Here is a 119,306-nt window from a genome sequence, read left to right on the forward strand (position 1 = left end):
AATGCCAAATGTGCTTCAGTAGGAGATCCTCTGTGGACCGGACAACGTGTGTGTGTGAGCTCTGGAGATGGACAGAGATAAGTCAAAAACTGAATTTTTTGAGAAAGTCACCTCCAGGCTGAACTTTTCGTGGTTCAGTGAGAGTTCCGCAATCTTATAAATATCATCTCCTTTCCGGTGCTCACCAAAAGTTTATACAGACAAAAGCTGTCGTGTCTCCACATAATTTAATGAGAGCTAAGCGTTTCCGTGTAGGTGATAAAAGATAAATGTTGAAGGGCTTTGGTTTGGACTGGAAGCCTACAAAATTGATCTTAATTAAAAATAACAATTATAAACGGCCCAGAAATTGCCACAATGTGAATTCTGTGAAATATATTTTTGATAAATGCGGTTTTAAAGAAACAAAAGTGAAAAGACACTATCGTCTTCGAAAATATCTCATTGAAAATCCCTAGGGGTGAGGTTGCTGTTAAAGTACACTTCATGCCAACTAGTAAAGCAAGTTTCTCCTAAATGGCTGTGACACAAGATGTACCGCGGTAGGCCCTGTTATCTACCCCGCTGGTGAGTTCCACTGCAGGGAAGGTAACAGCAAGCGGAGAAACGCGTCGCGGCTTGTGGCCTCCACAGCCACAGGCAGAACCACGGAACTTCTTGAGAAGCACCAGTGGCATCATCATGGAAACGCAAGGAGTTCTAGGCAATTCTGGTGGACAAGGGCCAGGCAGACTGTTTACTCACTACATAGCTGTATCCTGCCAAACCACTGGTTTCATCAGACTTCCTCCCTTAAATGATTTCTTAACCAGCTCCATTGTGACATTTTAATTTACCTTGCATTTCAGGATTGCCGCTATTTCACCATACGGGAAATAGGGCAGTTCTGCATTTGGAGCGACACACTGCAACAAACTCTGCACTGGCTTCCTATAGCTGCCCGAGTCAAATTCAAAACCCTGGTTACTGTGTACAAATGCATCAATAGAACTGCTCCCAGCTATTTACAAGACTTAATGAACCGCTACACCCCAGCCAGGCCCCTTCGCTCGTCTACTTCTGCTCCCTTGGTGGTCCCGCGCACGAAAGGTAAACCTCGGAGGTTCTCCGTTCTGGCTCCATTGTGGTGGAATGACCTTGCCCTGTCACTCAGAACTGCGGAAACTGTCTATATTCAAGAAGGGTCTGAAACCTCACCTTTTCCAGATCCACTTTGCCCAAGATCTCTCCAGCTCATTTACGGTGTAACTGTTCACGCATCGTAACTCCATAAGCATCCCCAAATACAACTTTTATTCAGCCACTACTCTGGCATTGTACTTGCTTATTTGTGTACCTTATTTTTTTTTAAAAAAATTGGCAGGAGGGTATCGGGATTTGTCTATCCTGTGTTTTATGCACCTACTTGAACATTGAACCTCGGTGCAGCAAGTGGTAGGTAACAAACTAGGTTTGCTTGAGACTTTCATGTCTGCAGCTATGTCTCCTTCTCTCAACATAATGCATAAATTGTACTTTTGCTGAGATGTACGTCACTTTGGACAAAAGCGTCTGCTAAATGAATAAATGTAAACAGAATGTACAAGGCTCGAATCGTACCTTCTCAGATTGTACTTTAGAACAAATATTTGTCTTACCGCTGAGCACTTTGTGTTTACACTTTTTGCCAGTAATTTCCTGTATTAAAACGATGCTGCCTAAAAATACCATTTTACTTGTAATTCCATTTTATGTTGTTGCATAAATCATTGAATGAAACATGTACACTTATTTCCATTTAAAAATAATTTCCTCGGCAAATGAGCCATTCCTAGGCAATGCCCGAAACTGAAGTCATAAGTAGTCACTGTGTAGGTCCACTGAACGACAAGAGGTTTTTTTTGGCACTTCTACCCACAAAGCCTTTACTCAACATATCAGCGTTTGCTTCATACCAATAACAATCTGGTCCTTGTTGCTTACATTTCCTGCAAATTGTTTAATTCAAATACATGCACATTTCACCACTGATCTGAGCAATTCTGAGCCCACTCTTATGAGAAATTCTCATTTTCACACCCCTTACTGACATCAGAGACCTGTCTACATGTCCAATGTTGACGCAATATCTATTCATAACAAACTACTATATTTGCTCACTTATACATCTGTATATGTGTGTGTGCGCGCACGCATGTGAGGGAGGGGTACGCCACCTAGAAGCAGCTCACTGGTGAGATCAGCTACTCAACAGCAACCCTAATTTTCAAATTCTGTGCGTCTTACCATTCCTGAAATACATATTACTTCCAATTCACGTAAATAGCACCCTGGTCATATTTTTGGGTTACAAGTACAGTACAGATGGAAGGTGTCTCAGCACTGATTTTGCTTTAATTAAAAATGTCCTGTAAGATTAACCAATATCTTTTGTGATGTAACAAAAAGACACTTCAGCCAAACCCCCATTGCTGGCTCTGATCCAGTCACACAGCCACACACAGATCTGCACTGGTTCCCCTAGGTTTATTTCCTTTGTTACAAAAAAATCAAACAAAAAAATGCATTTGCTTCTATTTTTTTAAAAAGACGAACGATAGGAGAACAAATATGCGAACATGACAGCAACAAAATGAAGTCGAGAAGTAACCTCATAGGCAAATCCTTTAAGTAAGCAGTGCCCTCCATGGCCTAGACAATGCCTTGTGGTCCCTAAGAGGTGGACAGGGTCTTTTACAAAGTATTGGCTGATTTCACCTTCACAGCACAAGCAATTCAGGCCTGAACATTATCCCCGTTTATGTCCAATGTTCAACACACCATGTGAAATCAGCCACACTCCCAAAAATACTGGCAGTGAAATTTGTAAGGAGTCCTTAAAGTATATCCTGTGATACCAAATCAGCTTGCACATTGAGGGCACTTTCTACAGCCCATTTAAGGGTATGTCCCTGAAAAACTAAACCCCATTTAAAAAAAAAAAAAAAAAAAAATAAATAAAAAAAGACACTTTCATTTGTTTTAATTTTTCTTTCAGTAAACATGTTCATGCAGATATAGGATACTCCCCACGCAGGTCAACAAAGTCAAGGACACAGTCCAAGTACCCAGTCCGGGTAGAAGAAATTTTCTTCCATTGAATTAGAGTCGCAACATGTGAGTAAAACTCTTTACATGTTTACCACTACCACAGTACGTTGGGCCCATTGTGAATAACCACATGTCCAACGATAGACTGTTCGGTTACCCTGAAAATGTTCAATACTGTGGCTTTTCCAAGGTCCGGGGTGCAGTGTGTGAGAAATGGGGTCTGAGTCCAGGACTTAAGCCCACTCTAACCCTCAGACTGTGCTGGGGAGCGGGCATTCTCCTCTTCATCTGGAGGGCAATCCACAAAGTCAGCCAACATGGAAGCCATGGCTTCCTCATCGAGCTGCGGACAGATCAGGGCAACACGTTCAAAAACATCACAAGGAAAGTTACAGGCTAACAGCCCAACAATGCTACGCGATACTCACCTTCTTCTTCTCTACGCTCGGCCGCACTTCTCCCTCTCCTTCCCCTTCTTCATTTATTTCTCGTTTTCTCTTCATGCTTCTCAGATCGTCCACATTCTCTTCAGCTGCATCGTCCTCTCGCTCTTCGCCGAGACCCACTGTGCCACCCTGACCAGCCAACATCTGCTGACCTTGTTTCAGCTGCTCCTTTGACTCCTCTCTCAGCTCAACTGGTGGCTGGTCTACACTTGGTCTTTCTCCAGCCTTCTCGTCCACCTTCCCCACGTCCTCTGGGGACTCTGTCATTGGCTCCTGAAGGGAGGCAGCGGTCTCATCAACAGTGGGTGCATCTTCTTCCTGTGCTGCTTCTTGCTCCTTTGAGGTCACTTCAGGTCCATCTACCACAGTTCCTTCCCCCTGAGTGATATCAGCTTCCTGTGAAGAATCTCCAGCTGCTCCGTGGGGCTGTGAATCTGTCTTCCCATCTTGTAGTGCTTCACTCTCCCTTTCTACATCCACAAGTTTGTCTCCCTGCTCCTCTAGAACCCCAGCTGCCCTCTCATCTGCCTGCTTGACATCCTCTTGGACACTGTCCTGTCCATATGACCTAGGTTGCTCTTCCGTCTCCCTGCCTGTCCCCTGTGATTCCCCTCCTTCCTCCCCACAGAATATCTCCATTGTTCCCTCACCTCCAGACCCTACTGCTTCTTCCTCCACACTGAGGAGAAGTCTTCTCCCCTCACCCGTCTCCAGTGCAGGCAGCTCTTCAGCCTCCTCCTCCTCCTCCTCTCCTTCAATCATTCCCTCTTCATCTTCTCCCTCAATCATCTCTTCCTCCTCCTCCTCCTCCTCATAGTCACCAAACTCCTCCCCATCATAATACTCTTCTGCAAATTCACTCCCTTCTTCCTCTTCCTCTTCATCATCCAAAGGTTCATCCTCCTCTTCCTCCTCCTCCTCCCCAATTTCATCGTCATCCATCTCTTCCTCCTCATCTTCCTCTTCGTCAGAGCTGTTGATGTTGATCACTGTTAGGTCTTCTTCATTTGTCATCTGCTGTGGCTGCGGCTGTCTGCTAGGTTGTGCCAGCTGTGTCTGAAGCTGTATCTGCACTGGCAGTCCCAGCTGCGATGCTTGTCCAGCTGGGGATGACTGCAGAAGCATCTGCTGCAGCTGTGTACCTGGCAGCGAGTCTCCCAGGCTTACAGAGGGCGCTGCCAGCTGAGTGGCACCAGAACTGAGTGGAGGGACTAAAGACACAAGTTGAGTTTGGCTCTGGGCAGGGAAAGTGGTAACAGCATTGGAATTGGAGGGAAGGGCCATAGTGGTAGGGAGCTCATTGGGAATTGGGCTATTTACAGCACCAGTTTCACTTGCTGCACTCACAGTAAGGCCTGGAACAGCTCCCCCTGGTGGTGGGTGGATGGGCTGCGTACCGGCGGGCTCCTGTGTCTCCTGCATCAGCATGTCAGGAGGCACGATGACCACACTGTCGTCCGAGTCACTCTCCAGGGAGATCTCCACGTCTTCAGCCTCCTCCTTCTCGTAGCGCACAAACAATGGGCGCCGGCCCTCGTTCGGCCCCAAAGCTGCCAACTCGCCAGGCTGTGGCGGTGAAAGGAGTTCACCTGGTGCAGGGGTTGAGCCAGCCTGTGGAGGCAGCACAGGTGTGGGCAGGGGGAGGTGGTTCTCCATGGGAGCCAGGAGGCTAGGAGGCCCCAGGCCAAGCGGGTGTCGTGCCGGGAAGGGAGATGCCTGTGTGGGACCCCCGAGGAGAGTGGGCAGGGAGAGAGAGGGGTTCTGAGAGGGGGTGAGGTTGGGGGCAGCAGGTGTGTGTTTGAGTGCCAGAGGGGGAAGAGGGAGAGCAATGGAAGGAACACGGGGGTGGAGCAGCGAGTTGCAGATGGCGAGGGCTTCGGTGCAGAACGAGGCGACCTGAGGGATACAGATGCGCAGCAACACAAGTGAAGCTGTGTTAATCAAAGGTCACTCTAAACACAGATAAACACTTGCCTAAATTTGGACTGTTACAACTGCCCCTCAGCTGTAGGAGCGCTGTGTTTACACACACTGACGTTTGCACAGAGAAACAGACCAAAACACTCTTACTGGTAAAGGAGTGGGTATTAAAACACACACTTCCCCTGTTAGGTAAGTGGAGTCAAGATGACGAAACAGAGAACAGTGTCAGACGGCACGTTCCAGCAGAGTTCCGGCATGGAAGGGACCAGTTGTCAGTGGCAATGGTGACTGGCAATTTACATTTATTTTAGCAGACGCTTTTCTCCAAGACGACTTCCAATGAACTCTATGTAGTGTTATCAGTCCACACACCTTATTCATAAGGTGACATGTTTGCTATGCTCTAATGTGTCCCTTACAGTGAGGCTGTGGTCCCGTCGCCCGTGGCTGAAGATAGACACGGCACAGGGCAGAGGTGGGGGCCAGCGAGGAGGCGGGGTCAGCACGAGGGCCAGGAGTAGGCGGTAAAGCTCTCGGCGAGGGGGTGCACTGCCGTACTGACTGCTCCCTGTTCCCACATCGCTCCCACATGGCTGCTGCTGGAGCCGCACGCACAGCGGCAGGACCAGGTCCTGGAGCCTCTGTAACAGAAAGAGGGTGAGGACTTAAGAGACGGACAAGGCGCGCGCACGCGCACACACACAGTGACTCCACAACTAACCTTGTGAATGTCTTCCTTCAGCAGAGTGCCGCAGCTCAGGATGATCTGCCTGAGAGCTGCAACAGCACAACCTTGGTCATCCTTGTTGTCATTATCACTTCAAATGTCCCACCAAGCAGTTTCATCAACCCCAATTATTGTCAAATGATTTTTCAATGGATTAAAAAAAATATGTTTTGCAGGGTAACGCATTTAGCTGATTTGCACTCGGTTGGTGCCTTGTGCCCTCACCTCTCAGAGCCGAAACACAGGTGTCCTGATTGGCCAGCGCATCCCCCTTTCTCTGAATTGAGACCCCAGTAACATCGCCCATCCCTTTGGCACGGCGTGCCGCCGCCGCCGCCGCCTTCCCACCATGCCCCACAAGCTCTGAGACAGCAGGCTGTCCGGCACGCAACTGGAGCAAAGAGAAGATTAGAAAGGTCATGTTTAAACGTGTCAGAAAACAAACATGCGTGAAGAGCAAAATTACACACATCGTCCGAAACCGCTTGTCCCATACGGGGTTGCAGGGAGCCGGAGCCTAACCCGACAACACAGGGCATAAGGCCGGAGGGGGACACACCCAGGACAGGATGCCAGTCCGTTGCAAGGCACCCCAAGCGGGACTCGAACCCCAGACCCACCGGAGAGCAGGACCTGGTCCAACCCACTGCGCCACCATGCCCCCAAATTAAAATTAACCAACTGGTATTTTGACCAATTCAATCAAAGGAAGCAATAAAAACATAGGCAGAAAGACTTTCAGTGTTGCACAAAAGGGAGGACAATCCTGTTTACCCAGTAATATAAACTTCCAGGTCACCTCAATTAAATTAATAGCTAGAACTCTGAATAAAAGGTTGAAGGAAAGAGACATGCGAAGTGTAGCCTCCTCCACTATTATGTAGAGCAGTGAGTTTGAGTGGCACACACATTCTCTTGTGTTATTCAGGAGAGTCATGCAAGATGTGTAGGGGAGTCACTGAGTTCACGTGTGGAGTGCAGCCACCCATGCTGAGTTAGAAACTGTGCTAAGTGTGGGGTGTAGCTGTTGGCCAGAAGACCTGAATGGGAGACTTGCTGCTTTCCATGGAGGGTAACTAATTGTGCATAATGTTGAAGATTACACTGATGCAGTGTCATTCCTCCACCCTCTATTTGAAGTTATGCAAACCAATAGCAGATACTTATTTACATTTGCAGATATTATAATATGCTTTCAAAATACTGAAAAACAACTAGATACAGATGAGTGGTCTCCCAGAAGTGACATTTTAGGTGCTACTTCATGCTGGCAGACTAATTATGTCTATAGAAAGTACCTGAAGACCGCTGTATCCCCTGGCAGCCTCAAACTTTTCATTGTTTATAAGGTTTCATGGTGTGTGTGTGTGTGTGTGTGTGTGTGTGTGTGTGTGTGTGTGTGTGTGTATGTGCTGCTCCGCCAGCAAGGCCACAGGGCCAAAGGTACCATAGTAAGTCAACAGGCACGATTCACTCATTCCTTTCCTGCATTTTATTTAACCTTCTGTAACTGGCATATTATTCGTGTTCAGTTTGTGTGCTTTAGATAGATGCACTTCATACTACAGGTTAGCCTCTTATTGCAAACTGTTGCAGAGGGGCTCCTGTGGGATGGAATAATTACATGTGTGACCCCAAAAGTAACTACAGTAATTGAGAGAGCAAAGTGAAGGTGATGTACAGTTACTGCTCCAATCAAGTGGTGTCACTGTTGTGCCTGTTAATGAAGTACATTAAGCTTAAGCTACTGCTATCTCTCTCGCTCCCTCACACACACACACACACACACACAAGCCCCTTGTCGAATAACCCCAGACATGCCAGAGAGCAGGACCCGGCCAAACCCGCCGCTCCACCGCGCCCCCTGGCTGCTGCTGCATCTTACTGGCAAAATAAATACATCAAGCTAAAGGTCTGTTATGAGTAAAACTATTCTCATATTTCATCGTGCTGCATTAATGTTATATTAATGAATCCTTTCTATTGGGGTAAAATGCCCATTTCATCTGAGCAAGGTCATTTCATATGCGCAAGACCACTTCCGAGGTCAACTGTGCAACTTGACACAAAATGTTAAAGGGGGGTACCTGAGAAATAACTACAAGCTTCTCACCTTGACAGAGTCTGGCCCTGGTGTGATGTCACCCAGCAAGTGTGTAAGTAGAAGTTCGTTGTGGGTGGGGCTTCCATGAAGTATACCAGCAGAAGCCCCAGCCACCCGTACCCAAAGCTCCAGGGTACGATACAGACACACCTTTACTGCACTGTGGAAAGAAAATACACAGAAATGTGAACACCCTTCATTAAGAGATACCATTCCCACACAGGAACATTTGTCTACCGTAAAACTGTATACAAGGAAAGTATGTGTGTAGGTGTTAGAGAGATAGAGAGAGAGAGAGGACAGTGTTCACACAGGTCAGTTGACAAGCAAGCACCTGTGTGTATATTTTATGCATGACAAAGTACGAGTCTATTCGTAAACACAAGCGCACGCAAGTCAATGAGTTCTGAGCACCAACCTGAAAGCCCTCTGCTGTCCAGGACTGCCCTCTGGCGGGGGGCTCCATGCCGACAGCGTCTGGGAGAAGAGGCGTGACAGCACGTTGCTGTACTGCAGCAGTCTGCTTCCCGCTCTGCAAACACCGAGGGGACACGTTCTGTCAATGTGCCGGTCTGTCATTACTTTCGACAGTCTGTTCTTCAGTCCCGATTTATCTTTCTCTTCCCTCATGAGTCCATCTTTGGTACTTCTTTAAAACACAACCCCATTCTCGACTGTTTAGTATCAACAGATCCCGGAACAACTCTTCACCCTTCTTCTGTTTATCATTCCTCACATAGCAGTCCTAATTTCTTCAATAAAATAAGCATAATGTGAGGGGTCAAATTATCACCACACCTGATGGAAAAAAATGGTTTCCTAGACAACAAAAGTCACTTAAAATTCATTCAAATAAAGGTATTTTTTATACAGGTCACAGTATTTTATAATATTTTTAGTCCATTTTTATTCATTCAACAACTGCTTTTCTAGTCCAGGGACATAGAGGTCCTGAGTCTATCTAGGAAGCCTTAGATGGGAAGCAGGGTACTCCTAGACATTTTGATAAATTTTCTTATGTATTTAAGAGTTAAACATTTGCAGTTAATTTCCACAAGTGCTCAAATGACCCAAACCCTGCATTACACTTAATCAAGGTACTTACACTGTGGACACAGAAATTGTGATAATTTGGTTCATGGATATTTATGATGCAGAATTCACAACATCACTGCCTATGTCTTTCACTCTCCAAAGCATGCTGATACTATGCTGTCAGAGGTGCCACACAGTATTATTAACAAAGGTTTTACACTAGATGATCATCTGAGGCTTTAAAGTAACAATTGTTTGAGGGATAACAGAGGTTCACACACTAATTGTAACCAGAAAATAGCCAGACTGACACCTGTCAAAAGCCTTTTGAGATTCCAAAACTGTACTGAAATATCTTATTCAAATGACAATGCTGTTGTACAGAATAAAATGTTAAATGTGTAATATGTCTCAGTAATCCACATAATGCTGTTATACAGAATAAAAAACTTGCTGTATGAAAAGTAGCATATATTTTTATAAGCTGTTGTAGTGGTTCTTTTGTGTCATGGGAACCCGCTATATAAGGACAATGTATTTCGATAAAGTGTTCATTAAGGTGAGAACCTACTCAACACCCAGGGGTGGAAGAGTTTCGTGTGGTTAGAGGCCTGCTGACACTTACACTGTGATGAGAGTGGACAGGACCTCCAGGGTATCACTGTGCACAGAAGGCAGGAAGAGTAACTTGAAGCAGCCGTCGCCAGATGTATTCTGTAAGAGACACGCAAAGACGAATACAGATGCACGTAGTCGTCTATAAGGACTACACAGCAAGCACTGCTCCATTCTGCAAGGAACAGACAAATATGACGAGGGACACATCAGGGTCCTTCTGGTGTGTGCGCATGTGCGCGTAAGCAGGACTCACAATGTTCTTGCAGCTGACAGCAAGAGCTCGACACACCAGGTTGAGCACGCTCTGTACAGGTAGGCTGACCGGAGAGTTGGGGTCCATGCTGCGGGCATAGAACCAGCATCCCATTACCAGGACTGCTATAATTACTGCCATTTCACCTACTTCCTCCTCCAGTAAGAACATTTAGAACATCTTAACTGAGCCTTTATGTGTTTATATTTAAATACCTTAGAGTTTGGGTGAGGGCCAGACACACAGCCCTGTAGCGCTGTGGAAGCTGGAGCATCAGTAAGGGGTCTGCCTCCTCCAGAGGGGGTAAGGGCAGCTCCATGCCAGGTCCCTCATACTGGACTGCCCCCTCTGCCAGAGGAAAGTAAACACACATTCGTTATACTCAGGACACCTCTAGTACCTGTCCCGCCTCTCACACATCTCCCCTGACTGCAGCTGTTCATATTAAACAATAAGTCACTAAAATAAGCCTCATGGCACTTGTACACAGAGAATGAGAAGAGGGAATCAACAACTCCTCCAGGAGTGAATAAAGACCCACCTGATTCCGCTCCTTGGTACATCTGTCCCAGCAGGCTGTGTGCTGTAGCCAGCAAACAGTGAACCTGACTGGCCCAGCCCTCTGCTCTGCGACTGCCTCCCCCTCTCTCCAGAACGCCACCCAAGCAAGGCAGCCGCCCAAAGCACTCACAGGCCACCTGGAGACCAAGGGGGTTGGGGGAGAAGTCATTTATGAGAGAGACAAAGAGTGGAAGTTAATATCTAGTAAATGCAACTTAAAAAAGGCAGACAAGGTAAATGTGAATTTGGTCACTCAGGGCAGGCTCACCTCCTGCACTCTAGGGTTGTCAGAGTCCATCTTGGACAAGAAATAGGCACCAAGTTTGTCCTGGTGTGACAGAAGACATGGGCATTACACACAGCGATTGTCACATCCTGCAGATACTAGAGGTTGAACATTACAAGCTGTGCTCATGTAAAAATTTAGCTGCCATTACTTACCTTCAAGGACCCACAGGCTCGTGGATAGAAAGTCATGCAGGCCTTCATGCCCTCCATCGCCACCAGGTGGCACTGTAACAGACAGCAACAGAGACCCTTCACTGACAGGGAGCTTAAGTTCCTGTCCTTCCAACCATGCTGGACCAGATCACAGCCCTTAACCTTATTCTGTCCCTTTAACTGCTTTGGTTACTAATGTCTCCAAGCCCTGTGATCTCTCTGTGTTGGCATTCTGCAGCTGCCCAACACCCAACTGCTCCCCAACACCTACAGGACCTGATCACTTGCTACATCCCGGCCAGACTGCTACTCTCCTCCATCTGCAGCATCACAAACAAGAAGACCAGAAGTCAAAAGCCCAAAGTTTCTCAGGTCTGGAACCAATGTGGTGGAATGAGCTGCCTCTCTCAAAAGCGGAGAGTTCTCAACGCTAAAACAATGGGTGGCACGATGGCACAGAAAATAATGCTGCTGTCTCACAGCGTTTAGGTGGTGCGAGAGGACGCGAGATCGATCAGCGCTCAGTCTGTGTGGAGTTTGCGTGTTCTGCGTGGGTTTCCTACAGGTGCTCCGGTTTCCTCCCACTGTCCAAAGATATGCTGTTCAGGTGGATTGGTGACTAAGTCACCCACAGTGTGTTTCACTGATGTACAGATGAATGATCCAGTGTAAGTAGTGTATCTAGCAGCGTAAGTCACCTTGGTGAATAAGGTGTGTAGGCTGATAAGATTACATGGTGTTCATTGGAAGTCACTTTGGAGAAAAGCAGCTGCTAAATGAAGTAGACAAGAGAAATCGCTCAGGCCTAGGGACATAGCCAGTGGCTTTTTCCATTTGGTTTACCTCTAACTTGAGGCCTAGAAGGGAGGTCAGGATCCCCAGAATGGAGTTAAGGCCGACCTCCCTTGCGAGCTCCGGCAGCTGGGAGGAATACTGCAGCAGGTCTTGGAGAACGACGATGGCCAGCTGAATAGAAGGCAACGGCGCTTGGGACTGTGGGAAAGAACCAGAGCGTGAAGCACTCAAATACAGGAACAGTCACCTGAAGACACAGCTCCACATATCCCCGACTGGATCGTAAAGCAGCTGAAAATTTAGGTGCGCCTGAAATGTGTTTGTTTCTTTAACACAGCAACTTTCTAGCAATTGGCTCAGGCAGTCAAACAAAAAGGCCATAGTGATACATCCACAGTGATGATCCTCCACATTTTACCACTTAATATAAAGAGTAAGCTGGATTAGACAGGTGTGTGTCAGAGCAATAAAGTCACAGACAGCCATACACACCTCTCAGATGGAAGTATTTATTTTTTACAATTTAGGTGTTTTTTTTTTTTTTTTTAGGAGGCTTGTGTTTTTATTTCTAATTTTTATACTTATTCTGAAGGAAATAAGCACTGCACTTACTTGGTTACTTAATCATACATCGTTTACTTACTCAGTATTATGTTATTGCTTATGAATTTCTACACACGATGAATAATACCTGTACATTCTAAATTCCTGTAAAAAGTGTGCTTCTTCACCAGAGACCAGGAAGGCAAACACCTCCTCAACCCAGCCCATGTTTGCATTGAGGGCAAAAGGCTAGTAAACCCTCTGAACACTTGTGGTGGTAAACAGGACATTTGAGCATAATATGCTTTGGAAAATTTAGTGATTTGCCCCATTCTGACATTATTTACATATCAAATGCCAGTTTGAGTCGGGGGAACAGATTGCGGATTGACTTCAGCAGATAACATTTCAAAATTGAATGAATTATTAAAAAAATGGTAAGCCTACAAAATCACTTCAGGTACATATGTGGTGGGCATACAGTGATGTTAGCTTTATTTAAAGGTCCAATAAACAGGTAGAGGGGGGCGTGGTGGCGCAGTGGGTTGGACCACAGTCCTGCTCTCTGGTGGGTCTAGGGTTCGAGTCCCGCTTGGGGTGCCTTGCGACGGACTGGCGTCCCGTCCTGGGTGTGTTCCCTCCCCCTCCGGCCTTACGCCCTGTGTTGCCGGGTAGGCTCCGGTTCCCCGTGACCCCGTATGGGACAAGCGGTTCTGAAAATGTGTGTGTGTGTGTGTAAACAGGTAGAAATTACGTTCATGACACATTCACATTATTCATTTAGCTGACGCTTTTCTTCAAACTGACTTACAATGTTAATCTACCGACAATTATTTACCCATTTATACAACTAAGTAATTTTTACTGCAGCACTTTAAGCAGGGTAAATACCTTGCTCAAGGGTACTACAGCCAGGGGCTGGAACTGAACCCGCGACAGCTGTGTCCAAAGGCTACGGCTCTAACCACTACACTACCAGCTGTCTCCACATGAACGCAAGCGAGACCTTCAGATGACTGTATCAGGCCTGGCTGTGGAGCAGCTGCACTTCACAGCAGTACAAGCGTTACAGCTGTATTTTTTGGTGTCACAGAAACCCACTTGCCTCACACAAAAAAGATTAAACTAGTTTTGCCTTCTTCCCTGGTTTGATAGGAGTTTTTAAATTAAGGGAGATCTCAGGGTTTCCAGCAGGCTGGTGTATACACAGGGTTATCTCCAAACAGATGTCCTTTTTTAAATATTAATCGGCTAATTTCACGACAAAAAAAAGCTAAAAGAATATTTCTGTAAAGACAAAACACATTGCAGGAAACCTTTCAAGGTTGTTGGCATATAGTTTTTGACATCTAAAGTAGAAAAAAATCATATCCTTTACACACCATTAAGGAGTCCATGAAGAGGGCTGGAACAAAAACCTGCACACATTTTTTCCCCCCTGCAGTAATGGCCAACTACCCTAGTCTACATGATGGCTTTATTGACACATACAGAGCACGTATAAGTTAAGACTTTCAAAAGGTTCATAAAAGCATAATGTTACCTTATCGTTTTTTTCCTTCACATTTGCGCCACTAAAGAGAATATGCATTGCCTTAATTATCATTACTTGATTTTTTCAGTTGTCTGGGCTATGAGGGAATCCAACTAAATGATTAAGCTTATATTTGGAATTTTATATAGAATGCAGGAGTACCCCAGAACCACTTAGATTACAGGTGTACTTGTAAAACGTTGTATAGGGCGATAAGGGCATGAGATGTGACTCACCTGTATGACCTGCTGCAACAAGCGCAACCAGGTGAGACAGTGCTGCTGAAACACCTCGCTGGAGCTGTCTCTGACGAGCACAGCGAGCAAACACAGGCCTTCGAACCTACAGCATGGAAGGCAATAAAGTTTCTTAAATAGAATGCAGAAGCTCTGGAAACAATAGAGCATTTAAAATTACTTCAGCACGTACACACACCTACTTATTAGTATAAGATGAATTTACAGATGCAGACACTGAAGCACACACATTATATAATGCATATACACCCATTCCTCTTTCATTCCATGAAATCACAACTTTAGGCAAATTCCTGAGGTGAGAGGATCAAACTATTGTTTATGGAAAAAAAATTCTTCCTTGAAAAATGTTGCCTAAAATTAATTAAAATACCACAATATACTAATATTTTATGAATGACAATCATAAAATCAATGTTTTATAACATTTGTTAAAAAATCCAGCTTGTTTAATATAATTTTTGTTTGTTCATTATCAATAATCACTTGTCAATCACAGCGGTTCACTGTCTTTACAGGAACAAGAATGTACATGGCAGGGTACACACAGAAGGGAGTCATTTTTATAATCTGGCACACAGATGTTAATGATATTAAGAAATAGTAAAATCACTGTTTTTCATTCTACAAAGCACATTTAATCTTTGTTTGACCATTAGAAGAAGCCTTTATATATACTAGTCTAACTATTTGTTAAAAACACTGTTTATATCATTTAAATAATTGAAGGGCTAAAAAGACCAAAATCCTGCTCCTACTGTAGTACACATCATCCAAGCACTTACTCCTAATTGAGATAGTAAAACTTACCCAGCTGTATAATCGGCTATAACTGTGAATTGCTACACATTTTCCATTGCTCTGGAGAAAAGTGTTAGTAAAAAGAATTAATAGTTGTAATGAATTTGCCAATTCAATTCTGATATTAGATTTACTTTTACCGATGGGTGTGTCTGATTGAAATTGTCAAAGTGACAAAAATTAGGACATAGAAAGCATAAAGCTGGTTTAAAACCTTATGGGTGTTACAAACTGCATTTCTATCTCTGTCCCAAAACATCTGAAAAGTGCACAATTCAAAATACATGTTCCAGAAGTACAATGACCATGTAACTGGTAAATGTATGAAAAAGGAATATATTTTCATTAGCTGTTGTAGCAGTATTTTATTGTATGGAACTCTGTTATATGAGTCCTGAGTGTACTTAAAATAAAATAAAATTAACAAAATTATAGACATCTTTAAAAACACTACACTTAGAAAACCACTGATGGGCCAAATGACATGAACCAGTATTTTACAAAAAAAAAAAAAAAAAAAAAAAAAAAAAAAGGAGGAAAAAAAGAACGAGATCCTCAATACTAGATTTACTATCTGCGTGGACCAATAATTTCTTCATCTGCTGTTTGTAATTTACTACATGGGACATAAGGTACAAGACAGCAACATACTCTGACTTATAAACACTTACAATTATTCATTTAACAGACGCTTTTGTCCAAAGCAACACACAACTCGGGGTGAACGAAAGCACATTTGAAAACAAACTAAGCTTTAAAGAGACGTGTGACAATCAAAGGTGGTCTGTCTGATAGCACTGTCACAGCCGACACGTTAGATGAGCACCTGTCAACAACACCTGGTCTGATAGAAAACACGAAGATGCTCTTGACAGATGGCGATGTAAATTTATATCGCTATAAGGAGAGAGGTGAGTCCAAATGAAATGCCGAGGCTGAAAGGGATTCAGCAGTTCTGAGGGAGAGAGGAAGACCTATGACAAAGGAGGACATACAATGAATGTGGTTCAGACACTACATGCTGACCTGGTTTTGCTTGAGGACAGCTGACCATTGCTGAGTCCAATAAGTCCACTGACTGCTGCTGAGCTCTGAGGACAGACATTTAACACATTTTCAACACGTGGTATGAAGACACATGTAGAGACTAAATTGTATCCAGTTGCATCTCATCCCTCCTGCAACGTTCACTGAAATGATAAGACTAATACAATATAAGAGACTAGGAATTCAGCCCCCAAACTGCTTAGTTAGAAACAGAAGACAGAGCAATGTCTAAATACAAGACTCCTGCTCTGGAGGTTATTAGTTCCAGTCCCACTTCTGCAATAGTATACAATACAGGACTAATGCAAAGGTACTTACCCTCAGCTCCGGTAAAAACACCCTGCCTGCTATATGTATAGGTAAAACATTGCAAATGTCTTCAAATTAACGAGGAAATTACTTCTTTAAACTTCTCTGGGTAGCGGCCAGGTTAAGAGAAGGCAAGTATGTACGAGTCGTTCGCTACGCCGAGAGACAGAGCAACCACCAAGCAAGATGATCATTAAAGCACAAAACGGCACAAGTGGCGTAGACACACAACAGTGCTTGTGTGTTCGCGTTGATAAGTTACTATAAAAGCCCTCGCAGACATCAAGAGAAACAGCAGAAACATGAAAGAACACAAAGAAAGAAGACGACACCCAGACTGACTGAGACACTCAGTCAGCACTCAATCAGGGCTGCACCTGGCCGGCGCAGTCACCGAGGGCCTCTACTAGTACCTGCGCGGACACGCCGCCGTGTTCCCTGTAGTTCGCCAGGAGCGATGGCAGGTACTCTGGTCGCTCGAGCTTTAGAGCGGACACTAAGCCTTCAGTCAACCGCATATTAGTGGAACCATGCAGCAAAGCCGCAGTGGCCATCTTCGCTCCTCGCTTCACCGTGACGTAGGTATTCCGCGCCCCGTTGTGACGTCACAACCAGCGACCGACTCAATGTTACGAGAATGTAATCCAACTTACTCCGGCAGTGTTCACACACTGTAAGACTTTACCGTAAAGTTCGACATTTAATCAATATAAATATTTACTGTCACAAACCATTGGCACTGCTGTGGGAAATTGTGCTGTTTGGCTTCGGTTCGCTGCGGCCTCGCCAAAGGTTTCAGAGACTCAGAGACAGAGTGTGTGTTTTGGTTTGATGCCTGAGCTGAGGACAACTGAACAAAGTTTTATTTAATCAGTCTAATTTTATTGTTAACCAGATTTCATCTCCTTAAATAAAAATTCTCTGAATGACAAATCTGACTTCAGTTCATACTAGTGCTCTCAAATTAAATGAAAATAGTACATACTTTCTATCCAAGAGACTCCAATAATAAAAAAAGCAATTAAAAGTCTTACACTCTGTACTCGTATTCCCTGCACTCATTTGTATTTTTTATAGTATTACAGTATTACAGTAGCATACTATACTGTTAGTACTGTTCTCCCCGTTGCTGTATTATTGTTAATTTTAAAAACGGCAACGTAAGACCGCGCTTCTTTGTGACGATGTCATTTAGCGACGTTCCTTGACGTCACTAATATGCGACCCCCCCTTCCCGTATAGAACATGTAAGGGATTACATATGGTCTTCGGTGTTATCGTCCTTCAGCCGTGCCATTTATTGTAATATGTTACTATTTAAGTATTATACCACTGTTTTTATTTGTGCCAATTATTTAACGTGGCAGGTAGTTAAACTAAAAGTGTATTTGGGAACGGGGCTCTCGTCTCGATTCTCGACATTCCTGCTTGTTAACATGATGATTCACATATTTTACATTTATTCATTTAGCAGACGCTTTTGTTCAAAATGACGTACATCTCAGCAAAAGTACAATCTATGCATTATATTAAGAGAAGGAGACATAGCTGCAGACACGAAAGTCTCAAGCAAACCTTATAACACAGGTCTGTAGTTTTTTTAGGAATCAGGTGTGATCTAAATGGTTACATTCACCTTTTATGTATGCCGTTTAGTTTTGACTTGTCATTATTCCTTGACTATGTAAAAAGATTTCCTTTAAAATCCATGTTCAGTTTTTAGTATAATTTATTATAGCACATTGGTGACTTGGATGTCTATTGTAGCAGATGTAGTATAATACTGTTCTGTGTGGAACAATACCAGTTCATTTTTGGGAAGCTGGATCTTGTTTCCACTGCATCAGACATAAGCAACAAGGTCCATTTACACCTTTTTTCATATTGTGATCAACTTGAAATAATATTTACTTCAGAGATAAAATAGGTGAACTGTTCAAGACTGTCACAAAGTCACTTTCATTTATTTAAAAACCATTTACTTTATTTTACAGAAATACCATTAAGCATGTCTTCTTGCAACCACGCAAGTACAAGTCTGGCATCATGAAGTCCTTTCCGAGTTCTGAGTTAAGCTGTACTTGTGTCATAGTGGCTGTACCACTCAGCTGTAGGAGGGATAAGTTACCCCAAGGGACATGTCTGTCCAGCAGTCAGCATCCTCTGGAATTCAACTGGACAAAGACTACATCAGCAGCCACCACTGTCCACTTTTGTTTCCAGGATTAAAAACACAGATGTGGTTTTCAAATAGACAGCAGGATTTTGAACAATAAGCAAAAACAGGGATAGGGGATTGCTTATAGCAGTCTGAATTATATGTGGATGATGTTTCATGTCTGTGGATCCAACAGAACTTCGCAGGTTCGGCCCAACTCTCCAAGCTTCACGCGAGCGTACTCTGCACGGTTCAACGCCATCTGGCAGTCCTTGCGAGCAGAGTACGTAGAGCCCTCATGTGGCTGGCCAGTGGCCACCTGTGGGGGGAATTGGAAGTAGGGGTAGGGATAAACACTGGCTACACATTTATCTCATAGTGAAACAAGATGCAAATCCATCTGCAGTTCCCCACCTATGTGCATTTGCCTCTCAAATCTATGACTTTTACTTAGTGTACGCATGTCTGTATCTGGATGCAAACCACTCCTTGTGCATGCCACCCTGTCATTTACTGTACTGTGTGTAGATAGGCTCACAGAGAAAAACCAAAAGTCACAGGTGACAAAAAAGTGTTGACACATACAGTACTGTGCAAAAGTATCAGGCACTTAGATGTTTCACGAAAATATTTGTTTTAGATGGTTATTTAATGTCTTCTGCATTAGTGTCAATGGGAAAGAGCATGTTTTAGATTTCCAAGCATTCCTTTTGCAAAAAGATAACAGTAAGCATTTTGTATGTTGTTAAAGAAAAAGTACACACACATGCGCACACACACTGGCTGAAACTGCTTATCCTTAGCGGGGTCACGGCAAACCGGAGACTAACCCGTCAGCACAGGGCGCAAAGCCGGAGGGGGAGGAGATGCACCCAGGACAGGACGCCAGCCCATCGCAAGGCACCCCAAGCAGGACTCGACTTGCCAGACACGAGACAACCCCACTCGGGACAAGCAGTGGTTGATAATATAATGTTACTAGGCTTTGTAGGAATTTTATTAATTAAGAGCATTATTTTTGGAAGCATTCTCACTTTACAGTTTCTTCTCTCCAACCAAGTGCCTAAAACAGTACTGTATACCCTTGAAGGGGGTGCAGTGGGTTGGACCGGGTCCTGCTTTCCGGTGGGTCTGGGGTTCGAGTCCTGCTTGGAGTGCCTTGCGACAGGCTGGTGTCCTGTCCTGGGTGTGTCCCCTCCCCCTCCAGCCTTACGTCCTGTGTTGCCGGGCTAGGCTCGAGCTCCCCGCAACCCCGAATAGGAGAAGCGGTTCAGAAAGTGTGTGTGTATATATATACACCTTTGAGGTACAAGAGCTGTGAACTTGCCGCATGTTTCTCTGACCAGCCTGAACGCCAACCTATAAGCTATCTTCCAGTCTCTCGCTCTGCCTAGGTCCTTACACATCGCTATGGAGTGTCCAGATCTGGCAGCCAAGGACTGCATGTCTACACTGACCTGCGTGAGGTAGCGGATCTGGGAGCTCAGCTCACTTTCCACCCTGTTCACAGCACTGGTGAACTGGCTGAGCTGGCGATCCAGGAGGCTGCCGTTGGGCTTCTCTTTCGAGAGCTCCAGCACCACGTTCCCTGAGGGGGGGAAGGGGAATGCGAGAGCAGGACTTATTACAAGTCACTTGTCAAGTGTGTTTTTTGCAGAATATGTGGAACAGCACACTCCTGAGCCACACACGGGCCATGGGGAACCTGCTACTGACCGGCACACTGCAGGATCACCGCGATCTCCTTCTCCACGTCCTCCAGCGCTCGCAGCCGGTCGTTGGCCATGAATTCCACCGAGATCACACTGCTCAGGTCAGGATTCAGTCTGCGGACACAACACATACGAGCAAAAGCCTAACACAACCGGCGTCAACCAGACTGCTGTTTTTTTTTAAAGAGAGAATTGACATGTGGGCATTTGCATTTTAGATGGACAAACATTTTAATACACATTGTCACACTAAACACTTACATATAATCTGGTAGAGTTATCACTTGTTATGCTATGCTAAGCATGAAGCTAAGTGAAACTGAGTCGCTCAGCAGCTAACTGACTTACGAGTCTCAGCTATAACAATAACAAGTCAAAGTAAAACGTTTGTTTGTTTGTTTGTTTGTGTTCAAAAAATACTGGGTACTATGGGACTAAAAAAAAAAAAAACTTACGTGCTCGTGAAAAGCTACGATTTTACTACTATTCTCAAAGCGGAAGCTGTGCAGAATCGGTACGGTGGCCGTACAGGCACAAACCATCCGAGAATTTTGGTGAAAATCCGAGCTTCACCATTTGGAAGCATTTTTATTGCGTTTCTTTGATGCGCGTTTATCTTCCTGACCAATTTACACAACCTGTACACGATGCACGCTTTAGTCAGACATATGAAGGGCTCAGCATAGCGCCATCGCCTCTTACAACACAAAAGTTCATTTTTGTTACCGCTCACAGCATGATCCGGCAGTTCTTTTATTAACCACTAACGTTTATAAAGGCCTATGCAGTTTAGTTTGTTACATAAAAATTACACTTTTTACTCTATGCATTTTCCCAAGAGTACATACAATTTTTAATTCAACTCTCAGTGTATTCTTTATTTGATCATTCAGGGTAAGTGCTTTGATCAGCAACACTGCAGCAGGAGTGGGTTGAAGAGGGTACCTTCAGGTCACAAGGTGACATCCGAAGCAGGACACTACCTGCTGGCCCAGCTTCTTCATATTTTTTGTGCTGTATGTACACTTTACAGTATATACACTTTACACGTGTTGCCCTGTTGCAGGAGATTTACACATCAAAACACTCGGCCGCAACACCTGAGACTTTCCAAACGTAAGGCCATGAATAGGAGGGTGGAAGGAGGAGGAAGGGATAAAAGCTGTAGAAATAGATAGTGGAGGAGGGAACAAACATATATTCAAACTATTCCATGGTACTTAGTCATTTATCATCCTCCAAGTCACATGCCTCATAGTGGAGGTCATAAGTTACATTTCACTTGCTGTTCCCCCCCCTTCCGCTGTTGAAGCAGCCTGAGGGATACATTCTCAGTTGACAGGGGAACCTTGTAGGAAAGGAAGGGGCCTCAGAGATGGGTTCTGACTTGTGTCACGTCTCCGCTGGTGTCCGTTCGCGGCAGCTGCTTCCCAGCGCTCCCTTCTGTCACCCCCGCATCATTTTTCCACAACGCTGCAGAAAAGGCGGCCAGGGGTGTGTTACGAGCCCCAGATCAAAAAATTTCCATTACATCAGGAATGAAGGTGTCAAAACCCAGCATACTATTTTGTGATGTTTAACATCTAACACAATCATCCACTTTCACAGTTCTGGTGATAAAGTACAAGTTGTCTGCAAATGGAAACACTCAAAGCAACTGCACGCACAGCCGCATTCACAAACGGACACTGAAATGAACAGACAGACAATTTTTTGTAAGTTCAGGTTTTTTTTTTTTTTTTTTTCCTCTTTAGACATTTTCTAAAATGCAGTACAAAATAAAGAAGCAACATAAAACTTCCAATGTTTTTAAAAAACTACTTTTCATTGATATTGTTCCATTTTGAGTAAAATAACATATTGCTTTTACAATATCTTGTTTTTCTTAGTATCAATATAGTTTCGTAATCATACTTTGTCATGGGTTAAATTACCAGGTAGTAGTTAAGCCCCCCCTCGATACAGTTTTAGTAGTAACTTAATTCCCCTGAATAAAATAATTGATACAAGTAAGTTTAAAAGTTGACACTGCAGTTTCCTCACTGTTCAGCCTGACTGATATAAAGATTAAAGGAAAACAAGTTGGACTGGTTTACAGACATACAGTCAAAACTGCATCCTGGTCATAACAAGGAATCCTCTACTGTATGGTTAGATAAACAAGCATCCCGTGAAAAATTAGACCCTGTTAAGGGGCTGGGCGACAGTGTAGCATTCTGTCCAACACAGGAACAGTATGGCAGGATCATGCAGCAGGGGCTGTGGCTTGTTTTGGGAGCGTAGATGGACATGTGTAATGCACACCGTGTGCAGAAAACATGAACAGAAGACATCGATGCAACTGATAATGGAAAGTTTGTGAATTTTACAGCAGGGTATGTGGCATGCATTGTACATCAGCTGTCAAAGCACTGCTTGTTCATGAAACATCAACACCATCCCAAGTTTAAGACAACCCAGCCTTTGAACAATGTTTCAGTGCACTCTGAGAATGCCAGTGTATAAAGGTTTTTAGTTAAGGCTCTGATATAGTTCACCACCTGTTTCAAAGAACCTAAGAATATTATTAATGATTTATAAAAGGACTTATACAGCAAGAATTTGACAGGAAGCCAATTTAAAACACATTTTTACTCTGTCCTGTACCAGAATGCTCTATAACAAGGTCAATGGGACTCCAAGTATGTTGGTTTGAGCTCTTAAGTTTATTGAACTCTGTTGAGTGAATTCAGTGTACTTTAGTAAACCTATACAAGCCCATACAGCTGAAATGTTTCATCTGAGGCACTTTTTTGTGTTTATTAAAAAGAGGGGGGGGAGAAAAAAAAAAAAAAAAAAAAAAAAAAAATTCCATGAGTTGTTCATACATGACATTTGAAATATAAATTGAACCATTCACTGAATTCCAAATGGGTGCTTTGTGAATTATTGGCCTTCATAATTTATTATAACTTTGATACAAATGAGTATTCAACCTATTTGTCTCATGTGAGACAAATCAGGCAAACCAAGTTTTAGTAAATTTTACAATGTTATTAGCAAGCAGAAAATATTTTCAGGGAGCTGTCATTTGTAGCTTTTAGCAGATGTGACTGTCAGGATTTCATAACAGCTCAGTCAAGCCAAATATAATTAAGACAACTGGAACAGCATACATGAACACCCAGAAGACAGGGCAGAAACTCTGCTCTGCACCAAGTATTAAACCTACTGCAACCAAAATTCTTCTTTGACAAATTTCATCTCTTCCACAAATTGTTCAGGTGGAAAAAGAATGAGTTACCTTACATTAAGGCAGGATGACCAAATCTGTATTAAAGATGTTGGTTGTAGCAAGTATAAGTGAATTACAAAACCTTCTCCCCTTCCACACAGTTTATAGCTCCCACACCCAACGCAATGCATCATCATCTCGAAGGAGCCAAAGTGGCCTATGCACTGGACGAGTCTCAGCAGGATGGGTGGAGATGCAAACTTTAAGGGGGGAAATGGGAACAAGAAGCAACACAACTGGCTGCACTGCTAGACTAGAGCACAGCAGTGTGAGGCCTGGACTGAGCTTCAAGTCACTCTGTACCACTTGTGGTACCGGCTTAGACCACAGTGCTCTCCACATAGCACGGAGCTACTCAAGACAGACGGGATTCATATTTAGAACTACAATAAAATACACTGCCTGTAAAAATAAAAATAAAGGGACATTCACATTAGTTCATTTTCATCTTTAATAAAAAATAAAATATTCTAAAAATCAAAAAATAAAATGGCAACTTTTATACATCTCTGGTGATTATAGCAATAATGGTAGTAAAAAATAAGTTTCTTTTTTTTGTCCCTTCTCACCTAACCCTATCCTCCTGCTCCAAAGATGCAGCAGAATGGTTGCCATATGAAACCAGGGAGTAGAGTCCAATCTCAGCTGCACACTAACTCCTAAAATAAACAGCAAACACTACTGCTTCTATCGATGAGGGTAGCACCTCAGAGCCTGAGACCCAAAAGCATGTGTACATGCCACACACACCCACCCATCCACCAGTCCATCATATACAGACTCATTATACAGCAGGAACTGGTCCAGACTAGAGCACGCACACAAAAAAAAAAATAAATAAAATAAAAAAAAAGTGACTAGCTGTCATGAGCAGTACGATGATACACTAAAATTTCATAAAACCAGTAAAGGTTCGGTGCAAAATTCAAACATTGATTTAACAAATTAGGTAAAGGCTTTTGGCAAATTCAATGAGCTGTTATCTCCAGGCTTTGTTTTACTGCTTCTTCACCATGTGTATAAACATGTGCCAGTAACTGGATATGGCCGTGTGCATCTGCATGTGCCTGTACTGCGAAGTGACCATGTATGTACACGTGCATAAGTATGCTCGGCAGTGTCTGGACGTGATTTAGCACAAGTGGTTGTGTATCTGTGATCTACTTATGTGATTTAAGTAAATCATTGTCTATTATAGCATCTAATTCCTGAAGTCACAATTGGCAGAAAATTATTATTTTTGGCAGGAGGGGGGAAAAAACCCTGACATTCATTGCACCACTCTGTGAAAAAGCAATGAAACCAAGTTTGACTGACTGTGCATGTGTGACCATATGTCTGTGGGTGTGTGTACAAACAGTATGCACACCATTTGCCTCTTGCCTTTTTGCTTCAAAATGTCATGGGAGCATTTGCGAGAATGCAGATGTTCTAGAGCAACACTCCACAAATGCTTGGTATAAAAAGACAATGAAAATATTTGAGGTCTCTATGCACTTCGCTTGCTTTGTTTTGAATAAAAATGGCAACACCTTACACTGAGGGAGCAGAAAGTACACCAAGTACACAATAATACGTACAGTCCATACTTATCTGCAAAACAAAGTACTGTATATGCAAGAAAGTGATTACATAAAAATGTGGCCTTGGGGTTAAGTTTCGGTTAGGGTTAATGAGATAACGTGCAATTACGTAAGCCGTAAACTTGTGTTCCACATAAGTGACTGCATTTAATTAAAAAAGGTACTTACATTGGATTTACATCGTGCTTATCATGTAATTACATAAGTATAATTTGCCCACTTAATATGAAATGGGACCTAAAATTAAAAAGTATGATTCCATCTGAACCAGTTCTAAAATAGTTTCCAATAATGATAAATGTCACATCCCCCCCCCCCCCAACTCCACCCTCTCCATGTTTTTCTGGCACGTTCTTCGGTACAACCAATCAGCAATGCCATTACAGTTACAAGAACAGGTAGCGAGAGAGGAGAGGGTTTAAACAAACTCCCATTGGCATTACCCATGTCCATACACCCATGTCCCCATTGGCCCATTGCCCTTGAAAGGGAGGCCTTCAGCAGAAGTGGTCATCTTCATCTTTGTCGTCCTTCATTCCCTTCAGCCGCAGGCGAGCAAAGTCCTCAAACACAAAGTCATCGTCCTGAGAGAAGTTACTGCAAGGGGCAGAAGTTAGTTCGTTATCAGAACACCACTCGTCTGTAAACACGCTTTAGCATCGGCAGGGAGGAAGTGGCGAGCCTGATGGCTACTAAGTATCCTAATGAGAACACCACATAGACACACAATTCACTTAACCTGCAGGAAGACACTATGCAGTAAATCAGGGAGGCCAACTTAGCAGTCAGGGTTCCTGCTACAGTAAGTCCCAAACCAGAACACAGGATGCAGCTGCTTCTGAGTAACAATCTAAACACAATGCATGGCTGTATTTTAATCATTTCCAGCTATGTGTCAAATTCCACTGTATTCAACACCACCTTCTTTGGAGCACAGGGCAGGTGATGCGCGCTCCTCTGTGGTGGCTTACATGGTGCGGTACAAGAGCAGTTTCACATCAGCTGCAGCAGGAGCACAACTCCCCCCCCACTGCTGGAAACAGACTCACAGGCATCTGACACACCAATGATCGATCTAAATTTGCATCTATTCATTTAGCTGAGGGTTTTCTCCAAATTGACTTACAATGTAAAGCTACTTCCAATTATCAACCCTTTTGTACAGCTGGGTAATTTTACTGGAACAATTTAGGGTAAGTATATTGCTCAAGAGTACTACAGCTGGAGGCAGGATTCAAACCTGCAACATAAGGACCCAAAGGCAACACTATGCTACCAGCTAGCCCCTGCAACTGATTGTTGTGCAGTGTTCTGCTGAGGTAGCCTGATCAATCCAAACACCTATCCTGTCAATTTATCCCACAGATCTGAGGATAATCTTGAGTTGAGATGCAGCAACCAGCCTGCAGCACTCCAAAAGATCAACTGAAGACAGCATAAAATCAGTCATTTACTGTGAAACTTTCTACAGTTCAATGGTGTTTGGGTAAACAGATGCTCTGAAAGTATAAATTAGTGCTGTGTATTAACCTGGAAATCCTGGGCATGACAAACAATTTACAGAAAGCCGAAACACAGAAGCATAAAAAAAAAAAAAAAGACACTCACTTGGTTTCAAACTCTATGAGATTGGTGTCCACAGGGGCATCCTGCTCGGGTACAGCTGTGGGACAGAAACAATGATCTCGCTTCATGTCAGCCACTTGAGAGCGACGAGGTCAATCATACTTACAGCACGTAAACATCATTGAGCAATGCTATCTACAGAGCCTCCAACATACTGGTTAACACTTTAGTCCCTGTGGAGGTTCAACATATCAGTGTCATGACCCTACCTGACTGGGGCCTGGAGCTGGACTGATCTGTGGGTTTGGGGTGCATAAGGACGAAGGGCAGCTCCACAGACACATCGCTTAAAGACAAATCAACAGTGCTTTATTGACAAATGTGGAACCTTTACAATTTGTATTTTTCCATAGCCTGAAGACCATAGTCAATCATTATTCTGGTGGGTTTCTGCTTAACCTCCCTAAAATCCCTTGTTAAATAAAAGATTTCAAAAACATTTAGGCAATGACAACTTGAGAAAAACATTCTAGAATTCAGAATCGACACAAAATCAGGAACCCTCTGATACAGAATGGCTATTGGTGTTCTTGAAGGAGAAGCTCTGCTGACCAAGAAAAAGCCTAAAACCATCCATATGCAACATTAGATTTTTAAAACACTATCAAACAGTCGTCAAACCCAGATCTAACAGTGTTCACAAGGAACTTCAGTTCTATTAGCGGAGCCAGGGGTTACTGATAAGAGTATAAAGGTCATACTCAGAATGAGTTCCTCACTGGAGCCTCCTAGCATTGACTGATAAGACTTACAGGAAATGACTGCAAGACAGTTCACAAACACTTATAGACTCTCCTTCAAGAGCATTCTGAATTAATTTTAAGCTCTAATTAGATGAAAGATAATGTGATAGCAAGGATAAATAGCATTGACTGTCCTTCCCTGAAAGGAAACCATAAGTCAGCCTTGAATGCAGCAGCCTTGCCCAATCAATTTCCTCAGTTCTGAGGGGTATGTTCCAGTGAAGGCCATGCAAGTAGGTAGTAAAATACACATAACTGCATATAGCTGTATAAATTTACACACAGCAAATACTTTGTGTGTGGAGAGAGGAAGAAAAAAAGTTAACACAATAGAAACTCACCCTCCACGTGATACAACCAATTTGACCTTGACCCGGTAAGACACCAAAATCCCCAGGACCTCTTTGTTAGACGCATCTTTCACACTGCAGACAGTGGGGGGGGGGGGGGGGGGGGGGGGGGAAGAGAGAGAGAGAGAGGTTGCTGTATTGAGCTTACAGCCACACAAGCATGGGTCAGAAACACAAATAGAGCACTAAGTATTTCTTCAAGGCTTATGACAGGTAAATAAGGTATCTGGTAAAGAGGGTATATGGAAGAGAGGGCACACAAAGGTTATGCCCAGGAGAGCGCTGTCATGCAGCAGGGTGAGGTGACTTTAGTAGTCAAATTACCATGTCGCTACAGTAATAAAACAATTAACACTGAAATTAAAACCCAGCATACACCAGAGTGCTCATATCTATGGTGTCTACAAGGTAAACAGCATCTGCAGAACACAAGCAAAGCTGTGTGTGAGTAAAGAAGCTTCTGGAACATATAGGGACATAAGGATCTCACATGGTGCTGGAAGCCAGGTTTGTGTCCTCGTGCTTGAGCTTGCCATCCAGCGCGAGACCTCTCTTCTCCCGGTTGTTGCTCAGCGTGGGGGTGAGAGTGTACACCTTGCAGAAGGTGGAGCTGGGAGACACCTGGTCACTAGAATTTGGATAGCAAAAAGCACATATATATATATACACACACATAAAACATCTTATATACACACATATGCATTTCACATGTTTGGTGCCAGGATTTGTGTGAGATTTGTACAGTTAATACTGCAAAAATAAAACAGATGTAGACAGATAGTACAGGTATAGAATAATAGAGGCAGACAGACCAGAGACAAAGGTTGCAAGATAGTTTACGTAAATGCAAATTGGAAAAATAAAAATCATCCCTGCCCCCATTACCCCACATGTGTGGGAGTAGGGTTTGAAGCCAGGAAATCAGAAAGGAGGCCTTGGGAGAGGAAGGTCCTTTGAGGGCAGAGGTATTGTGGGCATCCCCTACAAGGGAGGACGGTATTAATGACAGCAAGACAACATAGAAAGCCAGAGGCCTGAAGCTTGATTTGAATGTTCAGAGTGACTGTCACATACTGAACAGGAACATGACTTCCATTTGGGAGAGGGGGATTTGGGGTCAGTTCAGAGTACATCAGGCTCATTCATTAACTATTTTTTGATGGGGAAATTTCAAACGCGTAGGGTTCAGCACTGGGAGGCCGTAGCGACTCACCGTCTGGCTATGCGGCCGACAGCTTTGCTGTAGCTGTCACAGGAGTGCAGCATCACATTTGTAACCTGCAGCACTGAGAGAGAACATCCGCTGTGACAACTGCAGGGGGGCAGGGCCACGTAGGGCCATTGACGAGTGAAGGCACAGAACAAAAGGGAGGAGCCTGATTGGCAGCTCTGAACTGGCTTAAACCAGGAAGAGGGGAGGGACAAGGCTGGTAACACCTACCGATTGGGCTAACTGGAGCACAGTATGTAAGGAATGTTAAGTGTACAGGTTAACACACCCATAAAATCGCAAGGCGCAGAAAGTGTTTCAGTGTGTGACTAGCTATTGGTAAAACTTGGTATCACATAGTCACACTCACAGTGGGGTAGTCTGCTTAATGGTACTCAGTTTTTCCATATACAACAGTTTTTTGAACAGGACAGCAAAACAAGAGGACCTGAAAAGGAGGGCAGAGAGCAGGAAGAAGGTAGAACACAAAAAAAAGGAAGAAAGCCAAAAAGCCATGAAGCAGACAGGAGCAGTAGAGCCTGGAGAAAGATGGAGGGCGGGGAGAAAGTACTCACTCTGCCTCAACCTGTGCCACGGGACACTTGTACTGCGCAGTGCTAAATAGGCAAATGTCAGCGTACTGCCGCACTGGGGACAGAGAGGGGCAGGAGGGCAGGGACACATCAGTGAGGCTAAAGAAGCTACACAATGTATGGCCTTTACTACAGTCCATCACAGTTGATAAGCTACATGGTAGAGGCTCTTAGACCAAATTCACAGACACAAATAGAGCAGTAACTGTCTTCTGGGACCATCAAGGCCTCCAGAAAAAGCTTGAAAACTTAAATATTAATGAAGTGCAATGTGTGAGATGCCACAATTCCTTAATACTCAAAACCTACTTTAAATTTTGCATTATGTCAATGTTAACTTCTTAAGCTGTTTTCCCCCCCCCCCCCCCTTTCTTTCAGTTGTAACTGGGGCTAGAGTGAACTGTGGTAAACTAAGCAGCATTTTCTGAAAACCTGAAGTTTTTATATAACTGTCATTCATAATTTCTCACCATTATGAAAACAAGAAATATGTTCTCTCAGGAAACTCTTACACATCTTCATTAGTCAGAATGAGTGCTAAGACTTTTCTGGATTGCATTTCTGTCTAACCTTTGAATTTATTTCAGAATTTCTTGGAAAAATTTGCAGTAGGGTGAGAACAAGATGTTACTCAAGGCAGAGGTTCAGAGAGCAGCATGTGCATCCAACATGTGTGTGCAGACAGAGAAAAACAACCCCTCAGCATATTGAATCTTTCAAGTGATTGTGAACAGGGACCATCCTCTGTGCCTTACCAGAAATTTTGACCCGCTTGACTGTTTTGGTGGAGTTGTTGGTAACATGGACATTCACACTGATGGGCTCCCCATGGTAGTAGAGCTGGGAGACAAAGAGTGCACGTAAGCAGCAGTCCATGCACAGTATCTGCGCACATGTATGTCCTTCACATGTACCTGAGCACACTATCAAATATGAACAAAGTAAAATGCATGCATCTCTGGAGTGTATGTCACCTCTTTATCTAGGGAGGCCTCCAAGTGTAGAGAGCGGTCAGACATGAGGAAGCTACGGGTAGTTTCTGCTGTGGGTTGGGGGCCCGGAGTTTCTGGAGCGTATTGCACCTTTCTGATAACCAGTCGGACAGAGTTCCTGTGACAGAATATATACACACAGCGACTATATAATACATATTATACATTTACTCACATGTACAGTACAAATGTACTCGCATGACTATTATACATATAGTAATTAAGACACATACTCCTGTCCGTACCTCAGACTATATTCTTATGAAAAAACCAAACCAGAGGACAGTCTTACCTTTTATGTATCTTTTCCTCCACAGACTTGGCGCAGAATGCTCTGATCTCAAAGTCCACCCCACAGGCCTGAGGCATGGCATGGGGAACAGCAGATGTGAATTAAGTGGAGAGACAGGGCAGGGATGAGGAAGAAAACGTGAAAGCAGCTAGCACATGTGAAGGACTCCTTTCATGATCTCTTTTGCTTGGTATATGGCTGCAGGTCATGTGCATTTGTATGCCTTCTAGAATCTACATATGAGTGTTGTATGTACAACTGTGAATATACACTGTATATCAGGATGCACAGTTTATAGCACCGAGAGCATATATAGCACATACAAGGGCATACTTTGTGGTATACAGCTTGTAATGATAAAAAGGTGAATTTTAAGGCACAGAGCATGCGTGAGGCTATGCCATCAAGGTGAATCACAGAAAAAGAATGTGTACAGAATGTACATGAGGGTAGAAGGTGTGTATCAGGGTATACAGATGTCAGGTCATGTGATGTGCAGTGTCATATTACCTTCCCAGTGTCCTCTGGTCCAGGCTGTAAAGTGACTGAGCAGGGTAGGTTCTGAGGAATCTAACACAGACACAAGTGGGGTGAATCCAACAACCAAACGTACCTCAAAATAAAGTTCAGCAGAACATTTTTCATACACAGCCATAAGACAATGTATTTATAAGAGCAAAACTTGGCATTCACAAGTGAAGCTGAACCTGGTACTGTGTGCAGGTTCAAAGCATTCTCTCCTACATGAGCATAAGTAACTAGTGTTGAAGTAGTGAGTGAGAAGTAACTTACAGTAAAGTAGAAGGGGTATGCATGTTGGCCCAGCTTCTTTAGGAGTCTCTCCTGCAGACGGCTGTAGGGCTTACGCTCCTCAGGCAGAGGTGGGTATGCCTGGAAGGTGGATATGTAGAGGTCCTTCCTGAAGGACAGGCCCAGCACATCCAGGTCCTCGCGCCCATACCGAAAGGCGCACGTCAGTGTCACGAACACTGGGGAGCCACAAATTGCAGCAATATCAAAAAAGGGGGGGTGCAAACACAAGGGGAAGGGAGTAACAGGAATAAAAAGTATGTAGCACAGAAAGGGAGTGTTGCAGAGGGTTTGCAGAGAGGATGTGCAGATGAGAAATAAGGTAAAGTAGGGAAGGGGGGGGGGGGGAAGATGGAGGAACAGGAACAATGCCAGTGAATAGCCATGACCTGTCACTACCTTTTCTGTCTTTCAGGTATTCAGGGTCAATCAGGAGAACACCATCTACAGAAGTGAGAAAGAAGAAATGTGTCCTTCTGTCCAAACAGAACAAACTCTGCTCGACACAGAGGAAGACAGTTGTGACTTCACTTGATTTGGTTAAGTGAGACTGAATGTTTCATCATACCATGCAGTTTTAAACAAATGAAAAAGGTGCTTCCTTCTTCCCAATATGTGCAGTACCCCATTTTGTTTATCAGATTTCAACTATTTCTTCCGCTAATTTGCAGTGCATTTGTAACACCAAACCTCAGGTTTTCCCTTGCTTTGGCCTTGCTGTCCTCATTAGTGACACTCAATTTAACCACTCAACCACACTTAAGTCTACTGGGACACATCACTATGACAATTTAAAAGCAAAATCCCAAGGCCAGGTTAAGAGTTACACAACAATATGGCATCAATGGCAACAGCTTCATTACAGAATGCATCACACACATTAAAGGAACATGGAGCTAGCCTGTGCTATGTAAATGTGCTCACTAGCTTAGCACTGCTTACCAACCTCTCACCAAGCCCAAGTCAACAACTCACCCACTGGATCCACATGGTCTAGGTGATCCACAAAATCTCTCTTCCCCAAGTAGACAGTCAGCTGTATTAAAAGAAAGAAACACTGAAACACAAACACATGCCCTGCTGAATACCCAGCGATGACTAACTTGACTGAGCAGCTCACTGTGGAAAAACAAACATGCTCATAAACCAACTGCACCACAGTAAAACAAACAAGAAACCAGGGTCAAGGTGACCCAATGTGACACTACAAAATGAACCCAAACTGACCCCTAGATATTCAACTCCCTTCTTGAAGACAACTGTCCCAGGTTGTACAGTACAGAGCACATCATCCATACACACCACGTCTTCCATGACACACACGCATCCAAGCAATTAAGGGAAGAAAGAGCAGTTACAGAGTACAGGTAAGAGCTAAAACAGGAGACAATTAAACTAGATAGTTCCTACAGGTTAAATAAATTTTTAGGAAGGAGGGGGATGAGAGAGATGAAGGTGAGGGGGGGGGAAGGAAATAGTATAAGAACTAGTAAAAATTAGAGAGAGATACAAAAAGGAATGTGCTACTTTAACTAGGTGGAAAGAGGAAGTGTCAGATGGAAAAACAGCTAGGGAGAGAGAGACCTATACAGATGAATCAGTCCACTGGGACAGAACAAGGATACCGCCTCATTTTCTGCAGGCACACCCTACACACAGAGTATAAATAAGTCAAAAACCCATACATGCATAAAAACAGGGATTTTTACCTTACAGTTGGGGCTAGACTTCTTGAAGACTCTGGAGGGGGGGAAAAAGAAAATCTATGTAAATGCAAAGCTTTCAAGCCTTATCCACTGTAATTGTTTGGGTATTACTACAATAATATAAAGTATATACAAAGCCAGCTCCAAGGCTTGTAGATCAGCACAGGTGTGCCCTTTCCTCAGGTACAAACTCTATTATGATCCCAAGTGTCTGACGATAGGACACCAAGGGTGAAGTAACAATCAACTGCACACAGGAAGCGTACAAAGCAAAAACAGAAACAACTGCAAACTAGACTACCTTTAATGTCTCAGACACTCCTCGCAAATGCCCCATCCCTCCCGCCCCAAGCTCGGTCCGAGTGAAGGGGAGAGAAGCAAGTGGCATAAAAGGAAGCTGAAAGGAAGTCTGACAATGAGGGTGTCAAAACACTCAGGAACACAGCCTGATACAAGAGGAAAAGAGCATAGCAACTGAAATAAAAACACTGAGGGTTTACAAAATACCAATAACATTCTCATCCGGACCCTTCACTGAATAATTCTTAGAATTTTTCCTTTACTAGAAGGAGAGCAAGGTAAGGACAGAAGAGAAAGAGGGAGTAGGGGGGAAGGGAGACAGGAAAAAGAGGAAGAGAGGGCGAGAGGAAGAATGCAAGAAGGAGGAAGGGGCACTTAGTCTTTTCAGTTCATTAGAAAAGTCAGCAACAGCAGCTGATTGCAGGAAGGCAAAGTTTGAGAACAAGATGGTGTGCGACAAGGCCTCCACTTCCTGTCCTTCACTTAACCACAGGGACTCTCCCACAGATGGCAAAAGACCTCCATCACTAAGCGGAGGACAAAAACAAATCCTTAACATGCATTTCTTTAACTCAAAGTATCTGTTCCAAAATCTCTTAAGATGATTATCAAGCCCATGCAAATTCTACCTTATTACACTACTTGGCATAAACTGTCTATGGTACTTATGCAAGTGAAAGCATTGATTGCCTCCCGTGCACCGACACCCCTCCACACTGATAGCGCAAAGCGCACAATTAAAGATGAAAAAAAACTAAACATAAGAGGCACATCACCCTGGCGCTCTCTGGTAAAGTCGTCATATTAATACAGCGGCCCCAGGGTACCACCCACACCTCTCATACGCAAAGAGAGACATGCAGAAGGATAGATGTACAGAAAACAAGCACAGAAGCACTCATTGAAATAAAGAAAAACATAGAGCTAGCAAACACACACAGGACAGCTCTTTAAAGCTCCAGGGATTGATTATTGTAGTGAAAGCACACAGTTCATGAGACAGAGGTACATGTCAATCAATACTCAGTGCGGGCTGAACACTGATTTAGCTTTAAGGTCATTTAGCAGAGGTACAACACGCACAAATCGCACACAACAAAATAGGTTTCATTCAGTTGCTATGGCAACCAGATGGGGCATTGTCATGTTACTATGACAACAGGATAAAGCCAAGTCAAAATAAGTATTGGTCAAACTATGCTGGGAAGTCAACCAAAAAGACCTCAGTCACAGTGAGATACCACCATATTGATATCTGCCACAGAGACCCCCCCAATTATGTCAAAACTACAAAATGGACATGCAACTGAGAAAATGTAGAGAAGTGACGATGGTTGCCAAGTCATCCGTACACCAGAGGTGTTAACATATCTAACCGCTGAGCTGGCTGTATTCAGCCAGTACAACAGGTGCTTAATGTATGTATACAAGCACAGGAACCTCTTACAAGAATGTAAAAGCTCTTTTGAGCATGGCAAAGGTTAAACATTCGAAATTCAGCTACATATCACTATTTCTGATCACTGCTGCACACTGAGTGCTAATGAAAGATGTTGCAGCAAACTAAATTCAAATACTGAATACGGGCATGTTAATTTGATTCTGTGCAATTGTTTCAAATCAATTTGTTTAATGGGTGTATGAATAACTATTACATGTGGACAAAGATATGAGGTGTGTGAGAAAGTAAGACTGTCATACACCAAAAAGTCCTGGATCACAGTTAATTGATCTGTTCATTTATGTTTACCACTTAGCTAGGTTGAGCTGCACTGATGCAGATGTAGTCCCGATGAGAGCAGGGTTTCAGGTACTTTACGTCCTAGACAAAACATCAGCTCAGCACAGGGCACATGAATACTCACTCTAATGGACAGACACACAATAAGGAAAGGGAGAGTCACCACAAAATTTGAACAGCACCTTTTTCGGACTGTGGGAGGAAACCAGGGTACCCAGAGGAAACCCACAATGCAAACCCCACAGTGCAAAGCTGGGGTCATATTGAAACCTGCTGTTCTCCAACCCAATGGCAACCACACAATCCCCTGAGCTGGAGTGGGATCTCAGGCACTTCTAGGACTTTCAAAATTCTGCCTACTAACTATCCATGGAACAAGACCTTTCACAGAGCAGGCTTTAATTGTGTCAGTAGTGCATCCCGAGATAAGTATACTTAAAGTGAATAAAATGCCTGGTGTGTGAGAATGGCGTGCATGTCGTAAGAGAATTTTTTTTCTGTAAATTCTATTTTGAACACATAAAACTTAAAAACCCACAGGAAAAATTACAGAACCCCATATAAGCATATTAACCAAAAAAGGAGGGACTAGTCCCTTACTCTACTAAATGCTAATGTATCGTGTTTTACAAGCTACAGAAAACCAAGTACCTTTTCCCAAAAATGTGACGCTGTTATGGAATAGAAACAATAATCAAGTGTGAAAACACTGGTTTCAAACACACACGTAGTGATAAATCAGTCCATGCATACTGAAAAATCTGTTTTAGCAATCCAATAGGCATTTTGAGCTGCTGAGATGCAGTGCCACACTCAGATTATTCAATGTCATACAAAGACCATAAGAACACTGAACTCTGAATTTAGGACTAATTCAACTCTGAAACCCTGGGATGTGGATACAGCAATAGTTTTCCTACAGCATGTTGCTTCCAGCACATGAGACTTCCATGCACCTAAGAAATAAATGCAAAACTCAAATACTCAAGACAATCAGATTCCGTGTTACTGTGCATGCATGCACAAAGATTTCTCACTGACATTTTAAGTTCAACACCTAAACCAAAGCTCTGGTCATGTGACCATGTGACTTCCTGCCACCCTGCTATCCACACACACTTCCTCTGATGTCAGCTGACTCTGCATATGCTAAGATCAAGGAAGGACAGAGACAAAGGGTCAACCACCAAGTAGCGCAAACACTGACAACAGTCCATTACTAACATAAGTCATAACAATGATCACCGGGTGGGTGGCAGGTCAGGTGATGAGATGATAAATGGTACTTTTAATAGACTTGGCTAATGTTTTAAAGTGGGTTCAGAGGATGTCTTGTAACAATCTGACTTCCTTTCCACAAACCAAGGGGTTCAATGATACACACACACACACACACACACACACACACACACACACACACACACACACACACACACACGATCTTTGTAGGCCTGGAGCAGGGCACACTGGGGGGTATGCTGGTAATCCGGTTCTGAAATAATCTGCTTCCCTTTGCCCTCTCACTTGTTTTTCTTTCTTCAGCCAGGAAATTAAAAACGATGCTGGAATCTGCAGAGTTTTAGATGAGGGATGGGGGGTAGGAACTGCAGGACAGACACTGCTACAGCAGCAAAGTAGCCAAAATCTGATTAGCATCTGAAGCTAGCAAGATGCTACACAAGAGAGCTGACAAGCAGAGAAAGGGATACATGTGTTTAAAATGGAAATGGTCACAGAGTCCAAGCTTTTCTACAATTTTCATTCTGAATCAAAAGTAGATGCAATGACATGTCTACAGAACCAAGGGAAGAGTTGCATATGGGAGTGTGGGAAAGTGAGCACTGTTGTCTGCCCTTCCAGGTGCAAAAGGAAGTAAACCTTGCCAAGCAACAGCTGTAACTGGGAGAAGGCAGCCAGAAAGCAAATTAGCTGGTTTGTACACTTGTGATCATGATGATATAGCACAAGCAACAACATGTACAATGATAACACATGGGGGGGGGGGGGGGGGGAGGGGTCCTCCACAGCTGCAGAACAATCACAAATAGACCCACCTCTTGCTTCTTTCAGCAACCAAAAGGAAGCCCTGCCTTCCCACCCACCTGAGTTGGTACAAGTGTCTTACCCTTTGCCCAGATTAAAAATATTTGGTCTTTTACTGGCACATTACACTCAGGACTAAGCTCTGAAACACATTTCAGCTCCACTTGACATGTTATTCTCAGCAAGCTTTCTTAAAGTTAGGGAGCATTAACACCCACTCCAGCAACGACAAGTTAGCATTAGCATCCGTGTCCATTTTAAGACGGTTTAAAGTTCGCTTCTACCTGAGCAAGATTAAAAGTATATTTAAAGTTTCCATATCTCTGTATTAGTATTGACTGCTACCTGTTTTCAGTGGCAGCGGATATTAGTATTTGTTTCCTTCATACAACTTGGTGTTTGTTACCAACTTTGCAGAAGTCCCTTTCAAGCACTAAGAATCCCCAAAAACATCCATTTTTAACCTCAACGGGATACAATAAGAACGTGTTTGATGGTACTACCACACAACAAAGTAAGCATGTTGACAGCAACAGTCCACAGCTCCTGTCATCTTTACACCACTCAACTCTTAGATCCCTTCAAACTAATGTGGAGAGAGCATAATGAACACAGTGAAACAGAAGAAAACATATCTCTGCTCACCAATTATAGACAACTAAAGAAGTTGTGCAGCAAACCACCTTCCTACAAAGAGGTGTAACAACAGCCAATGGTGTCAGTGACTATGAACTTCTTCAGCTCTTAATTAAAATTATTCAGATTTGCAAACACTTTGGGATTTGGCAAGTTGCAATCCGTACTAAATGCTCAGGTCAGAAAAGGAATCCTAAGAAACTGGCAAGTAAGTTCAAATAGTTTCAAAAGGATTTTTCTGAAGGGAAGTGCAAGAGATGGGGAGTGTGTGCGACCCCCTGAGAAAAAGAAGGCAGCAACAGACGCTTGCCCAATCACGCTGTAGTCACACTTCCTCTATTCGGTTCACTCGCTTCCTATCCTGGTTGCGAAGGCCTCTGTGAGAGGAACCTGCTCTGCATGCATAAAATGCATGTGCACAAACAGATATGCACCACCGAAAAGCACAAACATATGCGCTGACCAACACATACAAACGGATAAATGCATACTAACAAAAACACATGCACTGGCAAGTAAACAAAAACACTGAGGTTTTGGGCATTTCTTTCTGGATTGCACAACTCTAAAAAGAGCTCTTTGCTTAAAATACACTCTTCCTTTTTTGCCTGCATGCATGCAGTCCAAGAAATTAGAGCAGTGAACTGCAGGTGGAAGAAACATCTAAAACCAGAAAGGGCAAGAGAAAGCTTAGGAAAACTGGTGCACATACCCAGAGAATGGCAGTCAGGACTGTATAGATAAAAGGGCAAGGAGACTACTGGAGTAGCTGCTGGAATCATGCAGCCAATGAAGATGCCATCTGAACCCCACCACACCGCATCTAGGCAACATTTCCCTGTATTCCATCAGCACAACAGAGAAGAAACAAATCAAATGCTTTGTGAAGCAACAGGCCATACCCATACCAACAGTGGCATATAAGGGAGGAGACACTATTTCTGACATTATCTAAGGGAGTAAATATTGTGGCTGGAGATTGAAAAGAAATGTGCATAACTCCAAACTCACCTGGGACGGACTAGCCTCTGGCAAACATACAGAGAGTCACACAACAGAACGTACCTATATACTTAGGCAAATCAACAATTTGACACGAGGCATGCAGAAAAGTTTGATTTGAAAAATCCACTAGAATGTGAAGGAGGAAAGAGGGACACAACAGACCATGTAGTGCATGGCTTGGTATTATAGACCATATTCAGTTATACAGCTTGACCTTTCATTGAAGCAATCTGACCACTTAGCTCCCATGCCAACCGTAAGACCAGTCCCGGTGCCAACAGCTCCAATTAGGTGACTAGCAATCTCAAATGAGAACACTAACTGAACTTGAGGCTCCTGAAAGCAGAACACCATTCTCACAACCCAAGATTGTTCTTTTATTATCCAAGAAGCAGGAGCAAAGCCAAAATGCTAGCCCTGTGGGATCCTGTAATGTTCAAGGCTATGTGAGAGGGTCCAGCTACAACACATGCAAACCCATAACTGAAGATTGGCAGCTCCTTCAGAAACAAAAAGGGATCCACTCTGGGTAAGGACTGGGTTTAGGCTCCAGTAAGAGACAAGAAACCACCAATCTTGCTGGAACTAGTCAACATGAGGTCACAGGGGTTATAAAGGCACACCACTTAGAAACACTGAGGGCCACTGCAGGGAGCCCATTCTACAGGTGAACTAATGTGCATTTATCAGATGGGGGGGCCACAGATCCTCCTCATAAGCATAGCAACACTATTTAGTAGGAAGGCCTATATCAGTCCTCCTCCTCCTCACCAACCCAAAGGAACAAGAGGAGGAGAAGACTTAAAACTCAAGAACCTGCAAGAGCACGCATGTTTAATCAGGTGCTCAATAAATCCCTCCGACCATTTCTTACCCAGCGCTACATTTCACACACTGCTGCAAGACCCGCTGCTACTGTGTCATTCAACCAGCAGACAGTTGTCAGGGTTAACCAGCCTTGAGCCCTATGGCAATGGCCTGCACACAGTGAACAGGCTCTGCTTCCTCCTGGGACAATGATCCACTCTTTACAGACAAGCAAGAAGAGGACAGCCCCTGTAGGGCAAAACACCACAAGGCTGATATGAAAACCCAGGACAGCAGTATACTGATGCTGGGAGCGGATGTGCCTAGCAGGAATTTAACAATTTCCAGGAAACCCCCCTCCCAGGTAGAAGTTATATCAGGACAGAAAAACAGACACACTCCAGTTCTGGGGGGGAGGGATTTGTAAAAGTGTATAGGCCAATAACTCAATGATTAACTCCGAGCTATTTGATTTTCTATCCTTCCTAAAGGGAATTAGCAAAACAGGAATAAGAAGAGAAAGAATAGGCTGAAACCATCACAACCACACAGTAATTCTGTTTGTTGGTTGATATTTTGTCATGCCAATTCTTTGACACTTGTAAATGCTCAAACTGTCTGCTGCATTTCTGAAGTTAACATGGGACAGGCTCAAACTCATTCAAATTTTGCCTTTCAGTCTGGGAGAAGCTGCACCTCCTGCCCTCTTCCTCCTTTACAGGAAAAACTTGGACATCAGCCCCAACCCCTACAAGAATGATGAGATGCATGGAGTAACTGCATGAGAAACAGGCACAAAAAAAGTACAGAGGCATGAATACATCAATTGATTTTGAAATACTCTTGCCAACAAAGTGCTCTCAGGGTGTTTGACAATACACTGATTGCACAATGTAGCAAAATACACGTAACAAGAAACTGGAATTAGTGGCATACAACAGATGGGTTCATAGTTTACATTTTTTCATTTAGCTGACACTTTTCACTAAAGATACTTATAGTGTTGAGGTCACAATTAATTTACCCATTTGTACTGCTGGGTAATTTTACTGGAACAATTTAGGGTAAGTACCTTGCTCAAGGGCACTACAGCTGGAGGTGAGGCTTGAACTTACAACCTTTGGGTCCAAAGTCAGTAGCTCCAACCACTATGCTACTAATATATAACTAAAAACCAGCGAGAGCAAAAAAAGGCAAAAGAGGCAGGGGGGGGGAACCCTACAAGTCAACTGGCAACCCAGCCCACCTGAGCATACTAACTTTATACTTGTAGAGATGTAGAGAGTATTCGTGAAGGAAGTACTCAAAAACTTACAAAAAATGTGATATGGTACGGACTTTGGGTAACATACCAAAGTCTACCATCAGCTCATACACCAATACTGAATTGCACTATTTTTGTCCATGGAGACATTAGCAAATGGACCAAAACCCTAACCCAATGGCCAAAACACCACAAATAATACTTCAACATTATCCAACAAGTCTGCCAACTGGTTTTAAAAAAAGGCACACATAGAATGTCTTAATTTAGTTTAAAAAAGCTCTGAAGAAACACAAATATTTGTACCTATGATAAAAAAAAAAAACAGGGTAGGGATAGGTTGTACCTCCTGTTATTGCCCTTGCCTAAAGCCTCTCATAGGAAGTGTGTATCAGCAGATACAGCTTGTAGTGCAGTGGCTACAGCTGCTGTCTGGATCCAAAAGGGCACAGGTTCAAATCTCATCTCCTGCTGTAGTGCCTTTGAGCAAGGAACTCACCCTAAAATTGCTCCAGTAAAAAAGTTAGTTTACCCATTTACACAGCTGGGTAAATAACATTAAGTCACTCTGGAGAAAGACATCAGTTCATCAAGGAGAGCATTTGAAATATTTTCACCTCCCCCTGCCAATTGGAAGCCATAAATAGACACATACTAAAACTATGAAACATGGCAGATGACCTGAAAACAGTGCTATGCAAATACAGAGGCACTCCCGCAGCATGTGTCCCTTCACACAGATTTCCATTTTCTGGTTAACAAATTAACATCCACTTCCATGACGGTGCATAAACTCCAACCTAAATGATTAGCAAATGGACAGCGAGGTGACACAGCGAGCAGTGCTGCAGTCTCACAGTGCCTGGTGCGAGAGGTCGTGCGTTCGATCCCCGCTCGGTCTGTGTGGAGTTTGCATGTTCTCCCCGTGTCTGTGTGGGTTTCCTCCGGGTGCTCTGGTTTCCTCCCACAGTCCAAAGACATGCTGTTCAGGTTCCCCCATAGTGTGAGTGACAGAGAGAGTGTGTGTGTTCCACTGATGTATGGATGAGTGACCCAGTGTAAGTAGTGTATCTAGCAGTGTAAGTCACCGTGGTGAATAAGGTGTGTGGGCTGGTAATACTACAGAGTTCACTGGAAGTTGCTTTGGAGAAAAGCATCTGGTAAATACATGTAATGTAAATCCCAATATTATTGCAATTAAAAAAAAATTCCTGAAGCACTCAGGCTTGCAGATCTAAACGATTTACCAAAATATGAAGAAGGTCTTCTGTGTTGATCATTTCTCTGTAGCCGGCAAACAATAAGTGCATGAGGGGGCGGCAGCAGCAGCAGGTGCCTCGCGGTTAAGGAACTAACTCGGCAGTCTTGCTATTTTACACGTTGAACTTGAGCAAAACCTTCTTATCCAGAATTGCTCAAGCACACAAGATATAGACAGCTCTTCCCACTGAGTGGCTCAGACTATAGATAAATACAGGAAACCTCATCCTGGCGTGAGTACTACGACGTCCCTTTACTAGATGATCTCAGTGGAGATGTGTGTCAGTCAGAGGTGCCAGCGTGTTCGTCACCGAGGTGAGACCGGCGCCGATCACCTCACCTGCTGCAGCCCCGTTACTGTAGTGTAAGCTCCCGCAAAGGTCATCGTGATAATCATCATCATCATTTGGCCTGGTGGCCGTGCCGAGGCTACATCACCCACACACACAGCCAGCGTCAGCGCACGAAGACAACCGAGGCCGGTTACTATAACGAGCCGAGCGAAGGACTCAAGGAGCGCCGAGTCCCGCCGGCACCCCGCTGCACTGACTGACTGAGCCACAGCCTCAGTCGGATACCCCACCCTTCGGGGGAACCAGCTCGCTGTGTGTTAGCGTAACAACAGAAATGCGAAGAGCGCAATCCCGAACAGGACCGGTCAGCGCCGCGGGTTTTTAACGACTTTTCTGTCACGCTTCGCTTTTCAACGGCAGACGGTGCGTGCACTCGAGGCTCGCGCTTTACAGCTCCACCCTTCCAGCAAAATCACACCGACGGGTCTCTTCAGCGGCGCTTCGCGCTAATTAAAAACCAAAGAGGGATTTCTCGTCCCCCCCGCTGCGCTGGCTGGGACGCCTACCTGGTCCCCGCCTTATCGCCCATCTCCTCTGAGCGCTGCTGGGTGTGAGGATACCGCTGGTATGGTAGTATGTGTTTCAATGTCGCTACACCTCCTCCCTTTCGCACGGTCGCCCGTCGGGTTGCTTCGGCCTCCGCGCTCCTCCTCGCTCTCCTTTCGCGAGCTAGTTTCCGCAGTCGAGGGACGGAAGCCGCTCGCTTGTCAGCCCCCGGCGCACAGGGTGGAGAGATGGGGGAGGCGGGACTTAACCACCCATCACCTAGATTGGCATCACTGCCGAACAATCGCTGCGTACGTACTACGTGCGTCATCGAGACTCTCCGAACACCCCCTCCCACCGTGCCCTTGGGAAAACCAATTAAAACCGCGTTTTAGGAAAACAATGAGACTGGAGCTAATTGATAAGCGAAGCACCAAATCACAGCCTCAAATTGGTTTTACGCACATGGAACAGCCAATCACAAAGCGAGAATACAGGCTCGCTTGTAGTTTGCTTTAATGTTTGCGATGGCCTGAAGGGGGTCCTGTATGTCCGGACAGCGAACCGCAGTGGAGGGCGTGCAGAGCTCGTGTTGTAAAATGAGCAGTTGCACAGTAACAATCCGTAATAGCTCCCTGTAAATGTTAGATGAAAGATTAATGTTGCCTGTTAGTCAAAAGGTAGCGACGCTGAAACTACATTTGTAAATTATTAGCTTACTTTCTCCTTAACTGAAGTGCTAAAAACATTCTTACACCATCTCTCTGTTACACGCGCTTCGGTGAATCCAATCAATGTTAACCGTGGAACAAGCAAACACTTAACACGTTAGTTTCACATCGAACAGCATTCAAAAGACAGAATATCAGTTACGATGGATGTCAAGTACGTCTGATCAGCGAAGCAACTGAATTGATTTCCAGTGTCAGGATTTAACACCGCAGAAAAAACTCATCTGTAAATTAATCATGAATTCGTGGCTGCGATGACAGTGAGGTGAAAGATACTTTGTGTTTGTCTGATGCATTTGTAACGTTAAAGTGGTTTACTTGACCAACTAAGTTGAACTGTCATATTATATTCCTAATAGTGGAGGAGCTCAGCTCATAGAAATACATGCAGGTTGAATGAATGGCATATGAACTGTTTCTGTTCTCATAAAAATGGCAAAAGAGGATATTTTATACTATATGAAGCATACATATATAATAAATAATGTGTGATCTAAGGTGTTATTTCAACTGGTTTCACTGCAAAAAAAATAAAGAAAAAAAACGGACACTCCAAAAAGTTGTAATTTGTTGTAATTTTTCTTGAAGTCTGTACGACTAATATTTCATATTTTTTGTATAAATGTGGGTGCACGTGAGGACTGCACGAGTTCTGATCACAAAAACAGTCCCTTGGCTGCAGTGATAAGATCTTACATGGGTTGTATGATGATTACATGGGCGAATTTGGACGGGAGATGAGCAAACCGCGGGTCAGTGCACTGAGTTGAAGTCCAGCTTCCGGTCACAAGGCCCTATTGACCGCGAAACCAATTACATTTCGGTCAAGAAAGAGCAAAAGGTCCAAGGTGGTATCACCGGGCCTTGAAAAATCTGGTACTGCATTAACTGACACCGCTGCAGTTTACAGTTACATCATGGCCTGAGAATGTTCAAACAGTTGTACAGGTATTCACAAACTCTGACTGTCAGGCCACGTTAAAGAACACGTACCACTTGAATGACATCCTAACCGAAGCTCCAAAATCACAGGCAGATTTGGCTCATATGAATGCAGGGTTAGAAGACAGTAACAGGTCTCGTACTAACTTGCAGAAAGGATGCTGTCATCTATTATACCTGAACATGTCTCAGGCTTGCAAATAATGTTTGCCAGCCTGTGGGAAATTTGGGGAAAAATGCAAATAATTTTTTTTTCTTTGGGATGAGGTGAGAATTCTCTGCCTCTCCTTGCTTATAGTGACACCTACAGTCAGCTAGTCTTCTACAGAACTACAATTAGAAGAGGGTAAAATAGCCTTCTCCTAACTCTAACCAATAACAGTTATCACATATAATGAAGCTGCACCTGCTTTTTAAAAAAAAAAAAAAAAAAAAGGCACATAATGTATATATGTCACTTCCAGGTTTATGTAGGTGTTGTGCTTCAAGGGACAGAAATAAGAACTGGGTAACTAACCAGAATTAAACTTCGATAAATGGAGGGATACATGGATTTCAAACACACTGGTTCTGTACTAACAGGAAACAGATGTGTGATAGTGTTGCAGAGAAATACACACACACACACACACACACATCATCTGAAACCACCTGTCCCATACGGGATCGCGGGGAGCCAGAGCCTAACCCGGCAACACAGGGCAAAAGGCTGGAGGGGGAGGGGACACACCCAGGGTGGGACGCCAGTCTGTCGCAAGGCACCCCAAGTGAGACTCAAACCCCAGACCCACTGGAGAGCAGGACCCGGTCCAACCCACTGCACCCCCGTGTTGCATGGAAATATACGATATTAAAACATCCTCAATGGTAGAAATCTCATCAGGAGAAACTTGGGCGTTTCATACAACACAGGAATGTTCATGCTATCCTGAAGAAAAATGACCAAAGTGGCTTAAAGAGAGCAGAAAGCAAAATGCAAAAATAACAAAGGAAGTCTACATATCTGATGGATCGCTCCGATATCAGGCTGGCACACGCTGTCATCATACATACAAAGGGCTACTGCATGCTGACTGAACCCTGTGCACCTCAATTTTCTGCCTGAATGCCAGTCTCGTCTCAATGCAAATGCAGACACTCCCCTATTTGAGTATGTTAGAACTGGATGGCATAATCAGCCTCCCACCGATTATATAAACAAATATCGCACAAAATATGAAGAATTGTTTGCATCTCTTGAAGGCTTCTGCTGTAAGAGGTTACTACGCATGGTTTCAGTAGCATGTGCCGAAGCTTTGCGCTTTATGAAGCAACTGTGTGATGTGTCGGTGTCTCCCTATCAGATTCATATCCAGAATCAGTCCTTTTGCACCGTGTGTCGCTGACGGCTGACCAGGCAGGACCTACGGAGGCAGCGAACGGGTTGATCTCCATCACCTTTGTGACGATGACTCGGTAACCCCTGTCGAGGAGATGGCAGAACTGGGCGTTACAGCGGTCACAAAGCAGTGGTCCTCAACTTTGAGTAGTCCAAACTGAAAAAAGCACTGCAGGGTTAAAACTAAAGCACCATCTATTCAAATAGCAGATGGCGGAATTCAAAGGCAGATGGATACAAAAATTCAATCCATTCATTTTTCCTTGCACAAATTAACAATATATGAAGCTAAGACAATGAAATTGTCCAGAGATGGAGGTGAGAGGGAAAGGACAAAGAGGAGGAGTTGGGAGATGACACATGAGGACCGCATGAGAATTAGACAAGGACCCAGTTCTTTTGCATTCTGCATGCCGGTGACATGGACAGAAATACAGTCACACACACGCACACACTCACAGAATTATACAGGGGTGAATATACAGTGATTTATGGTTTTGTCAAAAGTCTAATTTATATTAGCTTCTTTCTCTGTTTATTAGGAAAGCCAGTATAATTTTGTTTCCAAAAATACAAAAGGCAAACTGTAGCCATTTCAGCACAAAACAGGTTAAATTACTACATAAACGAATTTAAATTACAAGAAAACATTAAGGCATTAGGTGGATTTTATATCCAATATAAGCTAAACATGCCTACTTATATGGGGTGTAGTTGTCTGTAAGGAACTATTTTAATAGCCTTGAGAGACATTTACATTTCTGTAAGTGGGCTAAAACTGCAGTTTTAAGAGATTTCCTTTTATTCCAGCTCGCTACGTACAAACACACATACTGTATGTTCTCCTCATGTGGAACAACTGAATCATTTTATTAGGGACACCGAAACCTAGGTACGTTTGGTATGATTGATTGCATTTCCCCAGATGTTTCAGCATTAGCTGTGATTCGTTACTCGATTAACTGATTTGCATTGTGGTCCGTCTCTGTGAGGCTGTCTCAGAGCACTGCTCGTTTATTATTTGGACTTAATTAGTTCTGCTTCAGGGCCATACAATATTCATGTGTCCTCTATCTAGAATTTGAATATGCTTTGAGCAATATGCATTTTCGGCACCTGGTAGAGCTAGCGAAGTCAAAAAAAAAAAAAAAAAAAAAAAAAAACCAAAATGCCTTATTTGTGTTGGAATTTAATTCCTTGAAAAGCAATATGAACATTACTATTAAAGTACATCATTAGGTCTATTACAACAAATCCCAAAATGTAATCCAAAATACTATTAATATCTTGTAATACATTAACATTTAATTATTTAAGGTCCTGTATACATTTAAGGCAGAGATGACTGTGTGGGTAGTGGGTGAAAATTCATGAACTGACAATATTGCTTCATACACATCAGGCAAATACAAAGCATGTGGTGGCAGAATTGACAAGAGATCTGGCCACACATTAAACATAACAGCGGAATGCAACGAGGCCCCACATACTCAATATCTACTCTACAAGCCGTTATTACACATCAGGGATGCTTACAAGCTTCTATTACTAGCCGGCCTATAAATGAAGCCTTTGCCCAGCTGATACCCATTTCACACCAGTGTACTTACTACTGGCCATGTAACCATCCATGTCAACACCACATTAATTCAAAGCACTGTTTAGACATTTACATAACAGAATGTATTGCAGCATTTTACCTCCAGAGTTTCTATGAACAGCTAGTGGCAGCACCACAATACAACTTGCAAGATTATTTCCTTTATACAAACAGACCTGCAACACGGAATGGGGGTGAACTTTGCTACCGATTATCCTCATATACGGGCAAATTGAGAACGACAACATCAGACAACCAAAGCAAGGGCGTCCAATTATAAAAATTAGATGCTGGGAGGGAGGCGGCGGTGGGGGATTTTAAACAGAATTACACAAGGTAAAAAATTTAATATTTTAATTGCAACACCATTCTAAACATACAAAAAAATCCTTAGGTGCAAAGATAAGTACAGATTTATCGTCACCAGTTGCACTCTCGCCATTTGGCATTAAGCATGAGGATTTTACAACAGCTAGAATTTAAAATGCACTTTGTCAAAATAAATAACAATCATAATAAAAATCTCACTTACACACATTCACTCACACACACACACACACACACACACACACACACAAAACCTCTTTTCATACCACTGGAATCTTCCCTCTGCCCATAATCCAGACCATAAGGAGCCGAGCACTACGTGCAGAGAGATGACTGCAGCTGCGGGACCCACAAAAGTATTAGTGACACTGATCAACCAATGCTGTGCCATTCCTGCTGACATTGACATGGCAGGCTCTGCCCCTAGAGTGGGGTCGTGACCCAAGCAAAATAAGACTGAAACAATACAGCTGCACTACTGCGCACACATGCCTACCATCTACACATGTGCAATTTTACACTTGTCGGAATAGAAAATGATAAAATAAATCTACGTCAATCATATACAATTACACACCACTTTACACTTTCTTAAAAAAAATTATATATATTTATACTGCAATGCTACCACTTGTTTAAATGCTTCCTGTTGTACAGTCGCAGAGTTCAGGAAGACATCGGACAGTGACGGGGAAATGGACAAAGGCATTCGCATCTCTGCACGCATGCACACGCGCACACACAGATACACACGTGGACACAGTAGGTGTGTTGCCAGGTGATGAGGCTTGTTCCAGGTCACAGTGATGCTGTGTTTTGTCCTCCAACAGGCCACAGCACACATTGGACCGTGGAGTTGAAGGGAACAGGGAGAATTTTGCACTGCCAGTGTTTTCCTCACCCTACTGTGAACGTACTGAACAGAAATGGGGGGGGGGGGGGGATAACTTATTCGTCATCTTCATCCTCATCTTCCTCCTCGTCGTCTTCCTCTTCTTCGTCTTCCTCCCCATCCTCGTCTTCGTCCTCCATTGATTTCTTCACTGTTGGTTTGGGAAGCCCGCCCATATTGCCAACTTTACCCTTGGACTTATAATCAGCCACATCCTGCCAGGGAAGAGAGCAGAGTCAAGGAGCAGCACTGCACCCAAACCATAACTGCAAACCTAGACCTATAATCATGGGTCAGCAAAGATCGAGGTGTCCCATGGGGGAAAACCATGCATACAGTGGACGTAGGCACTGTAGTGGCTTGAGCAAGGTACTTGCCCTAAATTTCTCCACTAAAAATGGACTCAGCTAAATTAATGGGTAAATAACTGAGCAACTTAATGCTGTAAATTGCTTAGAAGAAAAGTGTCGGCTAAATAAATAAATATAATGTAAAGTTTCCCAATTTTTCCATTGCATAGATAATCAAGCAAACTGAAAGTGGCCAGATGCTGATGAACACTGAATATGCTTGTGTGATGAATCAGCTAGCAATGGACAGGAGAGGCTGCAGAAATTACATTTTCATTAAACCACATTTAATTTTAATGTTTTTTTTTTTCCTTTCCTAGTAAAGAAAGGATGAAAGTCCTCCAACAGACTGTAGTGCCATCTAAGGTTTATCTTGCTTTGCGCACTATGTTTGGAACAGAGTGACCCTGCACAGGACAAGCAGTCCATAAAAACTGAACGAATAAATAAAGCTATGATGAATTATAAATTTGCCGTTAGACCTTTATCTTGAGGCTTTTTACAAAACCCGTGAATAAATAGAGGAAAATCTGTATTATTAAGCTTTTAATGGCTGCAACACAACGGTTGGAAACTGAGTTAACAAATTCTGGGTCCCAGTTGCGTTTGTAAATCGGGAACCCAGTGTACCGATGGAACTGAAGACTAGGCCACTGAGTATCTGATGAATTAAAATCTAACTTCGTACGTCTCCGTATTATCTACACACCATTCCTGAATTAGCAGAAGTTTCTAGTGTCGTATATTGAGATTTCAAAAAAAAGTTTAAGTTTTAAACACATTAAGTCAATTTATAGATGATAATTAATATTTTTACCAAAGGCCTCTGTTAGGAAGCAGCTAAGGCCTAAGTTTTCATGTGTTATTTTTCTCCACGTATTTCGAAGTAATGAAGTGGTTAAACCAGTGAAAGTGCATATCTAGTGGGAAATTGTTGATTAATAGCACCACGATAGACATAAAAAGCAGATGAAGCAAATTCAGGGCAGAAATCATCCTAGTGGTGTTGGGGGGTTGAAACTCACTTCCTGCATATTTCTATCACTTCAAGGGCCCATCGTCTCTTTGAAACGTTGTGCTCATTTCTCAAACCACTTAATGCACAATTAAGAGGCCAGCAGCTGTGTAGATGGATGCAATGCCACAGTCAGCAAGAGAAGATGGCGATCCTGTAGTTTATAGGATATCATAAAAGCTATCCTTAATCTGGCCAGCAGGCAGCATAGTTGTTAAAGCCACCGCCTTGTAATCAAATCAGAGTTCCCAAATTCAAATCCGTGCTCCTGATACAGGACCGTCGAGAAAGGCACTTACTCTGAAATTTTCCAGTTAGAGTGATAACCAACATTGCCTAAACGGAAGAATAATTGTAAGAAGCAGGATATACAACCTAACATTGTGACTGGTTTTGGAGAAAATCAACTCTATAACAAAAACAAAAAGTAATCAGCTAGATGAATAAATAACAACATCATGCCTGCAAAGATGGCATATGTTGCTCGGGTTAGCTCATCCAGCTCAAAAAATGACGTGTGCATGTAAAATGAAAGTCATCTGCCTCGAAACGTGTTAAAATTTCATGAACAAAGGTGGAACGTGCCTGTTTGTACTTGTCTTTGAGCTTGTTGGCTTTCATAAGATACGGCTGCTTGTTGGCATCTGTCAGGTTATTCCACATCTCCCCCAGCCGCTTGGCAACATCCCCGATGCCGAGGTTCGGGTTCTGGGCCTTAATCTTGGGCCGGTGCTCAGAACAGAACAAGAAGAAGCCAGACCTGCGCAAGACAAGGATGAAAAGAGTGAAATTAACATTTTCTCATATCCTTTTTCCATGTGCAATACTGTTAGACAGAACCATTGTGGTTTCGGGGGTCATTTTTCAAACCCACCCAGTTCAACTGGACTTAACAGAAGCAAGCTCTGGATGACTTACGGTGGTCTCTTTGGGGCATTGGGGTCCTTCTTCTTGCCCTTCTTGCCAGGCATGTAGCTCATCATCTCCTGATCATAGCGTATTTTGTCCTGCTTGGCCATCTCCTCGAATTTGGCCTTCTCCTTTGGAGACATGGTCTGCAACATAGTTAATGAAGGGGCCATGTTTGTGGGTTGAAGGTCACTGTGCCTTCCTGTTTCTCACATATTGCAAATGCATGAATTTCAAAGTGGATACATCTGAGAAAAACGGAATTCAAAAGGACTAAAAGAGGACGGACAAACTGTTCGACGGAGGGAATGCTGACAGGGTCACTAGGAACTAGACATACTGTGGGACAACAAACACTCAAAAGGCTTCCGGGTCCAAAATTGCTACCTTCCACCTTCCGGAGCACTTTTTTGAGAATTCGGCAAAGTTGACAGGGATCTCAGGGCTCTTCTTCTTGTGCTCTTCACGGCAAGTCTGCACAAAGTAGGCGTAGGCAGACATCTTGCCTTTCGGCTTCTTGGGGTCACCTTTGGCCATTCCGAAGAGCTTTTCTTCTGCAACTCTGCGTTTCCTGCACCTAATACTCTTTGCTCTTGCAAATAAAAAAAATATATACACATTTAATCATATTTAAAATGGCAGTCATTAATCAGCAGACTATTTCCTAAAATTAACAGAGTCTGCTGCCATCCGTTGGTGAGTATAAAATAAAAACTTAACTTTGGAAGAAACAAATTTAAAAATCCACCTGGGCAGGAATTGTGCATTATAATTTATTGCTGTTGGTTTTTTATTTAAACAATAAAAATATTAAAACACCTCCTTCTGCTAGTACAAATATTGTTATTAGTATTATTATTACATAATAATAATAATAATAATAATAATAATAATATCATTAAAAAAGGAGACGTCATAGCTGAAAAGTGCTCAGTCTGAGGGAGTTATGGGACATTTAAAAACTAATATTGTTTGACTGAATTGTTTGTGTGTTATGCAAATCACATGAAACTGCAATAAAATACTTTAAAGGTGCCTTAGGGTGACTGGAAGGCATCGAACACTACAACAATGTGGACTTGAATGATGTTTGTACTCAGGGCTAGTTTCTTATTTTTGACAAAACGCATTATTATCTCTATGTAAACACTTTTAACGAGGCTAAATCTGCTCCCCGCCATATTCCGCCCCCGCCCAGGAACCAATACATGTTATTATTTTTATTATTATTTTGATTAGTGCTGGATTAGAGAGCGCATCCCCCCCCCCCCTCCCGCCCCATCCGAAGAAAACCCGAAAGGTCATCAACGCGAATTATTCATCTTCCATTTTGTGAAATGTCTTCCCATGAAAGAAACCGACCTTCAATTTTCTCTTTCTGCCCGTCCTTCTGAAGCCCGGGGGGCGAAAAGGTGTTTTGTAGTAAACTTGCGGCAACGGGCTGTGTGTGCGCGCAGCGCGGCCCCACTGCGAGCGCGTGGAACGGAGCGGAGCGGAGCGGATCGGAGCCGAAGCGGCTCGGCGCGCGGAGGCAGGACAGCCGCGCGAGCGACCCCCATTCATTAAAATGGCTTCTGTCAGAGGGGAGGGTGTGTGCGCGCGGAGGGACGGGGTGGGGGGGGGTTTGCTCAGCCTGGCTCAGTAACAAAGCCACGCACACCCCCCTCCCGCTACAAAGCCTGTTTAACAGCACATTTCCAAACGCCGCCATTAAAAATGCAAATATTAATTTAAAACAGACATCGATCTTTGAAACTGGCGTTTCTGGCGAGGTGTCAAAGCGCCGCTCCGTTGATTTAAATGCTTTTCAAAGTTGTGCGCGGCTCGGACCGGCGCGGCGGATGCTGCATTGGCGTCTGTAACAAAGGCAACGCGCCAGCCATTGCTAACGCCACACAACGGGCAAGTTGGGACAAATAGTGGGAAAAAATATGCGTATGAAGCCGACAGCTGAACATGCTCGAAATTCGGGAAAATTAAGCATGTCTCCCCCCTCCCCACGGGTTGAACTTGTGCTGTGTAGCAAAAATACCAAGATCTGACTCGCGCGACAGAAGAGCTCGCCGTCAGCGCTTTAAATAGCCAGCCATTTTAATAAAGTGAGAGCGCAACCATTTCACCGCACTGGTGAAGCGTTTTTTATTACAATCGCACGCCGAGCCAGCGCGGCATTTTTGCACCTAAATTTAGAGTGGGAAATTTTCGACGGGAAGAGACAGTTTTTCTCACCGCAAACGATGGGAGCAGGGAGGATGTCGCCGATAACGGTGAGTAGTAAATGACTGAGGCTCGGACCGTGACCACGGCCAGCCATGTTCCCGTTACACACAGCAGCGATGCGTGTGAGGAATACAGCCCCGGATTTACACTCCCATAACTTTTCTCTCCTTTTACACCCCAAATACAAAAATAAACGCACAAAATAAAAATCGTACGTTTAGTTTTAAAATGCTATACATTCCCGTTTTTTAAACAAAAAAATGCATTTAAAATGCATTCAAAAATATAAGTGGGCCACCGGCGGTATTTTTTTTTTTTTTTTATTAATAGGCGCATTTCAACAATGATACTAACCCCGTATCGTATGTAAAATAAATTAGATCCGTTAGGAGATAATTATTAAATAAAACCTAGGAATTAAATACATCTAAATAAATTGTTATTATCGCAATTGCATGCACAAAATTACCACAACATGGTAATATTTCTTAATCTAATGACATTTACTGAAACGCGATGGCCCGCGTGGCGATGCCTACCTGTATTGATGCCAGTGCGCGCTCCCTCGGTCCGCCTTCCTCCTCTTTAAAAGCTGTCTACTCAGCCTCGCGCTAGCTCAACACGAGACCGGTCTGATTGGCTAGCGGCCTTCCCTGTTTGAAACAACCTCCATAACTGCTGATTGGGCAGAAGTGCGCACATATTAATAAGATCTCTGATGCGATTGGTCAAGGTCGAAGGCCGTGTCTCCCCTCCCCTTTCAAAAGAAGAAGCGCCTACGAAGTTCTTTCAGAAACGTAAACAAAAGTTTAAAGGTCCGCCAGAGCGCGCGCGCGCGTTGGCGCCGCGTGAGCCGCGAAGGGCGCGGGGCCGCGCTCGTAAGAGAAGCGTCTTTTTTTTTTAATCACATCAACAACTGAGAGAAGGTCGCGTACACGATTAAAGAACTTCATTTTGTTTTTCTTAAAAGACAAGTCCTTCATGTCCGCAGCATGGAGTGGAGACCTACGGAATATATAGTTTCGGTCAGTCGTTTTATGAAAAAATATCTGTATATGAGAGAAAAGTCTGTTAACGATGATGAAATTAAAAATAGATATACGCTTTGCACAAGTACTGCGTTATTTTCAAATATTTTTAAATAAAACTTCAGTCTTCATATACATGATGAATCAGTATGCTAGTTTACTGCGTATAAGCATGTATAATGTAAGGCATGTCGATTTTCAACATAACATGCCACTGTTCCCTCACTTGCTAGCTGTCCCTGAATTCTTTCCTCACTTTCCATACATACATTACCATACTTCATGCTTCTGTCTAACACTGAAATGTATACATTTTAAATAAAACACAAACTTTTCAATTTTCACACTAATTAAAGTGCATCTGCACATGCCTGCAAGTCTCTGTTTACTTGTCTTTCCCCTGTTCCCATCCCCGAACTGCCTCTCAATCCTGACTGCCTCTGTTTTAAACCATCTTTCTTCAGAGACAGTTTTCCATTATATTTCAAAGCTCACATAACACAACTGTTTTTAAACCTTTCCTTTACCCTCCCGAAACAGCAAGATGCTGCTCTGTCTCCTTAATACCATTTTGATCCAAAACCACTTCCCTGTCAGCTGTCCAAGTTCCTACCAGATCACAGCTTCCTGGACCCTTGACAGTTTGGCTTCCATCCCAGCGCCTCCAATGAAACTGCCCTCTTTTTTGTTGCACCTTCATGGAATGCTGTGTGTGTCACTTCTGTAGTCATCCTCTTAAATGTCTCTGCTGCATCTGACACACAATGCCACATTGAACTAGTCATTCATTCAGTTGACAATACTAATTGTCATTACTAAGCCGTTAACAATGATTCTCCCGCATATCTGGCTAGGTAATTTTTACAGGAGCAATCCAGGGCAAGTACCTCAATCAAGGGCACTGCAGGAGGAAGTTGGATTTGAACCTGGGTCCTTCAAATAAAAGGCATCGGCTGTAACCACTACACTACCTGTTACGCGGTCATTCTTTATCATTTGACGAACACTTACTTGGTTTGCGTCATATCTCCCCGATTCATTTCTCTCAAGTTTCTTGCTGTAATGACCAGTTCTCTCTCCAGCTCCTTTTCACAGGCGTCTCTCAAACATCTGTTTGTGGACCTTTCCACTTCTTACTGAACTGAGCAGTGAAATTCTGGGCCATTAAATAGCACTATAATCCACCTCGGCTTCACAGTCTATCTGAAAAATTGCAGTAATGCAAATCCCTCCTTTTTTGTACTGTTTTTCCATCATAGCACTGATATAATCAGGCATTACTGTCCACCAAGTCCATGGAGCTTCTAATCTACTGCCAGTTCTGACCAGGCTGGACTACTGCAACTTCCTCAAGCCCCTGTCTGTCACTCTAGCCACATATCTGCTGCATCTCATTGAGACTGTTGCTCATCTTCTATTTAAGAAACCCTGCTATATAAACACCACTTTGGTACACTATCACAGGCCAAATTCTGTTCAATACCATTTGTTTATTTCATGTATTTATTTAGCACATGCTTTTCTCCAAAGTGACATCCAAGGATGAATGTGTAGTATTTGGCTGACACCTTCATCCAAGGTGACTTGCACTGCACTAAACTCCTTACAATCATTAACAGAGCTATATATCAGAGAAATGCAACACACATACACACAGTCTGAAACTGCTTGTCCCAAGGAGCCAGAGCCTAACCTGGCAACACAGGGCACAAGGCCGGAGGGGAAGGGGACACACCCAGGATGGGACACCAGTCCATCACAAGGCACCCCAAGCAAGACTTGAACCCCAGACCCACCAGAGAGCAGGCCCTGGCCAAACCTACTGCACCACCACACCCCCCCCCCCCGTGTTTTGGGTAGTCTCCTAGTGCCAGTTCTTTCCACCATCATACCATCCTTTGACTCACTAGCTCCCTAGAGGTATGATAAGTTGCTAACAGATATAAGAAATGCAACATCACTGATGATCTTTTGGAGCAAATTCAAGATCCACCTCCTCAGGCTATGCCACCAGGATCGGGAGTCTGATCATCCAGCCAATATCCGTTTCAATGCCAAGAACTGACTGAACTCAGCCACACTACTAAGGTATTTGTAAGAGTTTTTAAAATTAGAATATTGTTTATTATTTCTGTGCAGTGTTTTGCATTGTTTTACCATTCTCCTGCAACTGTTCCTATATGGAAACAGAAACATGTTGCTCTCCACATGCAAAGAATAAGAATGAGTAATAATGAATAATCTGAGTTAGAATTCCTGCTCATTCTGTAGTACCTGATCAAGGTATTGTACTTACCACTGATCAAGGTATTGTACTTACTCTGAGTTGCACTGATATATATTACCCAACGACATAAAACTGATAAATAAATGTATCTTAGTATGCACACCTAACATTGTAAGTTGCCTTGGACAGAGATGTCAGCTAAAGAAGAACAATAATAATAACAATAATAGATCAATAAATTGCTATATTAGCCCAAGTGATCCTACATGTATTCACTATATAGTACAAGAACGCTCCATGTGACAATAAGCGGCAATACAGTCAATCTGCGTTCTATGTTCAGTATACAGTTATCATGAGATACATGATATGCAGGTGCTGCACAATATACATTTTTAATGGTGTCCAAATATTGCACAAAAATATGAAAAAAATGAACAATTCAAAATAAAAAAATTAAATATGGCTAAATTTCAAATCATGTTAATAACACAACACCATTCTTTTAATTCAACAGAAATCTAAAAGATGAAGATGGCTTTAAATGTTGTATATGTAACATGGCTTTTCTTTTTCATCAGACAAAACATTTATTTTTAACTGAGTTATTTTACATCAGTAATAGCGAATATTATATAATAGGGGGAAAATGTGTTTCTGATATCTTTTGGCCACATAAATTTATTTTTAATTTTTTTTTATATTTTATTCTTCTTTTGCACTGTTATATGTTATCCGAAGCACAGCACTGCGTTAGGGAACTCTCTCTCTCTCTCTCTCTCTCTCTCTCTCTCTCTCTCTCTCTCTCTCTCTCTCTCTCTCTCTCTCTCTCTCTCTCTCTCTCTCTCTCTCTCTCTCTCTCTCTCTCACACACACACACACACACCCCTCTTGTAGTCTGCTCAGATGACACGGAGTGTGCGAAAACTGTCCTCTTCAGGACCCCACCCAGTCCCTACAAGAATCATCCTTTTTCACCATGCTTTAAGGCAATCCATCCGGCTGTACCCTGATTTCACCTGAGTAATAAAAGCCTTGGCACGACTAATATCAAAATGCAAAGCTTATGCATGTTTAAACGTTGTCTTTATTGCTTAATTTGTGTTCACATTTTACTGTACAGTCCAGATGTGAGCAGAATAATTTATTAAAAGAAAAACAAAATACCCACAGGGCTACTGACAGGTTAGATTGCAAATTTGCACAAATCGTGTGACTCTGAATTGCTTTCAGGCATTTTTAACGCCTCCAATGGCATTTATGAATATTGCGGCGAATCCAGCTGAATTTGCTGCGCTTCACAACCTCGGCGTCCAAAAGAGCAACAGCGAGATGCTCGTAAACGATTTACAGACAAGAAGCCGCTGCGCTATTACACGCTGCATTTCCACATTTATAAATATTAATAATCTTATTTTTTTTTTTTTTTTTTTTTTTTGCACGGGCACTTATTGCATGTTCTTTCTACTCGGGTGTATCACATTAAACCTGTATCCGGCGCAACCCAGTGCGCAATGAAGCCAAACTGAGGTCTGCACACTGCAGACAAAGGTACCGAGCATCCTTGCTCCTCCGCCCTCTCCTCCATCGGGAGCGCGCGCGCGCGCGGCGGCGCGGACACGCCCGGCTCCGCTCCAACGTGATTCCCGTGTCCTCTTTTTTTTTTTTTTTTTTCCTTCCTCCTGGGCTGTAGCAGAGCGCGCCGGCACCGGGTGCAGGTGCCATTAGGAACCATTCCGACTGAACCGATTCCACTTTTACATACAAATACTTGCAGTTTACATACAAGAAACAGCCTTTTTTCCTGACGGCCTTCTTTTCTTATTGTTAATATATATTATTATTATTATTATTATTTATTTTTATGAAAGCACACATCAGCGATCAGAGAGCATCGACAATGATCATGGGCACAAAGTCGCCGTGGCCTCTGCTTGCGCTCTTTTCTCTGCTGGCTCTCAGAGGTAGGACCTTTAGCTCTTCCTTGTGGGGTCGAGCGGCTGTCGGACGAAGAAAAGCCGCATTTGATTTGGACGTACGCCGGTAGAAAAGGCGCATTTTGATTTTGGGGTCGGCCGCGCGCTCGCCGTGATAATGCGGTGCGCGCGCCGGAGAGGCACCGTCTCGTCTGTCTCCCTGCAGATGTTACCGGGACAACCACATCAGCAACAAAGGATGGGCGGCACGCAGCCGTGGATCTGAGCAGATGCGCGACCACCGTGTGCCATTTATGAGCCATAATAACCGCAGTCCTCGGTGCTTTTAATTTTTCTTTACCGGAGAAGTTCAGTCTGTAATGATAAATGGACTAAGTGTCGCGCATCATTGCAGTAATATATATATATATATATATATAATAGCGTGCGAATGTAACGTCGCTTAGGGATCAAACGCAGATTGTCGCGGAAAGAGTTGAGCCCTTCAGTGTGAATTCTGCGCTGGAACACGTATTAGACCGTCGTCGACATTCGATGCGTCTCCTCCTGTCGGTCCTCTGAATGTATCGCAAATTCTGGGTTCTCGGGACCTTCGCAGGACGGTGAAAATCCAGCAGTATTAATTAAATAAGTGGAATACTGCTTCGGGATTTTGTTACTTTTCTTTCATGAATTCTATTTCGGTGCTAAAGAAATCTTCAAAATACAGTATATTATATATAAATGGCTCTAGATGATAAGACCACAAGTCGATTACATTCTTAATTTTGCAATCAATGTGATGCCTGATCATTTTTTATTACAGTACTGAGTACTTGATTGTTTCTAATGGCTGTGGTGTGGCTGTGTGGTAAAACTGAGTGTACCTTCTAGTGCAACCTGGGAGGTATTCTGTGAATGCATTGATTCGGAGGAAATGTGTTCAGGCTACAGCGTAAAGTCTGCTTTGATTTTATACACTAGTGAAATACTATTTTCTAGCAAATAAATAGTTAATATTCATACCTCATATACATCTTTAATTATGTGTTCAGGGTGACCCTAAGGCACCTTATAGGAGTCAATAACTGACGTTTGATCCCAAAGGTCATTGACTGCTCCATTTTCCCTACGGGCCATGATGTGAAATTTTTCTCACATTGTAAGTGCTATTAATTTACCTTCATCGCAGAAAAGTAGAATGTAAGGACTAAGAACTTGCAGTTTGCCTCTTTTGGACTTGAAACACAAATTGGTTTACCGTGTAATCTAATTGGTGTTATGTGGTTTAAAGTCCCGTGGAGTGAAACTAGAGCAACAGGCCTCCTAACAAGAGCCAGATTGATTTTAAATCTAACAAGTAAACTAAACTGTTAGACTTACTGAAATCTGACTTAAATCAAGTAGTAAAACAAAAGACTAAACTGCACAACTTGAATGAAATGAATTCTCCCATGTATGTTTCATATATCAGGCACAAATCCCCTGTGATACACATGCATTTCAGTAGAACGCAAGTGTTCACATTTATTTCCAAAGTCCTCTGAGGACAATTTGCAAGCCACGGGTGTGTCCAAATACACAAGTATCGAGAACCATGGCTTCTGATGTTGAGTTGATGAGCTGAGCAGCATTAATGTTTCAGCAGTGGTAGATTGTCTTCAAAAAAGCCAGTAAAATAAGAAGCGGGTCACGCCCATGTGTGTAGACACGCACACCCTTGGCCCGATCTGCCAGCTGGGTTGTCAATTTATAATTCTCCCTTCTGCCAAAAACATTAAATCATACCTATGTGGATTGAGTCATACAATTTAATACAATGGCTGTTCCTATCCAAAGCAGGTGGCGTAGTGGTTAAAGCTGCTGCCTTTAGACTCAGAAGTTGCAGGTTCAAATCCCACCTCCTGCTGTAATAGCCTTGAGTGAGGCACTTACCCTGAATTACCCCCGTAAGAAATTACACAGTTGTATCAATGGGTAAATAACTATAAGTAGTAAATTCTTTAAGTTCCCCTGTGGAAGAGTGTGAGCTTAAATACAAGCAACTAATCTATATAGATGAATATTTTCACTGGAGAAATTCAAAGTAATACAGTACTCTGCTCAAAATTTGTTGCATCAGTGGGCTCTGGTTCAACGCTGCTCGCATTTTGTCGCAAATGATGCTGAAACAGCGAAACACACAGGAGCATAGGAACACACTGAACAGTTGGTGCAGGTCACGTGACAGGACATGTGGTGGGAACCATGTGACAGGGTGCTGTGAGGTTGCCCCGTCCCTGGCTGGACTCCACATGCTCCAAGCAGTGGTTCTAATCCTGCACTTGACCTACATCCAGGTGAGGGGGGGTGTTGAGTGACAGGCCCAGTACCAGAAGACCAGCCAGGGAGAGCATGTGTGCTAGAGCCAGGTTTTCATCCTGGCCCATAAATGTGCACAGGAAGGTGCTTTAAATAAACAGAGCTATGCTTTAAATGTTAGCTGTTCTCAATCCATACTGAGTCTGAGATATTTGGCGTGGGGAGGATAACAAGATGGAATATACATGGCTCAGAAGTCAGACTTGGCTGGCTGAACCTGGAGGCAGCATCTGTTCTATTAACCCTCCTTTCCTCCCAAGTTTTCTTTTGTCACATAGGCATTTCTGCCCACTTCTCAAAATTTTGCTTTGAGGACTCCATTGGTTGGAGAGGTGACACTGCACTTCACACAAACTATTGTAGCGCTGCTCTTTGCTCTTTCATTGCAGCCCTGAGCCAGGACCTGGACCTGAAAGACGCCCTGGATGAAATCACTACAGAACGTGCGTGAGATGCAACCTGTCGCCGCCCTGCAGGCTGACTTGTGCGGCGTATGCAGTGTCTGCTTTAGGCTAAAACATTAAAGGGCTTCGAACTCAGCAGAACAAAATGCATGCTGCAAAAGTAATGATCACAAATTAATGAGAACATGAACATCCCAAATAATGTTTGCTTTCCATCTTTTTGCTTTCCTTCTTCCCAAACCCACACCGGCTTTAGGAGGAGGTAAATGACACAAGTCATAATTTAAATCCTAATCTAACCTTGAGTCATTTTTTAGTTTGCACACAAACTCAAGAATGCGATGCCCTGAAAGATCTCGATATATTTGACTTCTTTGGCCCAGGTGAGAAAAGCGTAACGAAACCTCCGGGACGTGTCACCACCACAACCAAAGCCACAGCAAAGCCCAAACCCAACCCAGGTAGGAAGGACTGTTGCTGTGCTTCTCAACTGGAGGATGGCTAAAGAGAAGTACATTAGCTTGCTAATGCACTAAAAATGTATTGGAACTGGTGATTTCTGTTTTTATTTGGAGGTCGCACTTGCCATGTCTGCCCATGTTGAGGAATCGCCCAGAACTCCTCAAACAAACACGAATGGGCAGTAGTTATTATTCTCAGTTATTTAATAAAGCAAAAATGGAATTGTATGGACTTCACTATGTATCTGTGTAGCTTCTGAGAATTGAGTAGAGACAGCAACATAGCGGGTAGGAGTTTACAACCAAAGCTCATGGATCCTACAAGATCCCTTGCACAAAACTGTTGTTGTCATTGACGTTATTAATTCATTAGCCCACTGATGCTTTTGTCAAAACTGATTTAAATTATGTGACGCATTTATACAACCTGATGTTTCTACCGATTAATTCATGGTCAAAGATGGGGAGTAAAGGGTGGAACTTGAACCATAAACCTTTAGGCTACAATTTCCATGTCTTTGACCACAGTGATATCTATTGCAAATGAGTTTGCCCCCTTGGCCCCCAAAATCTTAGAGATTCATAACCCCTTCAAGCAACTCTCAACCCATTAACCCTCATTAACCAATCAGCAGTTACTAACAGATCTTACCCAGGACGACTTTGCTGCTACAATCCGGCCAGGCCTGCTACCCCGCACCACCCCCAAAGCGCCCAGAACCACCAGCCCACCTCCCAGGCACCAGCCGGGTTGGTACCGCTTCAGTTGCCTCATGGATCACCCTTCATCTGGCTGTGTCAGCGTGTAGCATTAGTGTGTCCCACATCATCCACGTAGTTAAACCATGGTCCCCTACGGACTGCGCTGGCTGCATCCGACTCCCTGTAGCCCCAGTTCCTTAGTCTGTCACTTCAAGCACACTTCCAGAACCACTGCACACTACTCCACATGCAACGTTAAAATAAATCTAACTACACTGACAGTGTAACTTGTGATAGCTTACAAGAAAACCAGTCTGCAAATTCGACTTTGGAAAAGTTCACCAAATTCTAGCCTTGCACAATGAGTAAAAATAACACTGGGTTCTCACGTCACAAATGACTGAGTTACAAATTATGGAGGATACAAGTACTTTCCAGTCTGTTTATTCATTTTTAAATGCATGTTCTGTTTTGAGAAATTTTTCTCTTGCTAAGGGAAAGCTACCTGCATTTCCGCTCCCAGCCATTAGTGGGCAGTAAAATGCACACAAACAGAATAGGTGGATGGGAAGGACCACCTTAATTCAACCCACTTCCAGTGTTCATGAGGAACGCTACATGTTTATGGGATGAATGCGTCAACAGTGGGCAGTGAACAGGAATTTGTAGCAAGTATTTTTTATTTTCAGTCCTTTTAAATTAGTCTTTATTTTAATGCAGCTCAAAGTTTTAAAAAATCTGATTTATTACAATGCTGTGAAAGATCTTTAGAGAACCTCACCCATAAACAAATTGAGGTATGTCTTTGATATTAACTTCTTATTGATTGTGTGGATAATAATATGTGACTTATTGTAAGCAGTATATTAGTGTTGTAAGTCATCTTGGGTGAATAAGGTGCTAACACTACACAGTGTTCATTAGAAGTCGCTTTGGAGAAAAGCATCTGCTAAATGAATAAACATTAACATAAGCATAAACGTAATAGTCAGAAGTGGCCCGAAGGCGATGAATGCTGAACAAGCTAATGGGATGGTTTGGTCAGCAATCTTGATATAATACCAGGCTGTGGAGATTATGTATTTTCTAAATTTTTTTCATTTTTAAATTTAGTTTCATAGAATGAATAAAGTGAGCAAATGAATAAATTTAGTTATGAACAGACATTGGGAGGAGGTTCAGCAGGTAGTGCTGCCTCATTACAGCTCTTGGGCTGTTTGGAAACAGGTTCGAATCCAGCTCAGTCTGTGTGGAGACAGTATGTTCTTCCCATATTCTCAGTGTGTTTCTTTCCACAGCCCAGTGTTTCAGGTGAACTGGTGATTCTAAATTGTCCTGAGAGGGGGGGGGGGGAGAGGGAGAGAGAGGGAGAGAGAGAGAGTGTGATGAAGTGGAATCCCATCTGAAGTGTTCCCTGCTAGGCCTTGTGCTCCTGCAATAGGCTCCGGACCATCACGACCCTGACTTGAACAGTTTTAGAAAGTAAGTGACAGACTTCTGGTGCTAGATGTGTCTATTAGGTGAATAGCTTACTTTACTTCAAAATCCTTATTTTTATTAATTTTTTAGATACCTGGAAACACAATCCTCATTCTTCTCTGAGGACTTACGGTTGACAGCAGGCATTATTTTAGTAGTGAACAGTCTCTTATGTTTTCAGTTTCCTTGCCGCTGTTAACCACTGTTTTAGCCATGCAACCATTTATTCTGCCCAATCTCAGGGCATCGGCACCAACACAACCCCTCGGCCCTCAGCCACCGTGACTGCTGTGGCTACAGGAACTGTGCAGACCCTTCATCGCCCACCCCTCATTGTCATACGGTGTAATCCTCACTGTAGAAATGTGTGCGTCTTGTCTGACCTGTGGTCTCCCTCCACGCAAGTCCAAAACCGTTCGACTGAGCAACTTCGATGAGACCAACATATAACGGAAGTTCAGATTTAGTCCGGAAAATTCAGCTTGTTATCAGCGACACTGTTCCAGCGAAACCTCAAACTTTGTTTATGAGGGTTTTGCATTCATTAAGAAATTAATTTTGACCTCAGTGTGAAAATATGCACTTTCTCGCATGTAGAACAACCCTTTTTGGGGAAATGAGAGTCGAAGTGCACCCCCAGCAGCGTGCCTGCCACGTGTCCAATGCTGGTGCCTTATTCTCCCTCCTTTCCTTACAGACTCAGATGGCCTGGACCTGATGGATGCTCTGGACCCCAAAAATGACATCCGCCCGAAGGACAAAAAAGGGGGAAACGGTGGGTACCTGGGCAGAATGAGCTCGACTGGGTGAGGGCATCACTGTCCCCCTCACTACACTGCTGGGGCTCCTTGTAAAGAGGAGCGGGCAACACTGCCCCTTGCAGGTTGGAACAGCAACACTTTTGAGGACAGACACAAATTTAGCTGATGCATTTCTCCAGAGAAGCTTGCTGTGTTAAGCTACCCATGATCATTTATTATTTACCCATTTACACAGCACGGTAATTTTTACTGCAGCACTTCATGAAAAGTACCTTGCTCAGGGGCACTACAGCAGGAGGTGCTATTCAAGCTATACTGCAGTCCAGCAGCCCACTTCTCCTTCCTCTTCATTTCCTCTCCTCCCTCATGTTTTGTGCTAGGAGGAAATCCACTCAAGTAGACCAGCGGGTACCATGTGACTGCCAGGCTAAAAACCTCCTGCCCTGGTTTCTATGCAGGGCTCTGATCCTGCACCACATCCCCTGACTGCCGAGTCCTTTTAACGCCTTGCGGGGATTGTAGCCACGTTGTGGACCGATACGATGGGATGACTTAAGCCACGCTTCCCAGATATAAACAGCTGAATGATGCATCTGTTCTGCGGTTCTTATCTAGTAGCTGCAGGGGGGCATTAAACTCTTCGTGGACCTCATTCCTTCCTCTTCGTCCTCCTCCTCTTTAGGAGCTTCTGAGAACCTCAACACTAATACAGTGCTGTTTGACAATACGTGAGCCCTATGGAGATGGTTATTCTTGTATAAAATAATGAAATAAACCCAAAAAATCTGAACGTTAAATCTTACACTTATAAAATGAATAAAATGATTTTGATTTACACACCCGATTATGCTTACCTACTTGGTTTAACCAATGCAATTTGGTGTTCACTTATTTTTGCTCCCGCACTACTACTGTGTTTCTACTACACACAATTTTCTCTAAAGCAACATATGAAATTGGTCTTTACGCCCCTATCGTGTCAGATGAGAAAGAATGGTTCTCATTAAACAACCATTTTGTGGTAAAACTAATAGACGCAAGGGGTTCACATACTTTCAAGCAACACTATGTATCTTCATGTGAAAATGATGGGGTATCAAGTAGCACTGCAAGCAAGTGTGTGTCAGCTGAGTAAAATTAAGTTCATTCATTCATTCATTCGCACTCACTCACTGCCCCCTTCCCTCCTCTCTCCCCAGATGGAGAGTTCACAGATAGCGACCTCGACGACATTGACAACTACAAACCTGACAAAGGCAAAGGTGATACCCAGCTAATATTGTTAAAGTCTGAATTTATTATTATTATTAGTAGTAGTAGCAGCAGTAGTAGTAGTAAGTATTTTAGTATTTTAATTATTTGAAACTTATGTTTGACTGTGATTTTTCAGGAGGAATTAGAGACTCGACAGACTCGGATGACAACTACGGTAAGCCAAAGTACAATAAAAAAAAGATCGGTCGGCATCACCTGGAGACTCAGTGGAGTGCGCAGGACACCTGTGCGTACAGCATACACTCCCACGGCAGCTCATCTGTCCCTGGGGTTTCTCGGGCAGGCACAGTTCCGGAGACGGCCACCATCGCGGGCATCGCGAGTGCGGTTGCCATGGCGTTCGTCGGCGCTGTGACCAGCTACATCTCCTACCAGAAGAAGAAGCTGTGCTTCAGTATGCAGCGTGAGGCCACAGTCTTCATTCCAGTTCTCATTCTTTGTTCCGATTTCCTTCCCGAGAAGCTCGACTGCGCTGCAATACTTGCACTTTATGCAATTTTTATTGCAGTGCAATGGCTTTTCAATTGTGGCGGAGCTTCACGTATTAACAGGGCAGAAACCAAAAAGTCGGCAACATGAGATGAAAAACGGGACGGTTGAACTCAAATCCTAAATCGTATTAAAATTCTAGAGTTCGTGTGTTCAGGTTCTTCCCTAGGATGTTCGGTTGTTCGCGATACCCTCCCCGTGCTCATGATGCCAGGCATGTGCACTGACTTCCTGTGGCCTCCTTTCTCCGCGCAGAGAGCCTCAATGCCGAGGTGGCCAAAGGTGAGAACCCTGAGGCTGTGGTATCCCAGGAGCCCCAAGGTAAGTTTTACCGCAGGACTTTTAAAGGGACCCCTTAACCATTTACGTCCTACCGCATCGCTGCTTTCAGGGGCGGTTGCTCGGTTACATGGATACGCTGTAAACACACGTGCTCACGCACGTGTTTTGTCCGCTTCTCCCTTTCAGCCCAGCAGACGTTGCTGCAGTCCCCCAATGCGGAGCCCCCTCAGGAGTGAGAACAAACGGTAAAGAACGACAATACACACCCCTCCAACACGGATCTACCCACCCTGCCCACAGCCCCATCCGCAGACTATACGTTCATCTCTACTCCACCCTTCCACACCGACGACATGCCCCTTTACAGTTTAACGAAAAACGCCGGACTGACCATCTTCATCTGTAGTCAACGCCTCCTACCTAAGGATGCTCCTGGAAATTTAGGAAGAGATGCCCGTCTCCATTGTGTTGTTTGGTCTTTAGAAGATAATCGAAGAACTACGACGCGTGCGATAAATTGCTGTTGTTGAACATCCGGCTTATTAGTGAGCTCAGATTTGGAAGTGACCCTTGTAGGAGTCATAACCAGATCTGATGTCACACTGCACAGCTGTCTGCTCACCCTCTGTATGTACCATTATGATAAGTGAGTGTTGCGATTCACGTCCATAATTCTTCCACTACACCGACTGGGACATTATATTTATTGCCGTTTTTTTTTCTCTTTGGGGAATGTGTAACTTTGTGTGTGTGTGTTTGTGATGGGGGGGTCATCTTTAGACCCCTGTTGAGCCAAGGTGGAGGGGTGGGGGAGGGGGGCTAATATTGCTGTTGCTGTTGTGTTAAAAGTCACTGTAACTTATCAGTCTCTGCCGCTGTCCCCCCACCCCACGGTTAAAATTCCATGTCTGTGCCGCCGGGAAGTTCCATGCTTTACTGCTGAAATCAATAAGATTCGACTGTTGTGTGCGTTCGTTTGGAAAAAAATGAGGGGGGGGATTCTGAAAATGTGACCGTTACAATTGTAGCCCTTCTGAAGTGTTTTTACGATCTATTTTGTCGAGTTTAGTGGTCTTCAGTGCCGTATCCCACCCGGAGCCGCCGAAACACACTGCTTTCTGCATTCGCCGCTATGGGCAGCGATAGACCACAGACCCATATGAAACAGCATCGCTGCAGAGCACTGGTCACTGTTGGATGATGTAGTCATAACAAATTACATCCTTTTTAGACTTTGTACAGGTTATCATTTTGGACTACATGTCAAGTGTGACAGTGGAAATGAAGGAATACACCTCTACCAGCAGACCAGTCTATAGTGATACTCTCGTCAGGCCATCGCTGAATGTCACGTTTTTTCTATAGCTTTCTATACCTACGTTAGTGAAGTGTGTGAAACCGTAGCAATTAGGATGTGATATTTTGTGCATTGCCGTGTAGGCGTCGTCCCCCGAGAGGGATACTGTGTGCGTATAGTTGCAAAGCGCTTACTTTGTTTGTGGACGCGTAGCTCCCCACCCCTTTCGCTGTAGTCCGCGAGCGCTCGCTGTCCAAGTGCCCTTCTGCGCCGCTCTTCTCATCCACACCCTCTTTTATTTCCCAGTGAAGAGCCTGTATTTAGGAGACCTCGGGCTTCCTGTGCGAAACCCGAAAGCTTAATTTACATCTATACACAGCCGGCCTCGAAACCAAAGATGTGGAAGGAAAGGGCTGTGCCAGCGTGAGCTCTTCTGCATTGACAGTCTCTCTTCCGACGGTCTTCGCTGAGACGGGGTCTTGGAGCAGGTACCCGTTCGGGCACGTGGCGCGTTTCGTTGAATGTTCCTCTACCAACAGCCTTCACGTAGGACACCTTGAACAGGTGTGGGTGGGGAACTCCAGCTTTGCCTGTGAGTGTTTTGCAAGACGGGGGGGGAAAAAAAAAAAAGCTGTGGACTGTGCATGCTTACAGTATATAGTTTGTACATAAGTAGGAGCATATTCACGTTACTCTTCGAACCCGGTTGACAAACCGAGCTTTGCGATTTCAAGTAGACTTACATTTTCAGCTCAGCTGTTCAGATTTGTCTTCAGTGCATGTTCTTTGCAGTCACGGTCACATCGCCTTATTGGATGTAGCAGAAGGAGGAAGCAAGGGGGAAGAGGGGCCCAGTAGAGGATGACAAGTGCTGTCCTGCCACTTGGTGCTCAAGTCAATGCTTTAAGTCTTACCCTCACCTTACCCCCTTTTTCAGTAGCAACGCCTTCCTAGATGTTCCTTCCAGTGCCTCTAAGCCCTAGAGTAGGGAGATCTGACGTGACACGAAACGTTTTTTAAAGCTTAAACTTGCTGGCTTTTGATCTGAACGTGTGAGCAAAGCGTATGCGCGCGTTTCCTACACTACCGACCGCCGTTCCCAATTCTTAAATATCCGTTGTCAACTTCACACGTGTACTGTACTGACTTGACAGTGGAAACATTTCAACCCAATAAAATTACACATTGAAAAATCTTAATTGTGGACATGGCCTCATTTGGGTTTTTATTGTGAACGCATGAAAACATTTGCCTCTGTTCCCAGGGAGGGTGGATCTCTGCTGGGATACCACACGTTAGCATCATCTCCATTTTTCACTTATCTTAGACAGAAATAGACAAAAAACAAATAAGCGGTGAGATAATGTAAAACCACGATACCACATGGCTCTCTGGGATGAGAAGCACTGGTATCTGGTGCAGAGTAAACTACATAATTCAGGAAAACAGCTGTTAGTACATAAATACCAGCAAAACACATCACTAACTTAATTTGATAAAGATTATTGCTTTCTTTCAAGGAAAACTAAAAATGTACAATACATATTATTTTCCCTGAGAATACTTAATTAACGAGGCTTGCATTAGGAAGGGTGATTTTCAAAATTGGCTGCAGGGATACTTTTAATGAAGGGACAGATGTACAGAATGCGAGCTGGAGACAAGAAATTAGCACAAGGACTCCTCTGAAGATGTCTGCAACTTTCACTCCGGCACAGTGTCTTGCAGGGTCTCCTCCAGAGGAGAGAGCCAGAAAACCACAGCCTTGTGCATCACACAACACCACATATGACAGATTCACCCCCACACCACCCACTGCTGAATAAATGCCACTGCACAGATGGAAAGTTTAAATTAATTTAATCTGCACTATTTACCAAGTCAGAGCTCAACAACCAAGAGCAACGAGAATTCAAACTGATCTGCTCTATTTAAAAATCACCAAGACAAAAAAAATTCCTTTTTACCCAAGGGGGACTGAATTATTGTTGTATTAAAAATAATCAGCCATTCTGAGTTCAGTATTCCATTCACTAAAATTAATAGGCAAGATCAGTCTGTTGTCTCGCAAAGTAGAAAAAGAAATCGAAAGTGTCCAAAAACTTCAAAAATATACATATCAAAGCTGGAGAAAAGAAATTCAATAAAAATGACAAATGCACAAAATACTCTCTATACATTTTCATAGAACTGTCAAAAATTTGTTATATAAAATTATATCCTTATAATTTAACTTCCAACAGTAAAACAGGTTTTGAGGTAACAACAATTGCCTGCATATTTATAATAAAAAAATAAAAAAAAAAAACCTTTGTTCCATAAACTGCTATGGTGATTTGTGCTGCTTCCTTCCTCCTGTCCTACCGAGGCCCCTTAGCTGCTGACATGCCAGGAGGCTCCGCCCCTCTGATGGCTTTCTGGGGCCTCGCACCCACACAGCCTTGGGCAAATGCCTCACTGGGTACCCAAATCACAACACCCTCATGGCTCATGGCAATGCAGGGCCGCTCCTTGGGGGGGTGGAGGGGCGGGCTGACTGGTGCCTTCTGGAGGAAAGGAAGGTAGGAAGCATACCTGTTTGGGCATCATGTGCACCTGTCGATGGAGCTCAGGTATTGCACACTCGTTACTGACACTATTTCATCTTCCTGACCCGCGGCAAGATTTGGAAACACAATGTCTTCTACACCAAGAACACAGGAAGTTTACGCACTAAAAATCCAAACATAAACAGGACTATTGTTTAATCAGGGTTTTCTCCCCAGCTGTACCAAAGCAACCAGCTTTCAAACCCTTTCCATTAAAGGGTACCGTGCAAAGTATCTTTACACGAAAAAAGAAAAAAAAAAAAATTAAAAACTACACAACCTTTTTACAGGCTGCCACTGAGTATGAAATACGCACAGTACAAATCGGCGACACCTGCACCATCCTTCATAGAGCACACTAGCTTCGACTCACGGACCTCCCTTGCAAGGAGGGTTTGGACAAGCTGTCAGTTAAAGAAGCGAGACAAGCTTGTTTATCAAGGCATCAAAAGGAAGTCTTTTCCCAAGTTTACACACATACACAAACATACCACACACATTCTTAAGGCGTCTTTGTGGTATCTTTGCCATTGTCAAGGCAGAGCTGTGACTTATTGCTTTCCCACTATAGCATTAGTCCTGTTATTGCTGCATTAAGCCCCTTAAATGCAAACAAGAAGTGAAATCAGAAGGGGGTCTGTAGGTGTGTGACCTGCTGAGTGGATGGGGCAGTGCTGTTGGACATGTGTGTGACCCGCTGAGTTGGCAGCGATGTGCTGTTTGACAGCTGTTCGGCCTGCTGAGCAGATGGGGCAGAGCTGTTGGACAGGTGTGCATCACTGTCGGACAACTGCAGTTCCTCCAGTTTCTTCAGGTACTCTGCCTTGAGTGCTAGCAGCTCCCTGTAGCGCTGCTCCATAGGACTCTGCTGCTGCCACGAGGGGGAGATACACGGTACTTTGAGAATCGGCCATTTTCACCTTCATCTAACGATGCACACAAAGGACAAGTGGAGAACAAAGACGACAGCAAAGCCGAGCACGATGCAGTTCTGTCAGCTGATACTTACCTGATGCCGGATACGGGGGTTCCACCGGATGTAATAAGTCACCCAAAGCTCTAGGTGGCGCATGCTGGCCACAGGATACAAAACACGGCTGGACTCCACGGTATAGAAGGGGTTGGTGTAGAAGGCCTTATCGCTGTTGATTAATGACCACAGGGACACGGTCTTTGTCCTCACATCCTGTGGGACAGAACGAGCGATAGAACAACCAATATGTTTAACATACTGAAATATTGTATTAAAATCTTTCTGTTCACAATTCCATTGAAATCCTTCAAAGTCCTGTCTTGATTTTTCATTATTTAGTTATTTCTTATTCTTAACAAGAGTATTTTGCAGTTGTGGTCTATTTTCATATTTCATGTAATCATATATGCAAGATCCTAGAGATAATTTATCAGATTAAATTATTTGATCTGAAAGACCACTCATAGGTACATATTCCTGCAGAAACAGACTTGATTTATACTTGCAGTTGTTTTCAGTATTACTCTTCTGCCTTTGTCTCTGTATGTCACTGTGACCCCGTGTTGCTTTTGTTACATTAAACGGGGGGGGGGGGAGACACCCTCAAGGGACACACACCACACACACACACTCCCACATACAACAGGGCGTGAGCATCTTACTCCACCAAAAAGAAAAGGGGAATTTCTCACATTGGTGTTGCGGGCACTGTCGCAATTGTAGAGAAAGGTGCCAAAGCGACAGCTGTAGAGATGGTCCAGCACGGCCACTAGGAGGCGCTCATTAAACTCAAAGGCAGTGGGGAACTGGAACAAAAAATATACAACATTAACAATACAGTCAGTGCACAACAGTTACGGTCTCATTTCATAGAGTGCACTAATTAAAAAAATTGTGTGTGTCAAAGTGCAGATCATATAGCACTGTGTAAATCAAAAAATATGGTTCAACATGGACCCAGCCTGGCATGCACCCACCTGCTTGGTCATCTGCCAGACGCAGTCAATAAACTGCACGAAGATGGGAGAGCGGTCGGCATCGGTGTGGTTTTTGTCACCGTGTCCGTTTCTCTGAAGAGCACAGAGACAGAGATTCACTTCTTTCTGAAGTCTTTACAAAGCATTGGCTTTGCTACATGTCCTTTATCTGTCCTTATATCAGTATAGAGAGACTTGTTTCCAACCGCTGATCAAGGCTTGGTGACTAATTTAACAGCCTGACATATAGCACCAAAGCAACTCTAAAGTGCAAAGAGATGAACGTACAGAGGCGAACTTGTGGCCAAAGCTGAGCCACTCCTTCTCCACGAGGGTCTGGAAGCCACGCAGCGTGCGGTAATAGCCGTCCAACATAAGCATGGCCAGCGAGGTGAGCTGCGCAGTACGGTCCCAGCCATCGCTGCAGTGCACCACCACTGAGCTGCCAGACCACACCTTGTCCGCCACCTGGATGGCTCCAGCCAGCACCAGCTAAGGAGGAATGTGGGGGAAAAGGGGTTAAGTTTCATCGCAGTCCAAGCTGCCCTTTACAGCAGGGGGAACTATGTGGACTGGTATATGGTGAAGTACAGGGCACTGCTCATCATGAGTGTCTGGCAGGGTTTAGAGCTGGGTGCAGCTCAGGATAATCAGTATTAGGGTAGCATTTGAAACTGGGTGTGGTTTATATCTACACCATGGAATTTATTCAATTCCGTTAATTTCCATAAATGGCTCTACTCAGTGATGTAGAGGATTGAACAACTGAGTACACACAGTGACACAATAATGATAAAAGACGGCAAGAGAACATATAAATAGTGGAGACTGGTTCAGTACTGATTGGAACAAAAGAAACCCAACTGCCAGCTGAGGAAATGAAAACAAAAAAATTTCAAACTATAGATATGGGTGAAAAAAATAAACCCCTAGGGGTCCAGAATACTAATGGCTGTCCACCCTTTATTTGCACTGTACTCTCTCCTAGTAAAGACCATCCTTGAGTCTGTGGCAGCATTGAAAGCCTAAGCAAGGACTGATATGTTAGGTAGTTATAAGTAGTTACTAGTGTGGGTTTGGTAGGTAGCTGGTTGGTGGCGAACACATTGGCCGCAACGCTCCTCCTGTGGACTGCAATAGCTGACATGTGGAACTGTACCTTGATGTGTTCCAGCCAGTGTGTGGACTCCAGGCTGGACAGCCAATGGGACTCCTCCACGTTGGGGTATACAATGTCCTTCAGCTTCCTCAGGGACTCCCTCATCACATGAATGTTATGTATATCGAGAAACACCAGGTCAGCATTCTGGTAGGCGTCGTCACCCTCGTACCCACCACCTGTGGCCTGCCACAAGGGAGACAGATGAGTTACTGCCACTGCTTTGCATTTGTAGAGACAAAGCACACTGTGCAGTGACTTGCAGCACATCACATACAGGCGCATGCAGACAGCTGCCACTGCTACACGTTCAACCTATGATTTCTGCAATTTTAATGAAGCGGAATTTTGTTTTCTTGTTTCAGCTCAAATCACACTTTGTATTAATCCACAACATACAGTCCTCGCCCACTGCACTCAATGCCGTTTGTGAGCAATGCACAAAGTCCTACTCCCAACTGTACCTCAGTCACTTTGGCTGACAGCAAGTTCAACCAATCAAGAAGACAGGTAAGACCCGCCTACAACGAGCAGCAAATCAACAAGAGTCTCATCTATTTGACCCCACAAAACATAACAGTGTGAGTAACCCCTACCCCACGCGCACCTTGTTGGCTACGGCATTGACGTTAGGCCTGGCGTCGAAGATGGTAAGCCGGACGGTGCCGTTAGCCTCGCGGATCAGCTCCAGGTAGCGTTCATCATCCTTGCTTCGCTTCCCACTCATTCCCACCAAAGGCTGGCTGCAGCGCACGATTACGGCCTGGTTCTCTGGGTGGATCCATGACAGCACCTAGTGGGGGGGAGGTAGACTGCTCTACTGAATGCTAACCTTCATTCATTTAGCTGACGCCTTTCTCCAAAGCAACTTATGGTGTTAAGGTTACAATTTGCCCATTTATACAGGTGGGTGATTTTTACTGGAGCAAGTTAGGGTTAAGTACCTGGCTCAAGAGTATTACAGCCTCAAGTGGGGGCGAACCTGTAACCTCTGGATCCGAAGGCAGTAGCTCTAACCACTACGCTACCAGTTGTCCCCGTATATAACATAACAGAAAGACACAATGACACACAAAGAGCCTTACATTCACACATCTTCAGGCACACAAAGTGAGAACTCACTGGAATGCGGCCACGGGAGCGGAATGCGGCCACCTTGCGTAGGTCCTCGTCCGTGGCCTTCTTTGGGACCACCAGGACGGTGGGGTACGTGTCACACAGCTCATAGTTCTGGTTCAGGTGGGTGATCCTCCACTTGTCATTGGGCAAGCCCTGGTAGAGGAAAGGGAGTGCAACATCACCATCAGGAACAGGTGGAAGGAAACTGGAACGGAAGACAGGAGCCCCTCAGCAGTTGAGGGGTTGATTGCAGCTCGAGGATGAACATACACCGCAGCACAGTAAAGATGCAGTATGTTCTCTGCGGCTAAACCTGAGGTAGGTTTCTCACCTGCCGTGCAAACTCATGCTTGGCATCATAGACATTCCAGCCATTGTCTGCAAACTTCTCCTGGCTCAGAAACGCAAACAGTGGCTGGAGGAAAAGACGATAACGCTTGAGTGTCATATACAGGTGGAGTTCAAGAACAGGAGTGTAGAGAGGCCTCGAGGGTTGAACCTCACCGTACTTCTTATATTCAATAATACGCATCTTATCTAGTCTAAGAGCAAACATGATGAATGTACGAATATGATTTAAGTAGAGTGTGCACTGAGTAACTTAAGTTCCAGTCGCAAATTTTTGGACACACAAACGTTCTCCAATTTATTTAATGGCACTTTCTTCACCTACAAAACTTCTGGCTGCAGTGAACATGACCTGAACTTACACTCTATGCCAAAGGATGACAGTAATGAGGACACAGACAGAACAGGATTGTGGGGCCACCTTAAATCAAATCACGTCTACAGTGTTAACAGCTTGTGTCCACAGCGATGGTATCAATAAGAAAATGAACATTGCACATCTTTATGAGACCGACTGGTTAACAATCAACACTCAACAGGGGTATGTGGACATAGCGCTTTCATAATGAGGGTTACATTGACCATAAGATGAACTTAAGCATCTCATGCAGACACGCAGAGGGGGACGGACCAGGTTATGTGAGAGGGGGAAGGCGTGACGAAACAGGATCTCAAAGATGTCTCTCCTACTGTGGCCCTCCTGCTTCAGTGCAAACCTCAGGTTCCTCATGTCCTGGAAAATAGACAAACAAGAATTCAGTCAGATTTTACAGTGAATTGAGACAAGGAACAAAAAGGAGCTGCACTTATGTCCAATCATACCACCACAAAGCTGTGGCTAACAGCACAGCGCAACTGCACGCAGATCACCTTGCAGGTGATGTCAAGACCGTATGAATTCTCTCCTCGGCTGGAGGCCCCACCCATTTTCTCCACTCTACTGATGACTCCCAGAGGTACGTCAAGGACGACTACAGGTTCCTAAGGCAAAGGAAGAATGACATCACCTGAATGGCAAAACAACAAATCAGCAATGTTGTAAAGACATCTGATACCGTATCACTTCCCTGCCTTTTAGCTGAGATCAAAGTGTAGCATCTGAGCTCTCTGTAGAAGTACCAGTACCCTAGAGCTCCATTACATGATTGATTGGTACCACCCTTTGGATTCCACCTCAAGCAGATGGCCTCAAACACCTTATTTCAGCTCCCACTTACCACATCAGTGCTCTTAAAGAAGAGCCTGTAGTTGGTGATGAAGACCTTCCCTTTAAGAGCACCGCTGAAGGGACACATGTAGATGATGTCTTTGTCTGTCAGGGGAACAAAATGTGCAGATGGTGAGAGGTATGTATGTGAACAACACTCAGAATTCATTAAATTAAGCCTTTTGTTTAAAATAAAACACAATGGATGATGAAACTTTATTAAACCCAGAGGGGAATTCCATACATTTTTTGCATTCCTCACCCCCCTTTTCTCATTATCAAGTTGTACCCAATTACCAAATTCTTGTGTTTCCCTCATGAAGAAAGACACCCAGACCAGCTCAGATGTGAACAAAGGCACAGACCTCCATTGATGTGTGCATGGTGTGTGTCAGTGGCTGCCAGTTTCACTCTACTGGCTGCAGACTTCATCTGGCAACCAAACACACTTGGAGGAGAGCGCCATTTGTCAGACTCCAGCTGCAGCCCCGTAGGCGCATGTCTGAGAGCAATGAGGGTGGACAACCCCACCCATCTCTCCCATCCGAGGGAATATGGACCAGCGTGTTGCCAGAGCCTCCCAACCACAGAAATTTAAAAAGCACTACAGAGAAGAGTCCAAAATAATAATACAAAGACACACATCATATGCCTCTAATTACTGATGATAACGGAGACCTACCGATAACCCTCTCCTCCCCTGGCAACAAGGGCACCTCAGGGAGCGTCACCTATTAGAAGAAAGGAAAAAAGTGTAATACACACAGGTAAAAACAAAGAAAAACTCACACACCCCGTGATGTAATCTGCTTAAGTGAAAGTGCCTCTACTAGTCTCAACTACTCAGAACTGGGGAAACTGACAGTGCAGAAACACAAAACATTTTTATGCAGGCAGCATGTATGTCAAGAGAGGAGCAGGTGAGGAAGACGGAAAGAAAACGAGAGCAACGGCGTAAAAAAAAAAAAAGCAAAATAAGTGCTGCGTCAGCAAGGAGTGACACTTCAGATCTATACATTGCTTTCAGCACTGCGAGAGCAGAGCTTCTGAAGGTACCACGTGAGAGCATTATTAATTCACGGCAAGGGGGAAGTAGCACACACATGGACAGAACACAGAGACACGCGAACAATAACATTTTACGTTAAACCCTTTGAAGGGGCGTCCCCGCTGGACACGTTGACCAGTCCGGCTACGCTTGGTCCACGGTCACCGGAGATGTTTATGAGGTGTGGGCAGACACTACTCACGGTCTTACTGGGGCTCTCCTCTTGGGGGCTGGAGGTGGACACTGGTGTGGAAGCCATGATGCAGGGTGGGCTTCCAGGAGCTCCGCCTACTCAGCCAAGAGGGAGGAGTCACAGCAGGAGGGCTGCACACTGTCCAACAGAAGAGCAGGAAAGATGGTTATGGGAATATCCTTATCCAACTGATTTGGCAACACAGAGTGGGGGGGGGGGGGAGACGGTCTGCATCTTGTTCACAAATTACACACTAAAATCAGAGAGATGGAGGGCCGATTCCTTCCCTCCACAGCCAGGAGACATGTAAACATCACTGGGATGTTTGTGCGTTAACCGAGGAATAATGAACGTAATAAACACAATTCTATAAGAGCTCCAGGGATGGCAACTGCTATGAACATCCTATGATCAGGATCATCCTTCTCATTTTACATTTACATGGCACAGTCAAGTTCTTAGACTTGCCACCAAGTGATACGCTATGGCTGCAAACCACTGATGCATGTGTGTTACATGGAATAACAGCTCTATTGTAACCACATATCACATCTTGAAACTCTGACTGCACCATGTGCATTTATATCAGGCAATGATGATCTCATCTATAATGACCTATTGGTGATCAGTGAGCGCATCTAAGCCTCCCTCCTCACTAGTCTTGCCACACACGTTGTACAGGGTTTCTCTGCTGCCAGCTGAATAACATACAACTCAGATCATTTAACTGGCTGACTGCAAACCCTCTGCCTGCCCATCAGCTCTAGGTTTGTTTTTTTTTTTTTTTTTTTTTTTAAAAAAAAAAAAAAAAAAAAAAAAAACCATTACTGGTCATCCTCGAGTTACAGCAAATGCGATCCGGACTTTCGAAAGCCATCTCGTTTATCCAATTATATCATTTTTGAGTTCTGATGTTTAGTTGTAACGTATAACAACGACCGCTCCACCTACTGTACAATATCATTGCGGCCAGCTGACGTTATTTGTTATCGTTGGGGTCTTTGTCAGTGTCTGGGTATCCTTCAGTGATGGCATTCTCTTAACAAAATGTTTTGTTGGCATTTCCCCACAAGTTTCTTTTTAATTTTCATTTAAAATGCCTTGGAAGCAAAGAAGCAAGTGTTTTGCTGGTGCTGAACAGAAAAAGCAAAAAACAGATTTAGAAAGTGAAAATAATAGTGCAGCATGAAAATATAACACTAAACTGTATTTGTATTACTATGCTGACATTATTTTAAAAAGAATGTTTGAAAGTAGCCGGGGAAAAATACAACAAAACCCTATTATACAACATAGTATTAAATTCTGTGTTAAATTTTATATATACCTTTATGGTTCGTGCCACTTGAGGGAATTTTCAACCTACAGTTACATTTATTGATTTAGCAGATACTTTTCTCCAACGTCAATTACAATGAACACTATGTGGTACTATGTAGCCCACAACTTTTCAGCCAAAGTGACCTGCTAGATACGCTATGCGCAATGAGTCACTCGTCAACACACGGTCTCACACACAAAAACACACAAAGGGCAACTTTAGAGTGAGCAATTCACTTGAACACATATTTTCGGACTACTGGAGGAAACCAGAGCACCCAGAGGAAACTCACACAGACATGGGGAGAACATGCAAACCCTACACAGACTGATCTGGGATCAAACCCACATCCTCTCGCACCACCTGGGCGCTGAGAGACAACAGCACTACTCTGCAACGTGGACAACTAGCATTGCAGAGGTTAATGCAACCATGACTCTGGGGTCTTTCTCAGCAAGTTCAACAGCAATTTCACTCCTGGGATTTTTTTGTGTCACCCTGAGATGGACTGACGGCGAGTATCCTGCCTACCTTATCACCCTATACTTCGGGAACAGGCTCTGAACCACCGTGACCCTAAACTTCAATTCAAGTCACTCACCCAATCATGCAGCACCCAGGCTTTTCAACACAGTTCCCCTCAAATTATTTCTATTTTTCTATAGTGTAATTTTCAAAAAGGCTGGTTCAGAGTGCTAAAAACAGCACCCATGTAGACACGATGGGCTCTGCAACCAGTGTGCAGCTAGTGGGGTATATGGCTACTCCACACCCTGCGGCTGACATCGTAAAGCACCTCCCGACACTTTGATTATTAACATCAGCACACTACATACAACATTGTACATGCCGAGTTAATCAGCATGTCAACAGGGAGAGCGAATAAATTTTAGTTCTTCACGCTCAGGCAGGAATGCATGTTTCAAGCAGAGCTACGCTGCCGAACTGCACAGTTTACCACCGCCTTGAAGGCAGCGTGGTCAGAGATGCACTGGCCCACAACGCTGCTTCCTGTCAAACAGCTCAAGGCTAAAAAAAGGCAGGCTGAGCTACTATTCTGATCTAAATTTTACACCTCTGAAGTGCAAACACTCTGTAGCAATCATGCTGTGCTTGCACTCCCAGAAGCAGCGGAGTACCACAACACAATGAGTCACCCCACACCGATCAACGCCTTCCGCTGCAGAAGCATCTGGGGGTGATGGGATGCTACAAGGCCAAGGCGCCAAGTATAACTAGAGCTGCCATTCAGATTTGAGGCTGCTCAACCGTGGCCGTGCAACAAGCATCCCCCTGCTCCCTGTGCTCCTCGCAGCCCTTCTTCACACGAACGCTTGTCTCTCCAGCCTCGCGTCTCACCCGGACCGCCAGAGCCCCTGCTGCTGGGACAGAGAGACAGAATGGATGGACACTATCATACCACAACGTAACAAATACGAAACATCCTTCGTTTTAATGAGCCTGCTTCTTATAAACTAAGAATGAGAGCAGCGAAGTAAAACGATCTTGAAAAAAAGGAAGTGGCTAAAGAGTTCAGTGAGGTAAAGCAAAACACATTGTATTTTTAACCTACTATTAATCTGCAGACCAAATACACCTACATTTTTTCTTAGCATGTGTAGTCATATGTGATAATGATCCGGGAAACAAAATCTAGAATTGTTCAACATTTTTAAGAATAGACAGAAATTACATTTAGCCAACACAAGAGCAAAGCAAAACAGATTGTACATTAGCTTATGCTTTTTTTTTCTCCAATGTGACTACCTACGATTATTTATCCATTTATACAGCTGGGTAATTTTAATAAATCTGTATTAAACATAATGATGTAACTGAATAACTATAAGGGTTACATAATATATGTGTACTGTATATATGTGTTTTTACATATTTACATACACATTATTTTACATATTTCATTTTCTTCTACACACATGAAAAACTGTAAAGCAGAGCCTCTGGAACTCCAGAATGAGTGAAAAATGCTGCAGACTTATTATAAGAGAGAATCACAAGTAACAGGAAGAGACAAAAAGGATGAAAAGCCAAGTGTTTAGTGAGCCTATAAAAAGTGTTTATAATGAGAAACAGACTTGGCGCGTCTGCTCCTCAACTCGGCTCTGAAGCTCAGTCCACACAGATACTAGATAGTTCAAGAATAAAATAAATAAAAACCCTTTAAGACACATAATAAATAAAACACAGAAGGATCATCATTTTTTAAGCACCGAACGAACCGACTGGCTCTGGTTCTCACACCACACGAACCCGCCGCGGCAGGTCCGCAGCAATACTCGTCAAAAACTTGTGTGACACTACACTACAGTTGTCAGAAAGACACTTAACAAACATAACTTTTTCCATACAACATGTGCAAGAAGCATGAATTTGGACGAGGAGCCGCAATGCAAAGGGAGGCGGAACACAACAGCAAAAATGTGTCCGTTTCCTATTAATCTCAACGTAAATGTAAATGTGAGGGGGCGCGCGCGCACACACGTCGTCGCGCCGGAGCGGGACGAGGTAACATCGCGGGCCCCCGACGGGCACGGCGCGCGCGCTCACTTTCACATTCACATTCACGCCCCACACGAGCACTTTTTGCCTGGGAGACCCTGTGGCGGAGGAAGAGCCCTCCCGCCGTGGGGCAAACCCAGAGACCCCCACACTTACCCCGAAAATGACACTCTCCACTCCCTGCTCTCCTCTCCGTCTGTTTTGCACTACCGTTCGTGGAGGGGTGGGGGGGGGGAGAGAGCGAGAGCGAGAGAGAGAGACTCACTTGGGTCATGTGACTTTCTCCGTGGCACTGATTGGATTATTGCAAAGTGACGTGTATGAGAAATATTCTGGGAGTTGTATTTTTTCTACAATTGCGCGTAGCTCTGAAAGCATAGCGCTTTGTATCATGTAAACACATCAACAGACACAACAGTGACTAGTAATGATGCATATATTATACTGTCTTTATGCTTTTATGAGCCAAATGAGAGATGACCAAATACTGTAGCCTACCTCTGTCTATGAACTTGTGTGACCCTCACAGTTCACTTTAAGCAGTGGAAGGCCCCAACAAAGTCAGAACTGAACAGTTTTTGGCCAGAAATTCATAATAAGTAGCCTGCTCGTTTATACTCTTACATAAAGTCCTACAGGCATAGTCATATCAAGACAGTGTCGGGTAATAAATGTTATCGCCATTCAATAATTGACTTGAAACATTGCATAACAGTTCTCCCATCCTGGAATAAAACTGTGAAACTATAAACCGGAGCACTCATTGCTAACATTGCAATAGAAGGAACACGCCTAGCACTGTTCAAGAAAGCCTAGTGTGCCCTAATATTATATTATATTACAATACCTATAACTCCGCTGAGTACTACCCATCGTTTTTCAGTTGACCCGGTTCCTAACAAGCTGTTATGCCACTGCATTTAAATATGATTCATTAAGGATCTGAAAGAAATTCAACACAACCTTAAAACTTCCCTGTAATTTTATACCCATTTGCCTCCTTATGCATGGCTGCCACATTCTGACCAAAAACATGTAGAAGCAATGACACATTTATTTTAGTATTGCCTTTGAAGTTAATCATCCACGCGTTTGTGTACCACATACGGAGTACGTTCACAGTTATGTCCTGCTGGGATTGCGGAAAACCACCATAACAATGTAATAATGCCTTCCAAAGGCACCAGATCTGGTATGTTTGGCAACACTGCTGCGTAATCACTAAGTGGAAAACGAGTCAGTTAAATAGACATGCCGGAATATTCCTCTATAATTTATCCAGCCAATTATGTGCGGTGCTTGTGTGGCTTAGTGACTGCATGTGTATGTAATGGTGCATCTGTCTGCATGTCTGTGTCCGCTTTTTCATTTCTTTTGTCCATTTGGCTGGTTTCGGGAAACATCCAAACCAGGATCGAGGAAGCGTCGCCGAGTGGTAGATTCGCCTGACAAACAGATTCTTTCGTAAGTTATGACATCCGCGCTTGAACAACACTGAGACCAAAGCAACACAAAAGAGCTGAGGAGAGCTCTAGCTTCATTTTCCACGGCTTCACTTCGTTACACGCTGTATTTATCCGATTATCAGGAAAGCATGTTAAGCATCTTGGGTGGGCTTTCCAAGGAAACTGTCCAGATGATTTTTCTTTACATTCCTCACATCTCTAATAACATGACGTAGATTAGACAAGACCCCAGGGAATAATAACTATGAAAAAATTGAAAATCTTGAAAGGGTTGGAATGAAAGGGGTGAAATAAATTTATGTACACTCAGAAATTATGCCAAGAACAATTTGCAGAATTATTTGAGGGCCACTGGTGGCATAGTGGTTAGAGCTCCTTCACACCCAAAGGTTGCAGGTTCAAATCCCACCTCCAGCTGCCATACCCTTGAGCAAGGTACTTACCCAGAATTGCTCCAGAAAAATTATCCAGCTGTATAAATGCGTAAATAATTCTACGTTGCTTTGGAGAAAAACAGCAGGGTTTGGGTGGGCGTGTGGGAACAGAAGCACTGAGAAGAGCATGTTCAAAATGGAACCATCACTATTATCTTTCTTTTATATCACTTTATTTTTTAAGTCTAAAAAATAAGTAGACTGTAATACATTACACATATTTAGCAAATGTAACCGTCTTTAGTTGTGACCATTGTACAAAATGGTTAAAGGGAACACCGGGGATCAGCAAACTGTCATATAAAATTATGATGAACAGATGAATATGGCAGCTGCTTCTTCACAATAGACAGATGACTTGTGTTTCTTGAAGACCATCACTTGTCAAACTGTACAGCTCTTCAAGGTACAGTTCCACACATGCAGAGACACTTAAAACATTCTCTCTTTCACACTCACATGCACACACAGGTTGAGACAAAGGGTGGGGACCCACAAATTTCTGTCTTTCCCAGGTGGTGCAACAGGTGACAGGAGGAGCAATATTGAAAATTTTTTTTTTTTTTTTTAAAAAAAAAAAAAAAGCCCTTTAACCTTCACCTTGAGCCTGTCTGAATGTTTCGGTATAAAGGATATTGGCAGGAGACATAAGGTGCAAGGAAGCAATGTCCTCAAAACTACCTTCCCAACATATTACCTATGGATTGACCACAGTCATGTTAAGCCATGTTATGTTAAAAATATAAAAAAAATATTTAATCGCTGTAATACATAGTATTACTGAACAAATATTTGTCTTTTGCATGTTCTCGGGGGGGGGGGGGGGGGGGGGGGGGGGGGGGGGGGGGGGGGGGGGTGTGGAAGTCTGACCCACTGTAAACCATTCTGTGAAAAGCTAATTTGATTACTTAACAGCAATGTTTTTTTTGTCTTAATCTTTATTTACAAAAAATGCTGAAATGTATAAATATGTGTGTGTACTTTTCAGTTTGAATACCATATCTTAAGAAAAACATTTTACAAAATCATTTACATTGTACAAGTCCTGTGCGCAACTCCAAAGACAGTAATGTGGTCAGAAACACAGGGAGGTCATGATCAGTGACAGAGCCATGGCTCGCCTCTGTGCCTGATCAATAACACCACATGGCAGTCTGCATCACTGGCCAGCTGTTTCTCTCGGGGTCACAAAGAGAACCGAGACCATTCCACACCTGACTGGGTGCTGAGCCCTAGATGATGGCAAATCCATCCATCATGTCATGTGGTGACATCATGGAAGAACTTACTGAGAGGTCTTGAAACATGTCGTATGCCTGGATCCTGGTGAGTCCACTGGTCTGCTGTGAAATCGCTACATGGTCAGGTCAAGCTTTGGGACCTACCAGCATAATGAGCAGAATCCATGCCAAACATGGAACAAGTTCGCTTACAATGAGACCAGATTTGACCTCGCCACATCCTAGCTCTGCCTGAACCAAGGATGACCGTTGGAGACCTGTTCCAACGGGGAGTGTGCTGTGGACATAGCCCTCTCCCATACTGCGGGGCAGCTCATAGCGCAGTGGCTAGAGCTTAGTTAGGATCCAAAGGTTGCTGGCTTGAATCTCACCTACTGCTGTAGTACCATTAAACAAAGTACTTATCCTAAACTGCTCCAGTAAAAACTACCCAGCTGTATAAATGGGAAGTAGCTGTAGGTAACTTGACAGAGTAAGATTTGCTAAAAAAGAGTGAAAAGCTAAATGAGTAAATGTACTGGCCTAATGCCGTGGGTAGCCAAGCCTGCACGCTGAGATCTGCCCCATCCAGCACACAGACCCAGCCTAGGTGTTTTGCTCCAGGTACTTATCAATCATGGTAAAATTGTTCAGCCAGTCCTCTCGGGGACCCACCAGTGTGTCTATGAAATCTACTGTGTTGGCTCCCCCCTCCAGGGCCCCCTGGACTCCACCACACCCTCCGATCAAGCGGTTGTTGCCTGGAGGATGGGGAAATTTGTAGGGAGGAAGTTCCTGTCCAGGGTTGCCACTGTTGTACCCAAGAGCGGGGGTGTGTTTGCCAGGAGCGCTGGAGTAGGTTGGCGGGGCCATTCCTTGGGAGGGACAGGGATTCACCACACCTACGGATGGCAGTGGACCCCGGGGCTGGTTGCTGGACATTAGGTGTCCCGCAGGCCTGCTGGGGAGTCTGAGGCCCACTTGGTTGGGGGGAGGGCCACCTGTCTGGTGGGGAATAGTACTTGGGAACTGAGCAACTCCTACAGCAGTGCCCCCTGCTGGGAAGGTGTGTTGATGTAGTCCTGGGTCCATATGACCCTCAGAGCTCGTACGCAGAAGCCCATGCTGCTGTTGCTGCTGCTGCCGCCGCCACAGTTGCGACTTCTGCTGGGAGCCAAAGAGCCCGCAGGAGACAGAGCTGCTGTGCTGCATGGGGAGTCTGAGGTGCTGCTGCGGAGGAAGTGGCTGCAGGGATCTCGCAGCGAAAGAGGGGCTCGACACCCCGGCTTGTGCTGGGGGCTGGCAGTAAGGTGCGGTCTGCCGAGGAGCTGTGTCCAATCCCAGCACTCCCGGCCCAGATCGCTGGGGCACCCTAAACTCTTGAGAGCGGAGACAGACTACTTCCTTGGAACCCATGTTGCCCAGGAAGGTCCCCAAAGTGCAACTAGAGGGGGCAAGGGAGCCCTCTGGGGCTAAGCCCACTCGGGTAGGCAAGGCGGGATTGTGGGTGAGCCTCGGGGGGTCGGATGCTGGAGTTCTCATGGTGTAGCCACACCCCGGGGGGAGCGATCGCCTCACACCTAGAGGAAATAGAAATGCTTCGTCAGCACACTCAACACCACCGCGGGGACCGAAGATGGAGCAACAGCAGAGCTTAACCTGAACTGGATCTGCAATGGAAAACCTCATTAGTGTGTCCACAGTGGAGAAACTGAGGGTAAGTACCTTGCTCAAAGGCACTACAACAGTCGGTGGGATTCCAACGGGCAACTTTCGAATGCGAAGGCAGCAGCTCTAAGTACCGCTGCCCCAGGTATCGTTACCAAATGGTTTCAAAGAGGAGAGACCATTGCTTATATTTTGTCATGCAGATCGTTTTTCATCGATTGCTCTTTATCGCTACTATCAGTCATGACTGCAACCAGTGTCTTAGATTTATATAATGTGCAGGATTTATATAGCGACCCCCTTTCCGTAATCCAAGTCTCCAATAATTATGACACCACAAGCTGTCACATGCTCCCAAAACTGCACGCATGTGTCTTGACGTAGCATGCGCACACGCCGATGAAGGCATCCAGCCAGAACGTGTCAACTGTGCAAATTTACCTTATTTACTAAGTTTGAGTGTTGTTCCCTTTCTGTTCCAAAAACAACTACACTCTTATGGGATTTTAGCACCCACGCTCAATCCCTAATATTGTTAGAGGAGCAGAGCGTGTCGGTTTGACATCGCTCGTCTGACGGAAGCCAGTAAACATTGTGCGAACATCCCTGGAGCAGCTTCCGAGGGGAAGTTCTTGCAGGGCTCACCTTGAAATGAAGCCACTTGCTGGCAGTGTGACATCTGGGTCCCATTAATCTGCTCCATGCTCCTCTGCTTCTCCTGCAAGATAAACACCGAAAGCGATTAAGTCACACGGTCGACCCATGGACTCCGCGGCCGCTGTGGACGCCGCGTGGGTTCACCGCCTCCCTGATGGACGGGAAGGGAGAACAAATGCCAGGTAAACAAACACGTACACGTGTGACGACAGACGCACCTGCTGCATGAGCTGCTTCCTCAGCAACTGGGTCTTCAGCAGGCTGAAGCCGCTGCCCTGACCGGATCGCGCCACGGAACCGGGGTTCTGGAGGCTCGCTGCACCGCCAGCATTCTGATCCTACGACATGAAGAGATCAAGGACGTCCCGCTTACTTAAGGGCAACCCGTAACAGCGCGGAACACACAAAACCTGCCAATGAGCCTGATGTGCTGTGTGTTACTATCCAAGTGGCTTAGTGCACAATCCATCCAGCGGACACTAAAAAGTGCGAAACGTGGACCGGGTGTTCGTTGCTAGAAAGATGAGAAGTGAAACCCATGTCCTGTGACTTACTAATACCAAGATAAGCTGCCAAAACATCTCGTTCAGTGGGCAGGTGAGCATGACAGCGAGGGGATGGGGGCCCTAGAGGATGGGTCAGTGTTCGTTGGCCCTGTTGGAGCCCCTCCAACACCCTGCCCATGTGATCAAGACCTCCGTCTTCTTCCCTTACTACCAGGTCCTCGCTTCTGCTTCAGAGCCAAGGTGATAACTCGAGGGTTCATGGTTCTTCTACCTCCACAGGGAGCAGCGGTTGTGAAAAGCGAAGAGAAAAGCGTTACAAAGCTACCTGTCGAGCCTCTGACAAGCAGAGAAGGATCTTACGAAAGGAGCTTTTTTAGTCTCTATCCCTCCTAAGGCTCCGAGCCAAACACCGGCTGCGGATAAGCTCTTTTCGGCTGTCTGTGTTAGCGAGTGTGCAAACGCACTCATCTGCGGAAGCCTGAGGAGAAGGCGGACCATCTCAGAGCATCCGCATCTGCTTTCAGCCTCCGAGGCCACGTGTGTGGTGTTCCAGCAACAACGGCAAGGGAGCGTCCACCCCGTCTCTGCATCAGTTCTGCTCTGTGGTGTGACTCTCCAGCCTGGCAGCACAGGGGTCCGCTGCCCTCTACAGAAACGCCACCAAAGGTCTCCACCTGGTCATGCGGGACAGGACTAATTTTTCCGTTTACGTTCATTACGTTTGCAGGCACTTATCTACAAAGCAAAGTGTTACTGACCGGATTCATCCACAAGAAGGCTTGCGGCCTACAGTCAGTTTTAAGCTTTTGAATCCTTTACCTCTGACCCCACTCTTTTCATTATGCCAAAAGCCATCGGTTACCATGGCAACTGCAGATTCAAACAAATGACGCCTCATTTATTTGAATTCACAGTGTATTTTTGCTCTGTTTGTTAACGCCAGTGTGATTCCAGCATCTACTTACTACTACTTCAATATATGCAGGATCAATAAAGTTTTAATGCAATAATTAAATCAATAAATCATCCATCCATCCATCCATCCATCCATCCATCCAGTCTAAACCAGCATCTTATTTCATAGCCAACAATTTAACCCTGAGAAGCTCTGGCGGTAACAATACTCAGTTGCCTGGAGGTCCTATAGGTAGAAGTTGCTTCGCAGCTGTCGGTGCCATCAAGACAGAGGGTTGGGGGCAAAGCAAAGGGCACGGCCACCCTCAAAGGCGTCATTTCGTAGAACGAGACCATCCCACGGAGGGAGGAGCCTTGCAGAACCATAACATTTTCATCTCTCAATTTGATCTTTTAAATTGCATCAAGTTGAATCTTTTTTTTGTCACTCAGCCCATCTCCCTAATCGAGGCTGAGCTGCAACTTGTACAACGCAGATAAAATCGGCGGCGCAATAAAAAGCAGCCTGTTTTCTTTCTTCCTTTCTTTCTTTCTCTGTTAAGTCGTGCCAGCAGCTGCCTTGTGGTCCCTGCGCCCCCTGCTCCGATCACGCACCAAACCATTAATCGTGACAAACCTCCGACACCCATCTAGGCCAGGTATCATCACGAGCGCGATTTCAAGAAGAGCCCGGGCGTGCCTCCCCCCAAACAAGTCGCGTTCTGAATAACTCCTTTATCGGCGTTTCAGTTGCCAGCTGCGCATGGTAAATGCCTGCCTTTGTTCACGGCAAACGCTCTCCGTTGAAGCCGGGCAGGCAATTCCAAAAATGCACATGAGGTGGCGCTCTGGGATGTGCTCTACCTTGTGAGACCCTACCACGGGATGTGGCATTGAAGGTTCTATCAGCAATATTGGGCAGAAGGCACACGTTGGGAGTGGACGGGGGCTGATGAAGCCGTTCCGTTGCCGGGTTCTGTGCCCCCCCCCCTCCGTCACACTCGTACCACTCATCACCTTCCCCTCCCTTCCACAGACGCCAGTCCAACTTAAACAAGGCGCCCATTCTGCCGATTCCCCTTTTTTCTCTCCACCATGCAAAAACGTACCAAAAAAAGATTCACTATTTTTAGCTGCTGTAATAACTGTTGTCATTTTTTTCAGCTATCATCAATGCCGCTTGCATTCCAGGCACATTTCCTTGGTCTGTGTCATATGTTGGTCGTCTCCTTTTCCCGATAAAATAAATAGCGCCCTTCTGAGAAGCGCCGTGTCCCTTTGAAGAAGAGAAGTATTGTACTTTGCTGAACTGCATGCCAAACTACACAGCGGCCTGAGATTCCTTGGGCTCAGGGCCGTTCCTTTTCCGCATTAGTTCTCGGCAAAAACACACTTCTAATAGCAGGAGATTCGCGGTACCGCTCCCGTTTCTCCGTTGTGACGCAGTGAGAGTTCTGCTAGAACTTCTGCTGGCATTCTGGGGTGCATGACCCGGTTCGGGATATGCTACCGGTAGATTGTGCAGCATTTAATGGTTTTCACCAATTCGTTAAGATGTGAGCGAACTTTATTGGCCAAGTGTGGTTGCGCATACAAGGAATTTGACGTGGTGGTGGATACTCAGTGCAACGCAATTTACCACTAAAAACATACAGTAAGAGTATACCAATAGCATACACAAGCTAAGTTTGAAGAAAACATAATAAATACTCCATTAATCAAACAGGGATGTGATTATATATCAATAACGGGGCACGGTGGCACAGCGGTCCTGGCTGGGTGCTGCTCTCTGGCAGGTTAGGGGTTCGAGTCCCCGCTTGGGCTGCCTTGTGATGGACTGGCGTCCCATCCGGGGTGTGTTCCCTCCCCCTCAAGCCTTGCGTGCTGTGTTGCTGGGTTAGGCTCCGATTCGCTGCGACCCCACATGGGACAAGCGGTTCCAGACTGTGTGTGTGTGTGTGTGTGTGTGTGTGTGTGTGTGTGTGTGTGTGTGTATCAATAATGTAAATATTATAAACACATAAAGAGAAATGGCAGTGGTATTACATATAAATAGGTGCAACTGGTGGTACTTTAATAAATGGTATATAACTAAGGGTATATGGTATATTATAATGGTATATAACTAAGGGTATATACTGTGATATCAGTGCAAACTCTGAACTGTGTCCTGTTAATTACATTAATATTTATTCACTGAGCTGATGCTTTTCCCCAAAGCAACTCACAATGTTAAGGCATCTACAGTTGTTCACCCATTCATACCGCAGGGTCATTTTCCTGGAGCACTTTAGGGCAAGTACCTTGCTCAGGGGTGTTATAGCTGGATGTGGAATCTGAACCTGTGACCTTCGAGTCCACGACCTCATCCGTACCGATCTTCTCCGAGGCTGTCTCGCATAATCATAAATATATACTTACCAAGAGGGGAGGCAGGTTTAACCAGAGAAAAGTGGGCCAGTTGAGCGCCCACAGAAACCTCAGACCATCAGCCCTTCCTGTGACCCACGCGGTCGACAAGTAGAGGCAGCCTTTGTCAAGAGAGAGCGAACTTTCCTCCCCAGACGACGCCGCACTTCATCTGCTCGACCCGGAAGGCAGGTCAATCAAGGTGAAGTGACCGGGAGCCCATGAGCTTCACCTGCCCGCCGCGAGCGCCGCGACTAAAGATGAAACACCAGGTCCAAATCCCGCGGGCCGTGCTCTCAAGCACGCATGCTAATCCTCCCCGAATTAGGTTAATGCCACAGAGGCCGCGGAGCAACAATATGTTGACATTCTCTCGCCCGATCGCGTAATGCTGTTTACAGCCAGACTCGGACTCCTCGTACGCACTCGCACGTTGCCATTCGAACCGGCCAAGCATGTTCCTGCGCCGTGTCCTGCGGCAGGATCAGGAGGTGGAATCGGGGACAGGCGCCGATTAAACGGGCAAATTCTGCAATAATCCCATGTGATAATAATCCATCATCTTTTGTAGGATGCCTACTGCACTAACACAAAAGTTTCAAATTGCTAAAAATTAGTTATTCGTTACTTATTATTTAATTATTGCTTATTTGATAACACTGCTTTTTTGCCGTTATTTATAATTATCTGTATATATTAACGTTATGAAGCTACAGGAAGGCATTGGCTGGGATGAGCGATATTTAGAAGTGAAACAACAGTGTGGGTTTAGCTGGAGAGGGTGGAGGTCAGTACTGCACTGGTTCCACACCCCAGCCGTGTCTTTACGCTTATGCCGAAGTGCATCCATAAAAACGCGGAGGGTTTAGATTCACACAGCGCACAGGATTATTGAAGCACGGCTTGGGTGTCCGATCCCGCCGTTTTCCAAGCGCACATATTCCAGAAGGTACCTGTAGGAGTGAAATAGGAACAGCAAAATAGGTACATAAAAGCAGCTGGTGGTGAAGGACCAATTTAGGAAGCTGAAGCTGTCAAAAGGTCAAGGGGGAACTGTTTCCCCAAAGAGGTGGGTGCTGAAAAACCTCTACAACGCTTCCTCTCTTTTGCTCAGCTCTTAGAGGAGCCTCGGTCCACCGCTGTGCAACAAGCCCAAAAAACTGTTCGCTGCGTGATGTCCGCTGCCGAGTCCATCTATACACGTGAAGGAGTGTGTAAGCGTGCCACTGAGCTGTTGGCGCGCGCGCTCCTACCTCCCTCGTACCCTGCCCTGCCTCCGCGAAGTGCGCGGAGCTGAGCGACAGGTTTCTGCCACGATCGGGGAGCCGCAGCTCAGGACGGAAAGGATGGAGGAGGTGCACTGTGCAAGACTAGAATGGTCTTTGTGTGTGCATGTCACACAGACCTGTCTCTCAGAACATCAGCATGAGGAGGAGAGAAACAAATAGACTAGGACCCTTCTCCTTGTCAGCCTGACGCTGCTAGGAATCTGATGGATGTATCAAGACCGGGGAACACCTTTGAAAAACCCAGTCTGTGGGTCCATCCATCCATCCATCCGTCCGTCCATCCATCCCTCCCTCCCAAAGACACATATGTGCATAAATGCACACTACATCGAGAAGCCACACCGCTTAGCACTTTTTCAAACGATAAGTGAGTAACGGAAGTACAAACCGGAAACCCAGTCTTCACTTATTCGCTCCCTGCAGTGGTTTCTCGCCCAAGGTGTGTCAGTGCAGGTGGGTGTGGTTCCGTGTCCCTCCCCACTAGGAGTCAGATTGAAAGTGCAGAACTGCACCCAGTAGCCACCTTCACGCTTTCGTCCTCAGCCGGGCCTGCATGCGACCAGCATCCGCAGCCACCCCAACAAGGTGACTCACATGAGCTGTGTACACAGCCGTCACCACGGCAACGAGCCAGCGACACCACTTTCCTATTTCCTCCAGAATGAACTTCAAGTTCGCTGCTCTCAGACCTGTTTTTGCGAAACGCATGAGGGCAGGTTTCAGATCCGTACGGTCAGCGCGGCACAGGGATTTGCGCATGCTCTACATCTAAGTGTATGACTCCGCCCACAGGGACCCAGTCCGTTGCTTGCCGGGGGGGGCTTGACACTGGTAGATGTGGACGCAACACGCAGTCAGTGGAAACCGCTCCTCCGTAGCCTTGCGGATGCGTTAAGTTAAGGAGATAAATGAATGTGGCTGCGAGCTGAAGTTTTCCGGTGACAAAACACATTTTCACATCAGGGGATCCCCTTTGTGAGTGAAGCAGAACAGCTACTGGAAGGAAGGTCATTTCAGGTCATCGGCGTGCTCATGCTTGTGTGTGCGTGCGCATACATGAGTCTATTCAGTCTATGTAAACATGTATGTATAGTGTGCGTGCGTGCGTGAGAGAGAGAGCGCATGCCCAGTTTCAGTCCCCTCCAAGCAAGCTGCCGTGAGGCCATTGCGTGCAGCCTGGACCATGTGGGTTTCCCCTGAAGAGACACTCAAGCTTAGCCAGTTGCAGGAAAACAAGCAGCGCTTGTTAGCGGGTGGGGCGGGGCGGGGAGAGAACTGAAATGATGAGGCATAAATTCCACATTGTTGAGAAACGGTAGTAGAGCTACTGAGAGGTGAACAGTCAAGCCTCCACAGAGTTCCACGTAGGTCTCATCTCTCATCGCCGGCTCAGGTGTTTGATGTTTTACATCGAGAGACACACCCCCACCCCACTGGAGCGTCGGACAACGTAAAACACCAAACAGTCTTGGAGGCAATAAAAAAAAAAAGGGCGGAGAATTAAAACAAATGACTGGCAGTGGTGAGCACTAACTGTCTCTGGAGTTGGACCCAGGAGTCAATCACAGTTCCCTGACTCCCTTATGTCCATATGAACACACTGCAGGAACTTCTCCTGAGATGCAGGCTTCGGCTCAACTTTGGAGATGTGATGTCAAATGTCGTCTTATATTGTAGAGTTACTCATTTAGCTGACACTTTTCTCCAAATCAAAGTACAATGCTGGGCTACTTACATTTTTTTTTCCTTCTCTTGGGTACTGTATAAGGAGGAGGGATTTGAACCTGTGACCTCCAAGTCTGAAGGTAGCAGCTCTAATAGCTGTAACACCTGCTGCCTGCTGCCCCCCCAACGGACAAACTCCATTGTCCTTGATGGGCATGACAGGCACCCCTGGGCTAAACTGTACATCTCCCATCACTAGAGCTTCCCACCTTGAGACAACACACAATTAGACTGGCACCACCTCCAGGGTCAGAGCTCAAGGGTCAGGGGTCACTCACCGCTCTGCTGTGGGGTGCCACTCCTCCTGATTGCAGGCTCCTCTGGACTTGGTGCGGCTGCAGAACCTGAGCGTTTCCTGCTGCACCTGCAGAGGGGGTGGCGTAGTGGCCCGGGGGGGCATTTCCCCGGAGCAGGGGGCCCAGCCTAGAAGCAGCGAGATCCTGGTCATAGTGCCGCAGAGGTGTAGTGTTGTTGAGGGAATAAGGCTCCGCTCCCACAGCGCTAGCATTCTGACCCGCCTGCATCACGGACTTCAAGAGCTGGTTGCCACCGCCGTTCTGAGGGCCGAAGCTGCAGGCCGGGGAGGGCTGCTGGAGTGGGGGTGAGGGGGCCGTGCCAGACAAGAAGCTTGACTGGGAGCTCTGGGAGGTGAAGGTGGGTGGGGCTAAAGCGGGGCTATTCAGCTTTTCCGGGCAGAAGGGCTGGGCCTGTGGCTGATGGGACCGGTTTGCATCACGCCATCCAGAACCAGGTCTGCTGCACGAAGCCCCCGACAGCATGGGTGAGCAAGCTGGGGTCTGGCTGGGGGCTGCATTCTTGGCCAAGTGGGGCGGCAGGGTATAGCGGGGCCCTCCCGGACTGGAGCTCAGCCGGGGAGAGCTGGCACCGGGGGCCTGCGGGAAGCCTGGGGAGCGAGTTAGCTGGCTCTCCAGGTGAGAGGGCCCAGGTGTCGAGCGCTTGGGTGTGCCGCCGGCCTCAGGGTGCATGAAGCCACCTGCGGTGCCAAGCGACTCGTCCGCCTTGCTCCCCAGGATCTTCTCCAGATCCAGCTCTGGAAGGGAAGGGTCGGGATTCCTCGTCAGCTCCTCCAGGATGTCCTGCAGCTCCTGCTCCACAGAGGGAGGGGGTATGGCACCACGTGCTGCCCCCACACCCGGCAGTGGCGCTGGGCTGGCTTTGCTTGGGACAGGGTACAAGGAGGCAAGGCTACTGGTTTCTAGAACTCCACCCTGACCTCCCACCCCATGACTTCCGACAGCAGGCCCAGAGGAGAAGTTGGGCTGCTCACAGCCGAAATTCTTTGCCAACGCCACATCTTCCAAGCATGGCCTCTTGCTGGCACCCGGGCCGACGGTGGTATAGGGACCGTCAGCCACAGCCAGGGTCCTCTTCACAGACCCGGGCAACTGGAAACGGAGAGGGAAAAACGCGTTACTATTGCCAGATCTACCAGAACTTCACGAGGCAGAGAAAACCCGAAGCAATCGTCTGAACTTCAGCCGTGGCGTGTGCGTTCCCACGGAATTCTGGATCCGAAACTCTCATTAGAAGCACCAGCGATGCGACTGAGGTCATTGTACTTAGCACACAGGCACATTCCAGATTTCCTCGAAAAAGACCGACGTTTGGGAAAGCTGAAGCGAAGGAAAGAAGGTGAGGACGACCGGCAACCAGATGGATGTAGAGTCCCCGCCACGGTAGACACACCCCGTTCAACACTAAGGACACAAGTGAAGGACGCAGGTCCCCGGAGACACTCTATGGAGTCGCCAAGAGTCAACATCGACTTGATGGCACTTAACGTTGAGCGTGTAGTTGTGTGGGCACATGTCTCACTAATACTTTACTCCTGTCAATAAAGCACAGAGACTTCGGGGGCCACATCTCGACCAATGACCGTGACTCGTGTGACGGCACGCCAAACACGAACAATCGCCAATATCCCTCGCGGGTTCCATCAGGTGAACAGGCTCAAGCGGCAGGAGCGCAGAGGTCGCCGGAGCGGGAACGACTCCGACCTCCTCCGACACGCCGTCTCCGTTTGCGCGCACGCATTTTCACGTGAAGTTGCGTAGCGCATGGGAACGCTACGCATCGCTCGAACCCATGGCTTTCAGAGCTTTGCCCTTTGCAGGCCTCTTCCGTGGCCTCCAAGCGCACGCCTGTCAATACCGTCAGGACGCAAGCATTTTTGAAGCATCTTGACAGGCTTAGGGTGAAAGAGAGGGGAGGACGGGAGAGGAGACCGCGACGGAGGACAGGAGACCGAATCCGGAGCGTTCCGGGAGCCGCCGGAACGTCCACGTTCCGCTCTGCTTAGCTTCGCGCAGACGAAAGCTGTTCTTACGCAATTAACTATTGATGGCATGAATAATCTACAGTGGTCTTCCAGCTGTAAGAGTTTCTCTCTGTCTCTCCCTGTTTGCCTACACAGCTAAAGGACACACACACACACACACACACTGCATCAACAGCAGACAAAACCAATCAATCCTTCTGTATGTCTTGTCAGCCTGCTGGATGAAATTGCTGTCAAGGCTCTGAGCAAATAGGATGGCAACTGCAGCACACACACACACACACACACACACACACACACACACACACACACACACACACACCCTGGGGAAGAGCGGCGCTGTGCGGCTGGCCGACACCCTCCCTCTCCGCGGCGCGGCGCCGCGAGACTCTCGGTGCCCCCATTGTGCAGGCAGAGCCACCATTTTGGATCCCGCGTGCAGCCATGAGGAATCGTGAGCTGCAGAAAAACATCTCTGCTCTATTACCCCGAGCGAAGGAATGGTGCAACAGCCTGTCAGAAAGCGTTACTGCTCCGGTTCTCTAAATTACCGCTGCAGCCATCATGTCACTTATGGGCCCGTAGACAAACATCGCTTCAGCCATAAGAATCAGTCACGAGGCGGTCTAATTTGAGGCCGTGAGACGCGAGGCGGTGCGGGAAAAGAGAAACGTAAGGCAGGGGGACGTATTGAAAAGTGGAAGACAAAGACGCGCCTAAGACCGCGAGGTTAGCGTGTCTTCATGGTCGGCCCTTTCTCCAGGGCTTCTGTTTAGGCTGAGGGCAAGGTCAGCATACCTCGTACGCATTTTTGAGATTGTTTTTTTTTTTCTTTCTTAAAATGACACGCATACAAAAAAACCTTAGCATACAGTATATGTGCGACAGCTGGTAGCGTAGTGGTTAGAGCTACTACCTCTGGACCCAAAGGTTGCGGGTTACACCTCCAGCTGTAGTACCCTTGAGTAAGGTACTTACCCTAAATTGCTCCAGTAAAATTACCCAGCCGTATAAAAGGGAACATAACTGTAAGCATGTAACAACTGTAACCTTAACATTGTAAGCTGCTTTGGAGAAAAGCATCAGCTAAATGAATAAATGTAAATATAATGTACACACGTGTAAATCAACCATGCAAGTCGAAAAGTATTTACATTAATCTCTATTATGATAACACAGAAGTAAAGATAGTGGATACTTCTTGATTTTTGCATATATATGCATAGTTATACATATATATGTAGTTATCTAATATGTAATTGTCAGAATTTATATGTTATGTATGCTGAGGTTCTTACATATGCAATATTGTAAAATGATGCTGACCTTGTTACATGTGCAACGTAGTAAAAAGAAAAAGAACCGTAATTACCTTGAGCATCCGTATCTATTTACAAAACAACAATTTAGAACCAGACAGGGAAATCCATTTAGAAAAGCAAAAATAAAACATTATGGCAACTAAATCTCTTTGGTCATGGAGAGTGAAAATGAAGACAAACACGCAAGGTGATGGAAACAGTAAGAGAGAGTGTGTGTGTGTGTGTGTGTGTGTGTGTGTGTGTGTGTGTGTGTGTGTGTGTGTGTGTGTGTGTGTGTGTGTGTGTGTGTACGTAGAGAGGCGGTTATCTGGGGAAGTGGCTACACTACATCAGCAAGCTGTCATGACGCCACAGCCCAGCTTGGGGGGGGGTAAATCGGCAGCCAGCGGTGGGATGCGGCCACCCTAATCGGCCTTATGCAACTGGATTGTAAGGGTTATCTCCTTCACGCACCGGTGTCACTGTGACACGTCCAGCCTGGTCTCCCTGAATCGGGAGCTGGGGAAGTAGGGCAGGGGCTGGGGCTGGACCACACGCACACTCGGCGCACGGAGGGGGTGGCGAGAGCAAGGAATTGGGCTTGTGAGCAAAGAGGGAGCAGGAGGGGCAGGAGGATCTCAGAAGTAAAAGCAGGTAGCATAGGGGATGCTCAGACCCTAAATTTCTCTTGTAAAATTACCCAGCTCACTAACGAGGTAAATCACTGCAACTTACACTGGACAAAAAGCATTAGCTAAATGTGTATGAGAGGTCAGAGCAAAGGCCCGAACGCTCAAGAAGAGTGTGGTAACAGTTCTAGAATGGCTCCATTGTTAGATCCGACTCCCTCTTGCCACCTGTTCCCAGCCCGCGCCTCACTGGACTCATTTATCCGAGGCCGGCGTGCTCGGCTTTCCCGGTCGCGGCGACTCCCTCTCTGCCGGGAAGTAGCTGACAACTAACAAAGGCTCCTCCCCGAGAGTCGGGAGAACGCCATTCCGCAACATACTGCTAGAAGCACGCGGGATGAGCGGGGCTTCGGTGCAGACCGCGATACCGTGGGAATGCCACCCCGAAGCACGTGGGATCGCCAAGGTGGAGGTGTAAATATCGAGCGGCAACGGAAGGAACGAAGGAACGCTGTTCTCCATGCAGCAGCGGACGGCCGGTGGAGCGGAGAGTGATGGTAAAACTGACCGTGTACCGTACCTTCATTCTTTGGTTATCAATCACCGCTCATCCTAATGCAGGTTTACTGTGGTCCAGAACCTCTTCCGGAAGCAAAGGGCGTGAGGTTGGCTACACCCCGAATCCCTTCGAGCAGAAGGGTGTCAAAGCATCTCTTTCAGACCCACGTCTCTCCCGATCTCCCAACAGCTCCGTAAATTTGCACCGCACCTTTTGTCAGGATCGCCTTCGCACCCCCTCTCACCGCTCCGCACAGCTACTCGGCTGCGCGCCGGCTATCGCGCGTCTGCATCTGAAGCTCTCCGGCCGCAGGCGAGACGCGCTCGCTTCCTGTGTCGTACGTCGCTTTGGAGAAAAGCGTCTGAGAGATGCAGAAACGTAAATGCGCACACGCACTCTAGAAAGGATGCCAGCGCATCACAGAATACAGTACTATAGTATATTTCAGAAAAACCATGCACGACGAGCAGCAGCGCCTCGAAACAAATTTAGGACATAGCGTAGTGGCTCGAGCCGTGGCTTTGCAACAGAAGGTCCTGGGTTTGAATCCCCTCTCCTGCTATAACAGCCGTCATCGAGGAATTTACCGTGAACAGATACGTCAAACTTTACTGAAATGCAGGAGGTCATGAGCAGAGAGGGGGAGAAACGGGACTGCCTGAACACAGCGGTAAAGTAGTAAAAACTTCACACCTTGCCAACGAATAGACAATTAAGGCTATTTAACCGTCTCAGAAGTTCGGGAAAGACTAAGACCCCGGAGCCCCGACACCAGCGAAAGCCCCCCATGTCCGGAATCACGACCAGACCCGACCCCGAACCGTCACGGTTCCGCCGTGCCCGGCGCAGTTTGTAAGGAGGACAAATCAAATCCGTCACCAAAACCGGGGTCTGCCTCTTCGCCTTGCTCGCCAAACCCCCCCAGCTGGGTAAATCGGTGTAAGCAGATTAGCGTACAAACCTTGCAAGTTTGCCTTTAACCAACACGAAGGTGTCAGTCAAACGAAGGCCGATAATAGAAACTGTTCTCTGTGGATCAACATGTTCCGTTACATACTGTATACATATTAACAAGCTCTATATTCATACATCTAACACACACACACACTTACAAATATGTGTTTACAGGACACGCGTGCATGTATATGCATGTTAAATACTGTACGTTTCAGAAGAAAATTAAGACTAACGTTCCGTCAGCTTAGTAACGCTGCTTGTATTTCCCACAACGCCACAACGAATCATTGGGGAGGCCCAAAAATGCCCACTTTTGTTCAGCTTCCTTCCGTTTACTCTGCAGCCAGAACTTCAGAGAGAAAGATTACTCTTTCTTTACGGTCAAGGCAGCAGGGTTTGGAGATGCCCGAATTTCGTCTGCTGGGTTGGTTTCTGGGGGGAGCTGGGGATTTCTCGCTCGTCCCGACCCGCTCCGGGCACTTCATCGGTGTCATTTCGCTGAACTCCATCTAACACGTCACGAGAGGAGAAAGGCCCTAGTCAGGGGATCCCCTTCGCTCGCGCAAACACACACAAACACACACACACACACACACGCCCACGCGAGCACAAAGCCACGCTGGCAGGTAGCGCCGCAGCAGAGCCGGAAGGTGCGTCTTTCACCGCTGCGTTCAAAGAATGTCAATGAACGTGCGGAGAGAGGAAGGAAGCCAGCAGAGAGAGAGAGAGAGAGAGAGAGAGAGAGAGAGAGAGAGAGAGAGAGAGAGAGAGAGAGAGAGAGAGAGAGAGAGGGGATGTGGGGACGAGGAGCTGTTTCGGTAAAAACAGACAGGTCCTTTACAATAAGCACACACCTTCGGAAAAACAACACAGTCACGCACACGCGTGCTGCCTTCTGCACAAACATGATGAGAATAGAAGACCAAAAAAAAAAACAGGAAAAGTGATGGAAGCTACACTAAAGTTTCAGGGTAACAGAAAATGCAAGGGGTGTGTGTGTGTGTGTGTGTGTGTGTGTGTGTGTGTGTGTGTGCGTGTGGGAGGGTGTGTGATCATGCACTCGTTTATGAGTGTGCACTTTTTTTTTTTTTTTTTTTTTAAAGATGATGATGGCAGCCATGGGGAAACACCGAGAAAAATCTGCAGGTTTCTCATTCATTTGGACATTTTCCTCGGGTTTCAACGTAACCTTATCAGCGTCTCCTACAGAGAAGTCGGTGGAGCCCGCAGAAGGGTCTCTCTTCCTATGAGCAGCAGTATATCAGGGAATAAATCTCAGATATTCAAATGACTTCCAGAAAAGCCGTGTGGAAAAACCCTCACACTCTACATCCCGGGGCCGACTGTACGGGGTGTTCAAGATATGTGTTTGGGCAGCAATCTGGCACCGCAGTGACGGGTCACTAGAGAAACCTTCAATGAGTCGGTCGCCTCCCCATCTGTGGAATATATTTTCCTATGCAGTGCCCTGTATGTCCTACCTAGGGTTTGCAAAAATGAAATTTCAGATGGACAACTAGACCGATCCCTTGGTCACGCTCAGCTTTCAAAGACGAGGTGTATTTAAACGCCCGCTGACCTACATGCTCCCATCGCCACCGTGGGTTCGACAACCTGCCTGGACAGCAGGTGCGAGATCTCCAGCTGACTCCAAACCGAGATGGAGAGCACAGCAATCCACCCGTATCCACAACCGGAGTTGAGCACTTCCAACTACTGACTGGGTGACCGCAAGCGAAGACTCTGCTCTGCGTTGATTTATGGGCTCAAGACAGAAATCCCCCCACGCCTCTCTATCAGACCCTGTGACCCCCTTGGTTCTGACACAAAATTGCCTCCAAGCCCAAGGGAGGAGTGTGGGGGTAATTATGTTTGAGCTTGAGCATCCAGTCCAGCCAAGTCAAATCCCATCTCAGAGGAGTAAATTCCCTCTCTACCTGCCACTGTGAAAGGGGCTAGTAAATAGGCAGACTTATCGGCGGGATGTGAATGGGCCTCACAGGCTGAAATCCAGCTTGTGGAGATGTTATCTCATGATGGGGGAAGCTGCACCAATAGGGGATATGGGCTGTTTGCCTTGCTGCAGAAAGCATGTGGAGCGCACGTCCTGGAGGTGGCCTTCAAATCCGCCCGAGCGCTTCCTCTCCAAGCACGTCAGAGGGCACAGCGAGGCCCCCAGCTGCTGCCGTCAGCACCGGGGATGGAGCTCTGACCTTTAACCCTGACAGACGGCCACCCCTCCCGTCTCAGCTGCATCGGGGCTGATCTCACGCGCACGGACACACGGAGTCTGGACGGCCGTGGCGTCCGACTTCACCTCGAAGCACCTTCAGTTGCTGCGTGACTCATGTTGGGCGGAACATCAGACAGGTTGAGGTCTTGAGGAAGTTCTCAAATGAGCAAGCTGTGGGCCACACCTCCAGGATCTAGTCTACATTGTCTGCTCACTCTTGAGACTTTCTGACAGGTGCTTTGGCTCATTTGAAGCTGCATCATGGGCAGCAGCAGCAGCAATGACCACAATGGGACACTCATGTGTGACTGATATGGTGCTACCAAACCAGACCTCCTTTGCATTGCAACTAAAGGAGAAAAAAAAACCTTGAGCACATTCTCATAATGCAGACCTAGGACCAGCAATCTTTACAAAAAAATACTCTGATTTCAGAGAAGAATCGTGAAAATAATGTACGCAGATGAAGTAAACAGGACTCAGCAGTGGAAGAAATACAAAATATGGGGCAACAGGTGGCGTAGTGATTAAAGCTGCTGCCGTCAGATGAGAAAGACCCAGGTTTGAATCCCTCCCCGTGGGCAAGGTACTTTACCCCTAAATTGTTCCACCAAAAAATACCCAGCTGTACAAACGGGCAAAATAATTGTACGCAGCTTAACAGTGCAAGTTGTTTTGGAGACAAGCAACAGCTAAATGAAAAAAATGCAAAATAAAGCACGTGAAGCTCGGAGACGAGGGAGGCGTTTGTGCTACTCAGACTTCAGAATGTTTTGCTCGCAGAAAATGCAGAGATTGGGCTCCAGCCAATAAAGCCATTTGATTTCTGACGAGACCCTGAGAGAGGTCTCGGCGCACCACTCGATACACGTGAGCGCACGCGTAAAGACGCGGACGCACGCCCCTCCCGTCCGTCGAGCTCCCTCTCGAACCCTGGCGGCGGCGTGCCCTGGGGTGGGGAGGGTGACCTTCTTGCCGTCCGGAGGAAGGAGGGCTGCGGTCACCAAACAAGCAGAGCAGCAGCTGATTTCTCCAGATGGAGGTCAGCCAGAAGAGTAACCGCGTCCCCAAGGGCAGAGCGAGAGCCTCGCTTTCCCACCGAGGCAACGAGAACATTTAAAATAGAGCGATGCATAACAAGAAAAAGATGCCTTTTTTAAGTCCGGGATTTAAAATGATCCGAGTTGAATCATTCCGGGTTTAAGCGCACATCAAACATCCGCAGCATCCTAGCCATTGTTGCAAGTGTTCAAAATCAGGAGAGCTCATTATTGCGCACTACGCACTGAAATCCCCCCCGTGGCATTTGCATAATCTGTGGTCTGCATTAATGTCAACAGCGTGTGTGTGTTTCAGACGCCACGCACAGCGCACCGCGAAGATCCGCCGAGGAGCGCTTTAATAGCAGGCTGCAAATCTTTCAGCTGGGGTGGGGCCTTCGGGGCTTCGTACTCGCTCACCACCAGTACTGCCCTCCTGAAGGACATGGCACGCACACGCAGACACGCGCGCACGCACATGCAGAAGCCCGGTCCATCAACGGCGGGCCGTTTCGGCCGAGCGATCATTACATCACCATGCTGGCCGCCCCCGGGCTCCGGGACGGGGCCAAACTGCACCTGTGAGACTCTCAGCCACCTGGCAGCGATGTGGGCCAGTGCTGGCAACAGCCTCCTAACACACACACACACAGCTCATCACCCGCAGCCAACACACAGGTACTACAGTACTCGCACGAAGTGATGTCATTTGGTGCGGCAGCATGAAGGAGACAAGTGGCAGGGTCCCGTTTTCCTCCCCGTTTCTGTCCTTAGTGGGTCCTGATGCCGGAGGGCGGGGGACTCGAGCAGCGGGCTTCCCGAGGCTGCGTCTGATTGGAGGTGACAGCTGTCAATCAACAGCAAACTGACCAGCAGACGGGGTGCAGCGAGCCTCACACTGCTTCCCGGAGCCCTTTTCGTCACACGACCACATGCTAGGAACAAAGAAAAGCGGGTGTGTCGCGGCTGGGTGGATGGATCACAGCTGGCGGAACCAGTATATTGAATCGTCTAGTTCATTTCACTAAAATCCTCAAATATACTGAAATATACTTAAATCTAGGTATTGAAATATATTTAAACTCAGCCTCCTACCTTTGAACATCTTTATCGTTTTTAAGGCCCAGTATCAATGTCATATGGCTATTGAGCAAGGAGAGGCCGAGCAACGTGACGCTGGAACGTAAGACCTGTGCACGAAGCAGGGCTGTCCCGGACACCTCTGCCACACGTGTTCCCAGGCGTTCGTTCGTTCCCGCAGACGAGCGCTTACCGGACGCTCTGCGACATAAACTTCCTCGAAAAGCTCCGAGCAGTTTGCTGCAGATGCCTTCTTCCCATTTATTGTATCTGTTCTCCGGCAGCTGAATCTGTGCGAGATAGCAGCTGTTTTGACGCAGTTCGTGGAGCGGGGTTTCCCTCCGCACCGCAGGAGTAACTGGAAGTACAGAGACAGTAGCACATGCAAAACGAGAACCGCCACGCGCACGCAGCCTGGCCCCGTCTTTCTTTTCAGCGTCCTTGGATGTGGATCGCAGTGTTGCACTAGTTAGAGTCGGAGCTAAAGCTTCTGGACTTGCTGCGATGGACTGGAGTTGCATCCCGGGTGTACGCTGCTTAGCCGAGTGCCCCGTGCTACCAGGATAGGCTCTGGATGTATGGTTTCTTGACCACAGTTCCCTATGATTCTGATCTCGCAGATTTACAAACTCATCTTAAGGCAAGACAGAGCACTTTGAACTGGTCCTCCAAACCAAGATTCATATAGACCTAAAGACCATAGAGCCCTATTCCATGTAGACTTATAGACCATTTCCATAGAGATCAATAGAGCATATAGCCCTCTTCAAATACCTATAGATCATAGACCTTCTCCTTATAGACCTAAAGACCATAGAACCCTACTCCATGAAGACCTATAGACTATATATAGCCCTCTTCCATAGACACCAATAGACAGTATAGCCCTATTCAGATAATAATAGCTCTACTCCATCTACTCCATACAGACCTATAGACCATATAGCCCTATTCCATACAGGCCTGTAGACCACATAGCCCAGGTGCATAGAAACCAATATACCATAGAGCCCTGCTTAGACAGACTTATAGATCATGTAGACCTTTTCCATATTGATCTATAGAGCATTTAGCCCTATCCCAGAAGCAGCCCTGTTTGTTCTCAGCACGGACCTGCTGGCAGCTTCGGGTCCTGTTTGGAATGAGGATCAAGAGGGGATACAACATGCTGGTTTAATAGAGTCCGCCAGACGAGCAGCTGGGCCGAGGAGCACGAGTGTGCGTGAGAGCGGGCGTCGCGAGCCAAATGAATCACGCTGCAAATGACTCCTTGCCTTTGGCTGCCCGTGAAGAGCGTGTGGAGCTCTCGCGTGCCAAAGCTCCCTCGCAAATATTTAGCAAACAAAAGCAGGCACGCAGAGCACCCTTACGCAGCGAGGATGACACCCTGCGAAGAAGTCGAGCCGCTGAGATGCGCCTTCTTGTCGCGCTTTTAGCCCCATTTTCACTAAAAATAAAAGTGCCTGGTTGCTGCCTTGTTGCCAGATCTTGGGCCCTGATGAACCTACCCCCAGGGCCTTGTTTTGAATCGCAGCAGCATGAGCCTCAGCTCTGTGCGTGCCTTCGAACCTCTTCCACATCCCATGCCTTACACTAGCGGTTGATCTTACGCTAGAAATGCACCCGTTTTATTGCAGCTCCCCTATGGGTGACCCCTGCTATCACTGATTTCCCAGTAAAGGTCTCAGATAGAGGTGTTTTCAGATATCTGTCTGGACATCTCGAGTTACTTCATGAATGAAACAATTCAATCTCTTAACCAAACCCTAGCCACACCATCACCACTCCACCACCTCCGCCCAGCAACCAGAGCCCATTAAACCTGGCACCCATAGTGTCTACTCACCACCTCTATCAGTGACACTAACTCGCTGTAACTTGTTTTTAAAAAAAAAAATGTGACTATTTACTCAACCGGAGCAAACGACAAGGGGATCGCAACACGATTCACGAAAACATAATACGATCAACCTATGGAATCATCATAAATGGGAAAGCAGCAGAAACAAGGCAGCTGCAAAGCCACTGGTCCCACAGGCCAGAATTTGAGCTCAGCACCTCTGCTATATGCCCATCTGATCTGAAATAAAGGGCTGGAGGTTTAGTAAGGGAACCTAGATCGTGGTCCCTAACGCGTGCGTGCGTTCCACAAAAACGCGCAAGTCTGTGACCAGGTTAGATCAAGCCCAAATTACCGCAAAGAAAGTTCTGGAACTCTTATAAAGAACAACAAGGTGCAAATTGAAAAATGGTGGGTTTTAAGTGAGAGTTAAAAATCACAAGTGCTGGTAATAAATACCATGAGCACCAGGCCAGTTTGGAACATGCATAAAGAGGAAGCCGTTTCCTTGCGTTCCCAACTCCTTTGGATCCATTTAGTAGGAACGTCTTATAAGTCCCATTCCTCCCAACGTCCCAGCATGCTTTGTTTTGCGAGATGCTCGGTATGATCTGCACTAGAACACCTGGAACACCTTTTGAGCAGGATCCCGCGCTGCTCATTTCACCTCTCGTTCACAGCAAGCAGTGCTGTCCAAGGAAAGTCAGACATGCGAGCAGGAAGAGGAGATTACCTGGAATAGCACGGAGTGCCGTGGCGACAGCAGACACACTAATGGACCCCTGAGTGCATGTGACAAAAACTGTCTAGCAGATGACCAGAAAACACCCTCATCTCCTCCCCTCCCATACATCATCCATAATCTGCATTTCCTGCAAATTTACTACTCACATATTAATCCGGGGGCGCAAGCGTCTGAGAGCTGAAGTATAAAAGCATGAAAATGCTCCTCTCGCATTTCCGCCGATAAATAATTTACACAATACCGCATTCTCCGAGAAGACAGGTTTACACTTGAGCGATGCTGCCAAGGTTACCACGACAACCACCGGGGACCTGGCGACCGTGGCACGTAGAGAGAAGTCCCGGTGAAACTTTGCAGCGATAGGTGCGCATGGAAAGGCAGCGACTAAACACGTAGGTGCGTATGGGCCGACGCGGGTGCGGGCCTTCGCCAGCGTGAGCACGCTTGACACACCGAGTGTGCTGGCGCGAGCGTGCGTGCATGCAAAGTGCACGACTGCCTGAGGTTGGCAAAGCCTTCGTAACTGAATTAAGAACCCAGTTATTGCTCAATGACCTATGATTCCCACTGGTTTCCTATGAACTGACAGCACAGCAACACTCCCAACATGGAGCTCCTGGCACAGGAGATGGGAAGAAACTGGGTCGGGTGATAATTGGATGTTCTTAGAGCTTTAAATATAAACTGGTATAATTAGCATTCAGAGTCTTTAGCCGCTGTGTAGCCTGTATGGCGGTAACGCATCACAGCATTAAGGCACCGTGTCACGACACTGTAGCACCATGCTACAATACCGTAGTGCTGGGAAAGGCAGGGCTGCGTCCGTCCGACAAAGCTTACCTCCAGACAGCCTAAAGAGCATCCTCAGCACTGGGCTACTTGAAGAGCATGGCCAGAAGTTATGGAATATAAAGACAATTCCAAGCATCAAGGGAATCTGAACAGCACAGCAATATCCAAGATGGGAAATTATAGCCCTGAATCATGATTCATGTGCATTTTTTCACAACCTCTGCCTTTTACACCTGACAGCATGTAAGGAGAACGTAGCAAACCGTATGGTACACCCACCGAATGCGCACAGCCTTAAACGTGCACTTTAGACAGCTGCTTTGGCTCCGTTAATAAGGATGGAGACACTGCATCAGATGGGGAGTAAATGCTTTTCAGTGTGTATGCACAACTCATCCAGGGTTTCTTTGCGCACCGTTTCACGCTGGTAACAGACACTCATGTCGATTTTGCACCTACAGTATGCTTGAATGCGAAAAATGTTGGTCACTCTCTGTGGAGTTTGCACATTGTCCCTGTCTTTGAATGGCTGTCCACTAAGTGCTCTGGTTTCCTCCCACAATCCAAAGACCAGTGATTCAAGTGTACTGGTGACTCTAAATTGCCTACAGTGTGCATACTGTATGTCACTGAATGAGCGTGTGTCATTGCCTTGCGATGGACTGACACCCAGGCTGTACCATGACACATACCTATAAACTTTCAGAACAGGCTCTGGACAACTGCAACCCTGCATTGGCCAAGTGGTTGATGGAAATGGGGGGGAAAAAAAAATGGGACAAGGTTTGGACAGTAATTGAAGAGGAGGAATGAGAGCGCCGGTTCCTTCGAGTTGAAAATCTCTCCATAGTTTCCGCACTCAAGGTCCAAAGCAACCAGACTAACCTCACTGAACAGACTGACATCTGAAGCTCCCCCCAGGTAGGCGCCATGCGCACCTTACAGTTCATACGAGGCTCACCCATAGCTCACAGGTGGGACCGACTCTACTTCCCCACGAACGGTATGACCATCTCGGCTCAGTAATGGAGCATCCATAGATGCATGACGATCAAGACCAGCACAATGGCAGGACCCAGAGCTTCACTCTACACAGCAATGAACAGAGGTGTATGTGTGTGTTATGTAAATGTTGTCATAACAACTATACAGTTTTCCCTCTGTACCTATGCTGGGTGCAGTAGAACTGGCCCATAGCGATCGGACACAGGGTAGCCGGGGTCACCTGGGTTAGAGCTCCACCAGTGAAAAAGCCACAGCCGAGTAGTGCTGTGAGGGGGTATGGTGACGCAGCGGGTTTGACCGGGTCCTGCTCTCCGGTGGGTCTGGGGTTCGGGTCCCGCTTGGGGTGCCTCGCGACGGACTGGCGTCCCATCCTGGGTGTGTGTCCCCTCTCCAGCTTTGCGCCCTGTGTTGCCGGGTTAGGCTCTGGTTTGCTGCAACCCCACTTGGGACAAGTGGTCTCAGACTCTCTGTGTGTGTGTATGTGTGTGAGAGAGAGACAGAGAGAGAGTAGTGCTGCAGCCAGGGACAACGCTACAGATAACAATAATACCTAGTAATAACTGCTTTTGCTCTGGCTCATCTACTCCAGGGTCTGCTGGTGCTCAAAACCAACCACTTGTCACAAGAGGACTTTATTCTACTGAATAAATGGATGTGGAAAATGAGCCATGTTCTGGGAAACTTAAACCGTGTCACGTCCAATAAATTGTTTCCAATCGCGTTGCTTCAGGGGAGCCCGGTCGGCAGATCAGAGCGGGTCGGGAACACCGGCCGCGTGACTCAGAGTCCAGCCCCGGGAGCTTGAACCGAGGGCCCCAGACGCACAAGGACAAAGAGCCAGTCTGGGTCCTCACGCTGTTTGTTTCTCACACTGGAGCAACGGTGTCATTTCCTGCAGCGTGACTTCTCCGGCAGTCACAGTGACGCAGCCACTCAACCGCCAACCCCGTCACATGCGCTCAGTCACATACAGGTGATATGCAGTATAAAATTTGCAAAGGCACAAACAAACTACACAAGAGAAACAATAAAAAGGCGCCTTTTATTGTAGCCCAGATGTCTAGAGTAATTCTGCCAATGACTCCATCCAGCCAGCCAGAGCTGTGTTGTCTATACACACACACACACACACACACGCACCTATATACTTATTTATACAAGTACACACACATACCAGTGTCATCTGCAACAGTGAAGACTTAGAATCATCCTTCCATGTTATTCTTTTCCAGTTACTCACTGTCCCATATCTATGTTCTTTTTCCCATTTTAACCTTTTACATTTATTTATTTAGCAGATGCTTTTTGCCCAAAGTGACTTCCGGCGAACTCTGTGTAATGTTATCAGGCCACACACCTTATTCACTGCGGTGACTTACACTGCTAGATACACTACTTACACTGGGTCACTCATCCATACATCAGTGGAACACACACACACTCTCTGTCACTCACACTATGGGGGAACCTGAACAGCACGTCTTTGGACTGTGGGAGGAAACCAGAGCGCCCGGAGGAAACCCACGCAGACACGGGGAGAACATGCAAACTCCACACACACTCAGTGGGGATCGAACCCATGTCCTCCCGCACTACCCAGGCACCCTTTTCATTTGCCAGTTTCAGAAATGGCTTTTTTTTTTTTTTTAAAAAAAAAAAAAAAAAAAAAAAACTCTGCCTCTAAGGCCAGCATCCCAGAGTCATCTTTTCACAGCAGATGACACTGGTATTTGACGTGTACTATTTAAGGAAGCAGCCAGCTGAGGACCTGTAAGGCGTCCGTTTCTCAGACTACAGACTTTGATGCACTTATCCTCTTGTGCATCTGGGCCTTCCGCTTCTTGCTTTTTTTTTTTTTTTTTTTTCTAAAAAAAATCTGGTTAGATCCTCTTCTCTCAAGAAAGTAGTGGAGATCTTTGCATGAAATCTCCAGTTCCTTGGCAAAGCAGTTTTCATTTCGCAGAACAAGACAGACATACGTGTTTCTTGAGAAAACCGTTTCATTTTGGCCATTTTTGAAACCAGAAATTAACTTTGGGAGCGTCGGTACCCTGCAACCCAAGGAAAGACAATTTACTTGCTTCTTTCCTGAACAGAACAGCAGGTTTCAGGAGCGCGGACACAACGACAAAGGTTTCCATTAGGGCCATTACCATTAAAGTTGACCATTGGAAAACTGGAGTGACGGCTGTTGAAAATAGGACTTTGCAGGCATACGTGAAAAATAAATTATAAATCAGTCATTTGAAACAGAAATAAGTATTTGCAACATTATTAACGGTTCCCTGCCTACGTTTCAAAATCAGTTTAACGGTACCTTGAGTAAAAAAAAAAAAGAAAAAAAAAAAAGCGCCGATTCCTTCGAAAACTTGAACATTTCCTGGCGATTCCAAACTTTTGAACGCGAGTATATAGCTATGTATCCTCCCTCTTCCAGCAATATGAACAGGACGTGTGCTGTGGAAGGTAAAAGTCATTACCTTGCAGGTAAATTATATAATAATAATGAACACATGCACTTCCCCATTCTATTTGTGGACTTCCCAAATCCCACCTGGCCATCACCAGTGCACAGTCTCTGTGTGTGTCTGTGTGTGTGAGAGAGAGAGAGCGAGAGAGAGAGTTAGGGCACGGGTGACCTCTCCGCGGTTACGAGAGCGTACGAGCGTTCATGTATCTCCAGTGAATCACTGACGTATTTGTCTGCGTGAGTCTTTGAATCTTCCCACCGCAGCCCAAAGCTGGATCAGTTGTGGTTTTCTTGGGACGGGGGGGAGCAGGAAGCGAGGATTGATGGATTGCACGTACCGAGGCCGTGGTGAAAAGTGACTGAGTGGGATCGGGAGGGAAGGGAGCCGCGCAGCCCCACAGAGACCTCGCGGTGAGCGTTGTGTCAACTTGCTGTTATGTTCAATTTAGCGCCCCTTTCACTCCACTACTGGACTTAAGTCGGTGGGATTTAGGCAAACCGATGACAGCTCTCGAGCGGGTATTCCGGGTGCGGGGTACCATCCATCTGCGTGGAGGACCCTACCCATCGCCAGCAACCTCGCGGAACCGCTTTCAAGTCCTCCAGCGAACAGCTGGCCCCAGAAAGGCGTTCAAGGCCGCTCCATCCTCCTTCCCTCCGTCCAGCCGTCCCGCTCTTCCCGGCACCTCCTTTCCATCGCTCCCTCTCCGGGCCTCGCCATATGGCTCGTCGGCGCAAACCAGCACATTAGGAAACGGGAGCCGTTCGGATGCACTTTGGGAGAATCAGCGACGAACGCGGCCATTAGTGCTTTTTTGATACTAATCTCTCCTTATGCATTTTGCAACAGAGATTTGCACATCCGAACCTTAGCCAGTGCTGCCATTTAAAAACATGATCTCATGACTCGTCGGACAGATCAAAGCAGCCGAGTATTTTCCTAGTCGTCGCTTATTATTATTTTTTTTTTTTTTTTTATTTTGCTAAAACTTTGAGGTGGGATCCAAGTGCGCCGAAGCCCGCAGATGCTCGTGTTACTGAAACACTGGCACATTCAGCCAGAGATCTGAAGCGGTCCTGCATTCCTCTGCCGACTGTTCCTTTAACATCGACTTCAAAGCCCGATGACAAATTTGGCCCCAGACCAGCGGAGAACCACACAGACGCGCTTGGGGTCGGGTTCAAGGCAAATTAACAGACAATCCGGTTCAAATGCACTCGCCGAAGCTACGTTTCTCAGCGGAAACTCAGAAGCGTAAAACCATTGTAAATTAAATACCAAATAAACTCTTACATTCTGCAGCGATGTTGCTTTCATTCTTGGTGTAAAGCAGGGATTTGGAGAACCAGCCCAAAAACCCAGAGAATTAATTTACAGCTTAAGTGGCATTTTTACCCACACTGACAGTATTTGGCGTTCCGCCACAGCAAAGTATTTTACTGTGGTAATTCAGTGTAAATAGTTTTCCCAAGTGTAGTACAACAGGAGGAGGGAGTGGGACTCAAACCAACAACGTTCATCTTGGTCATCTTAGCCATTACACCACCTGAGCTCTTTTTCTGTGAGAATAATTGACTAGAAATAGTTAAAGAATTCTCAAATATGTATATACACATACATATATACGTAGTTATATGACCGGATTTGCCCAACTGCAAGGTCTAAATACTCCCAGGAAGAGACTGTCAGGAATTTAGTATTATTTAGGCGATGATGCAATCTGGCAAAAAAAATGCCATTATTAATATTAAGAAGAGATCAGACAGGGATATGAGGGGGATATGACAGTTAACCGAATGTTTCAAGGTTCCCAAAAGCAAGTTGGAGATGGGCAGAAAATCACAGCCTTTTCCTCGACACTTTCTCACATCCCAAAGGTCAGATCTTAACCACAAACCCAGATTTAAGCCCAGCAAATCTTTTATTAAAAACACAGAATTTACACCAAGGAACAAAATCACAAAGCAGTGGCTGAGTGGTTCGACCCTGAGGTTTTTTCAGTTGATTTAACCACTTTTAACCTCTTCAGCCAAAAACCTGAGGTTCATATCTTTAGTTCCCCAACGCATTATGAAAAAGACACGTAACGGAAAAGGAGCTGGAACAGAACTAATTGGAACAGAGCGTTCTTCCATTACCGACTGCAAATCCATGTTAAAAGAGGCAAAATAGCTGCGATCACACAAATCGTAGCCAATTAGTTCAGTTCACACTGCTAATTAGTTAATAAAACTTGATTGATTAGGAAGACAGGCAGACAGGAGCCTCAGCCTGTAGAGGTACACACACATAATGTGTGTTGAGTCCATTGCAACAATGTGGGCTGTCACCATCAAACACATTTTAATTCTATCCCTTCCAAGGAGCCTAAAGAAAAGCCCAAAAAGACTATTCATTTCATCTTAGGTGGGGGGTGGACGGGGGTGGACGGGTGTGGAGGGGGGCAGAAAACGGGCCTTTGGCACCTAGTTAATCCCATTATGTATTCTGGCAGCCCGTATTAATCCTGAACAAATCAGACAGTCTCCCGTTTCCTCGTGTCACTGTGATTTCAGCGCAAGTCACCGATTCACCAGAACCATCAGGCAGCACTCGAACCCAGAGTCGCACGACCATCCGTCAGTGCCGTGCGGTTACTGCTAAACGTACTAAAATGAGAGTGGCAACACACATCTTCACATGGTCTTTTGTTACCCATTCAGTGGTGGCAGTCAGAGGTGGAGACTGGGGGTTCACTCAAAGACACACACACACACACACACACACACACAACTTTCCCTGGCATTCACACCACCAACAGCACTGCTCATTTCCAAAGTAGGACTCATTAAAAAGAGTATCAATAATTAAGAGTGAACACACTCCCTAGTGGGAGCCAGCTGAATATATGAGATTCAGTTGCGAACAGGAGGAGCGACGCTGGAAACACAACAAATCTGGACACCTGACAACCGCGGCTGAAATGAAAAAGTGTTCAACTTGTAATTCAGTTCATCAGAGCTCTATGAGTATAAAAGGGACTCAATTCTCCATGTTGCAATAGAGCAATAAACTTTAAAGTAAGTTTTTAAGTGTTTGTTGTATGAAATAAATATGATTATTATTATTATTATTATTATTATTATTATTACACAATTGAATTTTCCAGTCATGCATAATATTAATAATGATCACCCGAGTACAGACACAGTGAGTTTTTAGCAGTACTGAGTATTATTGTAATAGTAGAGAATTAATAATAGTGGTTCATGGTCACCGGCATCTCACCAGGGGTTCTGTCCGGGGCGCGTCCGGCCTCTGGGACAACAGCAGCATCTCACAGTGTTTCTGTTAAATCCACTTTTGTTTCCACATGTGAATGTCGATCTCCACACAAAAGAAGAGCGCAGAGTCTGGCAGAGAGCAACAGGACCTCAAACAAGTACACAGCAATCTGGAGAAAAAAGCAGCAGCCTCTGAGCGTTGGGGGCAGGCGCGTTATATTCTCTGATCCTAAAATGAAATTAATATGCCGGGAGTGTCTGACGCTCCTCACGCTCCGCGCAAGTTCATCCTCACACCTCACTGCGGCCGTCTGACGGTTCGAGTCCCAGTCCATCTCCGTGTTCACAGACGCCGGGAAGAGTGGGTGTGGCCTCGGCGATGTGGCCACACCCCCCGACGAATCACGGACGAGAGGCCGTTGCGACACGGCCACACCCCCAGGCCGCCTTAAAGGGACATCCCGCTTTAAATGTACTCAACTCAGCCTATCACTGTATTTAAAACTTATTACACTATTTTTACATAAACAATTGTATGTATTGTTTACCCATCCACAGATCCATCCATCCATCTGTCCGTCCTTCCATCCACCCACCCATCCATTTAATATCAATAACTGCTTGCCTTGAGCAGGGTCCGGAGCCCATCCTGGAAGCATTTGCCTCAAGGCTGTAACACACACACACACACACACACACACACACACACACACACACACACACAAACAAACTTTGGCGTCTCCAATCCACCTGAACTGCATGTCTTTGGACTGTGGGAAGAAACCAGAGCACACAGAGAACATTCAAACTCCACACAGCCTGAGCAGGGATCGAATCACACCACTCACGGTGCTGTGTGGCCCTGTATTTATTATGCTTTTGACAAATTTTTATTATAAACATTTATTTATCTGACACTGTTTAGCTTACAATCATTATGATAAACAAGCAAATGTATAATTATTTACTCATCTCACATATACAGCAAAATATTCCTACTGCATCAATTCAGTATAAGCACCTTGATCAAGGGTACAGCAGGTAGGGGACTTAACACCGGGGACTTCAAAATTACAAAAGGACAGCCCTAACCAGGACATCACCTTAACACGCACTTTCTTAACCATTTACAAGGCTACATTTTTGGATAATTTCAGCTTGATTACGTATCTTATGTTTTTAGCAGCTTTGCTAAAAATGCCCTGTGTACCTTTTCTTGGCCCCTACAGTAATCCACCCAAAGGGACTTGAAGGTACAGAAGGTACATGCTTGGTCATGTGTCTAATTCCTTGATTACTGCGCCCTCTGCTGGTGAGAAACAGCTGCAAACATCCGGTTCATCTGTGGACAAGATGATCCTCGCTCTGCAAATTTGTTAGCATGACTCCACTTCTCCTGGGTATGATGGGCTGCTGGAGAAGATCACATTCTGCTCCGCTCACCTCCTTTCGCCTGCGTGTTAGGCAGTGAGAGGGATGACGGTGTTTAACCCAGCGATGCTTCCTAGGCCACGTTCCCTGGACACAAAACCTTAAGCACACTAAAGAAGCTCTGAGAATAGGTACAAAATTATTTCCACATCAAGGATCGAGCCCCGTCTCCCAGAGTGCATGGCTATGATCGGACCAAAACGTTTTGCGGGACAGGAACATTAAAATCCCTCGTACCATAGTGCACATCTGCACGAGAGCACAGATCTTGGGCCTGGATTTTTAAAAGCTCCAGTGTTGCTGTTCCACACTGGGAGAGCAGTCTCTCACTCTCGCTGTCACAACCCCCTGTCCAAATGGGGGGTGGGGGTGGGGTGGGGTGGGGGGGGGAGCAAAGCCCCTGGCAGCAGCACAAAGGCAGGGCTTCTGCAACTCACACGGGGGGAGTGCGTACCAGCCCCTTCCTCAACCATCGCCTTCCTGCACCTGGAGCTACAGTGGCTTGTATTACCACAAAGACACACACACACATACACAAACCGTAAAAAAAAAAAAAATCTTTTCACAACAAACAACCGCACTGTAACAAACTCTTATTTAAGGGTGGAATAAAAATATTTGGCAAGAAAATGCTGGAGGTGATTTTCACAATTCACACACTGCTGTCTCTGCCGTCACGCTCTACTGTCTCTCGCTATGACGAGCGGTAAGAGAAAACCCAAACCTAGCAGTACGTACACAGTCCTTAGCCAGAACCTGAACCGACTACTTTTGTTCATATTCGGGTTCATTACATCACACAGTGGGGTTACTTTACCAGCACGGGGCAGCAGCAAGGTCTCTCAGGTGCTGAGCGTTGGCCAAAACCTCCTTCTCCATTCATCTCTGAGCAACTCGGAGTGTGTGTGCGCGAGTGGCCATAACAGATGTAACAGATGTCCGTCCGCTGCACCGCACTCCCCCCATCCTGCCCTGCACACTTGCTTTTCCCGTAGTAAAGAGGTAGTATTTCAAAACCTTCAGAAACAAGTCTTTGGGGCGACTCAAATCAGAAAATTCATTACAAAGTGGGACTGTATAAGGAGAGACCTGGGTGAGGTTTTTAGGGAGAAGGAGAGATGGGAAGAAAGGAGTGGAGGTGTATAAGGAGAGACAGTAGGATGGAGGTGTACAGGGAGAGAGAAGTGGAGGTATATGTGGAGAAAGAGAGAGAAGTTTACATTTAATCATAGAGGTGATGCTTTCCTCCAAAGCAATTTATAATGATTTACCCATTTATACAGCTGGGTCATTTTTACTGGAGCAATTCAGGGTAAGTACCTTGCTCAAGGGTACTACAGCAGGAGGTGGGGATCAAACCTCCAAAGTCCATTTCAGAAGCAGCAGCTCCAACCACTATGGCACTTGCTACCACCAAATAGGGAGAAAGAGAGGTACGGGGTGGTGGAGGCATCAGGAAAGGAGAAAGTAGGATGGAAGTGTATAGGGAGAGAGAAGCGGAGGAGTTGGTGTATATGGAGAGAGAGGGTGGGTGTATATAGGGAGTGGTATATATGGAGAGACGGGTGGAGGTGAACTCTATGCCCACTGACCGCTGGCTCCAGCCCAGCTCTCCTGCGCCAGCGTGTGGATAACTGCGGGTGCAACGTAACCGTACCCATCCATGACGGCGCTGGACTTGCGAACGGGGACAAAAGCACCAAGGGGGACGGACAGGAAAGTGGCGTCGAGTCCAGTCCTCCACCCTTTGATCTCTCGTCACGCTCGTGCAGGAGAACAAAGCAGCCGTGGGTTCGGTGCACCGATACGGCTCCTCCTTCGGCTGTCCACCCGCCACAAAAACGTCACACTTAAAGCAGCGGAGTAAGCGAGTAAAGTGGGTGCGGTTCCAGAATGTTCTCGAGGACGGAACTGGGGCTGCTTGGATTTGTGACATCGCCCTGTTTTTGCAGATGAAGAGAAGAAAGTTTGCTGCCTGCTGGACAAGTCAAATGCAACATGGATGGACTGCAGTGGAAAGTAATGCAAATTATGAAATACTACGGTAAAAGATGATAACCAGCATTTACAGTCAGAGGGTAAACATAGTGTGCGAGACCATACCCCGGATTTATTTAGAGGACAGTTGCCAGTGATGAAAAGCTTATTCGGTCTATTACTCAAAGACCCAGGTGGAGGCTTGGGTTTCCGTGCTAGAAAGTTCTAGAATGACTTATGTATCGAAATATAAGGCGTGAGCTAGATGATGGTGTATGTTCTGCGAGCTACGGTCGTTCCAGTAGGGGAGGGTGTCCCGCTACCCGAGACCGTCTCTGGGGTGTGGAGGGAGTAGATCAAAAGTCAGGGCTATGCGGCGGGACCGGCGGCGAGACACGGCGTCGTGGTGCCAGCCGAGGTCCGAGTGGAAGGTCGGCGCGGGAAGCGAGCCGTCAGACATGATCTTCAGCGTGTGCGACCGGGTCACACCGTTCCACGGTTCTGGGGCGGTTGAGTAATGGTGCGAAGGAATGCTGAGGCTTTGCGCCATCCTCCAGCCCCCGCCACCTTCACCTCTCCCGCCTGAGCTGCTGAGTGATGCATGAGGCCGTCACACCATGGAGAGGACCTACCAAAGAGTGTGTGTGTGTGTGTGTGTGTGTGTGTGTGTGTGTGTGTGTGTGTGTGTGTGTGCGCCGCGGTGGTGGGAGAGCGACCCTGCGCTGCATGACCATCAGTTTACCCATTTGCTTCATGCCCACGAGACGCCTGGACGGCGACACTGAAACACGCTCCCTGCACCTTGTGTGCCGAGCGCTGCGGTTCGAGGGACTCGTTGTTTATCACGGGCTTCTCGCTCTCGCTGCGCCTTCGACATCCCACATCCCAGCGATGCCTTCCATCACCGTGTTGCACGTGACGCTCGGGCCCGATGAGCCCAGGGCAGGTCTTTGTCACGCGTCTCCGTTATGACAGCACTAATCCCCCCCGTATTCGTGCACGAGCCTCCGGAGAACACGTTCTTTTTCAGGTGAGGTTCTCCCACGTGATCCTTTGCAATCGATCGATTGCCCTGCTGGACCTTGCGGCACGGATCTCGAGGAGGTACGGGCAGTGGGGGTGGGGGGTGTAGTCTGCCTGTGCTCAGCGAGTCGCACCCTGGAGTGTGTCCTGAAGAAGCAGCGGCGCGTGTCTGAAGGTGAAGTACTCCACCCCCCCCCGTTTTTCCCGCGGCGTCGGCGGAAGCGTGGCCGCTCTCGACTCAGGCCTGACCCTCGTCTCCAAGCCGCTCCCCCAAGTGTGAAATTGGACACTAGACAGAAACCCCTCTGCAGAATCCATGGCGGTGGGGGGGGGGAATCCAATAACACATATGTCAAACGCCGTGAAACATTCCCGACCCCCAGCCCCCCCCGTGCCTGTGGAGGACTGCTCATTCTGCTGAAACGCGGCGTGCTGACAGCGCTGCAGGTATCGATCAGCAAACGTCTGGCAAAACCCATCGAGAGTG

General features: G+C 45.7%; 7 protein-coding genes across 11 annotated transcripts; 1 reads left to right on the forward strand and 6 right to left on the reverse strand.

Annotated features, from left to right (window-relative positions):
- Positions 1-2,493: 2,493 nt before the first annotated feature.
- pelp1 (proline, glutamate and leucine rich protein 1) lies at positions 2,494-17,031 on the reverse strand. Its single transcript, XM_018733203.2, has 17 exons — positions 16,877-17,031; positions 16,134-16,198; positions 14,286-14,391; positions 12,021-12,170; positions 11,178-11,249; positions 11,005-11,064; positions 10,717-10,873; positions 10,391-10,523; positions 10,176-10,263; positions 9,930-10,018; positions 8,688-8,801; positions 8,279-8,429; positions 6,391-6,556; positions 6,160-6,215; positions 5,858-6,079; positions 3,498-5,411; positions 2,494-3,412 (listed from the first exon to the last, which is right to left on the reverse strand). The coding sequence occupies exons 1-17, from the start codon at positions 17,015-17,017 to the stop codon at positions 3,314-3,316; spliced, it is 3,783 nt and encodes a 1,260-aa protein (XP_018588719.1). The 5' UTR covers positions 17,018-17,031; the 3' UTR covers positions 2,494-3,313.
- Positions 17,032-18,425: 1,394 nt separating this feature from the next.
- On the reverse strand, positions 18,426-20,445 carry med11 (mediator complex subunit 11). Its single transcript, XM_029257607.1, has 3 exons — positions 20,338-20,445; positions 20,079-20,209; positions 18,426-18,940 (listed from the first exon to the last, which is right to left on the reverse strand). The coding sequence occupies exons 1-3, from the start codon at positions 20,405-20,407 to the stop codon at positions 18,797-18,799; spliced, it is 345 nt and encodes a 114-aa protein (XP_029113440.1). The 5' UTR covers positions 20,408-20,445; the 3' UTR covers positions 18,426-18,796.
- Positions 20,446-23,488: 3,043 nt separating this feature from the next.
- On the reverse strand, positions 23,489-43,647 carry LOC108923124 (arrestin red cell). Of its 2 annotated transcripts, XM_018733661.2 has the most exons (15): positions 43,428-43,647; positions 33,516-33,546; positions 32,782-32,842; positions 32,206-32,250; positions 31,789-31,985; positions 31,507-31,566; positions 30,997-31,064; positions 30,687-30,822; positions 30,468-30,552; positions 29,695-29,767; positions 28,400-28,537; positions 27,901-27,984; positions 27,026-27,102; positions 26,799-26,853; positions 23,489-25,787 (listed from the first exon to the last, which is right to left on the reverse strand). In XM_018733661.2, the coding sequence occupies exons 1-15, from the start codon at positions 43,448-43,450 to the stop codon at positions 25,688-25,690; spliced, it is 1,233 nt and encodes a 410-aa protein (XP_018589177.1). In that variant the 5' UTR covers positions 43,451-43,647; the 3' UTR covers positions 23,489-25,687. The 2 variants fall into 2 exon arrangements, with proteins under 2 accessions (XP_018589177.1, XP_029113133.1); XM_029257300.1 differs by lacking the exons at positions 33,516-33,546; positions 43,428-43,647 and adding an exon at positions 33,034-33,120.
- Positions 43,648-47,779: 4,132 nt separating this feature from the next.
- Positions 47,780-54,516, reverse strand: hmgb3a (high mobility group box 3a). Of its 3 annotated transcripts, none has more exons than XM_018733711.2 (5): positions 54,311-54,516; positions 51,939-52,143; positions 51,561-51,697; positions 51,228-51,402; positions 47,780-49,492 (listed from the first exon to the last, which is right to left on the reverse strand). In XM_018733711.2, exons 2-5 carry the CDS (start codon positions 52,086-52,088, stop codon positions 49,334-49,336), a joined length of 621 nt encoding a protein of 206 aa, XP_018589227.1. In that variant the 5' UTR covers positions 52,089-52,143; positions 54,311-54,516; the 3' UTR covers positions 47,780-49,333. The 3 variants fall into 3 exon arrangements, with proteins under 3 accessions (XP_018589227.1, XP_018589230.1, XP_018589229.1); XM_018733714.2 differs by lacking the exon at positions 54,311-54,516 and adding an exon at positions 53,781-54,032; XM_018733713.2 differs by lacking the exon at positions 54,311-54,516 and adding an exon at positions 52,914-53,689.
- On the forward strand, positions 53,534-69,646 carry LOC108923149 (CD99 antigen-like protein 2). The gene is made up of 12 exons (XM_029257176.1): positions 53,534-53,568; positions 53,685-53,818; positions 61,693-61,746; positions 61,964-61,969; positions 62,091-62,168; positions 62,814-62,918; positions 65,047-65,124; positions 66,310-66,372; positions 66,501-66,539; positions 66,669-66,788; positions 67,130-67,195; positions 67,343-69,646. The coding sequence occupies exons 1-12, from the start codon at positions 53,534-53,536 to the stop codon at positions 67,390-67,392; spliced, it is 828 nt and encodes a 275-aa protein (XP_029113009.1). The 3' UTR covers positions 67,393-69,646.
- A 1,083-nt stretch (positions 69,647-70,729) lies between these two features.
- On the reverse strand, positions 70,730-82,122 carry LOC108922995 (myotubularin-like). Of its 2 annotated transcripts, none has more exons than XM_018733432.2 (15): positions 82,063-82,122; positions 78,075-78,203; positions 77,507-77,555; positions 76,835-76,929; positions 76,488-76,598; positions 76,249-76,350; positions 75,601-75,684; positions 75,273-75,422; positions 74,758-74,943; positions 74,151-74,336; positions 73,280-73,483; positions 72,992-73,084; positions 72,707-72,820; positions 72,051-72,227; positions 70,730-71,909 (listed from the first exon to the last, which is right to left on the reverse strand). In XM_018733432.2, exons 2-15 carry the CDS (start codon positions 78,129-78,131, stop codon positions 71,667-71,669), a joined length of 1,851 nt encoding a protein of 616 aa, XP_018588948.1. In that variant the 5' UTR covers positions 78,132-78,203; positions 82,063-82,122; the 3' UTR covers positions 70,730-71,666. The 2 variants fall into 2 exon arrangements, with proteins under 2 accessions (XP_018588948.1, XP_018588947.1); XM_018733431.2 differs by having other exon boundaries at positions 70,730-71,912.
- Positions 82,123-85,436: 3,314 nt separating this feature from the next.
- LOC108922966 (mastermind-like domain-containing protein 1) lies at positions 85,437-114,606 on the reverse strand. The gene is made up of 5 exons (XM_029257584.1): positions 114,393-114,606; positions 94,453-95,580; positions 87,570-87,689; positions 87,340-87,412; positions 85,437-86,606 (listed from the first exon to the last, which is right to left on the reverse strand). Exons 1-5 carry the CDS (start codon positions 114,438-114,440, stop codon positions 85,633-85,635), a joined length of 2,343 nt encoding a protein of 780 aa, XP_029113417.1. The 5' UTR covers positions 114,441-114,606; the 3' UTR covers positions 85,437-85,632.
- Between the last annotated feature and the right edge of the window lie 4,700 nt (positions 114,607-119,306).

Source organism: Scleropages formosus, chromosome 13, assembly GCF_900964775.1.
Source record: "Scleropages formosus chromosome 13, fSclFor1.1, whole genome shotgun sequence".
Taxonomy (NCBI): domain Eukaryota; kingdom Metazoa; phylum Chordata; class Actinopteri; order Osteoglossiformes; family Osteoglossidae; genus Scleropages; species Scleropages formosus.

Bases quoted from the DNA above. Each gene is read 5' to 3' on its own strand.
- pelp1 (XM_018733203.2), bottom strand. From the start codon at position 17,017: ATGGCCACTGCGGCTTTGCTGCATGGTTCCACTAATATGCGGTTGACT. The intron at 14,392-16,133 runs GTCAGCATGTAG...TCCATGCTGTAG, and splicing joins CTGTCCTCAAGCAAAACCAG to GTTCGAAGGCCTGTGTTTGC. The intron at 5,412-5,857 runs GTAAGGGACACA...TGTATCCCTCAG, and splicing joins GACGGGACCACAGCCTCACT to GTCGCCTCGTTCTGCACCGA.
- med11 (XM_029257607.1), bottom strand. From the start codon at position 20,407: ATGGCCAACGACCGGCTGCGAGCGCTGGAGGACGTGGAGAAGGAGATC. The intron at 20,210-20,337 runs GTCAGTAGCAGG...TCCCCCCCTCAG, and splicing joins GGTGATCCTGCAGTGTGCCG to GGAACGTGGTGCTGGAGCTC. The intron at 18,941-20,078 runs GTCAGTGTAGAC...TTCCCCCCACAG, and splicing joins AGATCCGCTACCTCACGCAG to GTGGCCACTGGCCAGCCACA.
- LOC108923124 (XM_029257300.1), bottom strand. From the start codon at position 33,120: ATGGAAGACGTGGTGTGTATGGATGATGTGCTCTGTACTGTACAACCT. The intron at 32,251-32,781 runs GTGAGTTGTTGA...TCACTTCTGTAG, and splicing joins AGACCATGTGGATCCAGTGG to ATGGTGTTCTCCTGATTGAC. The intron at 29,768-30,467 runs GTAAGGCACAGA...CTCTGTCCCCAG, and splicing joins CAAGCGGGTCAAAATTTCTG to TGCGGCAGTACGCTGACATT.
- hmgb3a (XM_018733711.2), bottom strand. From the start codon at position 52,088: ATGGCCAAAGGTGACCCCAAGAAGCCGAAAGGCAAGATGTCTGCCTAC. The intron at 51,698-51,938 runs GTAGCAATTTTG...ACTATGTTGCAG, and splicing joins AGTGCTCCGGAAGGTGGAAG to ACCATGTCTCCAAAGGAGAA. The intron at 51,403-51,560 runs GTAAGTCATCCA...TGTCTTGCGCAG, and splicing joins AATGCCCCAAAGAGACCACC to GTCTGGCTTCTTCTTGTTCT.
- LOC108923149 (XM_029257176.1), top strand. From the start codon at position 53,534: ATGTCTCCCCCCTCCCCACGGGTTGAACTTGTGCT. The intron at 53,819-61,692 runs GTGAGTAGTAAA...CTTTCATTGCAG, and splicing joins GGAGGATGTCGCCGATAACG to CCCTGAGCCAGGACCTGGAC. The intron at 62,919-65,046 runs GTTGGTACCGCT...CTTTCCTTACAG, and splicing joins ACCTCCCAGGCACCAGCCGG to ACTCAGATGGCCTGGACCTG.
- LOC108922995 (XM_018733431.2), bottom strand. From the start codon at position 78,131: ATGGCTTCCACACCAGTGTCCACCTCCAGCCCCCAAGAGGAGAGCCCC. The intron at 76,599-76,834 runs GTAAGTGGGAGC...CCTTTGCCTTAG, and splicing joins TCTTTAAGAGCACTGATGTG to GAACCTGTAGTCGTCCTTGA. The intron at 74,944-75,272 runs GTGAGTTCTCAC...CCCCCCCACTAG, and splicing joins GCTCCCGTGGCCGCATTCCA to GTGCTGTCATGGATCCACCC.
- LOC108922966 (XM_029257584.1), bottom strand. From the start codon at position 114,440: ATGCTGCTGTTGTCCCAGAGGCCGGACGCGCCCCGGACAGAACCCCTG. The intron at 95,581-114,392 runs GTGAGATGCCGG...CTCCGTTTCCAG, and splicing joins CGCCCCGGACAGAACCCCTG to TTGCCCGGGTCTGTGAAGAG. The intron at 87,690-94,452 runs GTGAGTGACCCC...TTCATGTCGTAG, and splicing joins TGGCACCCCACAGCAGAGCG to GATCAGAATGCTGGCGGTGC.